Source organism: Zingiber officinale, chromosome 1A (genome assembly GCF_018446385.1).
Source record: "Zingiber officinale cultivar Zhangliang chromosome 1A, Zo_v1.1, whole genome shotgun sequence".
Lineage (NCBI taxonomy): Eukaryota > Viridiplantae > Streptophyta > Magnoliopsida > Zingiberales > Zingiberaceae > Zingiber > Zingiber officinale.
Genome location: NC_055987.1, coordinates 191487188 through 191631366, shown reverse-complemented (window position 1 = coordinate 191631366; position 144179 = coordinate 191487188). Strand labels below are relative to the sequence as shown.

Sequence of the window (144179 nt, the reverse complement as noted above, 5' to 3'; positions counted from 1 at the left end):
TGAGATGAGACGCTTTTTGAGTCCACCATCTTGAAATCCAAAAACCGACCGATGATGAATTTCTTCAATCCAGCATTTTCGGTCTTGTATTTCTTCTCAAGGGATTCCCACAAAGATTTTGCCGTCTCCAGAGAACAATATACGTTATATAACGTGTTGTCCAAGGCGTTGAGTATATAATTGCGGCACAGAAAATCTCCGTGAGACCACGTATCGCTAGCAGCCTTACTACCTTCCGTAGCGGCTGGCGTGTCTTCGTGCAAAAACCGTACAAGGTTTAGCGTTGTTAAATAAAACAGCATCTTCTGCTGCCATCTTTTGAAGTCGGTTCCGGTGAATTTCTCCGGCTTTTCTCCGTGCGGAATGGTTGTCGGAATGGCGGTCGGAACGACGGTCGGAACGGCCGTCGGAATGTCGTTGGTAGCCATATCAGTTTGTAGGAATATCGTTTACGACTGTTGATTCTCGGGTAGCTTCTAGAGTATGCAAACTGATCGTCGAGGCTAGTGTTCGACACTATCTCCGTAAACGATATTGCTCCGCTACGGTGCTTAACGGATTGTTGCAATTCGTTCCCAAGATACAACGACGACGAACGTCTCGGAATCGTAGCACTCCGATTTCTGAGACCAGCGAACCTTCTAGTAGACTTCTTGGACTCTTGAATGCACAAGATGAGATGAATGCTTGAGGAAGAGAAGAGAGGATTGAGTGAGTTTTCCATCGTCTGGAGGGTGCTATTTATACTGAAAGAAGAGGTTAATTGTCCTTTGGGTGAGTGGATGTGTTCCTTGGGCCATCGGATCCCGCCTATTGTCATCGGCCATCGGATCTGGATCCATTGATTCGATGCTTCAGATCAAGTCTCATCCCAGGCCGATCGTTACTCTTTGCGATCCAACGCTCTAGACCGCATCACAAGTGATCCATCATACCTATTTGATCAACGTTGATCAACGGTAGCCATCCATTCCCTAAGTCAACTGTCCAGTCATCTCCCTTTGCCCACGAGGATGCCGCATAGGTGCTGCCACGTCAGGTACGAGCCTGACACGTCACCCTAGTGCCACGTAGGCACTGCAATGTCACCTGGAGCATAAATCAAAGTGCGCCTACAAAGCGCACATTGCACACGTGCACATGTGCGCACGTGGCGGGTGGTGGGCTCACAAGTGCGAGCACCTGCTCGCCCTGGGCTAAGGGGTAACCTGTCCTTTTATTTTTGTGTTAATTCCATTAACACATCTTCATTAATAAGTAGAGAATACACATCGAGAATTTCCGATGTGGGACTATTCTCCCATGCACTTTATTAATGAATAATAAATGTTATTTTGGGCTGACTTTAAACATTAATTTCTCATTCACCCTTAATCGGTTTTGAGCAAATTAATAGTCTAAATCTATCTACGCGAATCGTAGATTTCAATTTTGAAGTCAATTACGACTTTCAACAATTGATGGCTTCCTTTCTCTAAATCGTTTTGGTCCATTTAAGGTCCCAATATCCAACATTGTCTAGAAGAGGGATAACAATGACGACTGTGCGACGCTATCTTCTTCACCGAACTACAAACTCATCGACGGTGCTTTCACCAGACTTCTTCACCGAACAAGAAAGCTAAGGACATGAGGTAATCTTCTTATCCAAATTAAACTTCTTCTTCGTCCTTGTGTGAGTGGGTTGTTTGACGGGATTTATCTAGGTTTGTCGTGCTTACATGCCACATGTTCTTTTCCACATATATGAAATAAAGAAAGGAAAAATATTAGATAAAGTTCTTTTTCATTTTTTTTCTCCTAGGTCCACCAGTCTCCGTACAATTTTCTTTAGGGTGCACACTAAGTTGTGAAGAAGTCTTAGATACCATCTAAATTCACTTAAATCATTCACCCATTCATAAAAAGTAATAATAATAAAAAAAAAATCCTTTTTCGAGCTATTCCATCACCCAAACCTATAGACCTAAAAAAAATCATAGTTTTGTAATCCCACTAGAACAATTACTTAGGTTAAGTTGCAATGTCTACTCTGCTTAATTTAATTGTCTCCCTACAAATGTATTTTCATTTTTCTATAGATGTAGTTTTGTCACTTGGTCGTAAACAGATGTTTCCCTTTCTCTAATCTGCACTATCATTTTTTCTATATATTTATGCCTTTTTCTTTCCTCTTTGGGTGTATTTGTATTATTGCTATATTCATATAATGCTTTTGGACTCATAAGTTTATATGAATTTGAAATAACAGGAAATTTTAAATTCTTTGGGCACCTATTCTGAGTTTTTCCTTTTTTTGAGATATCTAACAAGCCTAAATTTCACAAACAAGATTCACAAATTCCAATTTTACTAGTTTAGGTCAATATAATAAGTTTGGCCGCCCAAGTAATAATTTTGATCAAAATTACTATATTTTTTTGTATTAATATAAATGATCTTTTTTTTTTACATCACCCCTCAAAATCTAGGGCCAGCTCTGCCTAATTATATTCATATCCTCAAATATCAATTTGACCAAATATACTGAGATTAATGATTTTTTTTAAACACGAATATATACCAAATGACCTCAGACTTACATGAAACTAACTTTTATGTGTCATCTTCTTATTATATTCATATTTTTAAATATCAATTTGACTCAATATATTAAGAATAATGATATTTTGGATACAATTGTACTTGAAAAATTTTTGAACGCCAAGATTTTGAGTAAATCAATCGACTAATTAATTTTTAATCAGTCGACTGATTTACTCTTTTTTTTTTTATCAAAGTAGATTTTAAATAAAGTCGGTTCAGGGATGAAATGGTTTTGGATTGATATGAAACTAGTTCTTATGTATTCGTCTATTTCTTCTAATTATATTACAAATATATTTGAAAATTTTAATCTGTGTTTACAAAATTATTGCTTTAATATATTAGGTTAAATTGATGTCTAAGTGCGTTAATATAATCAAGAGAAATAGTCAAACATATAAAATTTAGTTTCATACCAATCCGAGGTTGCAAAACCAGCTGATGGACCAAACGACTTTTAATTGATATGAAACTAGATCCTATATGTTCAGCTAATATATCTACATCCTCAAACATAAATTTAACTTAATATATTCAAACTAATAATTCTTTAACATTAATTGAATTTTTCAATTATTTTCATGTTCAAAAAAATTATTGCTTTCAATATATTGGGACAAATTAAATTTAAAGGTATGAATATAATCAAGAGAGGTAGATGAACAATTAAGAACTAGTTTCATGTTAATCTCAGGTCATTTAGTCCATCACTCAGTTTTGGATAAAATGAGTTGATTGACCAAATGACCTCAGATTAACATGAAACTAATTCTTATATGTTTGTTTATCTCTCCTGATTATATTCATGTCATCAAATAACAATTTGACCTAATATATTGAGAGCAATTAATTTTTGAAATATGAATTAAATTTTTTAAATATATTTGTGTTGAAAAAATCACTGTTTCTTAATATATTGAATCAAATTGAAGTTCGAGAAGATTGATATAATTAAGAGAGGTAGCTAAACACGTAGAAATTAGTTACATATAAATCCGAGATCATTTGATCCATTGACTAATTTTACCTAAAATCAACTTTGATAAAAAAAAAATAGTTACCTAATTTACTCAAAATTTTAATATTGCGGCACAGAATAAAATTAATTTGACTGATAAAAGTAAAATGAAAAATAAAAACGTCGTTTGGTAATCTTAAAATTACCCTATATAATTTGACGATTTGTAAAATTTATCTACATGATTCAATTTAAAAAAAAACTAAAAAAGAAATAAATCTTTGAGGATTTTGTCAGTGAGACAACCATACATGCTGGAACCAACCCCTGACTTATCTACCTACTGTATAAACCGTGCCGACCTGTGGAGTCGCGTGGAAGATAATTAATTAAAGAGTAGGAAGCTTGCGAAATTTTAATTATAATTAAATGCTTCATTAGTGCGTCATTATTGAATAATAATTAAGGGAATTAAATGGGACAGCTACGGATCTCTGCTGGGACGTGGATCAGCGGCTACTTCTATTGAAGTATCAATTCAAATATTCAATTGAATTGAATTGACGAATTGAATTGGGTAAGTGACTTGACAATCTCGGGGACCTCCCTTGGTCGGCCCTAACCCTTCAAGTTGAGTCGAGTCTGAGTTGACTCGATCGTGTAAAAAGCCAATTCTAATTCATTCAACTACTTCACTAATCTCACTTAAAGTTTAATTATATAGAAATATATGAGTTTAGATTTATATTAGCCTTTACATGGTCTCCACTTCACTGGTCCATCTGACTCATTTTGTCCAACTTGGCTCGTCTAATCTCTTAGGACCATCCCATCATTTAATTTATCATACTTATTTTATGCCGCTTAATCCGCTCTATCATTCAATGTAGATCAATTGAGAATATGTGTTTTACAAGAGAAAATAAATAAATAAAAAGATATTTTATAGAAATTGGTAATTCAAATTTTTATGGAACATTATACACTTACTTGGGATAAACAAAATTAATCACGATGTTATTATAAGATTATGTTGCCATGCACTTGATTTATTCCTTTTTAGAACATAAGAAAGCTAGCTAGATAGGTTCTAATTAAGTGTCTAAATTTTAATAATAATTAAATTTTAGAGGGTTGACAATTGCAAGTTAATTTGTTAGTAACTCATGTTTTTAGAAATGTAATGGAAAATTTACATTCATGCAGTTCAACTCATGAGCAGATCTAACAAAATAATAACAAAAAAATAATTATACTAAAAATTAAACATCATATGGAGCAACCTTACATTACAAGGGATACAATATTTATCCATCCCTATGTTGCTCCACATCCAAAATCTTTGCCTCATTTACATTATAACCGATTGGCATGAAACATATACCACTGGTGAATCATGGGCAACAACCAAGGCATTCTAACTTATGAACAACAATTTTCCAAGAACATGCACCACCGATATGAGAATCAAAGAGAATGCCATCATTGATTGCATGAATGCACAAACTTCATTTTGAAGTTGTGATATTAGACAACGGGATGCTGTGAAGCGCGAACCAGCACCTTCCAACTATCATGAATGTGTTTGAACATCCATACTGGTTGATGTCTTCTGAGATCCTCCCTGAACTAGCTATGCCACTCGCTCTCGAAGTGTTCATCATCACCAAAAGAAAAGACAGAAGCATCTGCAGCAATTGCTTTGAATCCAGTCACAGTGGACTCCAGCACAGGGCTCTCTACTGGCAAATTTTTACTACTTGATTTGATTTTAGCATCAACAGAATCAGTGACTTTTGGTTCATTCTTCAATTATATATCTCCGATTCCTTGTGCTTTACTCTTTCAAAGTCTTTGTTTCAATTTCTTCTGTTGTAACTTTTGAACCATGTGTATCGTCGTCACCCATCTTTTGACGCCTGCCCCTGGAAGACCCTTCTTCTTCGCTATCAGAGAAACTGTTGTCCTTGTCTTGGCTTTTAGAATCCCCAGCAATCTTAGTTTTAGTGGCAGATGTAGTGCCATCAGGAGATTCCTTGATGTTTGAATCAGTTTGTCGTGGAGGATTTGGATTAGCGCCATCATAATCCACAAGCACCACCTCAATCTGGAATTCTGGATATGGCAACTTCCTCTGCAAGATGAAGGTCGGAATGAATAAATTTTCAAAAGCTAACAAATTGGGACCGGGAGCAGAGCATTCAATCTCATCATAAGGAAGCTTAAGCATACACTAGATAGTGCACCGGATCTAATTAAGTAATTGAAATTTCATAATAGCTGAGTATAAAACCAATAGATAAAGAACGTGCATGTTCAAGTTATATATATATATATATTCAGTTATGAGCAGATTGATTCTTTCTCATCTTAAGGGGTGAGATAAGAAGACAGCACATGCCAGCACCTCCTAATCAATGATTTAGAATGATTATTATCAGTTAAAAGTAGCATTGCTATACCTTATCAAAGCCATCAAGATCGGAAGCATTCAAAAACTTCCTATTCTCTGTGAATGTAGTATTTAATCAGCTGGACAATGAAACAAATAATCATATAAGCAAGCATACAAAGAAATATTATCATGATTAAGATACAAGCAGATCGAACAGTTAATATATATTAGATGAAAGCAAAATTTCTCTTCTAATGCTGCAACTCCATAAGATCGTATGAATCAGCTAAGAAATCAAGCATAAACTAAAGTCCTAAACTTTAAATAAAAAATCTCCGATCAGTTGAATTGGCAAGGATCTTTCAATGAGACGCCACATGCTGACACCACTAATACATGTTTGTGTAGTTAATAAGCAAGCTCAAATTACAAGAACAAACATGAAAGTAAATACAATGTTGGATATTTATATATTAACATTGTATGAAACTGGTCAGGAGCTTCTGGGTTGAATTATATATCACCTTTTAAACACAGTAGGGCATATAAACTGAAACAATTAAAACTATTACTTGGCGAGCTACCAAGATGATGCATATCGAACAAAAGAACATTAGAAACATAGAAGATAAAAATACTGAAGTACCCTCGCCAATAAACAAATCTCCATGCCGATCAAGGAAATGAATTTTGAAATCGCCAACCACTTCTGTCAGACCATAGTCCCTTTCTTTGGTGCGCTAAACCAGAAATGTTCAGGCTAAAATCCAAGACATCCATGAGCAATTGATGAGCAAGCAATCAAGAAAAAAGTGTAATTTTATTGCTTACCATATGCACTAGATATTGTCTTCAATTCAATCTTACTTTCTCAAGTCGCTTTAAATTTTCCAACCCAAAAGCCCAAAAGCTACAATAGATAGCTTAAACTAGGGTCTAAATATTTAATTGTTGCATATCTATGGACACAATAATTCACATCTGAAACCCCAACCCCCAAGAATGTGAGTTTGGCTATAAGAATGCTTTCTTGCCACTAAACTGTCTATTCAACCCCATAGTCAACTATCCCATACGACATCGATTTCTCTTTACAATTTTAAAATAAGTTCTAATCGGCACAACTTGACCAAATAAATTACTAAGCAACAAAATTTGGTAGCGAAATTGCGGTCTGTCACAATCTATTTCTATCTATCCATTTCGATCATTCCTACAGAAGAAGAATCTCATGTGCCCTATTGTATTTTGGGAAAAACCGACGACATATATAATCGAACGGGATTCATCAAAAAGGAAATGCTGGCCGATCAAAAAGGAAGGGGTCTTAAACTAATTAACACGCGATGAATAATCATCGGACCTGGCATCGTCGATGTAGCGCATCCAGGAGAACCTCATGATACATGACTTCGTTGTCAACTCGATCGACAGCAGATCTAGGGAGCAAACTACTCAGATCAATCTTTAAGAACGGGATCAAAAATAAGTGCACAAATTACGAGCAAACGCGACGATGAATGCGAATCGTGCGCAGTGCTTGATCGGGATCCATCGGGGTGCCGCGATCGATCGCCGGGAGAAACGACAAAGGCCATCGAGAACACAGCGCCATAGTCACAAGGAGATTCTGATGGGCTTCCAATGGGCTTGGAATCTCCATTTTATCCCCTCCAGAGCTAACACAACCCATTAACTAATTTTTTTAAAAATATATTTTTACAGGAGGAAATATATATCTTTTAATTTTTAATTTTTTATTAAATATTTCATCTCCTCTAGTAAATCTAGAAATAATATTCGAGAATATTTTGATAATAATAATAAAAAATCTTGATAGGAGTTTTCAAAGAATAGTCTACCTCATAATTTGAGGGTCATTTTGTAGAAATACTAAATATTGGGGGTGAAAATAAATTTTTCCCAAAAATGGAGGCATATTTGTTTGATTGTTCCTGCCGGACGACGGCGATGACGGTGATCCGTCAAATGACCGCTTTATCCTCCGGTGCTTTTCCACACCAGTCAGATTTTTCTTCTCCTTTTCCTCCGGTCAATGTAATACAATAGTTACAAATAGTCTGGTAGAAAGCTACTCGCTTTTGAGCTTTACTTGCCGACCGAACCAGGAATAAATGGGAGGAAAGGATAGGTTTTGGCATTTGTTAACACTGTTGGAGACAATCACCCTCGCTGTCGTTCTTTCCTGTCTCCTGCGATCTTATTTTCGAGTGTATGTGGATCTGGATCATCTGATCTTGAGACTTCCGAAATAAACAAAGGAGTGGAAAAGATCCGAGCTCGATCAGTATATTGAGGTGAGTTCACTTTCTTCTGAACAAGTTTGGTATTTGGATTTGTTCAAGCATTTGAAAGAATTATGTTCCCTAAAGTTTGGGGCTTTCCTAGTTTATTGGTGGTCAGTGTTTTTGCCATATGAAGATCTGATTTTGAGTTGCGATTAAGGGGATTTTGAAATTCGTTTCTAGTCGGTCAATCGTGTGGATAAACTTCTGTTTCTTGTTTAATTTGTGTCATATTCATGAGCGCGATCAGTAAAATCGATGCGCAGCCATGCAAAGTGAATTTATAAGCCATTGAAGTTGTTCTGAATAAGGTCGTGCTGAAGAAGTCTTACCTTATCTGGATTCATGGATTTTGTTATGTGAGGCTTTCACTGTCATGCTAAAAAACAAAAAAGAAACAAAAATATCCTTCTTTTGTTTCAGATTTACACGGCCGTCAAACCTCTAAATGAGTACGCAAGAAGGATGCTTTTAAGTTACTGCAGAAAAAGCAGTGAAGTGTTGCCATTAGATTTCTTTCTGGATTCTTTATGTTTGCATAGGGTGGAACATACATCTTCTTCTTGCTTAGTCCATTAGATTATCTTGGTTTGGAGATAGATGCCTACGTTTTGAAACAATGATGACTGTCATGGAATATATATAAATGACAACTTATTATTTCTTTAACTTCTCTTCTTTGGAAATGCAATGACTCTTCTAATTATACCATGTTTATGGCATGTTTTTCTTAATAGATAATTCTTTGCTACTACATTTCCCCGAAGACTATTTGTAGTTAGTTTAGGTGCAGCCTCAATACAAAATGAATTTTTGTAGATAGATTGCAAAGCTAGACAGGTTGTATTGATGGGTGTTAGTAGTGTAGAGGCAAAGGAGAAATATAATTAAAGTGACTTAAATAACCTGCCTATTATTAGTGATATCCCTTCATAGATTAAATGTTTGAATAAGATCCATGAAACAGACCTCAAATATTTAAGGCACATGACCTGTTCTTGTTATCATTGCACTATTTCTAGTGGAGCATGAAGTATCATCATTAGTAGCACTTCCTAATTATTTTGAATCAATTAGTCACTTAGTAGCAATGCTTATCATTTTTGTTCCATGCTACCAGATTGTTAAAAAGAAGACGGACAGAAGATATTGAAACCAAGATGAAGAAAATTAAAGTGAAGTTTGAAAGATTTTTTATTTTGTGCATTCAAACAATAGTCAGATTTATATATTATCATCCTTTTGTCATTTGTCTCGTGTTTGTCTTGCTTAAATTGTACAAGTCTTTTCCTTCTCTGCTTGCTTTTCTGGTTTCTTCTTCTCCTGTCATTGTCTGCACATTCCTTCTTCTTGGACTCCTTTTGAGCTACGGAGAACCTAACATACCTGTAATCAAGGAAGAGAATAAAAGGACTTGGGATGCTTCTTCTATGGACACAGGGAGCTCTTCGCGTTGCCTTTATGCTAAGGAGAATGAGAATATATCAATTGAGAACCATGTAGATTATGGAAATTATAATGATGAAAAGGCCATTGCAGACGAGGAAGATTATCACGCAGTGGATGAATCTGAAGGAAACAAGAACATTAATACCATTATGACCAAAATTTCGTCAGGTGAGGAAGTGAAAAAAGCCAGCTATGTTGTGGAGAATGAAGTGAATCAACTGATTCAAGGAAAAGAACATCAAGTCCAGGGGAGTTATAAAGACGATATTGTTCTTGCCAAGAAGCTAGGTGGTGGAGCAGAAACTGGTGCAAATGTAATACCTTACAGTATTATGAATGAAGAAATTGAGAATTTTATGTTGGAGATTGGGAGGCCTGCCTTGGACTGTCATTTTGACTCCTCATTAGCTTTGCCATATCAGTCTGTTGAAGATCGTGATGTTTCATCAGATAGTGAATCAGATGGTGCAGAGAGTTCCTCTCCTGATGCTTCCATGGAGAACATCATTCCCTTGTTTGAAGAACTGCATCCTGTGCTACATTCTGAGCATGTTTCTATTACGAAGTTAGCTGCTTCCTCTGAAGGTTCACTGGTGGACCATGAAAGTGATGATATTGATGAAAAATATTTGCAAGAAAAAGATGAAGCGCAAGAGGAAAAAGTTGGTTACGATGCAACTGCTGCAGTGAGATGGACAGAAGATGACCAGAAAAACGTGATGGATCTTGGTTCTTCTGAATTGGAGAGAAATCAAAGGTTAGTAAATCTAATAGCAAAACGAAGAGCAAGGAAGAATCTGACATTTAGGATGGACAGAAATCCAATTGACTGGGATGCTAATGACTCTTTCCTTGGCAAAGATGAGCTATCACGCCTTCATGTCCATGTTCCCTCGAGAAGGAATCCATTTGATACTCCTGATGACTCAGTGGAAACTATGGACTTACCACCAATACCCGGCTCTGCTCCGTCTTCTCTGCTACCCAGACGAAATCCTTTTGATTTTCAATATGGCGACGAAGAACAAGAGGGTAATCTCATAGGTGAAACTTGGGATCTCCAGGATTTTGTTCCAGCTTCACACTCTGAGAGCTTATTTAGAAGGGTCGACACCTTTGACTTAGGAAGAAGAGACCTTCAGCAAGAGAGACATCAGTCGAGGTTTAAACCTTATCTTACTTCAGAGATGGATTTAGAAGGAACTTCTATTTTTCAGAGACAATACAGTGGCAATAGTGAATCAAAAGTGAGTTTTATTTCAGGATCAGACACAGTTTCTCCAGCTACAGATCTGGCACATAAAAGAGGGCTGGAGAGGCAGGAGGTTAATAGGGAAGTTGAACTGTCATCTCTTGCTGAACATGGAACTGATGCAGGGGATCTTCAAATTCATACTTCTAAGGAGGAATCTGATGACGCTGACAAAGGGAAGAGGGAACATCCTACAAATTATATTGAGATTGATGAAGCGAGTCCATCAGCCAGTTGGAGCTCTCTCGATAAACAGGAAGCTTTGCAGTGTGCAGGTATGATAAATCCTTTTATAATTCATTAACATGTAAGTGTTTTGGTTGTTTCGCAACGTTGATTTTAGTAAGCTGCAGGTCAAGGTGGTAATCTGGATTCTTTAGTGAAGTTAGAAATTTTTTCTCCGGGGGCATTAGAGGTCACAGCTGCCTCAGGAACTGCAGATTCTCTGCCAGTTAATGCAAATGTGGAAGAGTTATCATCCGTTGGTAAAAAACCATTTGAATGGTTCCCAACTTCAGTTTTTATCTATGAAAACAGATCAAGACTGAGTGAGGTTGATGACAACAGTGAATATAATGCAGCCAAAATCGGGAAATCAGTTGTTCAAGAAGTTCCAGATCAAGATGGAAGTTTAATTAGTTTAGAATTAATTGAATCATCAGAATGCTTGGATTCCTTGATTGTTATGGAGAAGATTTCTGAGATTAGTATCCAGTCAATAAGTGATCTGTCCAAGTCAAGCAGTGCCACTGAGAGTCCAGCCCTGACAAAGACTGTCAATAGCTCTGATGAAGAATCTAATGAGGTCCAATCTTCTGCCTTAGATACTTGCCAGACTTTGCCAGAAGAGATCGGATCTGCTAATTCCCACATTAGAGAGCTGTTATCTAATCATGAAGGATCTGATTTAATGTTTCAAAAGGATAGCCAGTCTGAAGATGCTTCTGGTTCCAAAAGTTCATTAAACCATGTCTTCGATTCTAAAGGCAAGTCTGCTATGATTGCTGGTGTAGGTAACCAATCCTCCGAAAAAAGTTCCATTAAGTCTCAGGAGGTGCATTCAGAAGTCAGCCAAGACCAAATTGTTGAAACACAAACTTGGTCTCCGCGTGACCCTAGGGATAACATTGAACAGACTGTTCTTCAGTCGAGTGAAGCTTGTACTAAGAACAATGTATCCCAAACTGTGACAGATTTAGAGATTCCAGTCATCGAAACAAAATCTATTGAAGACATCAACACATATCAAGAAAATCACTCATATTTTGAACAAACTAGCGATGAAAGCAACAAACAATCTATACATCAAGCTAACACAGATTCAGATTTTCCAGATGTTGAAGCAAGATCTATTGAAGAAATTCACTCACATTTTCAAAAAATTACTGAAGAATGCCCCAAGCTTACCTCTATATAAATGAGGGTGAGTCTCTTGTTGAAGCAAATTCTATTGAAGCTATCGATGTAGCATTTGGTCGGCTTTCGCATAGTATCAGTAATAAAGCCCCTAAATTTACTGAAGAAACTCCAAGTGTAACCATATTTACCAGAATGAGTCTCGAGATTCTCATGATAATATGCATTTGGATGCAATCATGCAAAGCTGATTCAATCGGACCATCTTGTTGTTGAAGAAAACTCAATTGAAGATAGCCAATCTGTCACATAGTACCAGCAACAAAGCCCCAGAAGTGCACACTGCTGATGACATCAGTTTGAATTTGAAGGAACCTTTGGCTACTGAAACTCGTTCAAGCAGGGATACTGAAAATATTGGTGAAAAGTTCAAAAGTATCCATTAAGTCTGCTGCCTCTGCAACTCAAGGAAGGAACACAAAAACAAAAAACAAAAGCTAGGAATTTCTCCTCAAGCCAAGTTCAAGTTCCAGCTCTAGTACTTCTTTGAGGCTCTGATTTTTTATTTTTATTTTATTATTATCTTTTTAATGAAAGTTTTGGAGGGTTTTTTCAGCTTTCGGATTAGAATGCAATTATTTCTTTATGATTGCAGTGGCTGTGAGTGTATAATTTTACCTATTTTATTTCAATTGAAAATAAAATCATTTTCCTGTGGTTTTCCAACGTGTGCAGACAAATCTAGTAGTCCATATATTGAAATGATGACCTGGACTATAGTAGATCCATGTCAGGCTGACCTGGCAGAGTTTGAAGCTGAACCTGTCAGTTGTTCGATGTGTTAAAATGATGACCTAATAAAGATTGAGAGTATTTAAATTATTAATATAAAAAAATAATATCTGTATTTATTTTTGAGTTTTTTTTATGACTTTAACTTGTTTGATTTTAATTTATAATTAGATTTGTACGGTATAAATAGATTGCCTAAATCATTTGCTTTAGTGAATAACTGACGGTGACGCCCGTCAATGATAACGCCGTGATCTCCGATCACGGGCCACCCGTTAACTCTGCCGTTATTCTACCGCGGTTCGGAAAAGATAAGAGATCGACGAAGCTAGCTACCACCGCATCGAGACCGCACCACTTCGCTTTCGAAAACCCTAGAATCTTCCAGGAAGCATTTGGTGTTCTCTCCATTTGCGAGGTTTGTTTGGGGGAACTCCCTCCCGTGCGTAGTCCGATCGGCGTGCTTGGGGTCGACCTGAGATCGGGAGGTATTGTGCTCGTATTTGATCGTTTTGTTTTGGATTGGAGGTGTTGAGCGGTTTTTTCAGGCAGTCTTTTTCAGGAGGGTGTGTGAGAAAGAGCGGATTTTGGAGCAATTAGTGGGGTTTCTGTACGGCGATGCGGTTATTGCTCACTTGTAGCATTATTTCCGGCGAGGAATTCGTGTTCGATCGGTCTTCATTGGTCATGGAATTGCAGGTACTGTCTGATTTTTCTCAGAATCCTCTTCCTTTTTCCTATACAGCTGCAGATCAGGTTAAAGACTCCGCTCTTGATGGTTCTTGTGTACTTTTCTTTTCTTGTTCGACGAAATTTGGATTTTTTTGGTATACTTCCTGGAATGATTCGTTGCGTTGAGTTTTAATTTTCCGCTTAATTTTGAGTTTGTCATCCTGATCCACTTCTGTCTCTGATATTCAAGATTTGAAATTATTGTGTTACCCCCCTTTGATCTCTTTTAAAAGCATAGCATGTGTAGTGAATTTTCTAATTAGCGACTGTTCGTTTTATTGTTCTTCAGACCATTGCTTCGGATGGGAGTTCAGTCAAAATATGATATCATCGCCGTCTCAAAAGAAAAAAAAAATGGTCTTCTTTATGTAGCTTTCAATGCTGAGCTTTCAAATGATTGCAGGATTTTTGAGCTTTAAACAACTCAATTAAGTTTGAGAGAATTTGGCTATTTTGTTGCTTAATTCTTGACAATCTTGGAGGAGAAGAACTTCATTCAGAAACAAATTACAAAAAATGCAGACAAGAGGAAGTGGCTGTGCTGATCCTTCCTCTCATTGGGATCATTTTGATCTCCTTCCTGATTCAGTTGTCCTTCTAATCTTTAACAAGCTTGCAGATGTCCGATCGCTTGGCCGCTGCTCTGCTGTTTGCAAGCGGTTCAATTCCCTTGTGTTTATGGTCCATGATGTCTACATTAAAATCGATCATGTGGTCACTGTTGATGGTAATTTTGATGATCCATATAGCCCATCCTCTCCCAGACAACGGAATCTCGTCTCCAATTTCCTGAAACTGATCCTCGTTTCGCTCCTAAAACCCTTCTACAACATCCACAATGCCAAAGGAAATAACAAACCTGTCTTCCCGCAGCTCTCTCATCACTCCCCTGCACAAGTTCTTAAGGGCTTCACCCATGTCAGGAACCTCCGGATTGAACTCCCTTCCGGTGATGTTGGAACCGAAGAAGGGGTTCTTATCAAATGGAGAGCTGAGTTTGGGAGTACTCTTCATAAATGTGTGATCTTGGGAGGTACAAGGGTCGATGTAAAGCCTGTCTCCTCTGAGCTTGAATCATCTTTAGAAGACGGTGGCAGCATTCCTGAATCATTCTATACTAACGGGGGGCTAAAGCTCCGTGTTGTATGGACAATTAGCTCCCTCATTGCTGCTTCCACGAGGCATTATCTTCTCCGTCCGATTATTATGAACCATCCCACCTTGAAGAGCTTGGTCTTGACGGATGCTGACGGGCAGGGAACCTTGAGCATGGGCGAAGAACAGCTGAAGGAATTCAGGGAAAATCCATTGACACCCTCGGCATCATCAAACAGGACACAAGTGCCAGCTTCAAACATGAAGTTAAAATATTCCCCCTACTTGGAGCTCTCGGGTGGGATGGCATTGCAAGGAGCGACCTTGGTTACAATCAAGCCATCTTCCGATGGAAGCAGCACTGGCAACACTAGGGCTGAGATCGATGCCTTCATCTCTGGATCATTTGACAGCCCATTCAAAACGGCCGTTAAGGCACTGATGAAGCGACGAACATACCTTTTGGAAATGAATGGTTTCTAGATGACTAAATTTGCCAGCATTTTGCACACAGAGGCGAGAAGCAGCATATGGATCCTTTGCACTCTTCCTAAAGTTGCAAATTGTGTGCGATGTTCTGTTGTTTGCATATGTATAGTAATAACGACTATCCATGTAGAAGCCACATGGGATAAATCTGTGTAGTTGATTGTTCCAGCTCTAATCGTATCTTCTGGTAATTCTAGGGTGGAAATGCATGGCGTTGCAGTTAATTTTGTGATATTACTAAGTGGATATATTTAGTTTATGAACTGTTTAGTTTGTGGAAGGAAATCTTTTGCCAACTTTTATAAGTGTTAGGATTTTTACTGTCTGTAACTATTGCTGTGCAACTTGAAGATCCCATGTTATGATCATCTAAGCTGTTCACTTTTGGTGGTTGAGTTTGAGCATTTCGTTGTGTTTGATTAAACAATAAGCATCTTTGAATCACTTCATCGAGTTATTTAAGCTTATAGGATAGCATCGATGTGCCACTAATCATACTTTTATAATTAGAACAAAGACAAAGGGGTAAACCTTCAGAAGATTCAACCGTTGGAGTGGCAAATAGGTCGCACACACCCGTGTAGTTGAAATTGTTTCAATTTAACAGGCAAATGAGATCCTTGATCATGATGCTGTAGAAGATATTAGGAGTATTCAAGCACCACAAGGACGACAAGTCTTTGAACCCTGATCGATCTTCATACGAACCAACACAAGACAACACAACAGGACTGTACTGGATCATCTAGACAAACTTTTTCTATACAAAAAAAAAAAAATTATAACTGATGACTAAAAGGAGGGTACAGAAACATTGTGGCAAAAAAAAATAAAAAAATAAAAATAAAACGCTCGCCTCCAGCGCCCCCGCTGTATCCGACCCAAGATCATCACGAGGGAGGTAAATTACAGCATCTGAGCGAACATGTGACGGACAGGATATAATATGAGGATAGGAGATTTATTCCCCAACTGTCCTGAGGATCAACCCTATGATCTCATTATGGCAACACCCGCCACGTACCAAGTCGGATGATGACATGGGTGGTGAGGAATCAGAGCGGTAAGCCATACGGCGTGTTGCTGGCGGCGCCCTCCAAGCCATAAAGAATCATGGAGACTTCTACCTCATCCTGTCCACCTCTTCCGCATGGAAACACAATCCGGTCACCAAGCTGTCGAATCCGCCTTGGTGAGCGACACCCTCGGCCTTCACCTCCAGAAGCTTACTTGAGGTCGAAAAAGCTTCCACAAAAAATGATCGTGGCTTCTGTAATAAACTCCTCCAGCGTTTCCAGCAGCGGCTGCACGCCGGTGAACATCCTCACTAGGTACCGTCATATAGACCGTGGAAGATGATGAAATAATTTTTCTCATGGTGCTGATTAATTTCTTTCAAGAATGATCCTTGAACGTGCGCTGGCGAGGAAGGATTTGCCAAACTCCTCCGAGGTTACTGGCGGTGTCAAAGAGAGAGATGCCGAGCTGGATCATATTGAGGTCGTAGTACCTTTCCTCCTCTGTGGAGTGATGCGGGTGGAATGGAGGATGCCGGCGACTATCGGAAAGGATGGCCGGAGATAGCTGATCTTCTGCAATTGCTCCAGTAAGTTATGTTTTGACGGTGGTCGCCATGGGAGAAGTCAATATTATTTAAACAGTATATTCTTAACTGAATTTTAAAAATTTTAGTTGGCGATTTCATTGATTTCAAAATTTATAATTTATAATTCAAATTTACTTTTATATAAATATCCATTCTTAAAATTCAGCGTTGCTTCCGTAACTTACCTCTAAATTTTTTCTATACCTTTTTCATTTTATTTAATCAAATTAATTTTATTTTTATTTTTATTTTTATTTTTGAGAAGAGCTATTCTGTACATATACATTATTGCCGTCTAATTATTATTTTAGATGCATCCACTCTTCCAACTATATAGAAGGCAAACCAAATTTTGAAAGATTATTATTTTAAGTCACCAATTATAAAATGAGGAAATGAGAGAGATTAGAAAGAGTTTTTTATAGTGTGAAAGTAACTGATTCAGAATCATTCTTAACTAAATTTAACAAAATATTCACAACTTAATTTCCAAAAATTAAGTTGTTTATTAACAATGTAGTTTAAAACTTATGACTTAATATATTATGGGTCACTTGTTATTAAATTTTTGTTTGGATAATATTAAAAAAAATAATAGTGTAGGACATTTGATTAATATGTATTTTTGTGCAGAAGTTAAAACAAAATTTTACATAATATTTGTTTTCAGGAGTTCTCATTATGAAATATGATTTAAATTTATAGATTCTTTTTAAGATAATATTTGTTCCTTTAATATTTGTTCTCTTATAAAAACTGAAATAAATATATAATATTTACTAGTCCTAACACTTAGTATTCTAGTTTACTTGAGACTCCACAACAATTGCTTATAAGACAAACATTGAGCACATCATATATTAGTTCATAAGTAGCCCTATGAATTCAAAATTTTGAAGATCTTAAGTGACTTTAATTCCATGACATTTTAGAACACAAATTTTCTTTTATATAAATATCAATTCTAAAAATTAAGCATTTCTTTGTTCACTTGCTCTAGGACCGAGTTCAAAATCCAACCGTCCCTTCGGGGCGGTGCGATGATTAAGACATGGGGTGTTGTCACATGAGGTCTTGGGGTCGAAATTCGGCGTGACCGAGCATAACCTCCCCCATGTCTTGATCATTTGCACTAATGGCTAGTAGCCACTCGTGATTTATCTCCTCCGTGTTGGCCTAGAGGACGAGTTGGCGGAGGCGTTGGGACGAGTGAATCGTCTTGTGCCACATGAGTTCAAAATCCAACCGACCAAACCGATGATTAAATTAAAATTGAACAAATTAATTATTTTTTTGAATTAATCGAACCACTCTATTTTTTCAATAAAAATTGAACAGTCGAATTAATAAAATATTAATTAATTTGATAAAAATTAAATTAACTTAACTATGATGATGAATTTCAAAAATCAACATCAATATAATATTGATTTTCAAAAATTAACACCATAGTAATGCAACTCTGATCATTTGATGTCATGTCCCACAACAAGAGATTGATATCCAGTCCGACTCAATGTATAGGTCATTAAGGCCTATGTAATATTGGGACTCATTGATTAAATAATTAAGTAAAGATATTAAAAAAAATAAATTGAGTCATTAATATTAATTAATGATAGCATATATATTAATAAATATCATGCTAACCCATTAATGACATCTTATTAATTAATTCATGATTCCTATTACACGTATTTTATTTACTCATAATTATAATTAGTCAAGATTTTATTTTATTTAATCTTATTTCCTCATTAATTGCACTTAGTCAAAGATTTTATTTTATTTAATTATATATCTTATAAAACTAATAAACTCTTTCCTTCTCAATATCTCTAAAACAATCCTAAGGGTGCGTTTGATTCAAGTCATCATCTATAACCTTAGTTATGTGATTACCAGGTAATCACATAACCAAAGTTATGGGGAATACAACATAACTTATTAGGTGTTTGGTTCAACTAAAATTATACAATTATTTAGTTTTACATTTACTAATTTATACTTTAACTTTTTGAAATAATTTAATTGAATGAAAATCTATTTTATCTCTTCTCTCCCGTGACTTCTCTTCTTCCCTGTCGTTGTTTCCGAACTCCAATCACGAGTCTCTTCCTCATTCGCACGCGCATCCATCAGCCCGACCGCAACCACCGCCGACGCCGCACCTACGTTCTCCACAGGCGTCGCAGGCGGCCACGATCTCGTTGCGGAGCGGGGACCGAAGCTCGCGTGGTCCCTCCGCAAGCCGCCGGCGCCGCCTCCTCCTCAAACCTCCGGCGCCGCCTCCTCCGCAAGCAACCGACACCGGCACCGCCTCCTCTGCAAGCCGCTGGTGCGCCATCTCCACGAAGAACGAACAGGTACAGACCTCGGAGGGGAGAGAAGGCATAGTGATGCCGCGATCGACATCCCTGCTCATCTCCTCTCCAATCAGGTCGCCTGCTCGAGAAAACCCATTGATAGACTCGACGAGCAACCACTTTCTTCATCTGATTTAATAAACTTGTAGCTTTCTTCATCATCACGACATACCTGCCCTGCTTTAAAGTAACCATCTATGAGAAGGTTATATGTAACCAGACAATCCATCAGCTTTCAATTTAATGAACAATTTCCCATCATCCTTTACCTTGCTTTGCTTGCAAAACCCACCAATGAAGGTGTTATACGTCACGATGTTTGACAGAATTCCTTTCTGAGACATTTCGTCGACGGGTTGGAATGCAAAGCAGAAGTCTTGTTCCCTGCAGCACTCCGATATCAAAACGTTGCAAGTGTAGAGATTGGGACAGACTCCACTCTGCTTCATCTCGTCGTACATCTCAAAACCAAGAGTAGGGAATCCGTTGCTGAAGTAGCCGCTAATCATGACGGTGTAAGTGAACTTGTTGGGGGACACGCCCCCGCCTTTCTTCCGGTCGAACAATCGCTTCGCGGCATCAAAGCTGCCTCTTTTATAGCACCCGTCAATCAAGCTGGTATAGATGACCACACTGGAAGCCTCGCAGCTGGCCTCGAACTCGTCCAGCAAAATGAAAGCTTAGTTGAAGAGTTCGGCGTCGCAGAGGCTAAATTGTGTTCGTCGTGAGGCATCCGAGTCCTAGCTTTGCGGAAGAGTGAGGAGGCGGTGTGGAGGAGGTCAGCATCAAGGAGGAGGCGGCGGTTGAAGGTGGCGGGATGAGGGGTGAGGCCGCGGCGGAGCATGTGGTGGAGGTAGAGGGCGGGCGAGTGAGGATCGTGGGATGAGTCTTTAGTAGTCGACGAGGTGACGGAGGACAAGGGCGGAGGTGGAAGGGTCTAAGATCGGATAGGTTTTGATAAGCTGTTGGAGAAGAACGAAGGGCTTACGGGTCGTAACCATTATTTCCCACTACGAAGATGAGGAGGAGGCGTGAAGGTGCGGTTGGTGTCGGAGCTGGTTGCGGGCAAAGGCGATGATTGCCATGCCGACCAGCGACCAAGGAGAGGATCTGAGGGTAATTTTGGAAGAAAAATATTGATAACCCCGGAATCGTGAAAAACCTAAGCTTTCCAAGGTTTTTTTATTCCGGGTTATATTCCCTGATTGCTGACGTGGCGGGAATGTTGTATTACCGGGAATCACTGATTACTTAAATCAAACAAGGTTGTTGTTGATAACTTACCAAGGTTATCATTGATAACCCCCAACAAAACACATCCTAATTATTCTTTTACCAATGCTTCGTGCCTATTTCTTTTCTCCTCATTAATTTTGTATGTTTATATTACCTCGCCGATGTCTTTTTTCTTTTCTCATCAATAATTTTGTACGTTTATGGTCTCTCGCCAATGATACTTTGAGAGAACGTCATTTTCCTCCCTCGCTGATAATATTTCTTTCTCACTTTTTCTTTTTCTTCATCGATAATAACATGAATCAGAGATTTTTTTTATCCATAAACATAAAGTAAAATACTTCAAAAAAAATCAAAATTAAAATTAATAAATTTTTATTTACGTTCAATGTCTCAAAAAGATTAAATAATTTAATAATATTTTAAAAAATTATCTAAATATTAGCGAGAAAACTAAATTTTATATAAAATAATATTTTATTTTTTAAAAAATAAATTAATTTTTTTTAACCGGTCATTCTCAATCCCAAATTCAAATAGATTTTTTTTAAAATATATTAAAGGATTCTTTTTAATTTATTTTTGTCTAGGGCCTTGGGAATCTTGAGACTACCCTGTTGATATCGGCATTGCTTTCAAATTCAAAATTCAAAAACAATCAGCCTTAGTAGTATAGTAATTGCCACATAAAATCAATATTTTTATTCCCAACATAAACAGTATACTGTTTTCATGGTTTAAACAAATTAAATCGTGTTCACTTAAATTAAAGGTTGATGATTGCAGCATAATTCTAATCTTCCTGATAGTAATTTGAGTGAATTCATATCCCTAAAATTTGACTTGATATCTATCCTCAATTTCATTCTCAGTTCCAATTTCATCTCTACTGAAATGGATTATAAGGGATGAGTGATTTGGAAGTCACTCAGAAGTAAGAGATAAAATACAAATGCTATAGTTATTAAAAAGCAATATTTTTCAGTAGTAAAATAATAAGAATCTCATAATGTAGACACTAAAATTAAATCATGTTCATTATAGCTTAAACTGATATCATCCATCTAGAATTATTCCTTGTATAGGAGAGGTCAGTAATTAGTAATAATTCAGTAATCTTCAGTGTTCATAATACGTATCCCTACTATTTAGTTATTAATTTAATATCCAAAATCCAGTAATGACAGTAATCAGTAATAATCTAGCAATCAGTAATAATAGTAGTGAAACAAAATAATTTTTAGAAAATAAAACTATCACTTTCAGAACTTAAAATTTCCATATAATCCCATTTGTTGCACTCCTTAGAAATTGATACAGCGGTGACTTCTCTTTACTTGTCAAAATAATTCTATCAGGAATTTGACTTCTCTTACTTTGAAGATTTTCCTTCAATAGGTATATAATTATTTATAAAGATGAAGTTTTGATTTTCCACTAACCCCTTATCTCCACATCCCTATATCCCACAAACTCCATTATCTTCATATCCCCATAATCCTACTAACTCTATTATCTCCACGTACCCATAATCCTACTAACCAAATTAAGAGTTTTAAAATCAAAATCAAACCAAATTATTCAAAATAATTGATATTTAAAAAAAACTAAAATAAAAAAATTAAACTTTTAAATTCAATCAATTTAGTTGGCTAATTTGATTTAACCACCACTTTTATTAACCCTACTCGTTCTTCATCCTTTTAAAAATATTCTAATTGCTCTTATTATTTATCTTCTCCGATTATAAGTTATTGTGATAAAAGGTGAATACGCTCGTCCCCAGCGCCCCCACCAATCCGTCCCAAGGTCAACACGGAGAAGGTAAATCACGGGTGGCTACTAGCCTTTAGAATATTGACTAGTACATAAGGGAGATATTTACCTCGGCTTTGCCGAGATTCGAACCCTAGGTCTCATTATGGCAACACCTCATACGCTAGCCACTAGATCCATCCGAGGGGACTTCTCCGATAGTAAGTTATGCTCTCACAAGTGGACGGCGGCTGCCATCAAAGCGATCAAATAATTTCTCTTGATTAGAACGGAATGAAGAAATGATATCATCTTTATAATTTATATATAGTGCGTATGTAGGTCCCCTCGGATGGGTCTAGTGGTTAGCACATGAGGTATTGCCACAATAAGGTCTGGGGTTCGAATCTCGACAAAGCCGAGGTAAATACCTCCCTTATGTGTTAGTCACTATTCCAAAGGCTAGTAGCCGCCTATGATTTACCTCCTCCTTGTTAACCCTGAGACGTACGAATTGACGAGCATGCTGAGGACGAGCACGCATTCACCTTTTTGCCATCTTTTTGCCCTAATATATAGTGCGTATGTTGACTGCCAAACATTCGTAACTAGAATTTAACAAAATATTCTTTAACTTAATTTTCAAAATTTGAGAATTATATGGTAGATTATCGACTTTTGTTCACATGAATGTAAGCGGTCTAATATTTGATTGCTTGACTAGTGAGGAAAGAAGTAAATCAAATCTCCCAATATTTGTTTGATTAAATCAAATTTAACAATCGAAGATAAATTGATTTATATCTCTTCATATAACTTAATTAATTTTACTATAATATTTGATTAATTAATGTCCCCATGGACTGACATAGATAAATCTAGGATTGATTCCTAACGAATACGAATTAGCTCACACCTTTATACGACTCTTGTTACTAGGTGAATTCCTCCATAATTTATCTAGCCTATATCTAGATGGAGGGCCAATATTAATAAACCGTCTTTAAAAAAAAATCAAAACGTTATCATTTTTATCAGAAACATTTAATTTATTAAAGAAGTTGGCTGTCTGTCCAATTCTATTGTTTTTTCATTTCCCATAATATTTTAGCCATGAATTTACCTTTAAAAAACCATAAAAATGAATTTACAATGGTGAAAATTATAAAATTTATTTCACTTCCAATTGAATATTTTAAACATTTAAATGTCTAAAGATATATTTATTAGTCATAAAGCACCTTCATGCAAATGAGCTTGCAACACCTGAAATTTACTTTTTTATATATAAAATAAAGATATCAATTGAATGTGAACTTTTCATGAAATGGAGAATACGATCGTGTCACCATTTGTTAGAAATTAAACCCACCACACATTTCCTTGTTGCTCGTTGTACAGAAGATATTACTTTTCAAGCACAATGACAGTGTAAAAAACACGAGAAGCAGTTGAAATCACTGCAGAAGGTTGTTTGAGGAACCACATTGATCAGGGCATTACGGTGGTGGTGAGGATTGGAACACAAACATTTCAAGCAAACGTGAAGCAAATCAAATTAACTAAAACATCTGCAAAAATGACGGCGAGGCAGCTTTGTTTTGGTGGGAAATGCTCATCTCGTAGCACTCATCCATCCGCTCGAGGAAGAAACTAGTCACAAGTAGCACTTACACAGTAGAAAATGTCACCACTACCAATTGGTTGGCATAAAAATTTAGTTTGACGTGTTGATTTCTTTTCCATGATCTTCATTAATGGTTCTTTGCAACCTCCTCAACCAAATATCATGATTGAGGGGATATGGAGTTCTACATAGCGTATCAACATAATCTGCAAAAGCTTTCAGGATGGCTGAGATATCCCCCAGCTTCTGCTGTATGACCCTTTTCGATAGAGACTGTTCTCTCCAGTAAAGTGCAGACTCAACTGAATCCATCTCTGGGAATTCTCCACCGCATGAGTAGTATAGCAAGTAGATGAGACTTTCTGCATCAGATGAAGCGCACAGCTTTCCTTCTTGTAGAGCACATGTGGAGGAAAATAAAAGATTCAATGGTGGGCGATCCCTATCTTCAAGAACAGCATGACCCCATCCAATCAGGCAAAAGAATGGATGCCTCCCACCATCATTTACAAGGATGACATTCTCTGGACGGATGTCACCATGTCTTATTCCGGCCGAAGATGCAATGGCAAGAGCAGATAAGCAGTCATGACAACATCGAAGAGCTTCTTCAGGTCCAAATAGGCCATTTCTTCTCAAATTACAAACAGTTTCACCCACAGGAGAAGTCACAAGGATTGGGGTGCCACACCAAGGATGGCTGCAAATTCCACCTGAGACAGATTTATTACACTGCCCAGAATGAATCATTCTTCCGGATGCAATGATTTGAGGAAGATATTGACTGGCTAAACCTCTTTGTTTCATTACAGTCAACACCTTAGTTTGTCGTTGGACCTGGTACCATAGATCCATATCCTCCCAAGCAGATTCTAAATTAGAAGTGATGGAACCAACATAAAGCATAAGTTTCTCTCCCGGTTCTTCCACGGGAGTGACAATATAGATTTGAACATCCTCATCACTTATTATTTCAACCATCTCAAAACCCTTTTGACGCTCTGAGTCTTCCATCCATACAACTGATCCTTTTGTTAGCTTCAGAGATTCTTCAGAATTAAGCTTTATGGATTCTTCATGGACTTCTACAATTTCGGGGGAACGACTTCGTTGCTGGAACTGGAATAAACCAGCACCATTAACATGCACATCAACTAATTGCCTTTCAGTTCTACGATTCTGAAGACGAGAACTATGTCCTGTGGCCAAATCCTCAAGTTGATGTTTTGGCATACCACAAAACTGAACCATACAATGAAAGGTTGCAAGAAGAACCTGTAGAGTGCCAATATCACCCCAGTTGGCATTCCCAAGCTTGTTCCAGATGCGGTCAATTGGTGAAACTGAGACTTTGGCATGTTTCTCAATCCATTTGCCAGCAGATTCATAGACATCACTACCATCAAAATCTATCTTACTAACATCGCCTTCAACTTTTACTACCCCGCCATATTGTGAATCGACAAGAAGCAGAAATACACAGTTTGCATTATGGGACACAGTAGTTGACTTGCTAAGGCTTCTAGCTAACAGCACTCGGACTGCGAAGAAAAGTGCTTCTCCAAGAATAGATGAAGAAGGCCGCTGATCATTCTGCACTGACATACCAACATCAGGCCTCAATAAAGTCAACTCAATAATTTGATCCCATTTGCCACGGTAATCCTTATTGTTTTTTAGCAAAATAGCAGTTGCACAAATACCTTCAAGCTTTCCTCTAGCAATAGCCTTTTCAGCAGGATAAAATTTTGAACTCGTGCTGTGTATACAAGCTACAGAGAAAGGCACTGGTTCATCATAACTCCAAAAAGTCTCCCACAATCCCTTGACGCTAGCATGTAAGAAATCTTCAATGGCAAGATGTGCTGTCGCTTCTACCACATCAGATGTTGATGCATAAACAGCACTAGGCATTCGTATCAATTGCTGAAATGCAACACCTTCAAGTGCATAATCAAAATTTTGAAGTTCTCCAAGTTCGAATGGAACATCAAAAATTGGCTTCGTGAATTCTGACTCATTAGATGTTCCTGAAAGCCAATCTTCAAGTTTTGCTGTCAAAATTTCACTATCTACAAATTTCCTAAGAAAATCCTTGTAACTGGAAGATGATGAACCCTGTGGTCTAACTCTTGATGGCACACTAGGTCTTTTAGGCACATACCCAACTGAGTTACGATCTTGGTCCGGAGACCAACCTGGCAACAATAATGGGTAGGAAATGCACAAGCATTAGAATGAAAGAGTAGAGCTAGATTTCCACTAACAGATCAAAAACAACTTAACATGGACAAAATATTTGAACTAACAGTATCACATTATACAGATCCCAGGATCCTTTTTGCACCAGAAGATTGGTTAAAAATACAAGAAACTCTTAAGAGTAATAACTATTTTTCATAGATAATATTTTTAATATCATGTCAAAGACAATTGCATAAATATAAAGTGACTGCACGACCTAACTACAAACTTAACATTTCAAGAATAAGAACAGAAAGATTGTTCAACAAATTGTCCATTAGCTACCATTCTCCCATTGAGAAAGTATTTTGAAAAAGATAATATAAATAGATTTATATACACAAACCTTAAACATAGAGTTTGTGGGTGTTGCTGATGTATACACCAGAGTACATCCGTCAAAAAAAGTTAGAACAGTACATGTATTACCCTGAAACGGAAAGATACCTCCTAACCAAACATTGCAAGAATAGTATGAACATCCATGAAATTTCTAACATGGATAGGAGAACAATACCAATACCTGAAGTATAGAGAATGAGGATGTCAAACCCCTGTTGAAATGATGGTAATGAAATGTGGCCACTCCAAAGAAAGACATGTTGATGAGATAAATATAACAAATTGAGATTTTTATTTCATTGTCATTACTAGTGTTCATTTGTTTTTATTTCAAATGCAAAGTAGAAATTATCCACTAACATTTAATAATTTTATCAAGATAGTAGGACCTCAAAATCGTTGGTATATTGTTTGAGTCTACATTATAATTGATAAGATATCAGTCCATAGTATGCTGTCCAAATTTAACAAGTTCAATAAGAAAATTTTAGAGAGGACCTCTGCACGCAAAAAAAAAATGCTGATGATCTTAAATGCCCTTCTGCAAACACCAAAAAAATGTCAAATACCACCAGTATCTTTCTGTCCAAATGGAATTCCCATATTTACAACGAAGCAAAACCCTAATTTTTGGTGACTCCTGTTGCGAAAATATCTGACAAGACACTTCAATTCCTTATAAGGTCCTACCTTTCTTTTCTGATCCAATTGGTTATCAAGATAAACAAACTATGTTGCCCTTAGTTCTTTGTTCATCTCCCAACCATCATGCCTTTTTCATTCCTATCTGGTGTAGTTTAAGGAATCCATGAGATATTGTGGTCAATTTCCATATTAAATAATATATATAAAAGACAGCTGATATTTAGACCACATATTTAATCCTCCTTCCTATTGTATTTATTGATCTAATTATTTCAGGTTTAGATTGATGGCGAACTTTGGATCGGTTTCTCAACAAAAGGGATTATTGTTGCTCCAAATCTACCTTTGTATCTCATGATGTCAAGGTTATCGGTAGGCCTGGGCATGGCTAGAGTTGTGATATCATAGTGTGGGCACAAATTCGCAATGGAAAAAAAATACACTGACGTCAAGCGAAAAATAAAGTCAGGGCGAAGCAACAAAACAGCCCAAGCATCCATCCCAGCAACCAGTACCCACAGCACTAAAAGTAAACCACAATTCGGTCATGGAATCTTCAAATTTCCGTCCCCGAATACGGATAGACCATACGAGGCAGTACAGATCGGCGGATCTAACAAATACCTACGATTTCCCATATGAAACGTACGAGAATTTAACGAAAAACGATGCCCAACCTTCCATTTAAGAGAAGCTGTGGATCAGAAATGGGTAAGGTGATTAGGGCTTCTTGCGCGGCAGAAAGGGAGAGGAGAAGGAGAGCATCACTCGTCGTCGTCACCTCCAGAGAAGTAGAAGACGAAGTAACAGTTGTTGGAGTTCGTCTTCGTCTTCTTCCAGCTCGTCCTCCACCTCCTCCTCCTCCTCCTCTCTCTCCCTTTCCTTGCTCTCCGCCGTCGCTCGTCGTTTACTGTTCGTTTGTACTTGTTATACTTCAAAAAAATCAAAAGAAAATTCAGTTAATCCTCCTTTTTTTATTCTCTTAAATAAAATTAATTGATCTCCCCTGACCTTCTTAAATTACTGGATCCCTTTACTCAATTTCTACCTGCCTTTTAAATGGACAAAATGCTCTGGGTCCTCTGCAAACACCGAAAACATTTATCGATATCAACCACTGCGGGCCCACTTACGCCTTTATAGAGCAGGTGCATTTGCGGGTGACTGAGGTCTACAAGGAAGGAGATTTTACTGAATATGTCGAACACGTGAACCAATTGACCCACACCGAGACCCACAAATCACCTTCCCACGTTACTGGGGCCCCACCATGGACGGACGCACACGAGAGTCAGGGAATTATGGAACCTTAAAAGGGATGCCGTTAATACTCGAGACTCGCCCGGCCTACCCGTCAAAAGAATGGTCAAAGCGATGGGTAAAAAAAGAACATGTTTGACCTCCTCATCATTTTCACCTCCAGGTTTCTTTTTGCCAGAAAAAGGATATTTGAATTTTAAATTATTTTAACTCAAGGAATTATTGCCTGCATTCATTTCTGCACTGCTAGTGGAAGTATTTAATAACTATTATTCGAAAAAACTTTATTATGCTTTTTTTTTATTATTTTAAAACTTTATTATTTTTAATTCATAAAGCTTTGGTTTGAGCTATTCTAGTGTGTACTGCATTGATTGAAATGGTCGATTGAATGTCACTGAATTCAAGGGGAGTTTGTCATTTATGGGAAAAAAGAACATATTATTAAATGTCACTGACTTTATCTGTTCTGTTCTTTTGTTTAATAGAAATCTTTAGATGGTTAGTTTACGTTTTTTGATATATGTGATGAATTTTTTAGTAAAATATTTTAAAAATAATAATTAATCAAATTAGTTAAGGTCGAGTCTTACCGACGTAGTCCCATGAAAATTTCTCACCTTTAACCAAAATCTTCAAAGCATTAAGGGAGAGTGATAAAGAGGCTATTTTTAAAATTTGACAAATGTAAATGACTTATATACAAATTGTTAGTTGAGATTATGAACAATAACGACAAAATATAAGAATTCAGATTCGCAGTTATTATTATTATTTTTATCCGGTAGCAATAAGGCCTTCACTCCAAAATTAATGAGATCTTAATACTTATATTAAAAAAAAATAAAAAAATAAAGATTATTTTTAATAAATGTTCAGACGCAGTTTTAAAAATTTTTAAATTTATTATAATAAAAATCAAAAGGACGGCTCAAATAATATAAATCATCTAAAGAACAGTTGCTTTTTTAAAAAATCAAAAAATTACCCATGAGATATTTTATTCCAACTTCCGAGATATTCTTACTCCTACCCCTATTATAGTTGTTGATAGGACGATTCTATAGTTACTATATAAGTATACGGTAATTCTTGTTGGTCAGAATCTGACCAACTAGAATTTTTTTATCCTCCAATTAGAATGCATGCATGTACATGCATGCAATTAATGCATACAGATGATATTACTAAAATACCCATGTATACACTTGCATGTATTAATTTTAACTGATCAGATTCTGGCCATTTAGCATTACCCATAAGTATAATATTTAATATAATACTGTAATATTGTAGTCGATATACTGTTTTTAAATAATTTTAATTAATTTAAATAATTTTGATAAAAATTAAATAATTTTGAACTAAGTTTATAAAGAGTATTTTGATATAATATTAATGTTTAGAGTTCAGGTTTAAAATTTTTGAATTTAACTATAACAGTTTTAAAATTATTTTTACTAATTTAAAATAATTTTGATAAAATTTAAATAATTTTAATTTTGATTAAAGTCAAATAATTAATTTTTCATATTTTAGCAACTTGTTATTAAGCAGCTTTTATACTTTGTAGTAGCTACCGTATGTAAATGCTATATAGTTATATCTAAATTTTAAATCTTAAAATTTAGATCTTTAAATTATAAATTTTTATATCAAAATATTCTTTATTAATTTAATCAAATTATTTTAAATCAGTTGTAATAGATACAGAGTAGTTTCTACGTGTAACTATTGAGAATATCCCTGATTGTTATTATACATGAGCCATGAGTGTGACCCTTGGCTATCGATCGTGGATGTATCCCTTAGCTAATGCCGTCTAATGTGTCAAGCTTGTTGGCTCGAGGAGTCGAGGTGGTGAGCGAAGCACGACGTCAAGCAAAAGAAATAGAGAGATAGAAGCAGTTGAAAAATATTTCACAGGTCATTTTTTTAAAAATAAATATAATCACAGCTAAATCTATATGTGAGATCATTATTCCATACATATAGATGACCATGGATCCTCATCCCACTATAAGATCGTGGAACAACGACGGAATTAGAATTTAATTTCCTCGTCAATTTAGCTACTAATATATAATATTCCAATCGAATTATAATTCAAATACTACATTAGCCTTGAAATCCTAATGGCAGCATGGCCTGCACCTTTGTCACCCCTAAATCCTAAACTAGCAACCAAATTATAATTTGGTATAGCGACCTACTACAAGAATACGATGAAATTAACTACAAAATTTAATTTCGTCGCCAATGTAGCTAATGATGTTAGAATGTATACTAAAAGTCTAGTTTTTTATAAATATTTATTTTATAAATAAATAATCACATTAGTCCAATGTTTACATTTATATGCTAAGTGTAGTTGTTCAATTAATTTATATGGTAGATAACATGATATGTGGTGTCACACACAGAAGATCATGTTATCAATTTCTTATAAATTATAAACAGTAGCTCACGACTAAGATGGAAAAGAACAAACCATTGGAATAGTCGTAGTGTAATTTGGTATTAGTTTATCTTAACTATAAAATTACACTAGTATACTCTGAGTGTATTGAGCATGACCATTTAAGGTAAGTTCTTTTTATACTGATTGCATAAAAGAACAAGACATTTGTTACATGATATAATAACAAGCACATATACTCAAAATTCATTTCTTTAATTTATCAAAGGGTGTGATTTAGTTCAATAAATCAATGGGCCCGATAAGTTGGGAAATAGTATTATTTATATGGTGTGTTGTTGATTATAGAATAAAATTGTGTCCTAGTAATCTAGGTTAATAATGTCACCAAGAAGAGCTCATAAGGATTGTCATGTAAACCCTGTAGGTAGACTTAGTCCGACATGATGATATGGTTGAGTGGTACTACTTTTGGACTAGATATTAATTAAGTGAGTTGTCAGTAACTCATTTAATTAGTGATCATTCTATATCTTAAACACAGGGAGACTAATACATTCATGATAAGAAGGAGTCCAAAATGTAATTTGGGATTGGTGCGGTAATTTAATAATAATTCTTTAGTGGTATGAATTATTATTGATGAAATTAAGTTGGGTGTTCGATGCGAACACGGGAAGCTTAATTTCATCAGGAGACCAAAATCAATTCTTCCTCTCGGTCCCTATCGTAGCCTCTTATTTATAAAGTATTATACCCACTCATACCCACCTTCTCACCCACCTTAAGGTGGTCGGCCAAGCCTAGCTTGGAGCCCAAGCTAGGGCCGACCAAACCAAGGTGAGTTGATTTCATTAGGTGGCTGGCCCTAGCTTGAACCCAAGCTTGGTGTGGCCGACCACATTAAAATAAAAGGATTTTATTTTTTAAAATCTTTTCTTATGTGGAAGCCATGATTTTTAAAAGAGAATTTAAAATTTAAATATTTCCTTTTATAGTTTTCTACAAAAGATTAAGAGAAAAGTTTGATATATTTCCTTATTTGTAGTTAAAAAGAAGATTTTAATTTTTGAGAAAATTTTCTTTTTTTTGTAACCATCCTCATGATTTTAAAAGAGAGTTTTAAAATTAAATATTTCATTTTATAGTTTCTACAAAAGATTAAGAAAAGATTTGATATCTTTCCTTATTTGTAGATTGCAAGGAAGATTTTAATTTTAGAGAAAACTTTCCTTTTTTGTAAATCATCCACATGTTTTAATAGAGAAATTTTAATTTATAAAAGTTTCCTTTTATGACCAACCATGAAGGGAATTTTCAAAAGAAAAATTTTTATTTAAAAATTTTTGAAAACAAATTAGAAAGTTTTAATTTTGTGTTTTAAAACTTTCCTTGTTTAGAGGGATTAAGGTGGCCAGCCATATATAGTTTGAAAGGGAAATTTTATTAAACTTTCCTTTCATTGGCAAAGAGAATAAGGAAGTTTTAATAAAACTTTCCTTATTTGTCAAGACCAAGGAATATAAAAGAGAGGGTAGAGGTGCCTCACCTCATAACAATATCTCTTCTATTATTCCTCTCTTCCTTGGTTGGTGGTCAACCCCTCTCTTCCTCTCCCTCTCCTATTCTTCTTCCTTGGCCGGCGACATCTTCATCTCAAGGAGCTTGGTTGGTGGCCGGATCTTGCTAAAGGAAGAAGGAGAGATAGGAGGTCTTGTTTCTTAGCATCCCTTGGAGCTTGGTGATGGTTGAACCTCATCTTCTCTTGGAGTTCTTGTGGTGGCCGAAACTTGCTTGGAGAAGAAGGAAGCTTGGGTGGTTTTCGTCTCGGTAGATCGTCACCCACATGACGTCCGAGATAAGAAGAGGAATACGATAGAAGATCAAGAGGTTGTTGCTTACAAAGAAATGTATAACTAGTAATTCTATTCCGCATCATACTAGTTTTCTTTGTATAGATTTTGAAATATCAAACACAAGAGGCATATGATTCTAGGTTTCAAATTTGTGATTCTAGTTTGTGTTCTTTTTTTTTTTGTGATCTTGTGATTTGATTGTTCCTTTTGATTAAACCTAGGGTTACTATAAGGAAATTAAATATTAAATTTCGTTGAAAGGTTTTGTCTAGGAAGTGATGGATGCTCCCATACCCAAGAAGACCTAGTGCCTCGCTATGTTTAACCTGGAAGCCAATATTTGAAATTAATATTTAATTGAATTTGTAACATGAGTGAATTTGGATCAATAATGTTAAGTATCATTTGTGATCCAAGTCTAAACCTCTAAGAACAGATAAGTTAAATTTAGAATCAATAATGTTAAGTTCTGTCTGCGATTCCTAATTTAATTTCTAAAGAACACAATAGGTTGTTAGGAATGGTTCAAGACTTGTACAAAATTTTTATACAGGGGAACCGGTACGATATTCCGAGTATCAACCAACAAATGATGTATAATATGTTGGATGTAAGTGATGTGAATGGAGAAGAGATGGAAGAGGAAAGAGGTTATATTGTGAATGAGACTTTAGTCCTACATGTTGGAGCAATCTAGGTGCCCTAAGTTTTGATGTTTGGGCAAAGATTTAAGTTAGGTTTATTGTTGTATTTGATATGCATTGTGAGTGTGCAGGATATAGGTACAACAAGGAAAGTCCAAGGGTGAGTCTTGGCGGTGTAAGTCCAAGCATGTAGTCTTGGCAACGTAAGTCAAGTGTGATCTTGGCAAAGGAGGAAAGTCCAAGGATGAGTCTTGGCGGTGTAAGTCTAAGCATGTAGTCTTGGCAACGTAAGTCCAAGTGTGACTTGGCAATGGATGAAGTCGCGGAGGCGCGACCTCTTGGTAAAGGAAGACCCGACAACAATGATAAGGCCGATGGAAGCTCCAGAAGGCAATACGTGAAGGATGGGGAGGCATCCGAGGGACGCAAGGCTGATGGAGGAGGCTAGAAGGCTAGGTCTAGATTGGTCGGGCGAGAACGAGTTGTTAGAGTCTATACTAAAAGCCTAGCTTTTGGTATAAACATTTATCTAGAAATAAGAATCACATTGGTCAAATGTCTACATTTGTGATAAATGTAGTTGTTCAATTAATTTATATTGTAGATAACATGGTGTGTGGTGTCACACACAGAAAATCATGTTATCAGTACCTTATAAATTATAAACAGTAGCTCACGACCATGATGGAAAGGAACAAACTATTGGAAGGTCGTAATGTAAATAGGTGTTAGTTTATCTTAACTATATAATTACACTAGTACACTAAGAGTGTATTGAGTAGGACCATTAGAGGTCGTTTCTTTTATACTGACTTTATAAAGGGACAAAGACCTCAGTTATTATGGAAGTGTGTGCCCTTAATCCTAATATAATAACAATCACATATATTTGATATTTATTTCTTTAATTTATCAATGGGTGAGATTTAGTTCGATGAATCAATAAGCCCGATAAGTTGGGAAATGATATCACTTATAGTGTGTGTTGTTGATTATAGAAGGAAACTGTGTCCTAGTAATCTAGGTTGAGAATGCCCCCAAGAGGAGCTCATAAGGATTATAATGTTAAACCCTGCAGGTGGACTTAGTCCGACATGACGATGAAGTTGAGTGGTACTACTCTTGGAGCTAGATATTAATTAAGCGAGTTGTCAGTAACTTACTTAATTAGTGGACATTTGTTATCTTAAACACAGGGAGACTAACACACTCATAATAAGAAGGAGCCCAAAATGTAATTTGGGATTGGTGCGGTAGTTCAATAATAGTTCTTTAGTGGAATGAATTATTATTGATGAAATTAAGTTGTGTGTTCGGGGCGAACACGGGATGCTTAATTTCATCGGGAGACCAAAACCAATTCCTCCTCTCGGTCCCTATCGTAGCCTCTAGTATATAGAGATTTATACCCACCTTCTTACCCATCCAATGGGGCCGTCCAAGCTAGGGCCAGCCAAGACCAAGTGGATGAGCCATGTAGGTGGCCGGCCAAAGCTTGGGTCCCAAGCTTAGGTGGCCGGCCACTAGAATATTAAAAATGATTTTTATTAAAATTATTTCTTATGTGGATATCATGATTTTAAAAGAGAGTTTAAAAATTAAAAATTTTCTTTTATAGTTTTCTACAAAAGATTAAGAGAAGAGATTAATCTCTTTCCTTATTTGTAGTTTAAAAGGATGATTTTAATTTTTGGTAAAAACTTTCCTTATTTGTAAATCATCTACATGTTTAAAAGAGAGTTTAAAATTTGAAATCTTTCCTTATTTGTTGATTAAAGGAGGATTTTAAATTTTAAGAAAACTTTCCTTTTTAACCATGTTCATGATTTAAAAGAAAGTTTAAAAATTAATAATTCTCTTTTATTAGTTTCTACAAAAGATTGAGAAAAGATTTGATATCTTTCCTTATTTGTAGATTAAAAGAGATTTTAATTTTTAGAGATAACTTTCTTTTTATCCACATGTTTAAAAGAAATATTATAATTTATTAAATTTCCTTTTTATAAACCAATCATGAAGGGATTAAATTATTGGAGAAATTTTATAAATTTCTGAAGACAAATTAGGAAGTTTTAATTAATTAAAACTCTCCTTGTTTGTAGCTTTTATGTGGCCGGCCAAATAAAATTGAGAAAGAAAATTATTTTAATTAAATAATTTTTCCTTTTCAATGGAAAAAGAATTAAGGAAATTTTTATTAAATTTTCCTTATTTGCCAGGATCAAGGATTATAAAAGAGGGGGTAGAGGAGGCTTCAAAGTGAACGACTCTATTCTATTTTTCTCCCTCTTTTCCTTGGTGGTATGGTCGGCCCTATTTCTCTCCTCTCCTCTTGTTGGCCGAAACTTATCTCTTGGTGGAGCTTTTGTTAGTGGTCGGATCAAGGAAGGAGAAGAAGGAGAGAAAATAAGCCTAGTTTCTAGTATCCCTTGGAGCATGGTGGTGGTGGCCGAACCTCTTCATCCTAGAAGATGTTTTGATGGCCGAAACTTGCAAGGAAGAAGAAGGTGATTGGTGGTTTCTCATCTCGGAAGAACGTTGTCCACACAACGTCCGAGGTTAGAAGAGGAATACGGTAGAAGATCAAGAGGTCTTTCTAGAAGGTATAACTAGTAATTTTTCCTTTCCGCATCATGCTAGTTATTTATGGAAATAATACCAAATACAAGAGGCATGCGATTCTAGTATTTCGAATATGTTTTTCGATGTTGTGTTCTTTTGTTTTATTTTTTTTTCCCTTGTGATTTGATTGTTCTTTTCGGTTAACCTAAAGTTATTTTAGGAAATTAAATATTAGCTTTCCATAAAAGATTTTGTCTAGTCGGTGGTGGTTGTTCCCATATCCAAGAAGGCCATGTGCCTCGCCACGTCAGTACTGGGAACCAATTATGAAAATTAATATTTAATGAAATTAATAACTTAAGGTGATTTGGGTCGAACGTGTTAAGTTCCGCAGGAGACCCAAGTCAAAATCTAAAAGAACGAATAGATTAAGTTTTGGATCAAACGTGTTAAATTCCGCAGGCGATCCAAAATTTAATTTAAAAGAACACATGGTAGCTAGGAAAAGATTCAGACCTTTGTACAAAATTTTTGTACAGTGGAACCTCTAGGTTTTCCGAGTAGCAACCAACACGAGTGCTGAGTGAATGTACTCGAGATAAAATCCTACAATTAGGATTTACTGTAGCAGTATTGTAGCGTTATTGTAGCAGCACTGTAGCAGTCGACTGCTAAAGTCACCAGTCGACTGGTGCACTGTAGCAGTCGACTGGTGCACTGTAGAGAGCCGTTGGGCTGACACCAGTCGACTGGTGCAAGGACCAGTCGACTGGTAACGGGCAAATCAGCTTACTGATTTGTTCCAAGCTCTATAAGAAGGAGCTTGGGATGGCTGACCAAGGTGACGAAATTAGACTTGGTTAAAGCCTAATTAGTAGTCACCAAACGTGCTCAAGGTTCTCTTGTGTCCAAGTGTTCTTGGTTGGTGTTGTGGTGAGGTTTCTCCACTCACAAGGAGTTGCTTGAGTAGCCAGAGTTTGCCGGGGGTTAATCCACCGAAGGATCGGGATCGTCCACCTTACGGATAGCCGTGGAGTAGGAGCAAGTTATCTCCGAACCACGTTACATTGACGTGCATTAGTTTGCATTTCCTTTCTTTGTCTTTAGCTTTCATATTCGTATTTAGTTTCGTATTATTCCGCTGTGCAACTAACGAATACGTAGGAAGCCATCGATTTGGGTGAGACGCTATTCACCCCCCCTCTAGCGGGCACATAGGTCCCAACAAGTGGTATCAGAGCGAGGTCGCTCTTCTACGGACTAACCGCCAAGAGAGCAAGAAGCTAGAGGAAGAAGAAGATGGAGTCCGAAGGACCGCTCGGATGGGATATCCGAATTCCACCTCCATATGACAAAGAAGACTTCAATTATTGGAGGAAGCGGTTGGAGACATGGTTCCAAATGGATTGGAATCAATGGGTTGTCTTGAGTGACCCATTTGAAGCTCCTACGGACAAGAAGGGTAAACACCTCCGACCTCGGCATTGGACCGAAGAGCAACGAGAGCAATCGAAGGCGGACAAGGAGGTAATGAGAATTTTGCATAATTTACTACCTTCTAATATCATTGTGAGTGTAGGTGAATGCACAAGTGCATGTGATCTTTGAAAAAAGATCATTGCCTATCATGAAGACCCGTCGCAATTCCAAGGAGTAGAGGAGTCCAAGGAGAAGGGCTCATTGGTCCAAGAAGAGAATGACCAATCCGATGTTGACATAAGGTCAACATCCGAGGAGGAGAAGGAAGATGAGGAGGTATCATCCACATCTTCAAGGGAGGAAGAAGTGGAATCATCGACATCTTCAAGTGAAGAGGAAGAAGAGCAATCCAAGGAAGAGGAGATCTTGGAAGCTCAACCCTCCACCTCAACTACCAAGAAGAGCACAAAGGACCACATCAAATGCTTTGAGTGTGGTAAGATGGGGCACTACAAGAGTAGGTGTCCTTCACTCAAGAAGGTAAAGGAGGTAAACCCTAAACTCACTAAAGTTAATTTAGAAACTAATGTGAGTTGTATGAAGAAGAAGAAGGAGGAGAAGAAGCACATTAGGTGCTTTACATGTGGTGAGTGGGGTCACTACCACACAAAGTGCCCAAGGAGAGGAGAGCTCAAGAAATTGGTGCACTTGAAGAAGTGAGAGAAGAAGAGAGCTTCAAGGGTAAGAGAGGTAAACCCTAACTTGAATGCTAGTTCAAATTTAAATCGTTATAATGCTATTTATCATGAAAATAGAATGCATGATAAATCTAAGGATAAATATATCCCTCCTTATGCTAGATTTATCACACCTAAGGCTAGGAAGGTAAATAACAATTTAGGTAATAACTCTAAGGATTATAGATATATGCCTAGATATAGAAATGCTCATAGGGGTCAAGAAAAATCCAAGTCTATGGATTCAATGACGGAAAACCAAGTCTTGAGGTCAAGACTTGATAATTTAGAAAGAACCCTAGCAAGAATGGAAAATATTCTTAGGGGTCAAAATGAGCATAACCTAGGAAAAGCTAGACAAGAGCCATCCAATGGCTATATAGGTTTGGGATACAAACCTAAAGCCAAGAAGGATGTGACTTCCTTTCATAGGATTTCATATAGTTATGGGACCAACCCTAGGTTTAGTGGTCAAGCTAAAAGTACAAGGGAAGTTGTCCCTAAGAGTACTTTTGCAAAGACCAATGTGACTAAGACTTCTAAGAAGTCTAATAATGTCACAAAGAACGTCACAAGGGAGGTCATCCCTAGAGTTGACTTAGTAAAGGTGACTAAGGCTCCAAAAAGGCCAAACAAAGTCACAAATAAGGTTACAAGGGGAGTTAGCCCTAGAAGTGACCTAGTGGAAGTGACCAAGGCTTCTAAGAAGCCTAGAAAGGTCCTTAGGAAGGTATCTATGGAAGTCATCCCTAGTGAGTACCTAGAGCATCCAAGGAGCACCAATAGGTTTTGGGTTCCTAGGAGTATATTCTCTACACCCTAGATAGGTTTAGAGAGTGTCAACTCCAATTGGAAAGATAGTTAACCCAACCTTTGTCAAGTTGACACTTGAGAGCATTTTCAAGGTTATTGTTAACCTTTGAAAATGAAAAAGGTTATTGGGTTACTCTTTGAGAGAGTAATATATATGTGCCAAAATTTAAAGAGTTGAACTTAATCTAACTTGGCACACTTAAGAAAAGTATAAGAAAAATTAAGTTAGAATTTTGATACTTTCTTAAGGAATTAAGAGAAAACCCATGCTTTAATCAAATGTGCTTAAAGCCTTGAAGAACAAAAATGTGTCAAAATTTGAGGAGTTAAATCTAATTTAAATTGACACACTAGAGAGAAGCAAAAGTAATGTCAAATTTGGAATTCGACATTTTCTTATGGAATTAAGGGAAATGTAAATCTTAATCCAAATTGTCATTCTTGGAAAGAGTAACATGTGCCAAATCTTAAGGAATTATGATTGAATTAAATTGGCACAATGTGGAAAAACATAAGAAATATCAAATTGGGGGTTTAGTATTTTCTTAAGGTAATTAAAGGAAAATCTAGGTCCTAATGTAAGACGTTTACTCTTTGGAAGAGTAAAATATGTCAAACTTTGAGGTTTTGAACTTAATTTAAATTGACACATTTGGAAAATGATAAGAAATGTCAAGTTGGGGGTTTTGGCATTTTCTTGAAGAAATTGGGCAATCTAGGGTTAAATTTTGAGTTAGCTAGGGTTAAGAATACTTAGATAGGTAATCTAGGTAAATTATATTTATGCTAACTTGCCATGATTGTTTGCCCATCATATGCCATGACATCATATTTAGCATTCACATTTTATTATGAACTATACAAAAATATCATGTCATGTCATACATACATCATGTAGCTATAGCATGCTTTGTTTTTGAAAATTACTTATTTTGATGTATGCCATTAATCATCATGTAGTATGTCAATTTCCTTATAATTAAGGACAAAAGACATTTATTATGTATGGAAGTGCCCCAACAAGAGAGATCATATCAAGTGACATCCTAGATGGATGATCATGATTTTTACAATGCCTAGATAGAGATGCATGATCCCTTAGTTTAGGGCAAGACCAAATATACATCTCACAAAGAACTATAAGGTAACTTGTATGTGTTTTAATACACGTTAGATACAAGTGAGATGTTAAGATGGTAAACTAAACTCAAGATGTTGATCTAGTGCATCTTGTTGAGTTTTAGGTTCATCAAAACACATAGTTATGTGTCTTCCAATCATTGGGAAAGCTAATGTACAAGTCATGTGCATTGAGCCCAAAGAACGTGGTTGGATATTGGTTTTGAAAAAGATTTCAAAATACTTTTGAAAAACCTTGGTGAAGACTATCTTTTGATAGTAATAATCATTGGAAAGTTAGACACAAACTAGGAGAAAACATTGAAATTTTCAAGAGTTTTCAAATTTGTGTCAATCTTTGAAAATAGGAAGTATTTTCATAGAAAACTATTTTTCCCTGATAAAGTATCCTAAATAATGTCTACATGAGTTTTCATGATGAAAACAAGTATGGATTGGTTAAGAAAAATCAAAGTGAAGTTTCGATTAAGGTTTAGTTTCATTATTGAATTTTGAACCTCAAAACTTCGAGTTTTGATTTTCCTAATTATTTAGAAATCCCAAGTCATTGTTGGTGCAATGATAGAAGTTTGACCATATTTTTAGGGGGAGTTACTCTTTGAAAACATAAAAATCTTTTCAAAGACTAAAAGGAGGTCAAGTGTTAAGGTAGCACATGATATTGGTATGGGAGGTGTTACCAAGAACAATTATGCAAGGGAGAGTTATCCAAGGCCAATAAGAAGGAATATGCTAGGGTAGCATATAATTATAGCAAGGATAAGGTGCCCAAGATTAAGGATAAGAAAAATTAACCAAAGACAAGGTGTCTAAGGTTAAGGAGAGTTTTGTAGGCTAAGTGTCACCTGTAGTGCACCGAAGTGGCCTAATCATAGTAAATGAGTCACCTAGGGAGGTGGCTAAGATTAAGAGCTCAAGGGGGAGCTCAAAGAGTCTTTGGGGCATATGGTAAATGATCTTAAGTAAACCAAGATGTGCCAAAGGGATTAGAGATGGATTTGAGTCTCTATTATACTTGGTTGACACAATTGGGTTGAGTTTCATGCATGAAAATATGACATTGGAGTTATATTGCATAAAAATTAGTTTTTGATGTATAGATGTCATATAAACCCATGCTAGGGAAGTATTGTGATTTAGTATGGGCAGATACATCAAGAGGAAGCCAAAACTAGGACTTTAGGTCAATGTTCAATTGAACTATTTAGCTAGTTTTGAATTTTGTGTCAATCTTGGGATCTGTGATAAATATATTTATATATATATTTTTTCCAAGTAGACAAGGGTACAATAGATCTCTCCACAAAATTTGGGGATTTTTGGAGGTCTAGGGAATTTCTGGTGCATTTCTGAAGTTGGCCTGAAAAGGCTGATTTTTGCAGAAATAGGGTGCCAGTCAACTGGTGAAGATATCAGTCGACTGGTAACAGTATTTTTGAGCACAGAATATTTCTGTAAGCTCATTTTGTCGATACCAGTCGACTGGTGCCGATACCAATCGACTGGTAACAGTAGATTTTGACCACAGAATACTTCTGTAAGGTTCTGTCGAAGGGTGCAGTCGACTGGTACCTAGTTCAGTCGACTGATACCAGCCTAAAAATGTTTTTTTTAACATTGTTCTTGACCGTGTCAACTCGTTTAAATGTATGAGATCCATGGGGGATAAATACATGAGTTTAGGGTCAATTTGAATGACATGTTTTCAACAATTGGGATATTGTTGGAGCTCTTTTTGATGTATGGCAAAGGGGGAGAAGTCTAGGTTTAAGTGGGAAACCTATAACCTTTGCAAGAAATCCTAACTCGAGGGAGAGCTTAGGTGAAGGGGGAGCGATTGTTTAGGCAAAGGGGGAGAAGTTTACCTTTGCGGAAAATCCTAGCTCAAGGGGGAGCTTAGGTGAAGGGGGAGCCTAGGGATTTAGGTTCCATTATTTATGCATGAGTTGATTTGCATATTTATTTGTATATGTATTGCATTTATGTTTCCCTAACTTAAACAGGTTGCCAAACATCAAAAAAGGGGAGATTGTTGGAGCAATCTAGGTGCCCTAAGTTTTGATGTTTGGGCAAAGGTTTAAGTTAGGTTTATTGTTGTATTTGATATGCATTGTGAGTGTGTAGGATACAGGTATAACAAGGAAAGTCCAAGGGTGAGTCTTGGCGGTGTAAGTTCAGCATGTAGTCTTGGCAACGTAAGTCCAAGTGTGATCTTGGCAAAGGAGGAAAGTCCAAGGATGAGTCTTAGCAGTGTAAGTCCAAGCATGTAGTCTTGGCAACGTAAGTCCAAGTGTGACTTGGCAATGGATGAAGTCCCGGAGGCGCGACCTCTTGGCAAAGGAAGACCCGACAACAATGATAAGGCCGATGGAAGCTCCAGAAGGCAAGACGTGAAGGATAGGGAGGCATCCGAGGGACGCAAGGCTGATGGAGGAGGCTAGAAGGCTAGGTCTAGGTTGGTCGGGCGAGAACGAGTGCTGAATGAATGTACTCGAGGTAAAATCCTAGAATTAGGGGTTACTGTAGCAGCACTGTAGCAGTCGACTGGTGCACTGTAGAGAGCCGTTGGGCTGACACCAGTCGACTGGTGCAAGGACCAGTCGACTGGTAACGGGCAAATCAGCTTACTGATTTGTTCCAAGCTCTATAAGAAGGAGCTTGGGATGGCCGGCCAAGGTGACGAAATTAGACTTGGTTAAAGCCTAATTAGTAGTCACCAAACGTGCTCAAGGTTCTCTTGTGTCCAAGTGTTCTTGGTTGGTGTTGTGGTGAGGTTTCTCCACTCACAAGGAGTTGCTTGAGTAGCCAGAGTTTGCCGGGGGTTAATCCACCGAAGGATCGGGATCGTCCACCTTACGGACAGCCGTGGAGTAGGAGCAAGTTATCTCCGAACCATGTTACATTGACGTGCATTGGTTTGCATTTCCTTTCTTTGTCTTTAGCTTTCATATTCGTATTTAGTTTCGTATTATTCCGCTGTGCAACTAACGAATACGTAGGAAGCCATCGATTTGGGTGAGACACTATTCACCCCCCTCTAGCGGGCACATAGGTCCCAACACTACATTGAGAGTTTCTTGACATGTTAGTTGGTTTATATTGATTCACATGCATTGATGATGTGAACAAATGCATGGGGAGAGACTCTCTCTCACGCGTGGGTGCTCAGGGGGTGCAATACAGGGTCTATATTGCACTGAACTATGTTGACTAGTGTGCAGGCATGACCTGCATGAGCCGAATGCTGGATCGGTCGGGGCAAAGTTTGTCCAAGTGGAACAACCAACGATCATTAACATTGCCCACCTTTTTTTATGTTTGCATTAAGAAAGATTAATGCAACTGAGTGAAACGTTGGCGTTACACAGCTGGTAAATAATGATCATTAAATGATCATTAATGCTGCCCATTGGTCTGAGCTCCTATATAAGGAGGTTGCGACCACAGGCAAAAGGTTATGCACATAGAAAAGAAAAGCAGCAGAAGCTCTCCACCTACTTTCTCTCCTCATTTGTCGTGCAACTTTTGCTTGGAGGAGTGCCCATGATAGTTCGGTTACCATTTAGTTCGCTGTGACCATCAGTGTTTGGTGGGAATCATGGTTCATCGTTGTATCCTGGGAAACAGATGACCCGAGAAAACCTTGAAACACAGTCAGAAGTGGGGCGAACCTTTTTCAAGGAAATTACATCAATCGCATGCCTCAGTCCGCCGCTTGCTCTGTTCCTGGTCTCGCTCGGTGTCAAAGCCCGACGAGCCACTTGCTCGGACGCTCGGTCAGCTCGCTCAACGTCTACGTCCATTCGCCCGGTCAATCTCCTCGTTCGCTCGATCGACCTCTTCATCCACTCGGTAAGCCTATCTGTTTGCCCGCTCGACCTCTTCGCTCGGCTAACACCAACTTGCTCGTCCTGTCTGTTTGCTCGACTGGCCTCTCGCTCGACCTACCTGTTTGCTAGACCAACCTCTCACTCGGCCTGTCTGTTAGCCCGATCGACCTCTCACTCAACCCGTTTGTTAGCCTGACTGGCCTCTCGCTCGGTTTGTCTGCTCGCCCGACCAGCCTCTCGCCCGGTCGACTCTCTGTCTGGTCAAACTTGTTCGGCCTTACTACCCAGTCGACCAATCTACTGCTTGCCCGCCCAACCCTTCAGTCTGCACGAACTCGGAGCTCGGGCTGTACTTAGCAATTAGCAGAAACCAGCCACTGCTGACAGTTTGAGATTATTAGCTCAAGTCATCTTGACAGATAAGTAAATTTAGTTGAGTGTAATTTAAATTTAGCTAATACCCCATAAATTTTCGGCAACAGATTGTGTACGCCAATATAATATTCCAATCGAATTATAATTCTATTGCTATGTTGACCCTAAAATCCCAATGGTAACACTTGGCTCGTCCCTCTTTCACTACTAAACCCTAAACTAGCTACCGAAATATAATTCAATCGCGATCAAAATAACTTCGGTCACTAAATTATTTCTAAATTCCCAATGCCAACACCTGACGCGCCCATTCGTTGCCCCTAACTCCTAAATTAGCTGCCAATAATGTCGTTGTAAAGCAGATTGTTTACAACTCTAGTGTGTCATGTCAATACGATGTTGGCTCTTTAGAAGTCAGGCTAAAGTCTCTTAAGTCTGGCCTGAAGGAAAGAGGAAGTATAGCTCCATCACCAATTAGAAATTTAATATAAGGACTATCTTCTCTAAATTTACTCATGAAGCAGACATCTATCTTAGACATCGAACATGAATTAGAATTTATGAAATCAACTATCAATAATAAATACAAACACTCTGATCAAGGTGAGAAACTACCCGCTTCTTTGTCAGAAAGTCATATCATGTCTTTTAATATGACCAAGCATCAGGTCGCAAATTCAGATTTTGTGATTCATAATAAAAAAAATTGAGATATTAAAAAAAAAAAGTTAATCGTTCTTTATTTATGTTGGAGCAATCTGAGTACCCTAGGTTGTGATATTTGGACAAATATTTAAGTTAGGTTTATTGTTGTATTTGATATGCATTGTGAGGGTGCAGGATATAGGTACAACAAGGAAAGTCCAAGTGTGAACTTGACAAAGGAGGAAAGTCCAAGGATGAGTCTTGACGGTGTAAGTCCAAGCATGTAGTCTTGACAACGTAAGTCCAAGTGTGACTTGGCAATGGATGAAGTTTCAGAGGTGAGGAGCCTCTTGGCAAAGGAAGACCCGACAATAAGGACAAGGCCGAAGGAAGCTCCAGAAGGCAATACGTGAAGGATGAGGAGACATCTGAGGGACGCGAGGCTGATGAAGGAGGCTAGAAGGCTAGGTCTAGGTTGGTTGGGCGAGGACGAGTGCTGAGTGATTGTACTCGGGGTAAAATTCTATATTTTTAGGAGCTACTGTAGCAGTACTGCAACTACACTATAGCAACCGACTATTACTGTAGCAATCGACTGATACACTGTAGTAGTCGATTGGTAGCTGACCGTTGGATAACGGTCGGCTTCACTTAAAGGACCAGTCGACTGGTGCATACGCCAGTCAATTGGTGGCGGGAAAATACTTGGTGTTTTCCTCCCGAACTCTATTTAATAAAGCTCGGAGTGCTTGGGCATGGTTGACAAAATAGAGGTGGCTAACTCATATTAGTAGTCTTCTAAAGCCTCTAAGTTCTTCTTGTGATCTAAGAGTGTTTGAATCAAGGTTGTGGTAAGGTTTCTCCACCGAGAAGTAGGTTTGAGCTAGCCGGAGGTTTCCGGGGAGTCATCCATCGACGGATTGGGATCGTCCACCTTACAGATAGCCGTGGAGTAGAAGCCCTAATCTCCGAACCACGTAAATGGTTGTCTTACGATTTGTTTTGGTTTATTGTCTTTCCTTATTACTTATAGGGTTTAGCTTTCTTTTTGTTAGTTTGTATTTTGTTTTCCGCTACGTACTAACAAGTGCAGGAAGTGACGATTTGGGTGAGACGTTATTCACCCCCCTCTAGCGGATGTCAAGATCCCAACAATTTAAACGGGTTACTAGTTAATACCAATTGAGGTCATTATAATGCTTATACAACACATAAGAGAGTCAGATGGAAATCAAGTGTATATCTTTTTTTTTATCTTTGATTATTGTTATAACTATGCTTTGGAAATTGTGACTGCTGAAGGATATTCTGTTTGCACTTTGTATCAGTTTTCAAAAGATCCTTCTGTGATGATTTTCTTAAGTTTTGTTTTGAGAGATTTAATATAGGTGTCTGGTCTTTGAAGAGAAGGTGCATCTTTTATTGTTTTTCTTTTTTTATAAACTTTTCTTTTATTTAGGTTGTAGTAATTGTATGGTGATTATTGATTGGGGTGTTAATAATTTTTCCTTATGCTATTAGGAGAATTTATTTTTGTTTTATGATTAGCAGATACAATGTGGATTCTGTGGTTGACTATCACATGAGACATTTGAAACATAAACTATTATTTTGTTGGGTAAATGATTTCATATTTTTTTTCTCTTGGAAAATTTGAAAATTTTGTACTAAGCATGCTTTTAATCTTGTGATCTGATTTTTTATGAATTATTCTTTCCTAATGAAAATAAAGTTATCTTATTTATATGCCCTTTAACATGTCTCAATAGCTGAAGCTTGAGCTAAAAATAGAAGTTTCACTTTGGTAATATTTAGATTAGTATGATAAAATTATGGTGAACATAAAAGCAAATATTGAAGTTGACATAGAACTGTAGTAGAAAAATGAACTATTTCTAGCCTTTTCAATGCTTTTGATGGATTTGTTAGTGTATTATGAAGTTAACCTTGATTGCAAGACCTTCTACCAATGTATATTTTTGTTCAGCCAAAGTCAAAGTTATGCACAATCCTTCCTTTGACTATTTACTTATGGTTAGATATTATAGATAAGCTAGTAAATAATGCCATCTTATCCATCCAACTTTTATCATTAAGACTCTTTAATAATTTCAGACCTGACTCATGTATAATGGTCACTTGACATTGTTAGTTACTGTCCACATCTATATTTCCTAATGACACCAAGATTACCTCAAAAACTTGTATTTCATGTCTCCAAACAATTTTGAAAGGAGATTTCCTCTGTGTTTCATTTAGGACCAATAAAAATGCATTTATATGGGTTGTGTGACCATTGATAACATTGTTAAACCACTTCTTCTCAAGGAACTAAACAAATTATGGAATAGAGATGAGCCTGACACTACAAGAATATCCTCGAACAATGACAAAATTAGTGACAGAATTTAATTTTGTCACTAATTTAGAGACTGAAAGGTTATTTCTGTTAATACAGTCTGACCTGGCTGTTGTTTTGATGTTGACACTGATTTAAATTTGTATCAGATATTAATTAAACTCAGACTGATTAATGATCAAGGTTGATCATGTGGAGAGGAAAAGTCCAAGTACGGATACTTGGCACGCAAAGTCAGAGAGGGCTCGGTAGCTCGTTCTCTGGACCGGACGAAGTCGGAGAGGGCTCGGTAGCTCGTTCTCCGGACTAGGTCAGAGAGGGCTCGGTAGCTCGTTCTCTGGACCGGACGAAGTCGGAGAGGGCTCGGTAGCTCGTTCTCCGGACTAGGTCAGAGAGGGCTCGGTAGCTCGGTCTCTGGACCAGACGTGGAAGTCGGAGAGGGCTCGGTAGCTTGTTCTCCAGACTAGGTCAGAGAGGGCTCGGTAGCTCGTTCTCTGGACCAGGAAAATATTAGGGTTTAGGGCTGGGAAGCTCTAAAACCATAGAGAGTTTGGATCGGTCTGTTGACCGATCCAATGATACTTTGGCTATCTGGATCGGTCTGTCGACTGATCCAGTGATACCTCAGTTATCTAATCGGTCTCATGACCGATCAGTAACCACACAGAAGCATTCTGTTGATTATCTGATCGGTCTCGTGACCGATCAGTAACCACACAGAAGCATTCTGTGGATTATCTGATCGGTCTAGTGACCGATCAGTAAGTAGCGATGGGATTCAAAGCAATAAGGGGGATCGGTCTGTGGACCGATCCACCCATAGGCTGATCGGTCCACAGACCGATCAGCATCATCCCAGACCGATTAGGATGTGTCCTGATCGGTCCGGAAGGCTATGGATCAGTTTGTTGACCGATCCACAACGATGTCGTTTGTCTTCTACTGTTTCTCTGCTATTTCTGATTCACCTGATCAAATCATCTGCTGTGAGATTTTTGAGTTACAGGTTGCAGGTGTCGTGCCAATGCTTAATTTCAAATTAAGCTCCATCAGAAGAATAAGGCCAAGTGCTCTTTCTGCTGTGTTTCGCTGCAAATGGTGCAATTGGAGCGTCAACGTTCACTGGCTGCGATCAGTTGGCAACAGCTTGACTCTTGCTTATTGGTTCGAGCTCAGAGACACCAGTGAAGACCATGGATGGTATTGGTGTGAGTTCAGAGAACCAGATGAGGAGGAAGGGTGATTGGCGATGCCTGAGTTGGTTGCAGTGATTCGATACAAGTGACAGTGATTCGGCTCTGGCTGAAGACAGTGGGAAAGAAGCAGAAAAAGAAGAAGGCAGAAGAGAGGTTTGGTAAGATTTTTGAAACTCTCTGTCGACCGAAGCAAGGGTGCTGTGTTGTTGAGCTCTTGGCTGAGGAATCCCTTCTGTCTTTGCGTTCTGCTTCGTGGCTGTAAGTTTCATTGTTCATTTCTTTTAGCCACTGAATTTTGTAAGTCCTGTGCTTCATTTCAAATCTTTTCTGTGACGTTGTGGAGAGGTTACTCTACCGAGAAGGAGAAATACTTAGCCGGAATTTGTCCGGGGTGTGATCTACCGAAAGATCAAGGGATCGTCCACCTTACGGACACGCCGAGGAGTAGGGGCAAGTTATCCCCGAACCTCGTACATACTTGTGTAAGCAGTGGGTTGTGTTTCTTTCCTTGCATTAGTTTTCTTTTTGTTTATTTCCGCTGTGCTAACAAGCTTTTGTGAGAAATTGATTGAGTTTTTTAGTGGAGGCTATTCACCCCCCCCTCTCTAGCCATCCGAAGGTCCTAACAATTTCAGCAGCTAAATAACAATGAAATTTAATTTCATTGTTATTTAGCAATTGAATTTTAATTCGATCGCTATATTAGACCTAAAATCCCAATGGCACCACCCGACCCATCCCTCCGTCGTCCCTAATCTCTAAACTAGTGACCAAATTATAATTTGGCCGCTATTATTAGTGATCGAGATAACTTCTGTAGCTAAATTATTTCTAAAATCCTAATGCCAACACCTGACACATCCATCCTTCACCCCTAACCTCTAAATTAACTGCCAACAGTGTAGTTGCAAAGCAAACTATTGATAGATCTAGTGTGGCACGTCAATATGATGTTGTCTCTTTAGAAGCTAGCCTAAAGTCCCTTCAATATGGTATGAAGGAAGGAGGAAGAGTGTCTTCATCACCCATTAGAAATTTAATACAAGGACTACCTTTTCCAAATTTACCCATGAAGTAACGTAATCCGTTGGATTCACATAATCAAGAATGTGATAATTTCTTATTTGGATTAGAGAACAAGTTTGGTAATGATTCATCAGGAAACACTTTTAAAAAGACATCTACCTTAAGCACTAAAAATGAATCAAAATTTGTAAAATCAACTATTGATGATAAATACAAACACTCTAATTAAGAAGAAAAACTACTTGCTTCATCATAAAGTCATATCATGTCTTCTGATATGACCAAGGACTAGGTCATAGATTCAAATTTTATGTTTCCTTATATAAAAAGATTGAGATTTTTTTTTAAAAAAGGTTAATTATTTTTTATCTGAATGGCTTACAGGCTTATATCAATTGGGGTTATTATAATACTCATACAACACATAAGAGAGTCGAATGGAAATCATTAATCTATTTTCTTGTCTTTGATTATTGTTGTAACTATACTTTGGAAATTGCAATTGCTTACAGATATTGTATTTGCAATTTGTATCAATTTTCAAAAAGCTCTTCTGTGATGATTTTTTTAAGTTTTGTTTTGAGATATTTAATGTAGGTGTCTCGTCTTCGAGAAGAAAGTGCATCCTTTATTGTTTTTCATTTTCAACTTTTCTTTTATTTATATTATAGTAGTTGTATGGTGATAATTGATTGAGGTGCCAATAATTTTTTCTTATGACACTAGGAGAATTGATCTTTATTTTATGATTAACAAATATAATATGGATTTTGTGGTTGACTATCTCATGGGAGATTTAAAACATAAACTATTATTTTGTTTGATAAGTGATCTCATATCTACTTTTCTTGGAAATTTTGAAAATTTTATACTAGGCATGTTTTTAATCTTGTGATATGATTTTCTATCAGTTCTTTTCTAACGAAAGTAAAGCTAGCTTTTTAAATATGTTAAATATTTTATTTAAAATTGTATAAACATAAAGATTCCTTGACATAGATAATATGTCCTTTAACATGTTGAAGCTTGAGCTTAAAATAGAAGCTTCACTTTGACAATATTTAGATTAGCATCATAAAAGTGATGGTGAACATAAAGGTAAATATTGAAGTTGGCATATAACTACTGCAGAAAAATGAATGATTTCTAGCCTTTTCAATACTTTTGGTGGATTTGTTAGTGTATTATGGAGTTGACCTTGATCACAAGATCTACCAATGTTGATTTTTGTTCCGCTAAAGTCAAAGTTTTGCACAATCCTTGCTTTGACTGTTTACTTACTGTTAGTGTTACAGTCAAGCTAGTAAATAATGTTATCTTATCCATTTAACTTTTGTCCTTAAGACTCTTTAATAATTTTAAACTCGACTCATTTGCAATGGTCTCTTAACATTGTTAGTTTTTGTACATCTCTATACTTCCTAAGGAGATAAAGATTATCTCAAAATTTTTTATTTCATGTCCGAGAACTAAATTTCTGAAGGCAATTTCCTCTTTGTGTTTCATTTAGGACCAATCAAAATACATTGATATAGGCTGTGTAACCATTGATAACATTGATAAGCCACTTTTTTTCAAGAAACTAAATAAATTATGGAACAAAGATAAACCTAACACTACAAGAATATTCTCGAACATCGATGGAATTTTAATTCCATTTGCTAATTTAGCGATTGATATATTATTCCGATAGCTAAATAACGGCGAAATTTAATTTCGTTGTTATCTAGTGACCGAATTATAATTCGACCACAATATTAGCCATAAAATCCCAATTGCACCACCCAACCCATCCCTCCACCGCCCCTAAATCCTAAACTAGCGACTAAATTATTATTTCGTCTCTATATTAGCAACCGAATTATAATTCGGTATAGCGAATGAATTATAATTCTGTCGTAATTATTAGCGATCAAAATAGCTTTGGTCACTAGATTATTTTTAAAACCCCAATGGCAACACCCGACGCATCCATCCATCGCCCCTAACCCCTAAATTAACTGCCAACAGTGGAGTGACAAAGCATACTGTTGATAACTCTAGTGTGTCACTTCAGTCTAGCTTGAAGGAAGGAGTAAATGTACCTCCATCGCCAATTAGAAATTTAATACAAGACTATATTCTCCAAATTTACCCATGAAGCAACATTATCGGTTGGATTCACATAATGAAGAATGTGATAATTTCTCATTTAAATTAAAAAAACAAATTTGGTAATGATTCATTAGGGAATACTTTTAAAAAGACATCTACCTTAGACACTAAAGATGAATCAAAATATATGAAATCAACTATTGATAATAAATACAAATACTCTAATTAGGAGGAGAAACTACTTGCTTCTTTGTTAGAAAGTCATATCAATTTGTGTTTCCTTATACAAAAAAAATTGAGATTTTTAATAAAAAAGTTAATTGTTCTTGATCTGAATGAATTACTGGCTGATATCAATTGCGGTTATTATAATACTCATACAACACATAAGAGAGCCGAATGGAAATCAGATGTACATTTTCTTGTCTTTGATTATTGTTGTGACTATGCTTTGGAAATTGCAATTGCTGACAGATGTTTTGTTTACACTTTTTATCAATTTTCAAAAGATTACTCTGTGATGATTTTCTTTTAAGTTTTGTTTGGAGAGATTTAATATAGGTGTCTATCTAATCTTCGAGGAGAAGGTGCATCATTTACTATTTTCTCTTTTTTTTCAACTTTTTTAATTTATTTAGGTTGTAGTAGATGTATGATGATCATTGATTGAGATGCTAATATTTTTCTTGATGACACTAGGAGAATTTTTCATTTTATGATTAGCAAATACAATATGGATTTTGTGGTTGACTATCTCATGAGAGATTTGAGACATAAATTATTATTTTGTTGGATAAAGAATCTCATATCTTTCTTCTCTTAGAAAATTTAAAATTTTTATACTAGACATGTTTTTAATTTTGTGAACTAATTTTCTATGAATTGTTCTTTCCTAACGAAAGTAAGTAAAGCTTTCTTTTTAAATATGATAAATGTTTTATTGAAAATTGTATTAGCTTTAAGATTCCTTGACTAGATAATATGTACTTTAACATATCTCAATAGTTGAAGTGTGAGTTGAAAACAGAAGTTTCACTTCGACTATATTTAGATTAGCATGATAAAGTGATGATGAACATAAAAGTAAATATTGAAGTTGGTATAGAATTATTGTAAAAAAATGAATATTTTTATCATTTTCAAAGCTTTTGATAGATTTGTTAGTGTATTACGTTGGATCAAAAGTGCTAGAGGGAGGGACTGTGAATAGCATTCATAACATTTTCACTTTTTCACTTTTTTGATTATAACTATCGAGAGAGAACGCAGCGGAAATAAGGAAGTAAAGGAAGAAAGCAAGAAGTCAAGCAAACATGCGTTGATTTTACTTGGTTTAGAGCCTATGACGACTCTTATTCTAAGGTCTACGATCAACGATCGCTTTCATTAAAAAATCCACTAATAGTTCAAATGAACTTATAAAATTTAAATACAAGAACTACAATAATTTATATGCTGTAAACGAAATTATATCGACAACTTAAAGAATTGAAGTTACTAGCTTTTGGTTGTCGAAGAAGCATTTCAATGTCGTAGAGTCGTTTCTGGAGCAGGACACAAGAGAGAAAGTTGTTCCAGTTGATGTGCTCAAGGTGTTAATTGAACCCTTCTTTTATAGCCCCATCCGGGCATCTGGAATCCTCCCCGGGCGCCCTCACACGGCTGATGTGGCGTGCTCACGTTGAAACTTCATCTAGCAAGTTTTATCCATCTTCAGGTGCCCGAACCGGTCTGAGCGCCTGAATAGTTGATGTAAGTCGGCCAACCGAAGCATGACGCCACAGTTTGAAGATGAATTTTGCCCAGTCCGGGTGCTTGGATCAGTCCGGGCGCTTGGACCGTCTGGGTGCCTTGTGTGATATAAACTATCACCCGAAGTGCTCCACCTTAGACATTGACCCAGGTGCCTGGAGCAACTCTGGGTGCCTGGACTCTCCTGGATTCTATCCAGGCGCTTGGATTCCCTACTTTCCAGATATCTTGCCATTTCAATCACCTACACAACAAAGTTAAAAAAATTAGTAAAAATATGCAAAGAAGAGTGATATTTGATAGTCTCCGAACTATCTGACCCTAACTTTGAGTTTCGTTGAAACTTTCGGTCGGACCGAACCTACTGTTCCCTCAACGGGGAACACATCCTCATCTACTCCTCTCAGGAGAGTTTATCTTTTTCCAAACTGATCCTCCAAAACGTTTGGACTTTTGCTCAGGACCCGAGACCTTAGGACTTTCTGCTGGACGTACGAACCCCGACCCATCCAGTCTTTCGCTTGGTGTCCGTGACCTCCAGGACTTTCACCTAGTGTCATCGATCCTAGGATTTTTACCTGACGTCCTCAACCTATCAAGACTTCGCCCAATCCCATGGACCAAGACTTTATTTCCTAGCCATAGCTAGGACTTTCCACCTGCCTAGTATTCATTAGGACTTTCACCTTATCTAAAATCACTTAGGACTTTCCTGCACACTTAGTCAAACTTATCAATGCAATAGTAAAATTTAACTTTGAATATTTTGTCAATATCAAAACTCAGGTTCAATCATCTGGTGCTCCTTGGGCCAACACATTATAAAGTTGACCTAAATTGCAAGACCTTCTACCCATTTTTATTTTTGTTTAGCCAAAATCAAAGTTATGCACAATCCTTGCTTTGACTGTTTACTTACTGGTAGGTATTATAGCCAAGCTAGTAAATAATGTCATCTTATCCATCTAACTTTTATCGTTAAGGCTCTTTAATAATTTTAGACCTGACTTATTTACAATGGTCACTTGACATTGTTAGTTTTTGTGCACCTCCATACTTCCTAAGGACATAAAGATTACCTCAAAATTTTTTATATCATGTCCGTGGACTAAATTTCTAAAGGCAGTTTCCGTGTTTCATTTAGGACCAACAAAAATGCATTGATATGGGATGTGTGACCATTGATAACATTGTTAAACCACTTCCTCTCAAGGTACTAAAAAAATTATGGAACAAAGATGAGCCTAACACTACAAAAATATCCTCGAACATCAATAGAATTAGTGATAGAATTTAATTTCATTGCTAATTTAGCGACTGATATAGTATTCCGGTCATTAAATAATAACAAAATTAAATTCCATTGCTATTTAGCATTCGAGTTATATTTTAATTACTATAGTAGCCCTAAAATCCTAATGGCACCACCCGACCTGTCCCTCCATCGCCCCTAAACCCTAAACTAGCGACTGAATTATAATTTAGTTGCTTATTAACAACCGAGTTATAATTCGTTCATTATACCAAATTATAATTCGGTGGTTGCAAAGCAGACTATTTACAACTCTAGTGTGGCACATCAACATGATGTTGTCTCTTTAGAAGCCTAGCCTAAAGGAAGGATGAAGTGTCCTCCATCACCAATTAGAAATTTAACACAAGGACTGCCTTCTCCAAATTTACCCATGAAGCAACATAATTAGTTTGATTCACATAATGAAGAATGTGCTAATTTCTTGTTTGGATTAGAGAACAAGTTTGGTAATGATTCTTATGGGAAAACTTTTAACAAGACATCTACCTTAGGCACTGAAGATGATCAAAATCTGTAAAATCAACTATTAATGATAAATACAAACATTCTGATTTGTAGGAGAAACCACTTGCTTATTCATCAAAAAGTCATATCATATCTTCTTATATAACCAAGGATCAAGTCATAAATTTAAATTTATGCTTTCTTATACAGAAATATATTAAGATTTTCAAGAAAAGGTTAATTGTTCTTGATCTGAATGGGTTACTGGCTGATATCAATTAGGGTTATTATAATACTCACACATCACATAACAGAGTTGGATAAAAATCGAGTGTCTATCTTCTTGTCTTTGATTATTATTGTGACTGTGCTTTGGAAATTGTAACTGTTGATGGATATTCTATTTGCACTTTGTATCAGTTTTCAAAAGGTCATTTTGTGATGATTTTCTTAAGTTTTATTTTGAGAGATTTAATGTAGATGTGTTCGGTCTTCGTGGAGAAGGTGCACCCTTTATTGTTTTTCTTTTTTTTTTTTCAACTTTTTCTTTTAAATTTAGGTTGTAGTAGTTGTATAATGATCATTGATTGAGGTGCAAATAATTTTTTTCTTATGAAACTAAGAGAATTTATCTTCATTTTTTCATTAAAAGATACAATATGAATTCTATGGTTGACTATCTCATTTAAGATTTGAAATATAAACGGTTATTTTGTTGGATAAAGGATCTTATATCTTCCTTCTCTTGAAAAATTTTAATTTTTTGTACTAAACATGCTTTTAATCTTTTGAATTGATTTTCTATGAATTGTTCTTTCCTAACGAAAGTAAAACTAATTTTTTAAATTTGGTCAACATTTTATTTAAAATTGTATTAGCTTAAAGATTTCTTGACATAGATAATATGCTTCGACAATATTTAGATTAGTATGATAAAGTTATGGTGAACATAAAAACAAATATTGAAGTTGGCATAGAACTATAATAGAAAAATGAACTATTTCTAGCCTTTTCAATGCTTTTGGTGGATTTGTTATTGTATTATGGAGTTAACCTTGATTGCAAGGCCTTCTACCAATGTTGATTTTTGTTCGGCCAAAGTCATAGCTATGCACAATCCTTGCTTTGACTATTAGGTATTATAGTCAAGCTAGTAAATAATATCATCTTATCCATCTAACTTTTATCGTTAAGACTCTTTAGTAATTTAAGACTTAGCTCATTTGCAATGGTCACTTGACATTGTTAGTTATTGTGCACCTCTATACTTCCTAATGACACAAAGATTACCTCAAAATTTTTTATATCATGTCCGCTACTAAATTTCTGAAAGCGATTTCTTCTTTGTGTTTCATTTAGGACCAATAAAAATGCATTGATATGGGATGTGTGACCATTGAAAATATTGATAAACCACTTCTTCTCAAGGAACTAACCAATTATGGAGCAAAGATGAGCTCGACACTTCAAGAGTATCCTTGAACATCGACAAATTAACGATGAAATTTAATTTTGTCACTAATTTAGAGACTGATATAGCATTATGATCACTAAATAATGACAAAATTTAATTCCATTGTTGTTTAGCGACCAAATTATATTTCAGTGCTATATTAGCCCCAAAATCCCAATGGCACCACTTGACTCGTCCCTCCATCACCCTTAAACCCTAAACTAGCAACTAAATTATAATTTGATTTCTATAAACCGAATTATACTTTGGTATAGCGAATGAATTATAATTAGCTCACTATTATTATCGTTCGAAATAACTTCAGTCATTAAATTATTTCTAAATCTCAATGCCAACACCCGATGCATTCATCTATCGCTTCTAACCCCTAAATTAGCTGGCAACAGTGTAGTTGCAAAACATACTGTTTACAACTTTGGTGTGACACGTCAATATGATGTTGTCTTTTTAGAAGCCGGGCCTGAAGGAAGGATGAAGTGTGCCTCCATCACCAATTAGAAATTTAACACAAGGATCACCTTCTCCAAATTTACCCATAAAGAAACATAATCGATTGGATTCACATAATGAAGGATGTGCTAATTCCTCATTTGGATTAGAGAACAAGTTTGGTAATGATTCTTCTTGGAATATTTTTAAAAAGACATCTACCTTAAGCACTAAAGATGAACCAAAATATGTAAAATCAACTATCGATGATAAATACAAACACTCTGATTTGAAGGAGAAACTACTTGCTTCTTCATCAGAAAGTCATATCATGTCTTTTGATATGACCAAAGATTAGGTCGCAAATTCAAATTTGTGCTTCATTATATAGAAAAAAAATAAAGAAAAACGTAATTGTTCTTGATTTGAATGGGTTACTAGTTGATATCAATTGAGGTTATTATAATCCTCACACAATACATAAGAGATTCGAATGGAAATCGGGTGTCTATCTTCTTGTCTTTGATTATTGTTGTGACTATGCTTTGGAAATTTCAATTGTTGACGAGATATTTTGTTTGCACTTTGTATCAGTTTTAAAAAGGTCATTCTATAATGATTTTCTTAAGTTTTGTTTTGAGGGATTTAATGTAGATGTCTAGTTTTTGAGGAGAAGGTGCCTCCTTTATTATTTTTCATTTTCCAACTCTTTTTTTATTTAACTTGTAGTAGATGTGCTAATAAATTTTTTCTTATGAAACCAGTAAAATTTATCTTCCTTTTATGATTAGCATATAGAATATGAATTTTATGGTTGACTATCTGAGGAGAGAAGATTTGAAAGATAAATTATTATTTTATTAAGTAAGCGATCTCATATCTTTTTTCTCTTAGTAAATTTGATATTTTTTACTTACACATGCTTTTAATATTATGATCTGATCGATTGTGAATTGTTCTTTCCTAACAAAATGTTAGTAAAGCTATCTTTTTAAATATGGTAAATACTTTATTTAAAATTGTATTAACTTAAATATTTTTTGACATAGGTAATATGTCCTTTCCCATGTCTCAATAATTGAAGCTTGAGCTTAAAACAAAAGTTTTACTTCGACAATATTTAGATCAGTACAATAAAATTATTATGAATATAAAAGTAAATATTGAAATTGACATAGAACTGTTATAGAAAAATAAACTATATCTAACCTTTTCAATCTTTTGGTGGATTTGTTAGTGGATTATAGAGTTGACCTTAATTATAAGGTCACCTGTCAATGTTGATTCTTATTCAGCTAAAGTTAAGGTTAAGTACCATCCTTGTTTTGACTGTTTACATACGGTTAGATATTATAGTAAAACTATTACCATCTAACTTTTATCATTAATACTTTAATAATTTCAAAAAGCACTTCGATACTTATTAAGGGCATAAAGATTATCTAAAAAAATTTTATTTCACGTCTGCATCAATAAAAATAGATTAAATATAAAAAAAATAATTAATAAATTTTGAAAAAATAAAATTTTCACGGAATTATCATCCCTGTCTGTTTGCGTGCCTGCCTATCTCCACCTCATCTTCTTAAAATTTCGTGCACTTATCGGTATATTTAAAACTTATTATAAAAGGAAGTACAGGAGAGAAGAAAGTCTTGTTTGATTGAGAAATTCTTTTCATTTTTTTAGAAAAAAAGATAAAAAGATGAGAGTATGTTTTTTTTTTAAAACATTTTTCATTATTTTTTAAAGCGCCCATCCTTATTTGCCACATGGCCATCAGCTTTCACGAACCAATTCTTTATAAAATATTATCTATTTTATAAAACTAATTCAAAAATTCAAGAATACTTAAAAATTAATTAATCACACTTTTTTTATTTATTTTTGCTCAAATATATTGATAATTCTCAATTATGAAAAGCGTGTTAGGGTGGGTAAAACACTCTAGAAAATATTTTAAAAAATTATATTTTTTTGGAATCATTTAGGGGGACCCGTTCAATCGATGACGATAATTACATTAAATGCATGAGTGTGACTGGTTGGTGTAAATAATTAATATTTTAAAACTTGTATATAATTTTTCTATTTAATCTGGTCTATATATATTAAACCCGTTTTAAAATACTAACTTTTTTTTTTAAAAAATCTCAACTTATTTACTACGGCAGTGTTTTTATTTTATGCATCACATTTACTAAAAAAAAATCTTCCTCAATAAAATACTGTCAATTCTCCTCATTCATTCATTCATTCATTTTTTTTAAACACGTGAAAAATATTATAATGAACTTACTTTCTTTCCTATTATTTGTTTTCCTCTTGATCGCTTCCTTGGATGATAAACATCCATTTGTCTAAATTTAAAATAGTCACATATAATATTTTAAAACTTGTTCTTCTTTTTTTATTCCTAAGGAATCATTACAAACAAGCTACCATATCTATCTGAACGGCTGCATGAAACATGATCAACCTATCAATTGTTGAATCCTATCTTTGACGCATGCATTCCCTGCTTTGAAAGTTCAATGATTAATTCAATCTCTAAACCTTCAACTAATCCTTGATAAGTTATTGCACTGATTAAACAATGAAGTTGGAGAAGAGGAGCTTAATTCTCAGGTGGAAACAAGCAAAACATGTGACTGACAGCTTTTGTTGAAGTGTAAGTAACGAGAGGCCTACAGTTCGGTGAAAATCTGGAAAAAAGAAAAAATGAAAAAAAGAAGTGAGAGAGAGCGAGAGGAGAGCTGCAGTGAAGGGTTTTTTGTCTTGTTGTGAGTGATGGTGGCTCGACGAAGGACTACCCTGCGACTTTGAATGCAATTGTGGATGAGCACCACATCCACATGCTTGTTGTCTTCGGCCTTGGATTTTGCTGATCCTCCTGATTTCTGCTGTTCCTTCTCTCTTGTTTTTCACCTTGAACAATTTGTTGTGAGTATCAACAGCCACACTGCTGTTGGCTGCTGCTTCCCTACAGCCTCCAAATCTTTTTACTGCTCAAGTCTGGTGTCCCCAAACAATCATACTGGTCAAAGGGGTTGTCGTTCTGTGGATCTTGTCAATATTTTGCAGCATCTGGCCATTTCAGGACTCATTTTCTTTGATTCCTGGATAGGTAAGAAGGTAGGTTTCAGTTCCCTCTCTGTTTCCCTTCATCCTTGTTGAATCAAAGGTTGTTTGGTTGCCTTTTCCTCCTGCTAAGACTGGAAATTATTCTCTCTCTCTCTCTCTCTTTTTGGCTTTGCTCGATCATTCGCTCCAACATTATTGCTTTTTCCCTTGTTGAATCAGGTGGTACCAACCACAAAGATCAAGCTTTCTTCTTCTATTTGACAAGATCTTACTGGTTTTTGGTCTTTTGTAAGATCTGCTTCAGCTCTGTGCCATTTTATCAGGTTCCTGTTGTTTCACAACAATATATCCTTCATTTACTATCATTTGTGCTATTTTTTGTTCTTAAGCTGATGATTATACTTGGTATCTTGGAAAATCTTCTTGTCTTCTTTTTAGATGCTGATGCTATGTCTTCAGCTCTGCCTTTTTTATGCTGTGCATGCTTTGATCCAAGAATTTTTTGCAGAATAAATTGAGTCGTGGAATTAGGACTTTTTTGAATTAAGATCAAGCATTGACAAACATAGGAGAAAGCATAACTCTTAAGGAGTGACAAGGAATGAATACAACTAAGATCAAACGGAGAGTCGGTAAATATGAGCTGGGACGCACGATCGGGGAAGGAACATTTGCCAAGGTCAAGTTTGCAAGGAATATCGAAACTGGAGAACCCGTTGCCATCAAGATTCTTGACAAGGAGAAAGTTCTCAAACACAAATTAGTCGAACAGGTGGCTAAATTTTCCTGAAATTTTTTACTTATGCGCTAAGTTTTTTTTCTTTATAACATCTGCAAAACTATTTTCGCAGTAATCTAATCCCAATGTGTGTGAATGCATGATGACATTGGAGCCTTTGTGCTGATTTCAGACAATTGAGTCCTGCATGTATAGGCAGATGCATTTGAAGACTTAAAATGCACTACTATTATCTTTTTTTTTTCTGAATATTTTTGTTTCTTGCCACCATAGAAGTAGCTTTGTTAAGTCTTCCTTGATTGCCTCTTGACAAATTTCAAGTTTACTAACAGTAAATTCTTTGTGCAGATCAAGCGAGAAGTAGCTACTATGAAGTTAATAAAGCATCCTAATGTTGTTCGCATCTATGAGGTCTAATTTTGCTTTCGACCTTATTTCTAGTCTCACTATGTAATAATTTTGGTAGCACTATCCTAGTTGAAAAAGTGGCATTGTGATGCTTTCCTTGTCCCTCGTGACGTCTATTTCACAATTCATTTTAGTTATCATCTAGTGACATGCTACTGTAGTTTGGTCGGTAATCATCAACTAGAGTCTTGCAGTCCATGCATTAATCTCTCAATTGATTCACACTTACAAGAACTAGGCAATAAACACACACACATAGATGCTGGAATAAGCACTTTCTGTTAATTTCTTCTTCGAGAAATGTTCATTCACTTAGCTGATTAATGTTTTCCCTATTCCAGGTGATGGGAAGCAAATCGAAGATTTTCATTATACTAGAATTTGCTACAGGGGGAGAGCTTTTCGACAAAATAGTAAGAGCAAATTTTGATGCATCAATTTCCTTAGGACAGTTTTCTTCTCTAGAAAGAACATACATGCTCAAGCCATAGGGAATATAATGTTGTCTCATAACGCGATTTGATAAAGAGTATATACTACCGACACCAATGAATTCAAACATAGGACCTTTTTGAGATCATGTTAAATCTTATTAGCTTAAAACTTATCTCAAAACTTTGATTTTTCTTAGAAACTCAAATTATTACCATTCATATACTTCTCACTCTAGTCTGATATATCATGTAGGTAAACCATGGTCGTATGAGGGAAGACGAAGCACGAAGATATTTCCAACAACTTATCAATGCGGTTGATTACTGCCATAGCAGGGGAGTTTACCATCGCGATCTGAAAGTAGACTAACCACACACATCCTTATGACGATGAATTGTTCAAGTCTTTGAGCAATATTAATTGTGTTACATGCATTTCTGCAGCCAGAAAACTTACTACTCGATGCTTACGGTAACCTGAAAGTTTCAGACTTCGGATTAAGTGCATTATCACAGCAAGTCAGGGTAAACTTCATTTTGATCAGTGGATAATTTCTTAATATTTTTCGATTTGTAATCATCCAATTAAGCTTCAAATTTTTTTAATGTTTGTTCCAGGATGATGGCTTACTTCATACCACTTGTGGCACTCCAAATTATGTTGCTCCAGAGGTCGAGATAACTATCTCGTGACGATATGTTTTGAACTACTTTGAAGATCAAATCTGATACTCGTCTAAAATAATTTTGTTCTTCGTATTAGGTTCTCAATGATAGAGGCTATGACGGAGCAACTGCAGATTTATGGTCTTGTGGAGTCATCCTATTTGTGCTGCTTGCAGGTTACTTGCCCTTTGAGGATTCTAATATTATCACCTTGTACAAGAAAGTGAGAATTACATTGTAAACAGGGTTACTGCATCACATTACATTCTTGAAAATTATACTCATTTTTATTTTACTTGCAGATTTCATCTGCTGAATACACATGTCCATCTTGGCTTTCCTTTGGCGCTATGAGATTGTTGGCGAAAATCTTAGACCCGAATCCATTGACGGTAAGGATTTTGTTTATAATGATCTTACTATTAAACCTTCTTTATCATCCAATTTGTTACATTTGATTTCTTTTGCTTTCTTTTTTTGTTAGTATCGCATATTTTGATTGAATGCAAAAATGCATTTGCCTTTCTTTCGATTTGTTTGAGTTGTAAAAACCACATGCTCCTTTCAAACTAATTTCAGCGAGTAACTATTTCGGAGATATTGGAGGATGAATGGTTCAAGAAAGGCTACAAGCCTCCGGTTTTTGAGGAGAATTACTCTGGAAATTCAGATGATGTTGATGCTGTTTTCAAGGATTCGGAAGTGAGTCTCACTGGCAACCTCGGCCAATGTTTCTAGTAAACATTTTCAAGACAGAGCACGCGATGAATATGATCTTATCTTGTGTGAAGCTAATCTGCACTTGTTGTTGCAGGAGCATCATGTGACAGAGAAGAAAGAGGAGCAACCAACATCTATGAATGCATTTGAACTGATCTCAATGTCAAAAGGGCTAGATCTCGGCAATTTGTTCGACCCAGAGCAGGTTCAGATGTTCAACTAAATTTCAATTATTTTTCATGAAAATGAAAACAGTGTGCTGTCTTTTGGTAGCTTCTTGTGCATCAACTCATAGTCAGGCTTCATTTAGTATTCCTCTTTGAGACAGGAATTTAAAAGAGAAACAAGATTCACATCAACAAGCCCAGCCAAAGAGATTATAGATAAGATCGAAGAGGCCGCAAAGCCACTTGGATTCGATGTTCAGAAGAAGAACTACAAGGTATGTTCTACAAGAAAAAAAAAGGATTCAAGCTATCTGAATACTGAATACAAGCTGAAGCAGTGATATAGCATAGCCTAGAGCTGAAACAAGAGATATAATATTTGTTATCTGCTCAAAGTAATTAGGACTAATACGAGACGAGGTTTAATACGAAGAAGATACAAGAAATACGGTGAAAGAAGTATATTTAATTTGCATTTTCTCATTGTTCTCTATGCTTGTTCAGATGAGGCTAGAAAATATAAAAGCTGGAAGGAAGGGAAATCTCAAAGTTGCAACTGAGGTCATTCTAAAAAAACATCATTTTTCGCCGAGAGACTGCAAGATTCCATTTTGCTAATGGTTGTTCCAATGCACTTGTAGGTATTCCAAGTCGCTCCATCTCTGCATATGGTCGAGGTACGAAAAGCTAAAGGAGACACTCTAGAATTCCACAAGGTATACCAACTGAAACCTCAACTAAGTTCTTCCCATATTCTGAGCTTTTTTCGGAAGTTGGTGGTGCATTTTTCATAGCTAACACATCATAAACAAATCGAACTCGAATTGGCTGATTCTACAATCACTTCTCTGCCCTGCAGTTTTACAAGAACCTGTCCAGCAGCCTCAAGGATGTTGTTTGGATATCTGAGGATGGGCAAGAACAAGCTTAAGTAGGAACACCTATTGTGCTACATATAGAAGTGTGTGTGCAATTTCTTGATTGTTTTCGCCTATTTTGGAGCAGAACAACATGAACTGGACCTGATCATCATGTTCTCCTTTGTGATTCTTTCATTAAGTTTCCTGTTTCTCCCTACTAAAATGATTCCTCCTTGCATATTTTTAGTGGAAGGCAAGGAATCATGTAATGCTGCAACTGTAGTATATATATATATATTCTTGGAGCTGTATTAATTAAGCAAAAGCATAATGCTCTTTTCTGCAGAATTCTATTACCTCTTTGTCTTCTTTCCTTCCCAAGTGATGAAGATCATATAGAATTGTGATCCTATACTTAGGGATGAAAACGAGTCGAACCGAGTCGAATAATATTAGGCTTGAGTTCGAATCGAATTTTTATTATAAGGTTCGAGCTCGGCTCGATTTGGAATTATCAAGCTCGCGAACAGTTCGAGTTCGGTTTGTTATTAATTCGATTATCATAGTTAACGAGCCTAATTCGTTAAGTGAGCTTGGACTCATTTTAAAGTTCATTTTTTGGTTCATTTTAAAATTTATTTTAGAACTCTTTTTTTGACTCGATTTAATGCTCATTTTAAGACTCGTTTTAAAGTTATTTTTTAGCTCGTGAGCCTACAAACGAATATGTTCGCGAGTTCACGAGCCGAATATCTTTAAGCTTGAGCTTGACTCGATAAAACTGTTGAGCTCGGTTCGATAAGATAAACGAATGAATTTTAACGAATTTTTTATCGAATCGAGCTCCGAATAACTCCCGGATCGTTTGGTTCATTTACCTCCTTACCTATACTATACCAGATCGACTTAGATTGGATATTGATTTATTTAGGATAAGATTGGATATTGATTTCGTTGATTAAGTAGAATATTAAGAATTAAATATTTAAAATTCATAATTTTAGAAAAGGAATGAAAAAAATATTCGTCAAAATTAAAATCATTGAATATTAATTAAATAATTATTTTAAATAGTTAACATAATGATAAAAATTATTCGTAATCTTTGAGAAGATTTTAAATAATATTTTTTATATAGATTATATTTAATAATAAATGTAAATTTTTGAATAGATTTTAATTTGATATATATTATGTATCCGTAAATTTGAGTTAAAAATTATTGATCGTAAAGTTCCATAGAAATAAGTTTTTGATACGTCACCGGATCGAGGGTCTCATCAAGATGATCCAAAAGTCAAAGAGGATTATTGATAGTGTAAAGCACTAGCATTACTGGAATTATCCTTTATCCAAAGATTCCGACACAATCTGACACGGCAGTGGAATCTAAAGCAGAAGCTGGGGCCCATGGTAGGCAGATTATGCTGTTTGCCTACGTGTCCTCATCTTCTGGGATTCATGGGAGCAAGAAAAGTCAAAGAGGATTATTGATAGGGTAAAGCACTAGCATTCACTGGAATTATCCTTATCCAAAGATTCCGACACAATCTGACACGGCAGTGTAATCTAAAGCAGAAGCTGGGGCCCATGGTAGGCAGCAGCATTATGCTGCTTGCCTTCGTGTCCTCATCTTCCGGGGATTCATGGGAAGAAGAAAAGGACGGAAGGCTTTTAAATATCACACACATAATAAAAAAGAGACTGAAATTGAAGTTGTGTAAAATTTCACACATAATAAAGATAATAATCAGTCAAAATCCAAGAAGAATTTGAGCATGGTCTAGGGAAATGAGATAGATTAACACAGCATAGGGCATCATCTCCTCACTTGGCCATCATGACTTTAACGAACTCGTCGTAGTTGATCTGGCCATCACCGTCCACGTCGGCTTCGCGGATCATCTCGTCGACCTCCTCGTCAGTCAACTTCTCCCCGAGGTTGGTCATGACATGACGAAGCTCGGCGGCGGAAATGAAGCCGTTCTGATCCTTGTCGAACACTCTGAAGGCCTCCCGGAGCTCCTCCTCGGAGTCGGTGTCCTTCATCTTGCGTGCCATCAGGTTGAGGAACTCTGGGAAATCGATAGTTCCATTGCCGTCGGCGTCGACCTCATTGAGCATGTCCTGCAGCTCTGCTTCGGTAGGATTCTGCCCTAGTGATCGCATCACAGTCCCAAGCTCCTTGGTTGTTATACAGCCTGATTAAGTTTCATCCAAATCGAAAAAATAACTATCAAAATAGTTTGCAAAAGAACATGCATTATAGGCTCTTGACGAACAAAATGGATATATGTCGTTCAATAATAAACTATCAATCTGATAAAAAATAAATAAATAGAAAGCATCATAGATTAAGAATTTTTAAGAACAAATTCATCAAACATATTCCAGTCCGGAGTTAATTGCAAGTGCTAGTTAAAATTAATCAAACATCTGTTCCTCATTTCGTTTTTGACACAATGAAAAATATCATGTTGGTCGATGGCCAATGAAGGCTTCCCTTCCCCATCTATCACAGCCACTCCATACCCCATCGTCTGCTTTAGTTGCTTTGATCACTTCTATGCGAGCTACTTCCACCCGAACACCTCCATTGACACCAATCCAATCCACAAATCCTAGATGTCCTCTACCCAGTGAACAATCCTCTAAAGCCCATCTGGAACTCCACTGGACCTCAGCCTAGTTAATCACACCACGAAGAAGTTGCACTCACAAAGAGTTCAATCATGAGCAGACAACCTAGGTGGTAACAAGTAGTAGAAGCGGCATCACAAACATTCACAATCAAGGATCAAGCAGGCAGCCTCACCATAGGCAAGCTGGCAAGTAGTTGCGAGTAGTGAAGTGAACCCCAGCTTCAAGGTCATGGAAGTAAAGATCAGAAGGGAAATATTTTCCTTGCATCACCATCAAACAAAGAAAATGATCTATTTTCCTCGTAAAAAATTTTCTAGAAAATATTTTACACAGACAAATTACTTTGTGTGAAAGAATTATACCTATAATATAATGGGAAAAAAACTGATAAAAAAAAGTTACAAACAAGTGCACTTTTTGAAAATTTCAAAAGTTCAAGAACTTCAATCTTATGTAATGGCAAAGAAAACTAGCGAACCTAAAAAAGTGTAGGAGAACTAGATTACCAATCTAACTAGACAAAAATAGCTGAACAAACTCAGTAAACAAGTATGCTTTGAGAAGGTTTATAAAGGTCAATGTCATTTCATCAGACTTGTCATAATTTGCAGGGGGAATGAAGAAACAGGATGCAAATTGACATTGGAGATTTTCAATGACAAAATCCTTTTTTTTTAATTTCCGAACAGTGTATTACAATCAAAAAGAGTAATTTGCTCATTTGGCTTACAAATTTTATATAAGGGCATTATAATCAACCATGTAATCAATAAAATTGTTGATATCTTATGTTGTGTAAAACTTAAATTTTGTGTTCTCTTTAAAGTTTTGCGTGCTATACATGAGACACATTTTTTCCTCCTTTCCTCCTTTTTGTCTGCTATTATACTAAATTATTTTGAAGCACTGTCTTTATATCCACAATATGTTACTTCAAGATTTAAATTGTATTGAGCAACTCAATATTCATTACTAGTGTCATATTAAGTTTTAGTATTTATTTTAGTTATATTGCACATTACAGTTGTTCAGATATTACGCCATTCTTTCATCTGTTTAGCTTCATGTTTATCTTATCAAGTACCCATATATTATTCTATGGAAAAAAAGGAGAAATGTGAAACGGTCAATAGGACAACTCCATTCAGATTACATGCATTATAGACATGGGAATGAGACATCACTATTATTTCAATATGGGTATAGAATTATTGGTACTATATTCACTCCTATTGAAATGGGAATGAGACATCACTATTATTCAAATATGGATATAGAATTTATGGTACTAATATTAATTCCTAGCTTATTTTCTATACTAGAATTCTAGAAAGATATTATTAACCGAATTAGACTATCACAACCAAATGGATAGACAAAGAAAATGAAGCTCCAATTGAATATTAACAAATTTGAGTCAAAAGTGATGCAAGAAACCAGATGCCTCCTACATAACATAAACATCATTCCTGTCTATCTTTGAAGTCCACTGGCCTTCTTCCAGTCACTCTGTGTCTTGCAATGAAGTGAAGGGACTTGCATAATACAAGTTATGGATAAACAATCTAATCTTAAAATCCCACCTTAACATAACGGAATCCAAAATAAGCAAGAGCAGATATGCTAGTCAACAGAATATAGCTGTCACAACTACAAGAAAGTAAAATGGACTGGACAAGATTAAGACTAGTTTCTGACCTTTCATTATACAAACGCTCAACTAAGGTCCTTTTCTCGTCAAACGAACATAAATCAGGATGGACCTGCTGATGATATTTTCTTATATTGAATACTATAATTATAAAAAAAAAACGAATTTTGAGGCTTATTTAACAGCGGCTTTTTACTAAAATTTCAACTTTAGCGTTGACTATCCAACCCAAGGCAATTATGGTGTAGGATACGGGTGCGACTATGTAAGGACTTAGAAACGAACAAATCTGTCTAAGCAGATCGAGTAGAAGAGTAAGCTAAATCTAATCAACCCGAGGGCAATCCATCAGTTCAATCGAGGATATCAACAAAACCCCTAACCTGCCCTGCAAAGATCGAGCAAACCATAGAGAAGCGTCAGGCAGATCCCTATAGTCAGGTCGATCTAGCAAAAGGCCGATAGCACCGATCCGTCCACAGAGAATCCATTAAAAAAAATAGAGGAACAATACCACTGACCAGAAAATCAGTGAACGAAGAAGAAAATAAATGAACGAGATCCAAGGACAAGCCATAAAAGTGGAAAGGAAAGGGAAATCGGACCGTCGCCGTCCTTGTCGAAGAGGCTGAAAGCCTCCTTAAACTCCGCGATCTGGTCATCCGTCAACTGCTCCGCCATCGACGACCCCTGTTTTTGCTGCAATAGCAACGGCAGGACGGAGGAGAAGGGGAAGAGCTTTGGCTAGCAGATTGGGAAACGGAGATTGGGAAACGGAATAGTGCGTAGAACTTTTTATATACAAAAGGGAGAAAAGAAAAAGCGCGTCCTGGAGAGTAGAAAATTACACTTTACCTCTCCAAATTTTTAAAATTTAAAAATATTAATTCGGCCCTTAATTTATTAAAATCAATATATTTCACCACCTTCAAACATTTTTAAAATAAGATATTAAACTAAAATTGGGTTTCCTTTTATCTATATTAAAAAAAGAAAAGAAAATGGAAATAGAAAATTGGAGAAGTGGGTTAATTTGGGGTTGGGCCAGAAATGGGCTCAATTTGGACTTACCAGGCCTTTATCGGCTTGACCAATGTTGATTCGGCTCTGAACCGGGTCAGTTTGTACTTCGTCGGATTAATTCAACTGAACCGGGCCGGTTCACTCGGGGTTTCCTTCGCATTCCATTGCGATTTGGAGGAAGGGGATCTCAAGCCCGTCTCCTCCCTACAGCGAAATCCCTCCCTCATTCAGATCCCCATTTTCCCACTCCCGATCTCCTTCTTCCTTTTGAACGGTGGTAGAAGACTCCCCTCCGGGTAGACCCTACTGTGGCTTCAGTCTTCTTGTTGTCGTCGAGGTATGTCTCTCCCTGGATATTGTTCAGTCTTCTTAGGTTGGGCGGATAATTTAGTTGAACTTATCCGTTCAAGTGGTTTTCCACCGAAAGATCTGAATTTGTTTAGGCATTGGGTTGACTTTTTGGTTGCGTATACATGCCTAAAGTTGTGCTTGTTTAAGCAGGGTTTACTTTATGAAATAAGATCTGATTTTGTTTAAACATTGGATTGACTATTTGGTTGTGCATACATGTTATGGGTTATGCTTTCTTAAACAGGGTTTACATCCTCTCGTGAAATTCTTTTATCAAGGAATTTGAAATTGAAGGAAACCTTTTTCAGTAGAGATTGATTTTGCAAAACTGCTCTGCCTTTCAGGTCTTGTATTATAGATTCTTGATATGGCCGGTACTGCATGCTTCATTATCGTCAGTAGACATGATATTCCAATTTACGAAGCTGAAGTTGGCTCCGCAGCAAAAGTATCATCTTTCTTATCTTTGGTTTCTCATTTTATCTTTCATTTTGATCTTTAATTCCGTGCTCCATTTTTTCCTCTACTCAACTTGTATTTTGATAGTAAAGTGATAGTATTTCCACCAATAATTTCTCTCATGGCACTATTTCTATATGCCACACAGTCACTGTAGCAAGGACTAATTTCTTAAATCACCATTTGTTTAATGGTTGAAAGTTGTGCATTACATAGCCCTCCTTTCTCTTGGTCAAGAATGTTCACTTATAGAAGAAGGGGAGCTTGGCACAACGGTAAAGTTGCTGCCATGAGGTTACAGGTTCGAGTCTCGGAAACAACCTCTTGCAAAGTAGGGTAAGATTGCGTACAATAGACCTTTCCCTGGGACCTCACATTAGCGAGAGCTTCATGCACTAGACTATCCTTTTCTTTTATGTTTTTTATTACTTCCAGATTGTAGGTATGCATATTTATATTGTATTCTGTGTCCTGTGGATCACCTCATCCGCAACAAACTGCTGGACATATTCTCTTCCTTTACATATTTATATAGGCATTGGTGAATATTTGTCTACTAGCTTTTTATTCATAAAAAAGAATATAAAATTTAGTTTTTCAAATTAGTTACTAAGAGATCATTGCATGATTCACACTCACTCTTGATAAAATCTCACTGAAAATTTCCATATATTCAATGAGAGACATCTTGAATAAAGGATTGGGCCAAACCCAATTTTAGTTGGCGAAGAATGATTAATGGCAATTATCCTTGACAATCCAACACTTTTTTGTGCATAGCATTATGTAAGATTCTCCATTTTGACGCTTGAAGTGCATTTATTTCTCTTTTATATTGGTCACTTGTTTTTGTGCACAAAGAATTTGTTTTACTGTCATATCAATCTTTTTCATTAGATCATTGACAAGTTTTTGTACAAGTTAACTAATGTCGTTGCTAATTATATGCACAATGGAAATTTATATATTAGATATTTATATATGTCAGAAAGAAGAAGCTTCTCAGCAGCATCAGTTCATTCTACATGCAGCTTTGGATATTGTAGAAGACCTTGCATGGACCACAAATGCTATGTGAGTCACTGTAATGATGCTTTTTTTTGTTTGCTGTTTGTACACTGATTGAACTGATCCTTACTGTCTTCTACAATGACCTACGCTCAGTGCTTATGTGATTGCAGGTTCTTGAAGGCAGTGGATAAGTTCAATGATCTTGTGGTGTCTGTATACGTTACAGCTGGTCATATCCTAATGACAGTTCTTTGAAATAATATTCTTAGTAGACAATTTAATAGAACTCTTAAAAATGCCTTTTCTTTGCTCCACTTTGTTCTAGAAATGAGAAAGCAAAGTGCATAAAATTTCCTAATTAATCAATTGTCTAGGCTACCAATATTCACTGATACATTTCACAATTTCTGTTTTTCCATTCATAGTTACCTTGGAAATGTTGAAAGGAATTCTGCAAAATCATGACTAGAAAGTTGAATTCTATTAGAACATTTCTTTAGGTTATATTATTGATCTATGGGGGTTGCTTTTCACTTTTGTGTACTTTAACCAACTTCATACACACTAGATTTATGTTATTACATGATTCTCGTAATGAGGATGGAATAAAGAGCTTCTTCCAAGAGGTCCAGGAGCTATACATAAAGGTGATAATTTTATAGCATCCATTTTAGTTTCTATTTCTGGTTTAATTTAGACTGTCCTTCCTAAGGTGGAAATTGTTATAAGTAATTGATAACAACAATCATTACCTAGAAGCTGTTTATTTTCATAAAATTGTATATAGAACTTGACAGAGTTCCATGTATAAAAAGCAAGTCAACAAAGATAATACTACTTATGCCCATCAACATAATTAGCTTCCATTATATTTTAAACTTTCCGAAGCCTTAACAAGTTATGGACTTCAATTATTGCTATATCATTACAACAATTCATTGAATTGATCTTGTGATGGAAAAGAAGAGAATAAATTGTTCACTGGATATAACAGACCAGTTTGTGACTTTGGTCTTAATTGAGTATTTGGTAGCATTTGAGAATTATATAAACAGCTACTGTTGAATGTCGTCCCAATGCTTGGATGAAAAGGATCAGGGATTGTGTTAGTCATGGCAATCTTTAATTGTCTTGTGCAATTGATAGTTAACATGATTATACATAATTTAAGAGATCTAAGTATTACTTGTAATAAGCAATAATGCTATAAAAAATGCATAGAATTTAATGGAGGTATATTGCCCATATATCCAACTCCAAATAGTTGACTTAGAAGCACTTGCACTATGCAATATAATAGGTAAAGTCAATATATGCTTGTAGTATAGTTTTTGTTTAGCAAGATGTAAGAGAGACTTAATGGCATAGTTGATCTTATGGTTTACATAATTGATTTGCAATATAGATTTTCATAAAAGTAGTAATATAATATCGACTAGTAACTTTGCTCAATGACTATGGATGGAAGCATTTGAAGCTTCTGAATGAGATAGACTTTCGACATAGTTATCTAGATGAGTGTTTGTCAGCGTATTTTCGGAAGTTTTGCAATGCAACGAATCATCAGTTTATTTACGGGATGAAATCTGATCAAATTAGCAGGCTTCAGAAATGAATCATCAGTTCACTTAGGGATAGGTTCATGTTGGATTTATATTTGTTTTAGTTCCCTTGCTCATCCTGTATTATGCTTAGCGATGTGAGCAATCTATGCTGATTGTATGCAAGTACACTAGAATGCGAGAATTAAGAAAGTACTAATCAGGTTTCTCTCATCTCCACATGAACAGATCCTGTTGAATCCACTTTACCTTCCTGGTTCGCGCATTGCATCATCACACTTCGACACCAAAGTTCGAGCCCTTGCAAGAAAGTATCTGTGATCATGGTAGAATTCCTCATCGACAAACGTTGACCCCTCAAATACAGGCTAGAGATTGTGTGATCTGGCCTCATTCCTTCTTTCCCCTTGCTAGTAGAGTACATGGTAGACATACCATTTTATTTTAATGATGCATTTGTTACACTGAACTGAACGATACATATTGTACCTGAAACAGCTCTTCTAATGTTGATCGGTTGATGTTTAAGCATGTAGAAAGAATTGCTGATTGAGCAGTTTGGATCAAACAAATACTTAAATTCTTTTGCCATATCAATAATTGATCATCTATTATTTGTTTCTGACAAAAATAATTATAAGAATTCAATCTTAATGTAAAGTTTATTGTGTTACACTTCTGACAGACTTGAAACGGTGTGCTTCTGGATTAACCTACTTAACATTTTGGCCTAATTCAAGAATTAGAACCGCCAAATAGGAATTGATGTCGATAGTTACAAATGCTCCTCAGATTTAGGCATGAACAGAGGCCTCTTCCAAGGAGTTCAATCTTTAAAACTTGCATGCAAGTTCTCTTCACATTCCAAATCAAGAAGAAACTAGGTTTCTTGAGAAACTTTTGGGAGAGCATCCTCGCGCTCCTTTAGCCGTCGTTCCCTCTACAGAGGTTAAGAGAGCAAAATAAGTATGCGATATATATATATGACATAGCTAATGCAACTTTCTGCAATCTAACTCTGGGAAGCATGTGTATTAAAATTTGGCTAGCAACTATATGAACTTTTAATATCTAGTGTTTTCAAAATAACTTAAACATGCTACTTTTAAAACTCTGTCGATTGATAGTCCCGGCAAGGACGACGGAATTGTTGGGGTATCATTATGATCATTGTTTTTTTCTGTATTACATAAGGTAAGAACATATGAAGATTGATAAGTTTACGGAAACAAAAAGATAGAAGACTTTAAGAATGCTATAGCTATAGGGGTACCTGTCCTTGTAAGAATGCTATAACATTGTATGGACTGTATGATAAGAAAAATCCTATCTTCAAACAAAGATGCGTACTTGAACCTACTTGAACTTTTTTGAATCACCGTAACTCTGTGACCACTTTCAACTACAAAATAAAGATGGTCAAGAGCAATGCTTCACCAATCACATCTTGATTGGTTTACTGCTCTAATAATCCAAATAAAGTTAAAAAAAACACCTTCTAGGCGATGAAAAACTTCTTGGTATTCCAAGGATAAGGAAGGATTAGAGATGCCATCGGAGGGGAAATCATGGCTCTAATCAACATTAATTACTAGGATATAATGATTAATGTTCTACCTGAAAGGAACTCAATTTCTATCCAAGGTCTAGATAATCCACATTTTTACACTGCAGATGAGAAACTGCAAGCTAATATGTCAAGTTCATTTACCAAGATATCTAAACCCTAAACAAAAGATGGATCATTACTGATCCAAATTAGACGAGGGATTTCATACTAAAACAAATTAGATACAAGAATAAAAACATAATTTTAATAAAAACAGGGGCCAAGTGCTCCATTTGAGCCTCATCCTTATCTCAATTATCAGTTTATGTTTTGCTCCTATCAATTTCAATTCTTCGAAGAAGTTGAATAATGCTTGTACTTCATAACAAGAATAGCATGATGCCGAACAGTTTTGAATGAAATGTGGAAGGTATGACCTTAAACTGAATTCTTCAACTAGGATAACAAAGACTGTTCTCAGTGATAAGATGCACGCATTAGTTCGGATACACAGATCCTTCTTGTTGTATTTTGAGTTCAACCTAACGCTTAAGTGATTTCCTGGCCGAGACACATCAACTTTCAAAAAAATTGACAGAAAGAAGAAGAATTTAAGGAGGCGAGCATACCCGACGTTCCCAATAGGGAAGAAAGCAGACAAAGTCGTAGACTGGAGAGATGGTGTTGACGAGGACCAAATTCAACCCCGTGAACGCCAGAAGCGACATCATCGGCCGCGCGCTATAAGGCATCTCCTACTTTTTATCGCCTTCGCCTGCAACCGAATAGAATTCTTCGTTGCGATGGCGACTACAAGCAGCCAATGTCGATCATAAAGCTGAATCAGGGACGGCGGCGTCTATCGCTAGGGCATGAGAGAGAGAGAGAGAGAGGCGGCAGAGAGTCGGCAGGAGAGGATCAGGGACGGCGGCGTCTAGGGCAGGGCTCGTAATTTTAACCAGGAAGCGCCTTTTTAATTATATACCGGGACCTGGTGGCGTAATAAATAACGGCCGATATATCAACATCCTTTTGCATTATAACGTTTCATTCCCGAGAAGACATATCCGCGCTGGACGAAGCGTCGTCGTCGATTCTCTGGAGTTTTCTGCGGCAGGTTTCTCCTTCGGCGCCTCCGTCGGATTCTTCGTCGCTATAGAGGAAGATGAACGGCGGGCCTTCTGGGTTTCGTAAGCGTTATTCCGCTCCCGTCCTGTACGATCTCGATTCGGTTTAGTCGATAGTTTGATCGTTATGTTTTAATCCCTCCTCCGTTTCTGTTCTGCAGACAATGCTCCAGTGACGAAGACAATCGTGGTCGTGAGCGCTTTCCTCACGGTTCTGGCCGGTGTTCAGGGTCGTTCTCTCAGGCTCGGATTGTCGTATCAGGTTTTCCCTTTTTTTTTTTGCGGATCTCAATGTTTTTTTTCTTCTTCCGGATTTATTTTATGTGGCTATTGAAGGCTCTTTAATTCTATGCCATCTATTGCAATTTTTTCATCTTTCCATTCTGTTTGAATTTGGAAATTGGATATAAGTTTTTCTTGTTGGGTTTGGGCAAGTGGCCTCGCATGGTCTGCCTTGGGTCTAACAGGCATGTTGTTTGGGTCTAACAGGCTGGTTGTGAGAGCTTTTTTGTGCTTTTTATATTTTGTCTTAGTTGTACAAAGTTTTCATCTTCGGAAGTGAGCAAGAGCAGCAAATGTGGGAGAGTAAAGAGCTGGTAGAGAAGTGAGTTTTCTTGTTGGAGAAATTTTTTTGATGCACGTAGAGCATCAGAATTGAGGTTAAATTTTGTGTGTTGTTACTGTCACTACTGGGAGAATAGTTCATGACGATTGTTAACTTTTAGACTTTGCTGGCAACAATTTGTTCAGATTGTTGTTTATTCTTTGCCGTTGTATTATATAGGCTTGAATTCTCATCGTTGACTAGTTATACATGGAATCACTTTATGTTTATCTTGCATCTCTTTATGTTTTTTATCTTGTTCTCTTTGAAGGGGAATAGGGCTAGTGCCCATTGTATTGCTTCTACCATGAGAGATGGAAAATTCTGTCAAGTCAAAGGCCTAAAGTTCCTTAGTGAGGGAGTCAAAGAAAGACAAATAAAAGGTCTTGATATCCAGAAAAGAAGGATAGGTCAAAGCACCCTTATTCATCCCCTAATATGATATAAAAAGGATGGGTTTTACAACTTGAAGAAGCTGGTAGTTTTTCTTTATTGTTTCAGCATTCTTGGTGTATCAGTTTGATCTACAGAGGGTGGTATAAGGTTTTAAATTCAAGAACCTATCTTATTAGCTTGATCCAAATGATGCTGGTTTGGTTGTGTTGATACTTATTGTCAATGTTATCACACCATGTATCTTTACCTAATTCCACTCTTTTCAGCGGATAGGGGTGGTTGGTTAATGTTATAAATTCTGCAGCTTGAGTTGATCTCTAACTTATGAATTCGTGAAGAGGTTGTTGATTATGTTCCTATTTGGTAGAAGAGGAAGCTGTGTAGTCCAGGACATAGGAAACATTATGATTGATTTAATGGGCAAAGGAGCACTAACGACATGAGAATTAGAATGTTATCTTATTCCTCTTTTTTGTGAATATTTTTTATATGTGTCTTGACTTTTAATATTGTTTTGTTGATCATATTTCTAATATTCAATTATTATTTTTCATATCATTTTATTGACAGATCTTCCCTTTTCAAATTAATCTGATCTTAGTAATGTTGTTGAATATATTTTCAAGTTTATTCAACCTGTCTACATTTCCTATGGCAGGACATATTTGGAAAGTTCCCACTATGGAAGCTCATTGCTTCCACCTTTGCTTTCTCATCAACACCTGAGATGATTTTTGGCCTTTACCTGCTTTATTATTTTAGGGTCTTTGAGAGACAAATAGGCTCCAATAAGCATACGGTAAGAATTCCTTGTGAACTTGCTTGTTAATTTATGGAATTTGAAGCATGCTTTTTGTAGACCATCAACTTAAATGATAGTTTATATCTTTCTTTTTTTGACCATCTTGCCTTATTGCCTTATTGTTGATAATTGATCTGCAGATCTTCATAATATTTTCTATATTATTGTCATTGATACTGGAGGCTCTAGCTTTAGCATACCTCAGAGGTAAACGCTGACAGCGACATCATTTTTTTTAGGAACATTATTGTTTAACTGGTAACAATTTTTTACATTTCTTTTTTTCCTTCTCTTTCTCTTTGCTTTTATTTTAGTCGAATAAATTTATTTCTCAGTGGCAATTTCCTCTTTGAATTTATAGGATTCAGTACAAATATTTCTATCATCATTCCCTTTTTGGTCACATTTGGTTCATTGTAGGAAATGGAATCACTATATTGCTATTGAAAGTCTTGAAAAGTATAACTTACATGTTTGATTAATGTAAGGAAATTGGAAACAAATGATCCAATTTTTTTTTGTTGACATGCTTAATTTATGAATTTAAAAGTGAAATAGATTACAACATCAAAGGCCAACAAGATGAATTCTGCAATCCTTTATAGAGCCTTATTGCATTCATCCACCCTCTAGATCTGCTGGCACAAGACATTAGCTTAGAGAGCTTAATAGCTTAAAAAAAAAGGGCAGCTGGGTGCACGAAGCTCCCGCCATGCGGGGTCCCGGGGAAGGATCCATTGTACGCAGTCTTTCCCTGCTTTTTGCAAGAGGCTGTTTCCAGGATTTGAACCCGTGACCTTTTGGTCACAAAGCAACAACTTTACCGTTGCGCCAAGGCTCCCCTTCCATGCCAAAATTAAAGTGACTTTGCTTTAGAATGGTCTTGGAATAATCTGGCAAATCGAACAGCCTTTCTTTCTTTCTTTCTTTTTTTTTTTTACTTTTCCATATAGTTGTGAAATTTCACCAAAAAAATTAACCAAAGCACATATATATATATATATATATATATAGAAAGTATATGCTGGAATTGGCTAGCAGTGAATTTCATAGTGAATGATTGTGAGTCCAAGAAAATAGATGAAACTCATTTGACAGTGCATACACCTGAAAAGGGTGGAATATATTAAACTCAAACACTACATATAGGGAGGATGAGAGATTTAATAGAATAAATCTTTCATTAGTTAATAAATCTGCCTGCAGATATTGCTTCTTTTTCTGTGGTTTTGATTGCAATAATTTCCATAATTTGGTACCTCTAATCTATATGAAACATATGTTCTTTTTGAAGAATATTTTTCTGAGTTTTCCTGTGACTGTAATTGGTCTTGTTGGTGTTCAGAAATCAACCTTATCAGTGTCTTTCTAACTCTGAGCTCTTGTTAAAGAATACACCCACATAAATATATATTAAGAAAAAATAAATTAATAATAGACACTTGCACTTTTCTTGTTTGAGCTGCTGTATTGACTGATGCTTCTTATCTTGATTGGGGGCCCTTCATTGCAGAGACGCTGAGTAGACTTGCTTCTGGACCATATGGCCTTATTTTTGCTGCTTTTCTACCCTTTTACTTTGACATTCCAGTTTCATCCCGGTTTCGTGTATTCGGGCTAAACTTTACTGACAAATCATTGATATATTTAGCTGGCCTTCAGGTGAGTTTTAATATTTAACTTTCCTTGTTTTGTAGATGATTTAACTTTGAACTTGATGTTGAATGAGCATATGTTATTTGTAATATTTATCTTCAGCTCCTTTTCTCATCTTGGAAACGATCCATAGTACCTGGTTTATGTGGTTTGCTCGCTGGGTCTTTATATCGCCTCAATGTGCTTGGCATCCGCAAATTGAAGGTCCATAATGCAAAATTTCTTCAATAAGTTTGAAATTCTTTACATCATTTTGTATGTTACAGTTATACATAAGGATATATTTTGTTCAAATGTTTTCCAGTTTCCAGAGGCATTTCTATCAGTATTTTCACGATTACCCTTGCCCTCAAGTGGTTCATCACCAATCTTGGCAAGAGGGAATGCTACTGGGAATACGCGACCATATCCTGGCCATCAGATGGAGGAGGTAAATACCTATTCTCATAAAATGCTTATTGAGAGTTGATTAGTCCTATTTCTCGAACAATTCATTTTGTTCATCATCTGAAAACTTGTGTTTATGTCAATTGTTTTATTACTTATTCATATTCATCCGAGTCAGACAGTTTAGCTTATAATGATTTACATGCCATTAAGTATAGGCCTTGGAGCTTGAAAGAAAAATGTTGTCTAAGTGAAGCTTAACTGTTTTGGCTGGCAAATTAGTTACTAAAGATGGGAGTATAACTCTAATGCTATGTCTGGTTCATGAAATGAAAATAATAAGGAATATGATAGTTATTTCAGGATATGGAGAATTAATTGGAGATACAATTGGAATATGCATCTCTATCCTTGGATCATTTTATTCTTATGTTAGATTTAATTTATAGAGATGTTTAAGTAATAAATAAAGAATTTCTCTCGGTAATGATAAAATCTCGCTAAGTAATAAACAATAGTTCCTTTGGTTTGTCTTGTTCACTTGTTTGTTGAGCATGCCCAATCTGCTTGGTCAATCTGCTTGACCGACTAGCCTTGTTTGCTTGTTCATCCCAATTTGCCCCTATGATCCACTTGGTTTGTTTGACATGTCTAGTTTGTATGGCTCAATAACTCTGCTCGACCTCCCCTGCTATTCAAATTATGCACTTAAAGAATGGAGTAGGAAAAAATAATGAGGGATAGCTAGAGAATAACAATTCCACGAGTTTGTTCTTTATAGGAAGTAGCAACCCTTGTTCAAAGCAATTCCCATAGAATAGAATTGCTATTCATCTGATCCAAATTAACTATAAAATTTGCAGCCCACTAAGAGTTGGCTAATTTTGACATCCCATCTTGGCATCAAGTCATTTCCATGTAGTCTGGAAGACAAAAGCCTAAAATTTAGTGGTTAAAAAGCATGATTTAAAATCTCAACCAAAGTTTAGGTCTAGACTAGAATGATACGATTTCGATAGGGCCGGCCCTAGATTTTGAAGGGTCCGATGCAAAAAAATAAAATAAAATGGGACATTTATATTCATATAAAAAATAATAAAATCGATACTATTAAAAAAAATTATTCTCTGCAACCATGCGGAGGTCCATGGTGCTGTGCCAGCGACAATTCCGATCCTACGTGTGGGCAGGAACAGTAAATTTCGCTAGTTTTGCTATCACATAATGCAATTTTAAACCATGTCAAAAAGTATCATGTAGTGTTTTCAATTAAAGTTCAAGCAATATGATATTGTTTCAGTGACCATGAGTTGTAGTATATTCTCCTTTGCTGATCGATCATGTCTTATTTTCCAACCAAGTCATTGTTTACCGTGTGGTTACAGGGTGGTTATCCTTCTCAACTAGAACGCAATCACTCTGACTCAACGGAGGCATCGATAGCAACATTGGTCTCTATGGGATTCGACAGGGATTCTGCAAGGCGAGCGCTCACACATGCAGAAAATGATGTCAACGTTGCAACAAACATCCTACTAGAGTCGCAATCATTGCGATGATATAATCTTTCTCGCCCAAAATATCTCCATTCTGAACTGGACAAATTGTTGAAGCGGATCTTTAGTTTACTCAATCTTATTGTTTGTATTTGGAAGCCCCAAGGGGTTTTAGAACTTGTTTCTGATGTTTTTGTAAAAAGGATGTGATGGCATAGATAGGTGGGTTCCTCAGTGAAATCATGGTGTTCATTAAATATATGGACATTCTATTTTATTAGGATTATATGTACACTATTTTTTTTTTTTTAAAAAGGATTATTTATATCCTCTAAAATAAATCAGTCGCATGATGAATTAAGCAGACTTTTTAAAAATAAAAAAATAGAAACCGATGGATTTTAACGCTAGTGAATCAGACATGAGTGTGCATGTTATTTACTCCTTTGATATATATATATATATATATATACACATACATATACACACGAGTTAAAAGTTGACTTGCTAACCTTAAGTATAAGTTGACTTGCTAACCTTAAGTATCTTTTATTATCTGTCTCATAATTAGTATATAAAAAAATAGCTCTTTAAAATCAAAATATTTATATATATTTTTTAAAGCATATAGATATTTTTCACACAACTTCATTTGTCTTTTTATTTTTACTTTTTGTGTATATTGGTTATAGTATGAAAATGTATCATCTATTGATGAGAATTTCATTCTAATTTTTAGTTTTCGATGATATATAATTTGGAGAATGTATAATTGTATCTCGTCGTCATTTTCTTCTATGGGAAATGTTATATCTAAAGTTCTCAACTAAATCTGGTTGTAACACATTCAAGTTTGTTAAGAATAGTAGTGGCTCTACAATGGTTTACCAATCCGCTTTAAATAATACATGACAATAAGAAACTCAAATATATTTATCTTATATATATTATGCACATTGTCAGAAATTAAAGATATTGTTTAAGTATTGTAATTTAAATAATTTAAAATCTAGAGCATTCTAATAATTTTTCTTAAAGTAATTTTCTCAAACAATATTATAAATGAGTATGCTAACCAGAATATTATAATAGTTTTTTTTGTAGCTACTACAATATGATGATCCTACCATGTTGTAGCAGCCACCACGTTGTAGCAACAACTACATAATCGTAGCTGCTACAATGCGATTAGACTACAACGTTCTAATCAAAGCATATTATAACAACTATGATTCTATAGTTGTTACAATATACTGGTTTGATCTAAGCACGTTATAATAGTTAGAGTACTACAACGTGGTCTAAGAGTTTTGTAGCAGCTATATAATCGTAGCTGCTACAACATGGAACCGTAGCTACCACAATGTTGTATCTGCTACGGAATTGTAGCATTTGGATGGAGTGACAAAATATTTAAGACACGTACATGGGAGAGCACACTACATATGAATGGCGATAGGCAAGCTCGACAAGGCGATGTGGCACTGAAGGAGTTGATCGGTAAAGATAGTGATCGGCGGCTCTATGAGGCCACACCGAAGGAAACCGAGTTCAAAGGGGGTTCAAAATGTTTGATTTTTTTTTTTATAGAGAAAGTGATTTTGGGTTTTTTAAATTCTGACAAAACACTGCTACAATAAAAAATTAGGCAGTCACACAGCATGAATCACGAAGAATATCAACTAACTAACTAACTATATATATACATATATATATATGAACAAAATACAATCAATATAATCATTTGTTATTATTTTAATCCTCTTTGCTACCTTAACTAGGTAGCATGTTTATGCCAAAACCAATTATATAACAAATATTTTATATCTTTACGTATTTATATATTACTTTAATAGCCCGACCCAAATATGCAGTAACGTATTATGCCTCCAAGAACACATCTACAGTTTGGATTTTCTATTTCAGATCAATGCCATTTTTTACTCATCCGTATCTGATAAATATAACCTCCCGTTCAAAAGAAACTTAAGTTGAATTTACAGATTATTATGAGTCTCACTTTAAACTGTAAGTTTAGATATTTTGGACAGCACATCCTCATTTAAACGGTTTAATTTTAAACTGTCGAATGAATATATATCTTAAATAAAGATTTGGCTTTCTAAGGAGCTAAGGAAAGAAAGCACCTAAAGAAGCCTGTCTAGTAATGACTTGGTTTATAGAATAATAATACATTGATTTAAAGTAACCTAACAACTAAATGTGATAACGCAACCAAATATATCTTCCTCCAGGGTAAAAAGATGAGCAAGCACATCCCAGCATAGCAGATCAGCTATATTCTTGGCAGAATGGCAGCTAACGAGCAATAATAGACGTGTTTGTCTCTGACGGCATGGAAAATAATTTACATTCTTCTCATGATGTTTTGTTTGTAGGGGAAGTAGTCCTGCACTTGATATCTTCCAGAATTGTGATGCATTGTCTGAGCAATGTCTTGGCTTGTGCAGTCTTCTCAATTTCACACAAATGAGAAAGCTCATCTAGGAAATGGATATCTTCATTATGTGGGGGAGTATCCCTATAGAGTTCAATCATCTGCAATAAACACTCTGAAGCAGCGACATGTACCTGAAAAACAGCATGATCAAATAAAAAAAGGTCATTGTCATCAAAATAGAAGATGGCAATTAGGGATGCGAATGAGCCTTAACTTTTTAAAAGTACTATTTTTATCCCAATATCTATCTTCATAATAGCTTGGGCTCTCTCTATTGTCTCTTTGCTATACCTATGTACATTTCAGGCAATTGAATAATGCCCTCAATCTTGAAGAATCAGCATATAATTGATGCATGGGCAGTTAGTTGATACTAAATACGATAGCTATGGTCTGTTGATACGGTTAGTTTTAGTTGACTAGCTGTTTCTGTATACAGATACCTACCACTTTGACACAGTGGCCTTGGCTAAAAATCAAGCTCGTCTTGTATAGATGCTGATTCATGCTAATGCTTGTTACCGATGCTATGGTCTGTTCTAATATCATTGCAGCTTGAGAGGGAAACTAGGTTGTTGACAGAGTGTACACCTACCATGTTTTCAGATTGTTTTGCACCATAATATTTAAATTTTCAAATAATTCATACAAGTAAGAAAACCCCTACCTAAACATTGTCCAGAGACCCATGGTATGAAATCCGGTTATTTAGTTATTTGACATCCCTTCTGTTTCTTTAATAACAAAGTGATTTAAAAAAAGGAAAAAAAAAATACAGAAACCGAGAGAAATGTCAAAAGAGCATTCTTCTTGTTAATCAATAATTGCTTATTAATGCTTTCCATACTAAATTTATATGTTTTCCTGGAGATCTGTGACAAAAGGATGCCTATTCACCCATTTTGTTGCTAGTTACACATTGAAAACTACTACAACATCAATCTCAAAAATTGCAAATATATCAGAGAATAATTAGAACTCAAATACTAATGTTTTATAAGCAATCAAGAGCAAGATGGAAAAAAGCCATATTAAAAAAAAATATGGCAATAATAAAAAGGAATGGCTAGACCATGTTGGACAGAAGTAACGACAGAACTAGAAATTCTAGTTGGCGATGGGAGAAGGGATGATGGGAGCTTACATGTTTTACTTATCATTTGCTTCTTGACTATACAAATTTTTTTCATCTACAGATCCTAGCAGAAACCATTTAGGACAAACAATAGTTGGGGAGGAGGGGAAACAAATACCTGAGAAATCTTCACCACATGAATACATTCAACAACTTTTGGTGCCACAGAATGAAATAACTGGTGTAAAAGAAAACCAATATGAGATTAAATAAAACAGTTCAGAAACTGCAACTGCTAAACCTGGGGAGAGGTTACCTCAAAAATAAATGGAGTTGAATTGTTGGAAGAAATAGGAATGCCGTGAGAAACATGATCAAGCTTTGAACACAACTCTTTAATTGAAGTGAAAACAGACATTTTGACTGCAAACCAAAAATGCAACGGAAGTACTTATCAAAATTTTAAGAGATGCTTTTGGATGAATCAACATGGTTTCATATATCAAAATATGAAGGTACCTGACCAATTTAAACCAGGAGATAAAGAAATTGATAACACTTCAATCAAATTTGTACTATTCTTCAAAATATCCTGGAGGCGAGCTACATGGATACAAGATGCAACACAATCTAAAACCTCATTGAGAGATACTGAAGTTTCTTCCATTTTATCTTCTCCTGTGGGAAAAAAATTCACAGGTAAACTTGAGCTGCACGATTTTTCATAATAACTAAAATAATTTCACGACACTTAGAGGAACAACTTGATTAAGTAAAATTTAACAATTATAAAATCAGAAACCCAATCAGTTGTGGTGCTTTAAGAGACTCTTGCACTTGAGCTTTTCAATTTGGTCTATTAAAAAATGTATTCCTTGGATACTCAAGATCTCAAAAAGGATAGATGCAAGTCTTAGAGTTACTCTGTTTATATCAGTCGACGCTACATTCTGAGTCTACCCATTTTTTTTTTTCTCTTTTGTATGTCTGTGACTTCTAGTCCTGTTTCAGAAGTTCTTCCTGCACCATATTATTCATCATTGCCACTTGTCGTGCTATCATGTATCTCTGTAAGAAGCCTCCACGGGCGGGATCAGCCGGTTATGACATGGTATTCTTGCATCATGAGTCGGGAGGTCGAAGGTCTGCGGCAGCAATTGCGATAATATCAATATCTGTCCGTGCTAAACACCTAAGACCGCCATGTCATAACTGGGCCCGTATTCACCGTGATTTACTCCCTCTCATACTTGTGGGGCCGGGGTGAGGGGGCCGCTGGGTTGGCGGTTCCAACCTTTTTTTGCATCATGTATCTCTGTAAGAAACTGAATCAGCCTCTAAACAAGCTCCTGTGTTGTCCTTAAATTGCTCCAACTAGAGACACTTGGGGTGTTCCTTTCTTATCATCTCCTAAGCCAAGTATTGAACTATTCCAGATCTAGCTCCCACAGTTTCTGACCATTCTGCTTCGACAGAGTAGAAGGCATTGTACTAATCACATGACATATGTTTCTCATGACTTCATGTCTCCAATTAGTATGCTTTCATGAACTGCTTTAATTAGAGGTAAATTCCTTGAATCAGGTAACAATCTTTGAGTACTTCACTTCTCTTTTTACATGTCAACTACCACAAGTAAAAAGTTAAATATTGACGAAAAATCCTAAGGTACAGTAAGGCGCAAAAATGGATAGAAGTTGAACTTATTTAACCATGAGATGATGGATATAACAGTGATTACATTTGTAAGCAAATCAGAAGAACAATATATCATAATTAAAATACAGCAATGTGTAAAACAGTAGAATAATTTATGAGCTCACTTATGGCTCCCAATAGCAAGGGAGTCATGTAACCATGATTGCAGTTGACAATAATGGGTTAACTCACCCCGAGTTCACATGATATCTACATGTTTCCAGCTAACATTAAGAAACCAGAGTGTATAGTTATGCTAATGCATGTGTGGTAATGCATGTAATGCCACATCTAGATTTGTAAGAAAACCGCATACTGCATGGAATCCATGTATGGATTCCATGAAGTCACAATAACATAATTGAGATGACAATAATTGTTTAGTTATATATAGCTCATATACTTTTGCATATTAGCATCCCACATTAACAAACCATGCTAGGAATAAAAGCAGTTCAGTGGCTATATTTAGAAACATATTTTTTTTGGAAATTTATTATTGTTAGTTATTAGAGTGATTGGTGTAATGAGTATAGTCACACATTGGTTTTTTTATGTTTTAGGGTTTCGATATTGAGTCCTATGCATACATGTAATTATTCCTTTATTATAATACAATACAATATTTTCCTTCCCAAATTCTACAATTATTAAAATAAAATTTTAAACTAATAGCCAAAAAAATGATATGCTATCAGACATACATTTCTGCAGTAATAGGTATGAACATTCTCCTTGGATGAACTTCAAATAGAGAAATGATCTGCTCAAGGAAAAAATCTAAAGGAAAAACTCAAAGATAGATACATAAAGTGATGTGGCCTACAAAAAGTGAAATGGTGGGCCATGAATATATGTGTCTATCCTTGAGCTTTTCCTTGAGTTTTTTCCTTGAGCATATCACAACTCCTTCAAATATTTCCTGGTTGAACTTATTTATCAATGTATAATATATTTAGAACAAGGTTTAAAATTTTGAGTTGTGCCAGAATTTCAGTTTATGATTCAAATGATACAGTTTTGGTACCGTATCATATTGTGCCGATAAAATTTCATTACTTTTTAAAATATAAATATATTAATTCTTTTTTCTATCCTTCCAGATAATCTGTCTCCAACATCTTTAAAGAGATGCTTAGTCTTTGTTTACTAGAGGGGAAAAAATAATGGAGAAGGGAATGGGGACGGAAGGAATTAATTGCAAAAAATATATTAAAAAAAGAAATAAAAGAAAGGAAAGAATAAAAAAAAATCCCATGTTGTCGGTCAGCCTCACAGTTGGGTGAGGCCGCTGCGCTCGTGCCGATGCTGCTTGGTAGGCAGAATGGTAATTCCACCCATGCTAACCGGCATGGCTCGGTATCTAATTCCGTGATTTGGAATGTGATTACAAGTTAGATTCTTCACGAACATTACCTGCTATCAATTGATTACTAGAAAATAGACTTGGAGGTTACCTGTCTCAGTAACTAAGCTGATGGAACTAGTATTCATGGTCTTGGAGGCAATAGCCTGTTTACAAACATCATAGAGCATAGGAAATACACTGGTGAAAAACTCAGGGTTGTTGAATTCCTTCACAACCTAAAAATTTAGAGAAACTGCAATTAGATATAGGGAAGTTAATTTTCTCAACAATGACGATAATGTCTAGATTCAATGTTTTTCCTTAGAAAAATCAGATAGGAATATGAATATTTAATTTCAGCAGATGCAGGAGATGGGAGTTCGTGAATAATCTGCAAGCTTCAGACATTGCAGCTCCTGATATTGATATGATTTGAAAATGCAAATACAAAGGAGGACTCACAACCATGCAAATACAAACCTTTGAGATGATGAATAATTATTGTACCAGAAAAATACAAATAGCATTGACAGGAAATTGTTCTTTCACAAAATTATAAGCAATAAATTAACTACTCATTCAAACTAGTAAATGTACAGAAAATATCAACGGTAATATACTGGTTGCATGGGAATACTTCTCTGGCACTTATCAATAAAGAAAAAAAAATTAGCAACACCTTTTCTGTGTTTCACATGAATAACTATCCTAAATCTTGATGTTCCTACAATGCATTACATAACTGTACTTGTGAAGTAAAAAGAGAAGAAAATTGCAGACTAAACTATTCTCAAACACAATGAGAATCAATTCATCATATCAATCATTTACTTCACACTATTCCATCAAAGTATGACCTCACATAACCATTTCTTGCAGGTCTCAATCTGCAAAGTATTTTAATTTTTTGAAATGCAAAACAAGAGAATGTCTTCAATCTGTAGGTAAGACTGAGGGATTATACAGTTAGAATAATTCGCATTGGTTATCCATTTCTGTGCATTCATACATAAGATAATCCAAAATTGATATTTAAAGTTGCTAAAGCCAGCAAGGCACAATATTATTTTACCTGCTGAAGGCAAGAGAATGCTGCATCACGGTAAATTTTGTTTTTCTTTGAGCAAGCAGACATCATTGCCTCTAAAACCAAAGAAGGCATGGTCGGGTCTTCAAGAGATATTGTTTCATGACAAGATGAACATAGCGAAGCTATGGCATGTAGAATAACATCTTTCCCCTGAAAAATACGTATAAAACGGTTAGAAGAATTAGGACAAAGAAGATGAAACCTGAATATGTTGTTACCAAGTTGGCTTACATAGAAACCACAAATGAAAAGAACAAAAACTACAAAATGTGTAAAATCACTATCTGCTCAACCATCGCTCAAGAATTTAAGCATGTGCCCATTTTGCAAATTCTAGTAAACATATAATCTGATTTAGTGTTCTATACCAATGTATCATATCAAGTTTTGCATCCTGAAATTTAGAGCATAAACTTCAGAAATAATATGTTAAGAATAGTTTAGGGACTTGATACACAGAGTCCAATATCACCAGAATACTCATAAAACATTTTGGTATCCACCATGACTTGCCACCTTCATTCCGTTAGCTGTAAAATTATCTTGAGCCTGCTCTTTGCATAACAAAAGAAACTGGTAATGAACACAGCTTACCGCTCTACTATATTTTTAATTCTCAACAGATAAACAAAATCTTCACACTTCACTATGCACATGCCTCTGTCAGTTTCCCTTTCGTTCCTTTCCAGTCAAGCAACAGTTGGTATACTAATGCAGTATAAGGTTATGATCATAGAATCAAACGTAAGAGGGAACGAATCACAAGCATTTAATTGTTTCCATAGAGTTATAATCATGGAACCAGAAAAGGATAAGACCCCATTCTAAGTGAAATACTGATATCCTTGTGTATGTTGATAAAGGAAGACTTGCAGTACCAGAGGGGGCAAAATTTGGTTGTGTTGAAGTTGAGTAATATCTGCATGGGCAGATTGAAGAAATGGAGTATCCTTGCCCGAGCCAGGCCAGCTGGGTTGGGCATGGGTTTACGCCAGGCCATGTCCAACTGGCTCACAGGCAGCAGGGTCAGTGCCTGACCAGAGCCAGCCTCTGGTTTGGGCCACACAGATGCCCGTTTGCGGCCTGGCCCATTTTCCAACTCTACTACTAACTTATACTATTATGGGGTAATGCACCCTACAGAACAAGGATGAAGACATGAAAGATAGCTAAAGTGATGCGACTAACTTGATAGACATGGGGAAAGCACAATGCAATGATCACAAATAATTCAGTGATGGTGAAACAAATCTAGAATCATAATAAAAAGTTAAATAGTGGTAGACAGGTTTTGTTATGGATATGAGCATATTCCGCAGGCAATGTCAAGTTTGTGAGCTTGTCATAGAGAACTCACCCCATCTCAAACAGTCACAGCAAATACAAACATCTCAATGTCAAGTTTGAGATGAGTGTCTCTTTTTCTCCAGCAACTTTGGAAGGCTCTTCCCCGGTCTCCTCTTCTTCTTAGTGGCAGTCGTCCACTTGTGGTAGATGGTCTCTCTCTAGTGGTTCTTGGGTGGATTTGGAGGGTGCATAGAGGATATCCCACTTGCTATATCGGAGTGTTCTTCTCCGGCATAGGGGTTGTCTTCTCACCGGTGATACAGTTCATCTCTCCTTGTTTCCTTGGTTTTCTTCCTCCCCCTACTTCTCCTCTGTACTGGTGCTTGGAGGAAGGTCTCTGATCGATCAAATTCCCATTGCTTCAGACATCACCAGAGGTGTGCCGACGTTTTTCAAATTCTATGAAAATTCGGGCCGGCAGGTTCCATAGAAGGAATTTCTTGGAGCAATTATTTAACATTAAAAAAAAAGGATAGCCCGGTGCACAAAGTTCTCGCCATACGGAGTCCCGGGGAATGATCCATTGTACGCAACCTTATAACAATTATTCAACATTAATGGCCATTAATTCAAAAGATATTGGCTTTAATTAGAGAGGTGCTTAATTGGAAGTCTTTGGTGGTATCTCTGATTTGGTTTCGGGGGGGGGGGACCATGCATTTTGCTTGGATGGTGCTTCCAAATTGATGGTTACACGTTACTCTTTCATTCGATTTGGATTGACTTTGGTTTTGCTATTCTTACTTTGAATGCCCACGTGGTAACATCAAGATGGGAAAGAATGAAAAAACCCCTTAAATATTCTCCTTTGAGTCTCACCAAGGGCCCACATGCTGTCATTTGAAGAATCTAGATTTGCCAAAGTGGAGGCTGCAACACACTTGACAGAAAATGGATTCAACCATGGTTGTGATGGGGACACGCCAAATCATGCTGAGGTAGCGGACCAAGCCTCCAACGTGGTTGGACACGAGCACGTTGACTTGGAACACCAAGATGAGGTGGACAATGTAGCTAATGTGGCTAACTTCCCACATGGGTCACCTGAACCTCCCTTCAAGATCAGGCACAAGTTGAAGCAAATCAGCCATCAGTGGTGGAGGAGGAGGTTCAGGTGAGAAATCAACCAACTCCGGCTGTGTACAACTATCAAGCTGAAGCTAACGGAACGACAGCTGCTAGTGGGCAGGGGAATCGTCCACCACAAAAGAAGTCTTGGGCATATCTTTTCAAAGACAACAGGAAGACAAAGCTTGCTATGTCACTTGATCAATATGAAGCCAAAGGAGAAAGAATATCCTTTGACTATGATGGCATTGATGGCATGGAGAACGCGATGGGTTTCAGTCTAGTTGGTTGCTTCATAGGACGACATCTAGGCGTAGATGAGGTCAAAATTATAGGTGCTCGTTGGAGGATTCCTCATAAATTTTTATTGCATAAAAGTGGTTGGGTGGTATACCGTTTTGACACGGAGGAAGATCAGCAAAGTCTTGCAAGGAGGACCCTACTTTGTCTTCGGAATTCCAATCTTTTTGAAAATCATGCCAAGATGTTTTCTTTTCAATGAAGATGAAAGACTTGTCCCTGCTTGGATCCAAATTCATGACCTATCACCAGATTGTTGGACTCAAAAAGTATTAAGCATGATTGGATCAGAAGTAGGAAAGCCGTTGTACACCGACAATCTAACACGAACAAGAGAACACTTGAGTATGCGCAACTCTGAGTGGAGATTCCAACCTTTGGGGAAAGAGTTCACGAGGTGTCTATTGCTTTGCCCACTGGAGTACAAGTAGATCTATATGTTATCAATGAAATGGTGCCAGATTTGTGTCAAATCTATAAGAAGGTTGGCCACCAACCGGAGACTTGCCACGGAGGTGTTGGCCCGTTCGAACAGCAACACAACCGGCCGACACAGAATATGTAAAATGATAGGAATGGCCAAGGCCCTGGAAGACAAAGATCACAATCGTGAGGAGTCAAGGAAGGACGAGGATTAAGGACAGTACTCGGCAACAATGGAGACAAACACATCAACAAACAAATGTTGGAATTCCAATAGTGCATAATGAATTAGCAATAGTGGAACTTCACAGTCCGATTACGGTGGCTATTGAACCACCCATTGACCACAACGTTGGAGTCCAAAGAGCTGTTGACCAAGTTGGAGTCCAAGGTGCTATTGACCAACACGTCTAAGAGTTGTTGACCACAACGTTGAAGTCCAAATAGCTGTTGATCATGTTGGAGTCCAAGTTGTTGACCGCGTTGGCATCCAAGGGGCTATTGAAATGTAACCTATACCCACATGGATTGGAGAGGAGGCAACACAGACTACAGAGGAGCAACCACCCCATGCTGCCCATTCTGCATGTTCCGGCTTAGGAAGTTCGTCTTCTTCGAACTCTTCGGTTGAATAAAGCACCATGGCAGCAAGTGAGACAATCGATAACACATCTGAGGCACAACATCATCCTTACCATCAGCCATGTCTCCAAGTGCAAGTGGGACTGCACGTGGTGACACAATGATACCAAGGAGTAGGCGACAACTTCGGACACGAGCAACCCGCTGAGGTGGTCAATGAAGGTAGCCGCTTGGAATATTAGGGATTTCAACAAGTCCCTAAAGCATGGAGGAGTACAGCACCTCCTTCAACACAAAGATATTCAAATTATGGCACTATTGGAGACAAAGCTTAATAAGAACTCTTTAGAACTAATTCTAGGGAGAAGGTTTTCAGGTATGGAGCATGCACACAACTTTGGTTTTTCTAACCATGGTCGTATAATGCTTCTTTGGGACTTGCAAAGGGTGGATATGAATGCTATTATGACTACTGATCATTACATGCATTGCTATGTTCGATGCCGCATCTCCAATAGAGGCTTCTGAGTGACGTTTGTCTATGAGTTGCATTCAATAGTCTCACGAAGATCTTTATGGGACGCGCTCACTGATCTAAGAGGTACCATTTCCGATGCATGGATGATTATGGGAGACTTCAACTCTTATTTATCTAATCATGAAATGCAGGGCTTACAGATTTTTGCACAAGCTTGTGGTTTGGTGGATCTCTGGTCCATTGGATGCCGCTTTACATGGTCTAATGGTAACATTTTTTGCAAGCTAGATAGAGCTTTGGTTAACTCCTTTTGGTTGATGGCAAATTTTGATGCGTATATGGAGTTTATGCACTGGGATGTCTCTCAGATCACTCATGTGCCATTGTGCACACATTAGCCAAGGATCAACCACCAAATAAAGCCTTTAAATTCATCAATATGTGGTCATTGCATAAAGATTTTGAGAATGTTGTGAAGGACTCATGGGCAGCCCCAGCAATGGGAAATGCCCAATATGCTCTCAAGACAAAGATGTTCTGTTGGAAAGGATGCTTGAGAGAGCTAAACAAAAAAAAAATTGGGCACATTTCAGATAAGGCAAGAAGGCAAGAAGGGCGAAGGAAGAGTTGGAGGAGGCGTAAAGAGGAATTCTAGATGGTGGTCCTACTCCTATGGAGTAGGATCACACAAGGAAGCAAGCCAACCTACTAGCCGAGGTGGAAAGGCAATTTTATGAATAAAGGACAAAGAATGTCTACTTGAAGCGTGCTGACAACTATACAAATTTTTTTTAATGATGTGATGAAAAGGAATAACAAGAGAAATGCAATCATTACATTCAAGAAACGGAATGGGGAACAAACCACAAGTATAGGTGAAGTTGCAAAGGAATTTGTTGACTACTTCCATGGCTTACTCGGTCAAAAGGAGACGTGCAGAATTCTGGACAGCAATGAGCTCATGGGAAGGAAGCTAACCATGGGGTAATTTGAGAATTTATGCAAGCCGGTTGAACTTGAAGACATAAAGGCTGCGTTATATGATATTGGGTGTGGAAAAGCCCCGGGTCCGAACGACTATGGTTCGAAATTCTTTACTTCATCTTGGGATATTGTTAGTAATGATCTTATTCCAACTGTGCAGGAATTTTTTCAAAGTGGTTGTTAAATCAAGCAATGGAATCACTCTTTGATCTCACTTGTGCCAAAAGGTGACAATGCTGTGGGGGTTTCAGATTAAAAGTCAATTTCTTGTTACAATGTATTCTACAAAGTCATTTCGAAGATACTTGTTGTCGGTTATTGGAGGTCTTGGATTTCTTATTATATCCGGCTCAAGTAGAATTCATCAAGGGGCGTTTTATAGATGATAACATATATTTGACCCAAGAATTGCTCCGGAAGTATGCATGCAAAAGGGTTTCTCCAGATGCATGATCAAAGTAGACTTGAAAAAAGCTTTTGATATGGTAGATTGGGATTTTCTTATGTCGACACTCGTTGGTTTTGGTTTTCCCCAACGATATTGCAATTGGATAAAGGAATGTGTCACTATGGTATCTTATTCAATTTCTTTAAATAGTGGCATATATAGTTTCTTTAGTGGTAAAAGAGGACTTTGGCAAGGGGACTCCCTCTCTCCCTTGTTGTTCGACTTATGTATTGAAGTGTTATCGAGGAACCTCAAGATCACCGCAGCATATCTTGTTTATGCGGATGATTTAATGTGCTTTGTCGAGCAGATATATCATCTACACAACACATAATGGAATGTTTAGACCACTTTAGAAGGATTTCGGGACTATGGGCAAACCCCCAAAAAACATAAGATTATCTGGCCGGAGTGGATGCAAGTTCAAAGAGACAACTTCTTGATCTCATGGGTTCCAAGAAGGTTCATTTCCTTTCCGGTACTTGGGTATCTCATTGGCGGCGCAAAAGCTAAGGATTGCTAATTATGGGCCTCTCCTAGATGCTATCACAAGAAGGATAAATGTTTGGCCTAAGAATACTTTATCATACGCCAGACGTTTGGAATTAGTGGGTACGGTTCTTCAAGGTATGGCGTGTTTTTGGCTCTTAATGCTTCCAATTCCTAGTAGAGTACTTGAAAAGTCAAAGCGATTTGCCGTATATTTGTTTGGTCTTCAAAGCACCCACCTATATCTTGGTCCAAATTTTGTTTATTAAAACAAGATGGGGGTTATGGACTTAGGGGCCTTCTTGCATGGAATGAGGCTTTGTTAAGTAAGATATTATGGGATATCAATGCCAAAACAGATTCCTTATGGGTCAAGTAGGTGCATCAACACTATATCAAAGGGGTTGATTCTTGGGCATGGGAAATCAAGGCTTCAGACTCACCCTTGATCAAGAGACTTATAGAAATTTGACACAAGATCTTAAGAGCCTCAAATGGAATTGGTAGAGCAAACAATGACATTGATGGATTGGTTTGTTGGTGAAGGAAAAGGAGTTGCAAAAGCTTATCAATTCTTCATGCCAAGGAGTTCGGAGGTGGCTTGGAATTCTATAGTATGGAGGTCGGAGATCATGCCAAAGCATCGGTTCATCTTATGGATGCTAGCAAATGGTAAACTAAGAACCAAGGATAGAATGGAATATGAATCAAACAAAGAATGTGAATTGTGCCGGCATCAAGAAGAATCAAATCACCACTTGTTCTTTGAATGCTCTATGGCTTGTGGTTTGTGGAGCACAGTGAAGCAATGGTTGGACATTAATTTGATTTTCCACTCCTTTGATAAATTACAGCAAGTCCTTGGGTGGAACTACAAAGATGGTAACCAGAAAACAAAGGCTCGATGCCTATGCATCTCAAGCATGATCTACTTCATATGGGAAGCTCGCAATAAAAGCCAGCATCAAGGGGTTGCTCCAAATGTTGTATGAATTTTCCGCAAAATTCAAATCTATGTCTATCGGTTTGTGGATCTTAAAGCCAGCATAATACCTCTTATTTTTCTTTGCATGGTTCTGGTTGGTGATAGCTATATCATGAGGTGAAATGGCTGATTTAAGTTTGTGATTGTTGTCCGTGTTTCGTAACTACCAACATGTTTTGTTGGTGTTCGCCAGTGTTGCAGATTTCGGCCTAGGCGGCCCCTAGCCAAACCAAAAACCTCCTATTCGGCCAAACTAGGCGATACTATTTATGTACAGTCCTAGGTGCTGAAAAGGCGGTCTATTCGACCTAGGCGCCGCCTAGACCGAACAGATTTTTTTTTTTGTTTTGGACCAAAACCTTTTTTCTATAATTATTTATGGCCCAAAAGCCCAAAACTACTATGTTTCTTTCCACGGTTCCACCCTAATCTCTCTGCGAATCTCTCTGCCACCGCAAACGCATCGTCGCGGCGTTCATTCTAGTCCACCCGTCCACCGTTCTCTGCCACGCCCCGTTGGAATCTCTCTGGCGACCTAATCTCTCTGCATCAAACTCGAAGAAGCAAGAATTTGCACCACTGGTGAGGACTGATTCTTCCATGCTTCTTGCTTGCCTTCTTGCTTCTTCTTTGATGCTTCTTGGTTCTTCAATGCTTCTTGGTGCTTCTGCCTTCTTGCTTCTTGGTTCTTCTTTGCTGCTTCTTTGGTGCTTCTTGGTTCTTTTGCCTTCTTGGTTCTTCGATGCTTCTTGATTCTTCTTTGATTCTTCTTGGTTCTTCGATGCTTCTAGTTCTTGGTGCTTCTTCCTTCTTGCTTCTTCTTTGATGCTTCTTGGTTCTTCGATACTTCTTGGTTCTTCGATACTTCTCGGTGCTTCTACCATCTTGCTTCTTGGTTCTTCTTTGATGCTTCTTGGTCGATTAAAGAGATTTGACATGCTAATACAATAATACATACTGAATTAATGAGGGTTACCGGTTACAATTTTTCATTGGAAGTTTTTGTTAGTGTTACAATTCTTCAATTTTTCATTAGAAGCTTTTTCATTGGCCTGCTATTATGCAGTCATGGCATCTTCAACTGCTCCCGAGGGTTCGACCTCGGTTAGTGTTTCTCAAGCTTCTCTAGATTGTGAAATACTAAAACAAAAATCGAACAATGTCGGATGGGTGTATGGGAGGTTAATTGATGCGAAGAACTTGGATAAAATCAAATGGATTTTGTGTGGAAAGTTATGTCTGGAGGAGTTTACAGAATAAAAGAACATGTAGCACACATAATGGGAAATGTGTCTGCATGTCCAAAGTCTTCAAAAGATGATCAAGCTAAGTGTAGAAATGCAATCAATGAGGGAAAGATGAAGAAGAGAAATAAGAAAATTGAAGAGGAATCTTTAAGATCAGATGTGAATATTCGAAAAGATATTGATGTGGATGAATTTCAAGAGTCTTTTGGGACCATGAAATCATCACGTACCCTTGGTCCTATGGATAAGTTTTAAAGTGTCATTAACCCCGAGACTTCTTTGAACTTAGCAAAGAGTACGCGGGAACAAAGCATCAATGATGCACTTTTCATAGAAAGAACAAGTTTGATTAAAGAATATGCCTGTAGATGGGCGTACGAAGTTGGTGTTTCTTTTAATGTTGTCGATAGAGATAGCTTTAAGGTGATGATGGAGGCGGTTGGTCAATTTGGGTCAGGGTTTAAACCTCCTACTAGATATGAAATGAGTGAGCCGTATTTGAAGAAAGAGGTTGACAGGATCAAAGGCTTATTGAAGACAAATGAAGAAGAATAGAAATTGAATGGGTGTTCAATTATGACATATGCTTGGAGTGACAGAAAAAGGAGGTCAATTATGAACTTGTGTGTCAATTCCAGATTAGGCATCGTTTTTCTTTCCTCTAAAGAATCTTCAAATAAAGCCCATACAAGTCAACTAATTTATGACTATGTAGAGCAATGCGTTCAACAGGTGGTCCATAAAATGTTGTTCAAATAGTAACCGATAATGCCTTAAATAACATGGGAGCTGCAAAGTTGTTGAAGGAGAAGAGGCCAATAATCTTTTGGACCTCATGTGCTACTCATTCTATAAATCTTATGCTTGAAAGCATTGCAAGTATACCAAGGTTCAAGAAAGTCATTGATCAAGTCAAGGCATTAACTATATTTATTTATGCTCACCATAAGACTTTGACATTATCATATACAAAGAAGAGAGATATTGTGAGACCAGGGGTGACTAGATTTGCTTCAGCATTTCTAACTTTGCAAAGTTTATCTGAGAAAAATGGTCAATTAAGGGCAATGTTTACTAGCACTAATTGGAAAGAATGCAAATTTTCCAAGAGTGTTAAAGGGAAAACATCTTACACAACAGTGTTGAGTATTGGATTTTGGACTGGTGTGTCATTGTACTTGAAGGTTTTTGCACCTTTGGTGAAGGTGCTTCGAATTGTTGATGCTGATAAGAAACTATCTATGGGTTTTGTATATGGTGAGCTTCTGCAAGCTAAGAAAGATATTAAGAATGCTCTAAGTAATGTTCCAAAAAACTATCAGCATATTATTGATATTATTGATGCAAAGATGAACGATAGGCTAGATAGTCCACTGCATCTGATGGCTTATTTGTTGAATCCTTTTTATCATTATAAGGATCCGCTTCTTTATTTGGATCAAACTGTCACAATTGGGGTCATTGATTGTATGGATGTTATCTGTTTTGGAGATATTGATATGCAAAATATCATTTTGACTGAGGAGTTACCCATGTATAAGAAAAAGGAGTCTATCTTTGGGAAACCCATTGCAGTAAAAGCATATTCATTGAATGATGACAAGTTTGATCCAGGTAATTAAATAAATATTCATAATATTATTACTGTTTGAGGTTGTTAATATTATTTATGTTATTGACTTTTTTTTTTTTATAATTACGCAGCAAATTGGTGGTCGAATTTTGGTGCATTGACTCCTAACTTGCAGAGAATTGCTATGAAGATCCTCTCTTTAACTACTAGTTCATCGAGGTGTAAAAGAAATTGGAGTACATTTGAAGGGGTCAGTAGCTTAAAATCTTGAACTATTTTAATACTAATAGACTAATAGTTCATTATGTTCGCATAAATATTAATTGTATTTGTAGGTCCATACAAAGAAAAGGAATAGACTAGATACACATCGATTAAATAATCTAGTCTTTGTTCAATTCAATGAAAAAATGATGAACAAGAAAAATAACGAGAAAGAGAGGAATATTGAGGTTCTTCTAGCAAGTGATGCAAGTTCTGCACAAGATTGGATTGTTGATGGGGCTGATGATGAAGTTGAACAGGACACGGGCATGATTTGGAAAGTTGTTAGTGCTGCTATGGGAGCAGATGAAGCGCTTAGTCCTAGAAGTAGTAGACTTAGAGAACTTGATGAGGATGACTTTCAATCTGAGAGTGAGGAGGAAGTGAATATGTATGAGTTTGATTTTGAATCAGACGAAGAGCATGTCGTAGAAGAATATGGAGAAGGAGAGGAATTTTCCTAAGGATTTGTAGTACAAACTGATGTTATCTTTGTAGTGTGTACTTTGTACTTTGTAGTTTGTACTAGACTACTAGTTTGTTTCCATGTTTTTTTTTCTTTGAAGTTGGAACTTTGAATACTTTGATGCTATTTGCTATTTAGCTTAGGCTACTTGGTGTTCATTTTGGTATCACTTGCTAGTTGTTACTTGTTTTGAATTTTGGTATTTCATTGAGATCAATGTGTATTTCACTAAAAGATCATATGGTATCTAGATAAAAGATAACAATCAAGCCATTGCAAGCAGTAGACACTGATAGGTATCAGGGCCTGATATTTAAGGCCTTGCGCATCCATCAGGCCTTGCGCATCCTTGTTCACTTTGGGTTGTTTAGGGACATGTTTCAGTATAGTGCTCTCTCTCTTTTATTATCAACTCCATTTATTTTCTTTTTTTTCCACGTAGGAAATGCTAAGTCCCTGAGCATTTCGTGCTTCATATTCTTGTAGCATATCATTTCTCGACTCACACTAAAAGATCATATGTGACTGTTATTTACAGTAAATAAATGGATGACAGTATATTTCCTTGTGTTTTGAGATCAATATAAATTATGGTTGCACGAATGAGCTCTTAGTGTTGTTGATTTGAAGCTGCTGGAATTGTTCGTGTTATTGCCTAAGGAAGACACTTGTCGTTTGCATTGTTGATTGGCTTTGGATTTCACCGTGTTATGGCTGTCCGTGTGAGCTTCACGGTGTTTGGTTTGTGTAAGTAAGATGCATTGTTGTAGCTTTTGGTGTGTATGCAAAGGCCAATATGGACTTATGTCCGTGTAATGACACTTGTAGAGTGGATTGACTATATTGTTGCATGCAAGATAGATGGTGTGGACATCTCAATGGGTGACATGTGCCCATGTGATGTTTGATTATAGGCAGGTTTTGAGTGTTGAGTGTGGATTATGGAGTTTACCTCAGCTGTAGTGGCTTAACTCCTTGACATTTTGTATGCCTGATATGCCATTTGACAGTTTTTACCTCTCAAACTGATTTTATATACATGTACCTTTTTCCAAAAAAAAAAATGGCAATGACTCACTTTTCTATTTCTCCCTATCCCGTTAAACACACATCTCGCTCACAAAATAGAAAACAAACTCACAATAGAATTCCCTTCATGTCGAGAACAAGGCCTGCTACGTGAAACATGCATTAACAGACAGCCACCTGAACTGATAGGCAACCAATGAACTCCACCATAGACACCACCAGATACAACCTGAAAACAACTTACCACCCTGATGATTTATCAAATTGTCATACACCAAGATCATAACAGGATGACAGGTTTTAGGGCATATTTTTCTAAACCTAAATTATTCAAGGCTTAATAATGCTGGTAAAATAATATAACTGTGCATCTATAATGACATTTTCTTGGTGTAAAGAAATAATCCAGCCCAAGATGCATGCTATCGTCCATTTATGAACTGTCATTGCCATCATCAAGTCATGCTATCCCAAATATTTTTGTCGATTGCACGGATCTTATCCCTCAAATGAAATCTACACAAGGTGCTAGCTGTGAATGGTCATGAATCTAAATGCTCTGATGTGAAAGAAAGGCAGCCCGGTGTACAAAGCTCCCGCCATACGGAGTCCCGGGGAAGGATCCATTGTACGTAGCCTTACCCTGCTTTTTGCAAGAGGCTGTTTCCAGGATTCAAACCTGTGACCTTTTGATCACATGGCAACAACTTTACCGTTGCGCTAAGCCTCCCCTTCAAATGCTCTGATGTGAAAGAGTGAATATTATATTGTTAAGCAATACCAAACTGTTGAAAACCTTACTCCAATTAGACATCACAACCAATGAAGCAGTAGATAATATACCAGTTGAATACCCTTTACAACCACACTTCCGCACAAACTTCAAATAGTTCAAGCACTAGAGATTTCAATTTAAAAGAAATTATCAGAACTTGATGTTTTTAATTTGAGAAATTTGATCATGTTATATTATTACTTCAAATATCATTTTTTTAGAATGCAATAAAATCTAAGCCAAAAAAAGGTTATACATAAATATAATGTATGCATAAGGCAAGCAGACCATTTTAAACATTTAATACCTCCCAAAGACGACCAGGCAACTCCTTCAGAAGGCACCTGAGCAGATTGAGATGATGACGAGAAAGAGATTCACCAAGGATTTCACTAAGCTTCTGAATAGCTTTAGCTGACTGTCATAAGAAAGAGACAAGGGATCAGTGGCAAATAACTCTAAATAATAAACAATTTCCAAAATATGTACATGTTGCATGACGGAATATCTTCAACGAATACTGATAAGAGTTTAGGCTTGAACCATTACGGTAGTTGAACTGAGCAGTATAAACTTGTATCAACAGATACAATCAGACTACATAAACTATAAAATGGCTAGAACCAGCAATACTGCTCAACCTTATGTATATTGTTCATTAGTTAGATGATTACATACATGGTATGAGTGATGTAAGTCAAGAATTAAAACCATACTCAGTTATCTATAACAAAGCAAATTTATTCACCTTTCTTTTACTTGCCCAAGATGATGAAGCAAGAGAATTGCAAAGAAGGGCAACAACTTCACCCAAGTATAATTGAAGAGTGACTCTTTCACTGCTAGAATTCTCTTCCCAGAGCTCTTCAAATATAGTACCAATATCTTTTTCATCCTCAAACCTACAAAACCATGTAGACAAAAAAAAAAAGCCTTCAACTCTTGTATCATTGATTCAATCACAGAAATAGAGAGAATTTCAAGAAAGAAGAAAGGAAACAAATTGAACAACTTAAAATCAAGAGGAATGCATTGAGCTGCCTTATAAATGTTGATTACATTATTAAAGGAAGAATAATAAGGGAATGAATGGCTACGTTAATTGAATCATTACTGTTCTGATACAGGGGAATTTTAAACCATTCAACCCTAGGAAGCCCCCTCCTAGAGAGAGAGAGAGAGAGAGAGTTGTTACAGATATTCCCTTGCTATTACATGTATTTACACTTTAGTTGATGACCATAACAATAACAAAAGAAATTGGGCATGTATTTACACTTCAGTTCACTGAGTTTCCAAGATTCTGATATTCCAATACCATGTCCAATGAAATCACATTCATAGTTAATCATATTGAAGAGCTGGACACAGAAATTTAGCCCCTTCAACTGCAAGGGTTAGAGCTTGAGTTTTCAATCACTAAATCATTGCTCGAGAAACTTCCGCTGGACCATAATGCTTCTGGGTAAATGCTAAAAAGGAGGTTGAGCCCAAGGTTTGAAATATTAGTCTAACTGGTGGGATCATATACAAATCAGTTCTTACTAGTTCGGCCAAGTATCAGAATTGATGAGGAATCAAAGAAATTGAAATACTGATTTGTAACTGAATGATGTAATCCATGTGTCTTCCTTTATGTTTGTCTAAACAACTATTATATCATATAAATTTTATGTTTTTAGTCATAATTTCATAGTCACCATACACTTGAAAGGCATGTTGATATAACTATTATTGGTTTTTGAATTTGTATCAAATCTGTATCAACTGCAACATGCTTTGTATCACTCATATTGGCATCATATCACCCAAATCATGGATTGCTGGTATCCACCAGTATTGATCAGCAAGCGCAATACTTTACATTTTTGGTTGTGTAGATCCTATACTCAACAAATTGAATTCTCAAAATTGTATGTTTGGTTAGTATCTATTCACTAGCCGTCATAGCATGACAACAATTACGCCACAATTGATATACCTAGTAGAGCTTTACCTTCATTTTGATTATACTTATCAGTCTAGTATTTGTAATACAGAAATCTACAATGGTAACTGGTATGCAGCAGGAACTGAAAAACTAGAGTTGAAAATAATGCAAGAAATCAGAAACAGATATAACAATGACGACAATAACCAACCCTTGTCCCATTAGGTGAGATTAGCTATATGGATCTTCCTACATCATTGAACTCTATCCCTTACTATATCATCATCTATATTTAAATAAATGTTATCCTATTTTATCATTGCTAATCAAGTTTTCTTTGATATTCCTCTTATTTGTAGAAGGAATAGATATAAGGAATGATAAATTTACAGGACATCTATTCAAAATATTAAGGATGTAAAAGAACAAATATAGATTATTTGACAAACACAAACCTGGAAAGAAATACTACAGGAACAACTACAACTTGGTATCCACTAAGGACACCAGCCGCAAGACTTGAATAAGCTTTCAGAAGAATAGCACATGAAAGTTGGGCATTTCTTTCACCGTAATGTAAGGTAGCAGTGTCTTCAATGACTTTTTGAGCCTGAGATGGGTTTGCATGATTCAGAATGACAGCACAAGCAACTGCAAATGCTCTCTTTAAAGAACTACTTTTCTCCTCAAGAACAGCATGATAAGTGAGTTTTAACAAACTTCCGGTAAAAGCTTTGATATCAGAAGCTACTTGCTCAACCAACAATGTAATGAAGCTTGCAACACCCACCCTGCAGGAACAGAACAATATGTTATAGAATAAAATCCAAGAACACACCTTAGTTTGTCACAGCACTATCCACTTCATTTACAGAAGATGGAAAAAAACAGAAGAGCATAAAAGCATTAGAAATTTATCAGACGCAAACAGCATGTGTACAATGCCAAGCAAAGATTAAATTTGTATGAAATATTTAATTATTTGGTGTAATTATAAGATAGATTAATGACAGACATGTCGAAGTCACTCCATTTGCAACATGGTCTTCATCTACCACTCTCATGTTAGATCAGACCCAATTTGCAATTGAGACTCCTAGTAGGATACCAACACTCCACAAGTAAAAACAAAAAAAAACAAAAAAAAAAAGGTATCAACCACAATCCAACAGAAATCTCAAACACAGAAAACAAATTAAATCTTGCAAGGGTGCTGGAGCAAAGTATAGTTGCCTTGTATATGTTTTCTAATCCTTTGTGCTAGAATTAATGAATTGACATAAGAGTGTATTAATGCAACTCCGAGAACTGAACATATTTCACCAGTACATCATCTGGGCATTCAACTTATCACTATCAAAAAGAAAGGTCCCATCAAACATGAGGGGGTGGCATAATTATTTCTACATAGAAAAAAGAAAATATATGTACAATGAACAATAGAGGAATCATTATTGACTCAGCATGGCAGTCACCACACAAACTTTCTCATCTCTGATAACCTAGTATAAAATGAGATTCAAAACCTTGGATAGGGTTAATAGAACTAAGGTTTAAAATCTCAACCCGTGCCAATGTTTCGGTCCCGGATCAGAACGACACGATTTTGGTATCGTATCGTGTCATACCAATATAGTTTCAATATTTTTTAAATATAAATGTATATTAATATTTGATTATTAAAGATGTTTATATTTTGAGATGTTGAATTTATATTTTAATATTTTCTCATAAGATAATGCCTATTAAATTTTTATAAAAAATATTTAAAAATAAGTAATTATTAAAATTCAAAACTAAATTTAAAATTATAAAAATAATTATAAAATTATTTGAAAATTTTAAATTATTTTTTTATGTATTTGTAAATTTTTAATTTTAAAAATTTTATTTGAGATGTTTAAGAATTATATATATATATTTAGATTATTTTAAATTTGTGTTTAATTTTAAAATTATTTAAAATATTTATTAAAATTTTAAATTATTTAAAAATTTGAAATAATTTTTAATATTTTATAATTATTATTAATAATAGTTTATTTATAAAAAATAGATATTTAAAAAATAAAAAATTAATTAAATCAAAAAGACTAAACAAAATCACGGTCCCTCCAGCGCAATATCTACGAAGGATTTTAAGAATATATAATATTTTATTAGAATTTTCTAGAGTTTAAAATTAATTTTTATATATTTTAATGGAATAATTTAATTAGGATTCAAATTTTTTTTTTATTATTTATTTAAATTAGAGATAATTAGATTACTAAAAAATTAATAATATAACTAAATAAATAAATAATATATTTATTAAATATTTTTAAAATTAAAATAAATAAAATATTTAATTAATTAAATAATTTATTAGGATTTAATTAAGTCTCTTTGAATTATCCCCATCCACCCTAGAAATTGTTTTAATTAAAAAAATCGATCGAACGCATCTGCGACGCCTCCAATGCGGTAGCGGGGGTCGCGCAGCCCCACCTGTGTGGCCGCGAGCGTCGCGACGCCCTTCCTACATGGTCGCAGGCCTTGCGACGCCCCTTCGACGCGGTCGCGGGCCTTGCGACGCCCCTTCGGTGCGGCCGCGAGCATCGCAACGCCTCCGCGGCTATAGTGGGTCTGGTGCCTGGTTCGTACCAGTGTCGGTCGGCGGGTGGAACGAAATGTTTCGACCGGCTCAGCACGAGATCTCAAACCCTGAATAGAACAACATAAATCTGCAGTATTAGATAATGCTAGTAGAAAAAAGGTACCATCGGTATGTTAAGGACATAAATGCACAAATTTGTCTATTTCAGATGGTGAGCCTTCTATTAGTATTACTTCCTATAGCCCAATACTCTGACGCATAAAGTTTGGCAAGTCGTACAACAACTTTATAAGATCATCCTTCTAGTCTAAGAGAGACAATGATCACACAAGAATCTAGAAGCTGCTCTCATTTCAATCACTCTTATCAGATATAGTGAATAGAACAAAAAAATTGAATGGTGAAGTGTATTCCCTCCAGTTTTCTCGCCTCAGCCTCTTTCCAACCTAGTAAGCAATAATACACTGTTGGATTTTCCCCTCTTTCCTTTGACCTTCTTCTATCCATATTTTCAACCTAAAGAAATGTAACCTAAGTATAACATGTATCTCATGATCTGATTTCTGTTTTGTTTGTTTGTTTACACAAGTGCATTTGCATACATGAGAAAACTAGACACTTCATGAAGAGAGAGACAGACACAAAGAGAATCTTCAAGAAAGTGTCTAGGATCTTATGTAACAGATATGAGGAGAGCAACAATCTCTTTCTATTTGAAGTACTAGTAAAACTCCAACTCCACTCAGAAGACACTATCAGAGTAACATCAACAAATGAAAAACCTTTAAAAAAGCATTGCAGACGAGTACTGTAATCAAAGTGAGTTTAACAAATGAATTCACCAACATGATATTTGATTTGGTTTTGCATTTAAAGATGAAAGATTTGAGGTAAACTTACTTTTGTACGTGTTAATTCACAGTACTACAGTATACCTTTTTGGCTTTTTGGTCATGTCAGCAAGGTTACAAAAGGTTGGTGACATGCTAGAGGCCTCACCTAAGAGTAATAACTGTTTCCTTTTACAAAAAAAAAATACTAAAAATTATTTGTGAACTAAATCTTGGATCTCTTTCTCAGTTTATTATTCCCAAAGATTTTTTTAGTCATAACTATAGAATTGGTAAGATCATTGCCTCATGCAACTGTGCAATGGGTTACTTGTAAATGTCATGCAAAGCATGACGACTTGGATTGATTAGCCATGTGCATCACTTTTCATTTATTCTTACTGTCTTACATCTTCCATCAAGAGTGTTAATCTAAAAAACTAAGATCAGCACATAAAATATGCATATGATAGCAGAAGGTTTTACCAAACATTAAAGAAAACACTTTTTTCTGACCAAAAAAAAAAGGAATTTCTTCCGTATCTAGCTTGAACTTAATCACTTGCAATTGAATAGTGAGATAACTTTCCTCAGATTATGAAGAACCATAGGAAATAAGAGGTCATAAAGCAATAATTCTGACTATCATGCATAATTTTTCATGACTTAAAGAAACTTAACACGTGACCAAACAAATTAACACAAACAAAAGGCAAACATAATAGTATATGTAAGAAAAGGATACAGTAAGAGAACAAAATTAGTAAAAGTGGAAGTGAAGAACACAAAAACATGAACTTGGTCAAAAATTGCAAGAGCCTACCTGGTATTTAACCCCACTCCTGACCTTATCAGCTGGGCTAGCCGAGGAACCAATAAATCCAATGATTTTGCATCCACAACTTTCAAACATAAGTGGAGGGTTTCCCACATTGGAGAATCTTTAGCGACAGCAATTCTCAAATTGTCAAGTTTTTCAGTTTGGATTCCAACATTTGCTGCATGCATCTGGTAAATGAATAGAAAAGAAAAACATTGTAGTCTTGCAAACAGAACATATATTAACCAATTATATTTCCTAAACCTGACATTTCAAACTGACAAAAAGAATCCACACTTTTTAACAAGGTCAAACCTCAACATAGTTGAGCCTTTGGTCTTCTAAGCTTGATAAGCATTCCAGCATGCAAGATACAAGATCCGGTAAATGAGGGCGAATTGCGATTCCAGCATTCTGCAGTAGAAAATGTTAAAGAAAACAACTTTAAGGTTAGAAGTTAATGATGAATTATTATAGATGAGAAGTGCATGCATCATGTAGTAATTCAATAAAAAGAATCTCCATGTCTTTTTGCTCTCTAACTTAAAATAATGTGGGACTAAACCTGCAATGTAACTTTTTGGATCTGTAGTACTAGTGGGATCTTTCACTTTTTCTTAGGAAAAATCATTTCAAAAGATATAATACACAGCTTCTTAGTGAATAAAGATGTTCATGAACACAAATATCTCAAAGTAGAAGTTCTTTTTGACATTATTTCTGCATATATGTTAAATATTGCTTACCTTTGCCAATTTCATGACCATCGCTATGGATGCCTTTTGTATACTCGAAACTTTACTTACAATGCCCTCAGCTATTAACAATGGCAAAACAATATTCATAGTTTCACTCGCATCTGAGGCTGAAGTAAGCGAAATGTCACACAGCCTAGTGGTTAATGAAGTCACAGCACGACACAAACTGTCACCAGAATTCCGTACAGTTTCTTTTATGTCATCCATTGCACGGAATGCTATAGTCCATATGCTTTTTAAATGTCTAGATACCTGTATAACAGGATAGAAACAATATAAGAAAAACAAAAGTGACAAGGTATTATGATTTCATTTACACAAGTAGTGCAAGACAAACTGAAATTATTGGAGATACAGTATAAAAGGGTTTCTACAAGGCTATCTTCAGATTGCTAAATGCTGCGATTTTTACTTCATGGCTATCCTCGGATTACTAACTGTTAGATCTTTTTGCACCTCAAACTAAATAATTAGCATTTCAAGATATATGACCCTAACCTCACTGAATTTACGACCCTGAATAAGGTCAGCAAGTGCATAACAAGAAGCTTCACGTGAACGCCAAAGTCTTGATCCAGATTGTGCCAACAAATCATCCACAATATAGTCAAAATGTTCATCAATAGTTTTCTTTGAATCTGCAACAATAGATTTCCAAATATGTCCCATGGCATCCTACTCACATAAAATTTCACAGTTAAGAAAGCATAAACCAACACAAAAAAGAATACGAGGGACATATCTACTATTTACAGCAGGAAAAACATATAATACATGCAACTGTATAGTTGGGCATAGGTTAATGATCCTGTCCGGAAGCTGAGAAGAGTGGACCGCCGATGACGTGGTGCCGGTGTTGACCGTGAGGAGACTTCGAGCTAAAAACCAAGAGGAGGGGGTGAGCTGTCCCCGCTGCCGGAGGAATCTACAAACAGACCGGGCTTGCCCCGGCCTTGCACTCTAACACTCGAGGCCGGTCCCAAAAGTGTGTAAGGATCCAGCTAAATGGTAGAGAGATGAAATGCGCGAAGGATAAGCTTGGGAAACGTACCCTGGCCCGGGGGCGCCCTCTGGTAGATCAGTGAGCTGGTCGCAACCACTCCCGTTATTTTCTAGCGATGTCTTGTATGAAGAAGGTGAATAGTGCAAGAGAATAAATGATATAATAAGTGCATATAGTAAGGAGTCTCTCTCCTCCTTTTTCTCCACCCTCATGCCTGCGGGGGGAGGCTTTTTTCATAAGAGGGTTATGTCAAGACAAAAGATGTTAGAGAGTCACGATACCCTTGTCTAGGTGTCAAAAGGTCCCGTCCAGACAAAGAGGTCAGAGGTTATGTAACCTCTGTCTAAGTGTCAGTAGATGAGACAAAAAGAGGGGTGATGGACCCAGCAATCTAATGGGCTTTCAATGGGTCGGCTCAGCTCTGGAATAGTATCGGGCGGCCCTGGTCTGGGTGGCCCTGGTTTCGCCTAGACTGGCGGCCCTGGTTTGGGCGGTCCTAGTCTAAGAGGGCATGGTCAGGCCCACCCAGACCAGGGCCGCCCAAATCAAGATCGCCCAAACCAGGGCCGCCCGACACTATTCCAGAGTCGAGTCGACCCATTGAAAGCCCATTAGACTGCTAGGCCCATCACCCCTCTTTTTGTCTCATCTACTGACACTTAGACAGAAGTAACATAACCTCTGACCTCTTTGTTTGGACAGGACCTTTTGACACCTAGACAAGGATATCATGACTCTCTGACATCTTTTGTCTTGACATGACCCTCTTATAAAAAAAACCTCCCTCCGCAGGCAAGAGGGTGGAGAAAAAGGGGAAAAAAGGAGGAGAGAGGAGAGAGATTCCTTACTGCATACACTTATTTTATCATTTATTCTCCTGCACTATTCATCTTCTTCATACAGGACATAACCGGAAACTAACGGAAGCGGTTGCGACCAACGTTACGACCAGCTCACCGATCTACCAGAGGACGCCTCCTGGGCCAGGGTACATTTCCCAAGCTTATCCTTCGTGCATTTCATCTCTCTACCATTTAGCTGGATCCTTACACACTTTTGGGATTGACCTCGAGTGTCGGAGTGCAAGGCCGGGGAAAGCTCAGTCTGTTTGCAGATTCTTCTAGCAGCGAAGACAGCTCACCCCCTCCTCCTGGTTTTTAGCTCTAAGTCTCCTCACGGTCAACACCGGCACCACGTCACCGACAGTCCACTCTTCTCAGCTTCCGGACGGGATCAGTTAACAAAAATGGTCTTCATTCCATGATTAGAAATGCAATATAAGCATTTGAGGCAGCAAAATAACTATAGTAAAACAATTGCATAGGGATCACACACACATGCGTATAGCAAGAACACTTATGTAGACTGTTCATGAAAGGCAGTAAGACTTTACCTGGACATTCTTATCTGGGTCATATTGGTACCTCACAAGCCTAGGAATCAAAGTGCGTAGATATGGCTGAAGAGCATCTCCAGCCTGCTTCGCAATTTTTGAAAATCCAAATGCTGCACCTCTCTTAGAATTGAGGGAAGCTTGATAGTTAGCTAGATCCATGAACTTGTAAATCAAGTCAGGTTGGCCCATCTCATTGGCTAGACTGCAAAGTTCTTTATAAGTGCTTAATTTTCCTCCACTGAGAGTATCACCAATTGCCCCTTCTTGAAAAACTTCAGAATCATCCATCAGCTATAAGAGAAAATAAATTTACTCAGTCAATAATAATAACTGAGTAGATCACAGAAAGAAACCAGATTTAAAAGGAATACCTTGATAGCTCTTTTCCTCTTCCCTGTGCCAGTTAATGTACTTACAAGAGCATTTACAAGACTCTCTTTCATTGAAGGATCACCAAGTTCGTACACAATGCTCATACCTTGGGATGCCAGCTCCTGTGTGAGATCATTTTGTTCACCAAGAAGGTGCGAAAAGGCTTCCTGGAAATTTAAAATAAAAACAATGAAAAAATAGAAGAAAACCTTCAAATAGTTTTCATTACCACTCCCTGCACCCACTTTGGTTGTCCACCCACAAGCAAGAAAAAGGGACAAAATTGCATGCTATTTCAGTAATATTGTGGGAACAAAATTTAACCACAGGACAGTATATTTTCAAGCCATCATGCTATTTAGATACCTTAAGACAAGAATATCCAATTTACATGTATATGTCTAATCAAGAAAGGTATCAAGCATGTCATGTGTGATCATAACTTATTACCAAGTGACATAAATAAGTTTACAGGTCCTGCTACTCCTGCAGAAAGTTGGGCTTTTGATTCGAGGAGTACAAAAGAACAAACAAAGAGGGGAAACAAGGAGGAAGGAAAATATAATTTGCAGAAAGTTTTCTGCCTATGCTTACCTTCAAAAAACACATCCTCATCTTTTTATATTGGTAATGTGGGATGAAACTCGTGATAGCAAACAACATAAGATGAAATCCAATAATGTTGTATCACATGAATACTGACAATAAGAAATACTTCAAGGTGATCTTTAATGAAAGAAGCAAACCTGAATTTCAGGAAGGATATGTTGAATTTTTGGATGATGCCCACAATACATTAAGAGTGAGACCAACCATACAGTACCAGCACATCGTTCTTCCTTTCTGGAACTGTATAAGAGAACATCAAAAAGTTTTCGTATTATCACTTCTTGGGCCCTTATCTGTGACTCAATATTTATGTCATTCTCAAGAGAGAGTCTGGGAGTTTTAGATGCACATATGCCAGCAGTAAGATAGCTGGAGACTTTAGACAGGGAATTGTAATTTGATTTAAGTATCATGTCCACAGTGACAGGAACACCGCCCCATATAAATGATAGAGCCTCCCCAGAAGCAAAAAGGATCTCCTCCACCTTAACATTCCAAAATATATAATCGGAGTAAAGAAATCAACCAATTTAGGCTATGCATACAATAAAAATATAAGAAAATAGACAAATAATTTTATACCTTCGACCGACAAAGACTAAAAATGAGATCAAGAGCACATTGTATTTGTTCAAAGGAGGTTTCCTTTAGTGAAATATGGCCCAATGAAATCAGAATCCTTTGAATGGATTTAATATCATCTCCAGAAAGTAGTTTATTTAGCTTTCCTTGCAAAACAGTTAGAATTCCAGCTGCCAGAAGTTCATAAGAAAGCTGAGGAAAGTTGAGCTTGGTTTTCGTGGTAAGTTGTTGAAGAATTTTCTATCCAATGTCCCTCCATAAATATAATAGAAAATCTAAAAGCTTACCTTGCCAATATGAAGATAATGTACATCGAAGACCAATATGGCCAAGCGCTTCCATTGCAACAGAAGCCAGTTCTGAATTCTCATTTTCAACGACATGTACAAGAGTATCAATAACAACCTTAAGATGCGCCTCTGGTATCTGAATGAATGCAAGTCATCAGCATATTAGCCACTAAAATGTTGTCAGAAACTAAGGGCTTGTTCATTTGGACAAATAATTGAAGGATGGATGAGTGGATGGATGGATCCATATATTCATACATTCAGCTGGGGAGATGGATCACTCAGGAGGGATAAGTCAAAGGAAAAAGATTATAATTTATCCTTCTTTTTGCCACTCCCAAATTGAAGAGAGGGAGGGGTAAGGGAAGAATGGATGATAACAATTAGTTAATTACAAGCCTAACCTATAGTCTTTATAAGCATATTAATCATATCTTAATTGTTTCTTTGTGGGTTACCTCACATGCCACTACCACAAATTTATAAAGAGTTTCCTCATGCACCATCACTCAGGCACTAACATCGTTTCTACATCTAGCATCAACCGCCACCCTCAATGTCAAAATTTGTCATCAGTGCAGTTGCACCGATGTCCACTTTTCAATAAAAAAATATTAATTACATTGGTTAATTGTAAATAATTATTTTCAAAAAATCAATCAACTATAAATTTATATTAAGAATTTTAAAAGATTGTTTAATAATATTTGTAAAATATGGTTCTAGTTATTGAAGTAAATTTTCATATCATTAGGTTATTGACTTTTCATCTGATTACCATGGTTATCATATTACTATCTATATTTAACAAAATATGCCATTTATTTAGTGTTCATCAAGTTGATTCTTCATTAAAAATTTTGAATAGTATAGTGCCATGGTAATCTTTAAATTAAATTGTTTTTGTTAAGTTGATTGGCAATTGAAGTTGATCAATAGTTAATTGAAGATAAAACAATCCTCATACATCCGCTCATTTATACATCCCTCCCTCCCCATCAATCCTTCAATTTATTGTTATTTCAACTGAACAAGTCCTCAGAGATCATCAGTAAGGAAACAAAGAAATCATACAGAATTACAAAGTACAGAAAAAAAATTGATAGGCATCTAAAAGCCAAGAAAATAGAGTTTGGATGTTAGTTTGACTAATAAAACATATGGAATGGGAAAAGGAGAAAGAAGATAGCCATTTTCTTCAGTTTGCTTCATAAGAGTAATGAAAAACTTAATAAAGTCACTGAAAATAAGAACAATGAGTAGCCAGATACAGTTCGAAAGATACTTGCTTTTGGTGGTTCTTTTATGCATTCAGCTGCCATATATCCTAGAGCACACAATGCCCCATGACGATTTTCAAATCTGATAGCATTCAATGCACAGTTAAACTTGAATAAAAGCTAATTCACTCAAACAGATAAACCAAGCTATTGTCAAAAACCTTAATGTGTGGGTGCTGCCACCAATAGAGTCTGAAATTTCAGATAATACTGTGGACACAATTGGAGATGGCAAAGCAGAACAAGCAATTCCGAGTAAGCGTGATGCAGATTCACGAGTATCAGTATCAATGTGGCTCAGTAAAGGCTTTAACCAAGACAGGCGTTCAGCATAATGAGTTGCTACTAACTGTAAAGGGCAAAAACACAATTAATGAGCTAAAAGAAATTAAAGGGCAGCCAAAATTAATTGAAAGACAATACTAACCTCTGGTAGATAAGCACCAATTTCAACTAATGCCTTGCTGGCAGTAGCATGAAGCTCAACAGATCCTTCAAATGCCATAGCATGCTCTAAAATTGAGAAGAGGGTAAAAATTTCTGAATGGGATACAACTGTCTCAATGTTGATCTTGGATGACTCTGCCTTAAAACACTTCATCAGAAATTTAACCATGGCAACATATGTTTTAGATGGGAACAGAAGCATTCGTTCTCCTATCTCAGAAGAATTTAATAACTTCGGCTGCTGATTGCATATGTAATGAAGCATATTTGTAAGATCAGGATACTTCAGGTCAGCATTTACTTCAGATGTCTGTTCTTGATCTTCCATAAGTTGCAGTCCTTCAAGTGCCATTTCCCTAGTAACAATAATGAAATGGGGAGGGAAACATCAACCGACACAGAAAATGAATTTAAGAAAAATTCTGAATCTAGAAAAAAGTTTTGTGGATGCAATTGAAATAGGCCAAGGAGATATAATATATGCAGTGAATATTGAATCAATTAGAGTTGAACGGTGCAAGGAATAGAGGAAGATTAAAAAAAACTTCAGTTGACAAAATAGAAAGAAAAAAAAAAACTAAGAAAGCTGAATATTATTAGCACATACCCTTGCATGGAAGTCAATCGACAAAACAGATGTATCCTACCACAAATAATTGAGATTAATACAAGATTGATGGTGATTGTGATGGTTGTAGTGATCATATATGGATCTTGTCCCCAAATTTAATTTTATGCAGAGCCATATTAGTAGTAATAAAAAGGTTCTTAAAATAACTATTTATTACATTAAATAGAGTTTTCTTTGATGTCCCACTATTCTTACTCCAATTGTACTCAATCCAATTTATTTAATTAAAAATCAATTAGTTACCTTTGAACATGTTTATACCAGTTTAATCTATTGTTCTCATTTTATCAACCATTTCCATCTGATTGCAATGGGATAGTAGTATTTTTTTAATTTTTAGCCTCACAAATCCGTTTTCACATGCTCATTTCTCTTACACCTACATGTTCCATATAAGTCAATGAAATCTTGACAAAATGGTATGATGTATAATGCAGAATTTTATTTATTGAAGTCAATTGTGCTACAGTTCAAATAGCCTAAGTAAATGAAAAGGGAAACACAAGAAACATTGAGGTCGAATGTGGAACTTTACGTAGTTTCCAGATAATCAAATTAGATAGGAGACAAACCAAGATTGCCTGTATCTGCTAAAACTATCTAAGCATTTTGCTGGCAGAGAGGTACTGAACCATGGCTCTGAATATTTCCAGTCAGTAGGTTAGGCAAACAAAAATTGCTCCTAACTTGGTAAAACCTGTGGAGTGTTATAAAAGAAGGATGACACAGAATTCGGTCACAAAAGCCAATAAATGTGTGATATCTCAGTTCAGTCTCGTATAGTGAGTTGTTGATTTGCAAAGGAGGTTTGAAAGTTTAGATAGGTTAGTTATTGTGAACTTGAGCATATGCATTTTGAGTGGTCTTTAGGCCTAACAAGTTAATGTATTGATTCACTCATCTATTTGACTCATGACAATTGATATATGAGTAGACCTAATTCTAGGTATGATAAGGCATTGAAAAGGATTAGCTATGTGATGAGAGAGCGACCATTGAGCCTCATGTGCTACTAATAAACAATTTTGAACTATGAGTTGAAGTGTTCATAGTAACAGCAGGCAATAAGTGGAGGAAGACTGTGATACCAAAATTCAGTTGCACATGATGTGTTGTAGGCCAATAGAGGGAATTTATAAACTTCGACAAGCTAGCAACTGCTAACTTGGGCTAAGCATTTTGGGCCAGGGCCAATGGTTGGAACTAACAGGTCAGAATAACTCATCTATGCGAGTAGTGATAAGATGGGCTAGGTTATCAAGTTTAAAAGGGTTGCTTGGAAGCATATAGGAAGAATGTGGGTTACATATAAGAGAGAAAAATCAAAGATTCTAAAAAAATCATTGCTCAATATTGGATTTCTTATCAGACTCGAGAATTTCTACAAAGGACCAGAATGGATCAACATGATATATACTATTTGTTTCGATTATGGTTTATAGATCTCAACAGTTGCAGGTTGGCTTTGATGGATGGAGAAAAAAAGGAAATCACCTAAATAAAAAACAACAAAGTAAACTTACACAAACATCAGAAAAGGCAAGGTAATGATGAGAAAAATGTAACCTTATGTCCATCTTTGAGTCTGCAGCTCCAAGAATGCAAATGTAACGGCTAGGACAATGACTTGTATCAAATAAAGAGGTAGCCCACCTTATTGCACAAAACCGCACATCACTTTGTGCCTTGCAAAATTAGGAAAAAATGTCAGTTATCCACAACCAAAGCATATTCTAAATTAGGAAAAAATGTCAATTATCCACAACCAAAAGAAATTCTAAAATCAATGCTCAACACAACATTTATGTGTGGTTGGTGTGGCAGTGATTATAGAATTTATTAAATTTCAACCTGAACCTTCATCAAGCAGCAAATCAAGAATATTAGGTAATATTCATGAAATATGGAGCAACAAACTCCATTTGTTCTTATGGGGCATTTATGTCCCTAATTTTGTTCATTCGATTTGAATAAAATATTATATAATAATGCAAAAGCTTTTTTATGCTCTAATGTTTTCCGACAGCTGTCCTACATGCAATTCTCATCCAAACATGACTTCTGGAAATAGTTTGTCAAAAAGTCTTGCTATTAGACAACACTTGTATTAGAAAAAAAATATTAAACAAGTACAATAGTGCTTGCAGATGCTGAACAACAATAAGCAAGCCGTAAAAGTGAGACTCAATAATACCAGAGGTTACATGTCAATCTTAGTATCAAGCGGCAAAAGGAAAATCAATTATAAGAAGATAAAAAAAAGTAGCTTTACCGCTTGAGAGTTTTCGAACACAAGTTCTTCAATTTCTTTCAAGACAGCCACTGGAGCACTCTGAATAAGATGATCAAAAGAATTATAGAAATTTATTTGTATCATATAAATACAAGGCTTATAAAATCATTAATTTAGAAAACTATTAGGATAGAAATGACTAACCAGATTGCATGTGCGTGTTTAAGTTAACAATTTAGAGATAAAAATGGAAAAGAATATAAAAAGTTAAAACAATCTTATAACATCTTTGTGAATCTCGAGTCAGAGACTCCCCTGTCAATTTTAAGTTAGGCCACCATGATGCAAACGGGAAGGTTTTGGTGTTGCAAACCTACTCACTAATTTTATATAGCATACTTAGTGAATCTACTCAAGTAAACTTGAATAATAAGCTAACTAGTACTGAGATTCTGGAAAGTAGTGAAAAGGGAAGGGGTGGAAAACTGTTGATTTGCAAAGGTAAAAACCAAAAGAAACAAGCACAGTAATCCAACAAATTTGGCAATTGTTATATGGATCCTATCCCACTATTGAGCTATGTATGGTTACATCACTGGTAATACCAGATTATTTAGCCTTTTTCAGTTATATTAATAAGAATTTTTTTATCTTCTTTTAACCTTCACAACTTCAACTCAAAATCTTCAAAAATAATTGAAGCGACTTGTCAAACAATGAGATTTACATGAACATGTTCGTACCATTTATAACACATTCCATCATTTTATCATCTACCAATGCTACAAACAGCTCCTTAAGAATAGCAACAATTTAGTTGGTGGTATGTTGTTGATTCTCATCAATAGCGGCATATTCAGGCTCTCCATCTCTCTAAATTGAATCAGGAATATCTGTAAGGAAGAGCATTCAATGTTTAGTCTCCATGCACCTACCCTAAAGAATCTCGACTACCTTGCTGCTTGCTTTGATTCATCTTATTATGTTGAATATCATTTATTTCCCTTTTGATGATGCCATCATGTTAGCTGAGATTCTTGTAGATTGTCCTTGTCGTGATTATTTTACTATTGTACTTGTTATTTTTCATGTGGTTCATATGAAGTAATGTAGGTTAACCTAGTTTTTTATTTATCTTGTTGCACGACATGATGTCCCTTGGATTTTATAGTAGATTGCAGTGAGACCTTTGACCAAAAGAATGCTTTCTGGACCAATCTAACAGGTAAGCAGGCCTATCCCCTAAAATATATATTAGCCATGTCAGCAAGGGCGATGTGCTACGTCAAGTTCAGATTACCTTTGCTAATCATGCACATGTTAGCATACATAGGTACTCACTATCGCAGAATGGAAGTGCAAAACTCAAATGCAAAGAATGGTTCTAACCAGACACATGGATTAGTGTCTCACAGTGGTGAAGTTGTAATTTAATGTTTATTAATTGCAATTAATATTTTTTCTTTTTATTACCATATATTATCCTTATCATCAATTCATTGTGTTGCTTGCATACTTAGTTTTCCCTATTAACCTCCTTCTCTTTCCGCTTCCTTCTCTTTTCACTTTAGGGTCATGAGAAGCGGGTGTCTAAGAATTCAGATGATTAACGTCAAGGCGGTAGCAGAAAGATGCTTTGATGATATTTCACACACTTTTAAGGATTTCATGCATTTTGATTTTGTTACTTATTTTTCTTAATGTAGTTAGGGCTTTATGGTGTAAGACTGTCAGTAATTATAAAATTTATTTTTTTTAATGCGTTCAAGATAGCTTAATCAATTTCTGAAATCTGAAATTTTGAAAATACTGATTGTGTATTTCTTGTAATGTTTTTCTTGTGTGTGTGTGCATAATTGACTCTGGTGCAGCAGGTGCTAAAGAAATTGTCAGAGGCTTCATGAGTATCATACCATGCTACTAGCAGTGCAGATGCATTGGGGGCATAAAAAACCTTTAAAAAGAGAGATAATGGGAAAAATAATGAAATTATCTATCATCCCTTGTTCCTTCCTCCCATTTCTATCCAAGTAAACAAGCAATTAACTTCTCTGAAGGTTAAGCAAGAAAAGAATGTCCATACTTATCTACTCTTCCCTTAAATTGCCCAAAGCTTTCTGTCTATAGAAACCAATTTTCTCATCAAACAGCAAGATAAGACTTACCTTATGTGAACCAAGGATCTAAAAATTTAAATATCAGTTGCAACATATGCCAAAATGAACTCAACACTTCATAATTGGAATATGTCACACCGTCATCATGCTATTACTCACGGTTCTTTCTAGAAGTGCAAAGAATAATCAAGCTAACATTGCTATAGTTGCATATTTTTCGGCATAGAAAACTTTAAAATCCGTCTCAAGTTGGAAGAGAACAATACATTATGCACTACTTAAAAAATACCTTGTATGCCACTGCAAGGCAAATAATTGTATCTTGAATAGTGAGGTGCAGGGATTGGTCCTCCAACTTTAACGCAGTAAACATCCGAAGAGCCATGTCAATTTTCTCTCTGCCACAAAGGAACAGTAAGAAAAGGAGTACAAATCATATTCTTGATGAAATTTCAGTTAGTATTATAGAATCTAGAAAAACAACACCTGCCTGAAAAGATGAGGCATACGTGATGCAAGCAAACCAATAGCTTGGTAAGCAAAAATCTTGACATCCTTTGGAACAGCCTCTGGGGAACAGGATATTAGCTTAAACAATATTCATGAGAACAATGCAGATAGAAGAAATGTGCATGTGACTAGTATTTGACAATATCATAACAGCTCCACCAAAGAGGCAAAATACAAGAAAAAGACTAAAACGCAAATATGTATTCACCAGCTTCCGCCTTTGAAGCATCAAGAGATCGTATTATTCCGCTTAAAATAACAGGAGCCATGAGCTTCAATTGATCCATTATCGCCTACAAAAATTATCCATCAGATTAAAATTTTGACATAGTCTTGGAAAGAGGAATATATTTAGAGCCCATAGATAGTGTCATCAGCTAAGAAAAGACAAACATGATAAAGGCTCTTAGTTTTATATTCAACCAAGGAAAAAACGCAAATGTATACCTGAAACTGATATCAATACCCATACATGCCTAAATAGCAGTTGTCTTTTGAAAGAGTGATATTTACATTTTTCAGGTTTTGAAGTCTTTAAACATGGATTGTGTCAGCTCAATGGAGGGATAAGATTCACATAGATAAACACAGATTGACAATAATGATGATGATGATGAAAGTCTCTAGACAACACAAATAGCAATTGCCACAGATCAATAGAGGTTGGTACAAGTCAAAAGAATATATCAGAAGATATAGAACACAGGCCCTGAATCAAATGTTACACTCAATTCAATCCTATACTACTCAGTGAAGTGTGATCCAAATACTAAGTCGTGGTAAATAGTACCCTAACCAGCTGATATAGATTTAAGAGTTTACCTAAAAATAAATACTAACTGTACTTTCAGTTGTCCCTGAAATCCTCCTAAGCAATCGATTAATGATGAGACATAATGAAATAAGGGAAAAAAGGATTTACATGTGATTTTTATTGGCTTAGAAGAAACAATAATATATTCGAGAGAATTACTGTGATTGACTTTAGAGGAGAAAACAAATATCTAAAAGTTATATTGATGAGATGCATCATGACAATGAATTATGAATTATTAATGTTACATCGACTGGGTATCAATGAATTATTTTTCTTCAAGGGATCAATTCTAAGTTCCTATCTTCTTACATTAGTATAAGAATGAAATTGCTAATAACATAAACAACCTTGGTGTATGAGCTATCTGCAGATGATATTGTATTAACTATTAACTGATGATAGTGAAAAGGATTACACTTGGAAACTTAAATTGTGTGGTGACAAACTGTAGAAATCAAAGGTTTTTATGTAAAACTAAAATAAATGATAAATCTATAATAAAATTTCAATACAAAGAAAACAAGCGAGGCCAATGCACTTCACCTAACTAAATAGATAATAACCCTTGCTCACTAGTGATTTCCTCCCTCAAAGATCAGGACATAATGCCCTCTTTTTCTCTCACTTTTCCCATTCTTTGGAAGGCCTCTGAAGTTCCCATCAGTCTCGTTTCTTCTTCTTTGGCTAGTTTACAAAATTAACTGTCACTGTTCCTTTTTCCTTTAGTTCCAAGTATTTTTCATCTTACCAAGGAAAATTAGGAATAGGCAATTTCATCATAGTCAAATCTTCCTTGAGGCCCTCTAACTCAAGAGACATCTAACATGGATCAAGGCACATTAAATATGCATTGTTCCTGTCCGAAAGTGGAGAAGATGGCAAGCTGGGGATGTAGCTTGAAGGTTGATGAAGTGAAGATTCCACGCGGTCCTGCAACACAAGAGGTGTTAGTGTCGGGCCGGGAAGAGGTTCTCGGCGTTGGCCCACGCTCAAATCAGTTTCCGACAAGTGGAGAATAGTAGAAAATTATAGCTAGTGTGTGTGAAATAACGAAGTTGCGCATACCTCTGCCTGTAGATGAGAACCCCTTTTATAGTGTCACTGTAGTGTCTACGCACGCCTCTCAAAGTGGGCGCACATTTTCCCAAGCATCCTAGGAAAAAACAAGTCTAAAAGTGTCTCTAACACCTTTCCTTAAGCAAGCATGCAAATCCACAGGTTGGAAGCTTCTATCATACTATTTGCCTACGGAACATGCTCTTGTTGTCACTGGCACAAACCTCCAAAAGGGTACAAGGAGGTACGTAGGTGGGTCCCGCTATAGGTTGATCGATGGTCACTCAGCCGAAACACGCCCCGCTCGGTTGTGCTGCACAGAGTAATCTCCCTTCACTTAGCTTTTCCATAATCGAAGGGCTCCTCCCTGAACGAACACGTCGTCCGCTCGGCAGAGACGATGGCCGAGGGAGGTACTGTCTGTTGATCTCGTAACCTTATGTTGTCCGCTTGGCCCTGCTCGTCCATTCGGGCGTGCTGCCCGTCCGGCCGTAACTCAACCGAACGGTTAGCCTTGCCTAATCTGTGGACAACATCCCTTTTGTTGGAGGGATCCCAATAGTCCGTGCAACCATGTGTTTTGGTGTTTGGGCAAAGGGTTTAAGTTAGGTTCACACTTGTATTTGATATGTGTATTTGAGTTGTGCAGGTTTGCAGGATACACATATGACTCAGCTTGATGGTTTCGGGTCCGATGAAAGATAGAGCATCCGAGGGACCGTGGACAAGACAACAAGGACAAGGACCGAGGGAAGCGACTTCGAGACATATGCGAAGGTTGGCATTGGGACGAGCCACGGACTTAGGTGCATCCGAGGGACGAGAGCCAAAGAAAGTAGGCTTGAAGGCAAGAGGTCAAGGCTGCAACGAAGAAGAGTCAAGTGAGTCGTAAGGGTGAGGGTCCGAGTGCGGGGTACCAATCGACTACTGATGGAAATATCAGTGGACTGGTACAGTCCACTAGGAGCGCTTTTGTTCACTCGGCCTGTGGAGCAGTCGACTGGTACTTTCACCAGTCGACTGGTATCGAGCCGTTGGGTTGTAACGGTCGTATCTCCATAGAGAGTAGTCGACTGACACTAGCCTATATAACCAAGGCTTGGAAGTTTGGTTAAGGTTGATGAAATTAGTGGTGGTTAACCCTAATTAGTAGTCAACAAGTGCTCAAGAGGTCTTGGTGAGTGTTGTGGTGAGGTTTCTCCACCCATAAGAAGGCTTGAGTTAGCCGGAGTTTCCCAAGGACTAATCCACTGACGGATTGAGGGATCGTCCACCTTACGGACAACCATGGAGTAGGAGCAAGTTATCTCCGAACCACGTAAATCGTCGTGTTAGCGATTTGCATTTCCTTATTGTCTTTAGATTAGCTTTCTTGTTTATATTTGTATTCGTATTAGTATTCGTACTTGTTCTTGTATTATTCGCTGTGCAACTAACGAATACGTAGGAAGCGATCATTTGGAGGTGCCGTCCATCCAACCCCCCTTCTAGCCGGCCATACACAAGATCGCCTACACCTTTACCTTCCTTGACTTTGACCTCCACGTCAGTTGATCTTCCTTACTTTGACCTATCTTTGATGGGCCCTCTTCATCACCGTATCATGCATCAATACAAGGCTAAGCCAACATAACTTGATAAAAGGTAAAGTGTCTTTATATTCCTATAACTAATGCCAGACAATCCGGGTGGCTTCCTTCATATTGAAAAAGTTTCAGCAAAGGGGATGAAATTGGGAAATCAATTTTTTCCACAAAGGAATTGAACCTGGGAAATAGAATGAAAGTAATTACTAAAAATCCTTCATCCAATCAGAGACTAGCAAAATGAGACTTCCGAGCTTGACTTCCTTGATTGTATTTTATCTTCTGTGATTGAATCAGTAAGCAATCCTAGGTCTCTAGTTTCTGTTGGTGTGATATTATCAACTGTCACATATTAGCCTGGTCATAAGTTAACACCTGGTCATAAAATGAAGCAAACTTTCTACCTCTATACATGACTCCAAAATAACATTGTTAGGTTCGAGGATTGAACTAGAACATAGTCAATAAAACTCCTTGCTTTCAAACACCCATGGTAAATATTGATGCATTTTCAAACATTACTAAGAGAGAGAACAAGAATAATAACTAAACATCTCATGTGTTTAACTATGTCTTAAACTTATGAGAAGCACAATATAATGTTTAACAACGTTAAGGCTAAAAACTTTGATGAGGGAGTTCAGATATGATGTTGACATCAGATAATTATCACTATATTCTAACTTCTACACAAAGATCAAGCAAGATTAAACATTAAAAAAGAAATAAAAGAGAGATTAAAATATAAGGGGATAATTAAAGGATAATGCAGTTGAAATCAAATCCATACATGTTTAAATACCCAAACAGTAAATTCCATCCCTAGCTGCTTCAGTCTTGAAATGGTTGAATCCCCTATTTCAGATGAACCAACATAATGATACTAAAAATGAGTAAGAAGATGGCATCACAAGGGGAAAATGAAATGGAAAGGAAAATTGATCCACTAACAAATCAAACGATAAGTGAGGCAAATAGAACTAGAGAATGACTCATAAGGTCAAGAAACATATGGGATCATACTCTACAAAGACTAGCATAAACGTAATTGTGATGAAAAGATGTTTTTATCCTTTCCTCTCTTTTTTTTTTAAAAAAATAGTACCTTCTGACATGCTGATCAAATATGTCAATTTTGTGTATTGATAGGTTGGATTGTTTGGATTTCCAAGCAGTCACAAAGCAGCAAAAAATTCAAGTAGTAAATTAAAGATAATTTTGATTCATCATCAAAAAGAAAAACAATAAATGAGTTGGATTCTGTGAGTTACACTTACTACTTACTCAGGAGAAATATTACTAGAATTCTAAAATCTCCTGATGCCAGTACTTTTTAGTCCGCAATATCAGAGCTATTGGCTGTTAACTATTAAAAGCACCCTGAATGCCAATTATAGTTTTGAAAATCGTACGGAAACAAAAAAAACAGATTAGAACGCTAAATCTTCAAAAATACAAGAACCAATATGCTCACAGCCATTATTTAATCTCAAAACTCCTTCCAATGTCCCTTGAGTAACCATTTTACTGCTTAAAAAGACATTTTATATTAGAAAATTATAGAATACAACAATTAGGGATCTGTTAACAGAAAGTATTGCTTTGGAATTCCAAATAAAATTAAAGAATAATGTCATCAGTGTAAGTATTTATATATGTGGCACTGTAAGAAAGTGAATCAATTAACGAAGTGAAGAAACTCTTAAGATAGATATAGAATAATGGAGTCAAATCTTCTTCCATAATCTCTGAGACAACCGGGTAAGAGATATCCAAAAACAGAAATGGCAAAAATTTCATCCAGAATCTGTGTGCTCATCAAACCTTGCAAAGAACTCATAGAAAATGAGTATCAAGTAGAAAGAGCAAGAAAAGCATCTAGTACCATAAATGCAACTGAAGATACACTGTAGTGTTGAAGGAAAAGCATTTGCTGCAGTAATTGATCGGCAAAAAATAGACATGAGCCGCACTCGCATTGCGACATTCACTGGAGTTACCTTGGAATCTGCAGCTATGCTTTCAACCCCAACATTACCTAAATGATGAAAAAAACTGTAATTAAAAAATTGAGATATACCTAACTGTGGAAGCAGATAAGCACAAGATCAATTAAACATTTCAGAATTTCAGATATCATACTGAAAAGTGTAGACGGCATGATACCGTCTTAACAACTTGTTGCAAAAAGGCAATTTGATAGAATTCAAAGCACGCGCACCAATAATCAGTATATAAAACACTTACAGTTATAATTTCAAGTGAAAAGAATAATCTTAGTAATTACAAGATTCTAAATTTCCCTGTGTTCTTATCATGCATTTCCTTAAATATTCAAAGTTAGGAAAATATAGAAGGTATAGAATATTGACTTTATAGACTGAAGAAATGAAGTGGCTATTCAGATTTAATCAAACAATTAAAATGCATAATTTTTCTCTTCTACATAGTTCACAAGTAGAATATAACACGTCCCCACCAGTAGCCAAGTTGGTACTTGGGTGGTAGATTGCCACATGAAAACAGGGGTCAAATCCCCGGGGCACAATCCGGGAATAAAATCCCTCCCACCCAAAGAGACGCTGCTTGGTCACCATGATTTACTTCCCTTCCAATTGCCTTGGGATGGGCGTGGAGGGGCGCCTGGGGTGAGTGAGTCGTCTTTTGCCACAAGTAGAATATAACGTAACAAATAAATCTATTTCCATTGCCATGATATTATCCACATACTTGGTGGTCCCTTTTGTAGCAATAGATCATATTATATAGTAGTCAATGTGAGTACTAAAAATAATGGAGTTGATTGAAAACCAAAAGGAGGCAAAGTGAACTCAACGAATATTACATTGTAAGAATGTTAAGTGAAAAATTGAAACATAGAGTTTAAGGTGTTTGGAGATTCACTTGTAATGATGAACACAGGACAGATCCCACTAGAAAACCTCTTATAACTAAATAGTTTGAACAATGGATACAATTCCAAAGGAGAAGCCTAGGGAGTGGATGCCAGCTGATGGTAGCCAAAATATGGTAAAACTCTTGTCCAATTATTGCAAGATAAGTAAATAAGTGGGATAGTAAAGTCCTTAAAGATTCTCTTGTAACATAGTTAAGTGAAGTTGAACCAGTAGCCCAGTTATTAAAACGAACTGGACCATGGGCAAATCAAAAAAAAAACAAACTTGAGACATCATCCGTTTTGATCCTTTAATCTGATCAGAAGTCTAAAACCAGAGTAAAAGCTGGTCTGATCAATTTTTACTAAATTGGGAAAAGTAACTGATTTCTACTAAACTTGGAAAATAGACCAATTTTACTAAATTGAGAGAACCAGACAATTTTAGAAGAAAAAAAAAACAAAATGGATTCCTCAGTCCGTAGAAAATGTCAAACAATTTCCATGAGATGACTATATATGTTATTTTTTATTTCTACTCTAACCTAACTTACCCATTACCCCAAAAAAAAAAACTAAGCATCTGCCTATTACACACTGTCACCCTCTGATACAGTGTTACCCTCAGCCCAGACAGCAACTACCAAAGTTTGACACCCACCTCCTCTAATCCCAGCCACGGGCCTTGCAACCTCCAACTTATGCCCTCATCTTTTGAACCTTGGTCTCCATCATAGACCATAGACCCTCTGCCTCCGACCTTACAATTTGCACACCTCCATCTCCCTCCAAGGATGAGAACAATATATACCTTGCCACCCTATGAGTTTGTAAAACAATGTGCATGATTAGAGAAACTCCAACCACCCTGCGTAGAACAGTGGCCAACTCCAAGCACTCTACCTCTAACCATCTGGCAAACCTATGATCAACTCTGACTTCACAAAAGTCTGCAAATTCAACATACATCGACATAGTAGATAGTTTGAATCCCAAGATTCCAGTGCCAATTCAAGACCACTGAGGAAGTAAGTCATTCCATCCTTGTCCTCTTTGTTTTTCCCTTAGTCATCAGTGGGCGTTTTTACATATATTGCTAAACATAGAAGCTATACCTTCAACAATTGCATCATCACACTCTTCTTCCCCAAAATTAAAGAGGAAAAAAATATGATATTGCAAGGAAACTGTAAGCGACACATAAATTAATCTGGAGAAATGATTAGCCCTATTTGCAACGAATGTATAATTGGCCAAGTTAATCACAGTCAGTTCAACTAGGTAGCTTGTCCAGATCAATTGCCAATTTGTTGAAACAATAACTTGAAGTTTTTTGTTGATTTCAAGTCCAATTTTTATAACTATGAGAAATTCTTTGCTTAATTCTTTCAATTGAATCAAGACACAGTCCTACTAAATTTGGCTGAACTAGTTTATCCAATCTGATCTTGCAAGCATTGAAATTTGGTGAACCATTATCCTTCATCCATCATTCAGTCTAAATTGCATATTCATGAAGATTTCTTTTAATATGTCTCTTGAGATTAAAGGAGCCAAACTGTATTTGATTTTTAAGCCTTGGCCATCCAATTTTTTTCAATTTGCAAATCATGAGCAAAGAAAAGGATCATCATGACAACACATAATCAGTCCAATCCATACAAATTAACCAAACTACTCCATATATTCTTTTTCAAACAGAAAGAACTAGAGTAAAGTGTGTACCATTAAAAAGTATAAATAGTTTTTTTATTAAAATGGTGTCCTCCAAATTGACACCTGTAGACTTGCGCTTCAATAATTCCTCCCCTTTCTTAACAACAGATTCTTGGCTAGAATAAAAATAAAGTATCAGAAAGATAAGCACAACAGCAATGCCACACTGATTTATGTAAACCTTTAGGATCATATACGAATACCTATCTGAAACAGCAGCCAAGTAAAGAGGATATACAATCTCAGGAGCTAATTGCATAGCTTCAATGACATTCAACATGCCAAGCTGTGCAGGCGGTTATACAAGATTAAGTAAATTGCAATAGTGATTGACAGATAATGTATGTAAAAGAACACACATACCTTTCTCTTTGTTAGCAATTCACCTTTAAGTGGAAGCTTTCCAGTAACACGATTGGATTGAACCACTGACAAACCAGCAGGGCATGTAACACTAGCAATCAAAAAACTGAGTTAGCTACAAAAATATACCTACTAGATCATTAATATTACCCCTTAGTAAATTGGATGTATACCTAGACGATGGTGGCTGATATAAGATTGTATATAGGCAGAACTCCACAAAAACCTGCCTATCATCAGAATCACCAATAGCACTATACATTGGACCAATTTTTTCAGTAACTTGACTAGAATAGTGGTCACCAATTGCCTGAGATAGTTAAGCTTGATAGTGTTCATATAATAATATATTCAATGGTACAGCACAGCAAAGTCATAAATTCAACAAAGTTTACAAAGATTGTTTTATTGAAAATCATCCTACAGTTCACAAAATATAATTTATGAAAACAAATTATGTGGCATCGGAGAAGGTTCCAAGTGCACACTTCAACAATATGTAACCCTTTTTTTAAAAAAAAAATCATAATAATAGCCTTTAATCTCAAATAAGTGAATTTACTAGCATACATGTGTCACTTAGGTGATATATCCACCTGGACTATCTGGTATTATGTGGCTTCTTCTCATGACTCCCATGTTGAATAGTTCAGAGTCCATACACATAGCCCATCAAGTCATTCTCACCATTTTTCTCATTTTTGGCAACCAAGATAACACCAAAGTCAAGGTTCTAAAATTCGCTCAAGCTAGTCGGGCACTAGATCAGCGCCTAGCGCCTAGCGCCTAGGTCACTTAGGCGAGGCTAGGCACCGCTAAACGGATTCCACAGTATCAACATAAATTACATAATAAATCATATTCTATAACTCCAATACAATAACATCAAATTTAAAATGAGTTCAAAATTACACAATTAATAAAATATCACAAATTTATTTTACTTCTCTATAATTTTCAACAACTTATTCTTCATCGGACACAAACTCAATATCATCATTTTGATTCTCTTCTTCTTCGGATGCAAAATTAGCCTCGTGAAGTTCTCTCACTCTAAAGCTTCTTCGGGATTATATGATGAAATGAAGTTTCCAAAGGATGAGGCTTTGGCCAATCTTTAATTCAATCGCTTCTAAGTCGCTCAGTTGAGGAAAGATCAGATAATAAACTTTTCTTCAAATCGATTTCTCCAGCCTTTTAACTCTCTGATTTATTATAAATGTGGGCTTCTTCATTTGTTCTGATTTCTCCAGCTCTAGTTACGCAGTACGATGAAAATGAAGTTTGGTGTTACACACTAGAACAAGCCAACAAATCGATTTTCTTGTTGGACTAAAATTTAGGGCTTATATAAAAACAAAAGGTTACATTTCTATTTTTTTAAATTGGGCTTTAAATTTAAAAGCCTAAACTAAAAAAAAACATTCGATTGATTAGTCGGTGCCTAGGGCCGTCTAATCCCGCCAAGGCCGTCTAGGTTGACCGACTAGCATGTTTTCGGTGTAGCTAGCTGGTGCCTAGCACCTAGGCAGGCCTAGGCCGATTTTTAGAACACTGATCAAAGTTCAAATGAATGATTCCATCCACATCAATAGATTTTAGAGTGCTAAACTTATAATAAAATTCTATCTAGGAACAGCTAAGTGTGTGAAAGATTGAATCATAGGGTTGGATTTGAGTACTTACAATCTACAGAATTTTAGTATCTTACAATCTAACATAATAAATTAAAATTTATGATTGTATCATATGTATGTTTTAGCAATTTAAATTTCGAACCATTTGCATAGCCTCAATTAATTTAACTACTATAACAATAGGGAATCAATTGGATAGGCATTCAACCAATTCAGTCTCTCCAGTCTACTAGAAACAGTTAAAATAACCTGAGCAAATTCTGTCCAATTTTGGCTAAACTGAGTAATAACAATCTTTTCAAATTTTTGTATCATGAAACTAAATTATTGTATAATATGAACTACTAGAATCATTAAATTTTACTGTACCTTTGACACAATCCTCAAAATGACTTCTTGATGCTGAGGGGGAATTTTTGAAATATTAACAAGGAGATTAGGCGCCATAGATACTTTATCCTAGTAATAGAGGCACATAGAGTAAGTGATGGAAAAGAAAGTATGAGAGAAAGAGAGAGAGAAAGACATACCTGTATAGGCAAGCGCTCAAATGCCATCTCAATGTAGACAATGCAGAAGTTTCTGACCATCAGAGATGCATTTGCTTCATTATAAATCCTCCACAACTCTGAGAAGGGAAGAGAAATTTCAGGACAGTTCTTGACCCGCTTGTTAACATGGCTTAACATCTCCAAAACCTGTTGCCACACCGAAAGATAAAATTGCATAAGGAACAAGGTGACAGCCATGGCACTTTCAGTATATCAACAGCATAGATTAAAATTGGATAGCATGCTAATTATAACACCAAAAATAATAATAATGGATGATGAGATCGTAGTTTAGATCTTCGTCAAAGTTTTAAACAAAAAGGAAATAGAATTTTTACTTGAAGACCATCTGTTAACCAATCTTAAGGAAATTAGGTTTTTGATGATGGAATACCATTATATGTACATTTAGCATACATTTCACTCTGCCAGTCCTTCAAATCCTCATACAACTCAGGGTATTGGAATAATAACATATGTCCAACATTTTTAGCTATTATCAATTGATGCGATGAGAGGAGAAAGGGGCAGAGGGTATAAGGGTATTTTGGTCATTTCACTGAGGACCCTCTTTTAGGTTGTGGCTTGGACGAGAAAAAGGATCTTCGTTTTTTCTCCACCCCAACCCACCCCCCGTTGGAGCAATCCCAATGGTCCGCGGGACCATGTGTTTTGGTGTTTGGGCAAAGGGTTTAAGTTAGGTTTACCCTTGTTATTTGATATGTGTACTTGAGTTGTGCAGGACTGCAGGTGACACATGTGACTCAGGTTGACGGCTTCGGGTCCGGTGAAGGATGGAGCATCCGAGGGACCATGGAAGGCAGCAAGGACAATGGCCGAGGGAAGCGAGGCATACGCGAAGGATGGCATTGGGGACAAGCCGTGGGTTTGGATGCATCCGAGGGACAAGAGCCAAAGGAAGTAGGCTTGAAGGCAAAAGGTTAAGGCTGCAAAGAAGAGTCAAATGAGTCGTGAGGGTACGAGTGCATGGTGGTATCAGAGCAAGGGCGCTCTTCTACGGACTAACCGCCAAGAGAGCAAGAAGCTAGAGGAAGAAGAAGGAGAAAAAGCACATAGTGTGCTTCACGTGTGGTGAGCGGGGTCATTACCACACAAAATGCCCCAAGAAGAGGGAGATCAAGAAGCTTGCGCAATTAAAGAAATGGGAGAAAGAGAAGAAGAAAAGCTCAAGTCAAGGGGGAGCTTCAAGGGTAAGGGAGGTATACCCTAACTTGAATTGCAATTCAAGGTTTAATTCTTATTTACCCATGAAAAATTTTGGATTTAAATATCATGATAGAAGTAGGGTAATTGTCGATCAAAACCCTAAGAAATCTATGCATGAAAAATCTAGAAACAATAGACCTAGGGAGACCCAAGGCATTAATCCCAAGAAGGGGAGACATATGCCTAGAAAAGTGGGTAGGTCTAGGAATGTCCAATCGGGACAAATTACCTCTAGGGTTAAGAACCTAGAAAAGGAGAATCAAGCTTTAAGGGAAAAGCTTGATAAGTTAGAACAATTCCTTAAGAGGTTCAATGTTGGATCTAAGGAATTAAGGATGATGTTGGGTAGCCAAAGACCCAACAATGATAGATCGGGCTTGGGATACCGATCTAGTCCCTCCAAGGCCAATGAGAGTTCATATGCTAGGGTGGCAAATGATCATGGCAAGGGAGAGTCCTCCAAAGCTAAGGGAAAGTCTTATGCTAGGGTTGCATATGACTATAGCAAGGAGAAGCCAATAAATGGCAAGGGAAAACCATTTAAAGGTAAGGAAAAATTAACCAAGGACAAAGTGTCCAAGGTTAAGAAAGTAAGGTTGGTAGGCCAAGTGTCACCGGAGGTACACCGATGTGGCCTAGTCATTGTGGATGAGTCACCTAGGGAGGTGGCTAAGGCAAAGAGCTCTAGGGAGAGCTCTAAGAGTCAATTTGGGACCCATGGCCAATGGATCTCAGGTGGGTACTACTTGGGAGTTTAGAGGAGCCATGGAGTGTGCCAAAAGGTTTGGAGATGGATTTGAGTCTCAAACCTAGGGATTTGACACACATGGTTTGTATTTCATGCAAGAAATATGACATTTGGGGTCATATAGCGTGATAATTGGTTTTGGATGTATAGATGTCATGTAAACCAATGCTAGGGATGCATTGTGGGTTGGTATGGGCAAATACATTAAGAAGAAGTCAAAACTAGGACTTTGGGTCAAGGTTCAATTGAACAATGTAGCTAGTTTTAGATTTTGTGTCAATCTTGGGATTGGTGATAGATACATTTTATAATGTATTTTTCCCAAGTAGACAAGGGTACAATAGACCTCTCCACAAAATTTGGGAATTTTTGGAGGTCTAGGGAATTTCTGGTGCATTTCTGAAGTTGGCCTGAAAAGGCTGATTTTTTCAGAAATAGGGTACCAGTCGACTGGTACAGATACCAGTCGACTGGTAACAGTGTTTTTGAGCACAGAATGTCTCTGTAAGCTCATTTTGTCGATACCAGTCGACTGGTGATGATACCAGTCGACTGGTAATAGTAGATTTCAACCACAGAATGCTTCTGTAAGGTTGTGTCGAAGGGGGCAGTCGACTGGCACTTAGGGCAGTCGACTGATACCAGTCTGAAATTGTTTTCAGCATTGGTTTGTGACCATGTCAACTCGCTTAGATGTATGGGATCCAAGGGGGATTAATACATGAGTTTAGAGTCAGTTTGGATAATAAGTTTTCAACAATTGGGATATTGTTGGAGAACTTTTTGGATGTTAGGCAAAGGGGGAGAAGTAAGGTTTAGTTGGGAAAACCTTAGTCCTTTTGCGTAGGGGGAGCCTTGGGATAGGTTCTTAAAAAGCCCGTTGTAAAAATCCTAGCTCATTGAGGAGCATAGGTGTAGGGGGAGCCTTGGGATAGGTTCCAATACATGATACATTGATTCGGCGGTTGCCAAGTGTGTAGCCTTGGCAATGTAAGTTCATTTGGCGGTGTAAGTCCAAGTGTGTAGCCTTGGCATCGTAAGTCCATTCGGCGGTTGCCAAGTGTGTAGCCTTGGCGACGTAAGTCCATTCGGCGGTTGCCAAGTGTGTAGCCTTGGCAATGTAAGTCCATTCGGCATTATAAGTCCAAGTGTGTAGCCTTGGCATCGTAAGTCCATTCGGCGGAGTAAGTCCAAGTGTGTAGCCTTAGCATCGTAAGTCCATTGTATTAGCATGTTTATTTGCTATTTGTTTTCCCTAACTTAAACGTATTGTCAAACACCAAAAAGGGGGAGATTGTTGGAGCAATCCCAATGGTCTGCGGGACCATGTGTTTTGGTGTTTGGGCAAAGGGTTTAAGTTAGGTTTACCCTTGTTATTTGATATGTGTACTTGAGTTGTGCAGGACTGCAGGTGACACATGTGACTCAGGTTGACGGCTTCGGGTCCGGTGAAGGATGGAGCATCCGAGGGACCATGGACAAGGCAGCAAGGACAATGGCCGAGGGAAGCGACTTCGAGGCATACGCAAAGGATGGCATTGGGGACAAGCCGTGGGTTTGGATGCATCCGAGGGACGAGAGCCAAAGGAAGTAGGCTTGAAGGCAAAAGGTCAAGGCTGCAAAGAAGAGTCAAATGAGTCGTGAGGGTACGAGTGCATGAGAGATTATACTCGGAGTAAAATCCTAAGTTTTAGGGTTTTACTGTAGCAGTTACTGTAGCAGTCGACTGGTGCATGGACCAGTCGACTGATGCACTGTAGCAGAGAGCCGTTGAGATAGCCATTGGGCTGGCACCAGTCGACTGGTGCATGGACCAGTCGACTGGTAACGGACAAATCAGGTTCTGATTTGTTCCAAGCTCTATAAGAAGGAGCTTGGTATGGCCGGCCAAGGTGACGAAATTAGACTTGGTTAAAGTCTAATTAGTAGTCTACTTGTGCTCAAGAGATCTTTGTGTGCCAAGAGATCTTGGTTGGAGTTGTGGTGAGGTTTCTCCACCCACAAGGAGGTTGAGCTAGCCAGAGTTTGCCGGGACTAATCCACCGACGGATTGAGGGATCGTCCACCTTACGGACATGCCGTGGAGTAGGAGCAAGTTATCTCCGAACCACGTAAACGCCTTGTGTTAGGGTTTGTGTTTGGTTTGTTGTCTTCTTCCTTCTTGTTTTTAGGTTAACTTTCATATTTGTTAGTTTGTTTTTGTATTCCGCTGTGCACTAACATTATAGGAAGTAAAGTTTTGGGTGAGACGCTATTCACCCCCCTCTAGCGGACGTCAAGGTCCTAACCCCCCCCCCCCCCCCCCGGTTTGGCGCCACCTCGCTGGAGGCCTCGACACCACCCCGCCAGAAGCCTCACAGCTAACTCCTCTCTCCCCGATCTCCTCCCTTGTGGTCTCCACCTCATCCGCCGCTCCCTCTCTCTTCTTCTCTCTCACGACCACGCTGCCATTGGGCTCACGCACCACCCCTTCTTCCTCACGAGGCAGCTGCCTCCGCCTGCTCTTGTTGCAGCTGTCAGCCCTCTCTAGCGCTAAGGGCACAACCCTTCGCTGGCCAGTCCGTTGCCACCATCGCCAAGCAGCATCGTCCCTTCCTTCTGCACCACTGATCTCCAGCTAGAGTGTCGCCTCCTCTCTCCTCATCGCTATCCGCAACCTACGCGCCGCCTCCCTAGTTGCCTCAGCCGCTTGCCTTCTCCCCCACCGGCCACAGCCGCCAACGCCGCTCCACAGCCCGGAGAGAGCATCCCCAGCTGCTGGCATCGTTCCCCGACATCCCTGCTGCTGGATCCAACTTTCTGGTGCTCCCGCCTTTCGATCCAACCAGCCGGCATCCACCATCACTGATCCGCGCTATCGTATGATCCCGACGTCGATCCAATCTTTGGGTCACCATTGCTTGACTCTATTGTTGTGTTCCAGAATGTAGTCGTTCGACCTTCAAGCTGATATGGTGTTTTAGCCTGCGAGTCGTGGTTGTATTTCGACAAGTCACTATTATATTCCAACCTATGAGCTGCTATTATGGTCTGTCCTACGTGTCACTATCATATTCCGGCCTGCATGTCACTGTCGTATTCTGACTCTGTGTCATCCTCCGGCTCCATTCCTCCATGCCACCCTCCTGCTCTGCACTATCGCCTTTAGCTCTGTGTCGCTTCTGGTCCGCTCTTGCGGGTCTGGTATGTTTTACATTCAGTCTTTATGTTCTTCATTATAGCATTGTTTATTTTCTATCACCGAAGGCTGACTTAAGAATTTGAGTGTCAGGCCGGGGCAGCCCCCGGTCAGTTTTCTAACAAACTTGCTGGCACCATTGACCAAAGACTTTCGTACACCTCTGGTCCTTCTCTTTTTTGGAGGTCCAACGACTCAGTCAACATAGAAGACAGATCATCGTCCCTCCTTTCTTCGGGTCATAACGACTTGGTCAACATTCCAACTACATCACCGGCCTTCCAGGGATCATCAATGAAGGCAATATAATATTTTTTCTAAGAGAAGCGTGGATCAGGAGTATCAAACCTCCAACATATTCAGGATGTAAACCCTAAAACTCCAGAAACAAAGGATCAAGTCACCAGACTTTTCTCTGGGAATCACGTACAGTCCTTCTAAACCTATTTAATAAAAAAAATGGTGTTGAAAGACTGCATAAACTCAAAGAATGCAATTCCTTTCGCGAATCAAACACACACTTCATCAACGATGCTCGAACAGGGCATGACAAAAGCCAAAACTGTGAATCATGAGAACCCAATCTTGAATTAGAAAACTAATATTGAACTGAAGCTGATAAAGGTTACCGATTTGCGGATTGAAGGGGAGGGAGATGCGAGCGAAGAGATGGAGTAAGGGAGGATCCTGACGAGCAAGGGTTCCAGCTTGTCATCATCGGCAAGGGCGAGACGGGTGAGCATGCGATCGAGCATCTCCTCCCTCTCCGCGTCGGAAGGCGCCGTCGAGGACGAGGTGGAAGTGTCCGCCATTTCCTCCGTTGCCGGCTGCTGCTTCGGCTCCAAGAAAGGGATGACGAGGGCCAAAATGATCTACCCGAACTTAAATAGTTAATGACAAGCCGGTCCGGCCGTCAGATTGGACCGGATACCGAACCGAATTCCGATCCCAGACGAACCGGACGGGTTATGAAGCTTTTTGAATTTGAAAAAAAAACAATTAATTTAAAATGCGAATATCTAAATAAGCAATCGAGCTGAGCTGCCAGCTACAACGAAAGACATGTTTCATGGTTGAAGGCTTCACCAATAGAGCCATCAATTTGGGTTGGGCCCGTCGAGTTGGCCTATCCCATCAAACAATTTAAGTGGGTTGGGTTAGAATTTTATCAACCCAAGTCCACCGTGGGCCGACCCGCCTAGGCCCGCGACCCGCGTGGGTCGGCCCGCTCGGGCTTGGGTTGGCCCGCGGGTTGAAAAACATATATAAGCTAAGTTTTAGGCTAATTTATTATCTTTCTTCGTTATAATTTTGAAATAAAAATAGTACTTTTTATCCAACATAAGTACTCATTTGTGTTCATTTATATTTAAAATACATGTTTATGTATACATTTAATTGTAGAAAAAATTTTCAAAGTAAAATGTTGAAGATATGAAATATTTTTTAATTTTTTTAAAAATTTTTGATGGGTCCGCCGGTTGGCCCGCCAAACCGCTAACCCGCCTTAGAATGGGTTGGGTTGGAAATTTCCCAACCCGCCAAGTTGGCGGATTGGCCCGCCCCGCCCCGCCAAATGATTAGCCCGCCACGGGCCGACCCGCCCCGCCACGCCACGGATTGACCCGTCTGACAGCTCTATTCACCATGCACCTTGATAAGCTCATTTCTACTAGCAAACGATTGGTCAATAACTCATTTTGAGCCGAGGAAAACGGCAACATGTTCCCTTCAGTTTCTCTCCCTCACAACTCACACGTCACGCCATCCGTGTAGATGTTCGTGCCATCGTTGTTTAATTTATAGTTTTGAAACCTGTATTTCTGAAACAAGTTGTCTTGATTTCAACAGGTTCTAAAAACAGAGAAGAAAGAAAGATCGGATCACAGCAACAGAGCAACTGTTTCAGCATTGGATACAACGTTTATTCCTGTAGTTGCCAATCGAATTGATACAGCATTGCCTTCATTGTATGTGTATTCTGAAAACATAATTGTGTGGAACGTAAATACCTCAAACCAAACAAAATCTTTCAAAAATGATTCCAAATGTTAGTGATCTTTCAATGTGGTTGGACCCATCTCCATTAAAGTTTCCACAAAGAAGCTTAATAGTTAATACCGATGATGTTGACTGTGTGGCAAAACAACAAAATTATAGGAGAAGATTTTAGCCAGTACACCTCTTTTAACAGTCTTGAAATTAAATTTATCAAGAATCTTTGTCCAAACAAAGAAGAAATCTAGGATTGATAGAATCAAAGATATCATGTGAAATGATATTTAAAGTAATTGTTATTTTACACCTTAATCAGTCACACTGTAATTCTCGAGAAAACTTTCAAAATCTGATCTTTTTAAAATACCCACAAATTAATTAATGTAAAAACATACTTTGATATTTTTATTTTATGATTAAAATAAGTTTTAACTCAAAGTCTCATTAAACACAAAGGCTCCTTTCACTGTATCATAACAATTAATAAATATGCACGAAGTCCCATGCACGCCAATTTATTGCACCACGCTGTCTCCAATAAATGCCACTAAAGGAGCCTCCTCCTTTCACCCGTCTTCTTAATTAGTTCCATGTCCGTGCCGGATCCCGTCTCCGCCCCCCTCGCTGGCGCTCCACCCACCGGCGCCTCCGGAGTCGGGCTCGGCTATGGCATCGCCATTGCCGTCGGCATCCTCGTCCTCGTCTCCACCATCATGCTAGCCTCCTACCTCTGCGTCCGCGTCAAGGGTGGCCCCCGACGACGCCACTCCTCTCTCCCCATCACCGCCGCTGCCGCACCCGACGTGGCCGCCAACGCCACCGCCACGGCGGAGGCCGCCTCCGCGGTGGGTCTGGATCGAGCGGCCATCGAGGCCTTCTACCCGCGGTTCGCGTACGGACCGGGAGGCGCCGAGCCCAGCGGGCCGTGCCCGATCTGCCTGGCGGAGTACGAGACCGGCGAGGCACTCCGTCGAGCCCCCGACTGCGGCCACTGCTTCCACGCGGAATGCGTCGACGAATGGCTCCGCGTGAGCGCCACCTGCCCGCTCTGCCGCAGCTCGCCGGTGCCGTCAGCGGCCTCCACGCCGGTCGCCACCCCGCTCTCCGAGCTGATTCCGCTGGCCGCGCACGCCCGCTGACGGGGTCTCCAGCTGCTGATCAGGTCGCGACCGGCGGTGCAGCAGCGAAAGCGGTGAGGGTAGTTAAGCGTCATCAATGCTCTGGATGTTTTTGTTCGCTTTTCTTTCTTCTATTTTTTTCTCTTTACTCTCATGTGTTGTCCTTTATTAATTTTCTTGCTCAATATTCATTTGTGATCATGTATATATTAAAAAAAAAAACACGACTCACATCTCTTTACGCTTGCTTGAAACACATATCTCTTCGAGCTCAAAATATAATTTTAGTGCTTATCTAAAATGTCACTAATTACAAGCAGTGAAAGAGTTTACAAGGTAGAAATCTCCCCTCCGTTGCATGGAATTTGATTCCATCAACTGCACGTAAAGCACACATCTTATCTTTCTTAATCGCAGAGATTTTGTGGCCCTGAATCCGATCACCACTTCTTTCATCGATCGGAGAATCAACGTGAAGTCCACTGCTGAACAAGCTTTTTACAGTATCAGAATCAGTAACTTAATTTGTTCATCGATCCTGAGCCAAGTTTTGAGCAAAGTTCATGATCCCGTCCGGAAGCTGAGTCAAACGGACCGTCGGATGGGGTGGATGGAATATTGATCGAGTCACGATGTCTCAGAGGAAGGTGTGCTAAGATGGCTTCTATGTTGACCAAGTCTTCAAAAGTCCTCTGGTCAACGCTACCTGCAGTCAGCAACCGGGTCCCCTCGGTCCCTGGTACCCCGAGGCTCGAGGTGGATCCAACGGACATATAAGTAACATGCTAATAATATAATAATGAAATAAATAAAGGGATGAGTACGGAGAATGTACCCTGGCCCAGGGGGCGCCCTCGAATGGGACGTTGCTCGAAACCTTGAAGAGTAGACGACGCCTGATCAGGATAGAGGCGGGATCTGACGACGTGGAGCCGGATGCGGCACGAAGCCGGGAGACGAGCTGCAGGTCAGGTAATACTAGCGGCACGCAGACCGGGTGAAGACAGTGGCACGTAAGTCGGGATATAACAATAGCACGCAAGCCGAGACAAGACATTAGCATGCAAACCGAGAGAGGACATTGGCACGCAGGCCGGGATAAAATATCAACACACAGGCCGGGATAAAACACATGCACGCCGGCTGAGAAATAACAACAACAAAAAGACTAGACCCAAGACACACAGTCCGACATACGATTGCGGATCACAGGCTGGAACTTAATGACGACCCAAAAGCCGGAACACGACACACAAATTGGATGGACACAGGGGTCAGCTTACAACGACACAAAATCGAAACCTGGACGGAGTCGGCGCATGGACTGCCATCAACGTGTGGATGCTGCCGCGAAGGACTGGCGGCACGTGAAGACTGTCGATGACGGCTGTGGACAAAGGAATAGAGAGATGTATGCTGTGTCATCGCATGTAAGGAGAGGGAGGCGACGTCGGCATCTCTGGCAAAGGCGGCAGCGGGAGAAGTCGGAGGCGAGAGGAGAAGGGCAGAGGAGATGAGGAATAGGAGGGGAAGCCAGCGTCAGCGAGGAGAAGGAAGGAGATGGTGACTGGCGGCTAGAGGCGCTCGGAGATGGCGAGGACGGTCCAATGGCGACGGCGCGAGGAGAACAGAGGACCGGTGGTTGTGCTGACCGCAGGGAGAGAGAAGGAGAAGAGGCGGTCATCGCCGATGTCGCGAGGAGGAGGAAGAGGAGAGCTCGTGTGAGGAGTTGATGGTCGGCGCCAGCGAGGAGCTGCACGCGGGGGAGAGAAGTTGGCCTCCCCCGGCGGCTAGGCCAAATGCACGAAGAAGAAGCAAGAAAATCCAATCGCGCCATCCCCCCCCCCCCCTCTCTTTGCATGCTACAGTGTTCCTCCTTAAAGCCCTAGTTAACCATTTTACCAAAATGCCCTCCAATTTTCACTTAATTCCTCCCTACCCTATATCTGTATCAGTTCATTCTACTGTAATTTGTGCCATATGAGATGTTATTATGAATACCTCAACTCATGGACAAGGTGGAACGGGAACCACCAGCATTTGATGGAAAACTTTGTTTTAAAATTATTTTTTATATTACATTTTGAAGGCCAACCTTCAAATCTTGTAATTGATTAATCCAATTATCACCTATCAGGAAGAATTCGAATGTTTACCTATCTCTTATATAGTTTATATATTCTTAGTATATGCCTTTTCGTGTTTGGGATTATGTGCTTTGCATGCATGATTCATTAGTTCGAAGCATAAATTCCGCAAGTTCTTTCACAGATCAAATCCACAGTTGTATACTAGAAAGTGTGTTCACATCCGTCTTTCGATCCGCCTAGTATTCATATGGCTTTCTTTATTAATTAATAATTAATCAACGACCAAAATATGATTCAGCTGTATGCAACCAAGCCAACCCTGGGCCCCACCCAGCCATCGCCTTCAAGCCGACCCCACTACACGCAGTATATATGGGAGCTCAGGTCGTCCATGGCTCGGGCGAACTGCAAACAGTCGTTGTGTGATAGTGTCGACCATACTTGATCTCCTCGTCAAGCTTCCGGCGATGATCGTCTGCGGTGAGCTCCTGCGTCGAGCTAAGTCCTACATTGCTGATATGACGATGGCGGTCTGCGTCGAGTTAAGCCCTACATTGCTGATATGGTGTTAAGATGAGGTGGAGGTCCAAATCAAATAAAGATAGTGATCAAAGGGTTATCCTTAAGCAGAGTTTAGATTCTCAATCAATACTAAGGTTCCCAATTCAAGGACACCCAGTCTAAGGGTTGATCTTACTTGAGGAACGAGTATTTCAATTCTAAGTGTAGTCGGGTAGGTCTCAATAATCCTACTGTATCTGAATAGCTCGAGACATTACTTCAGTGAATAGGAACCCATGGCTAGTTGTGTGGACGCCCAATCGAAAGGTTAGTTTGATCTCTTAGGACTTAGTTTCTCATTTTCCAAAAGATGAGCAGCCTTGTATACGGTAGGACGATCAGAAAACCGTTTGGGCTCAAGGGACCTATTTCTATAGTTTTATCGAGAACCATAACAGATGTTCAGGCTTCCCCAAAGACAAGACGGTATTTCACTCAAATCTCTAGAGCTATAACAGAGGTTCGGGCGTTCCCAAAGATATGGTGGTATTTCACTCAAATCTCCAAAGCCATAACAGAATTTCAAGCGTCCTTAAAGACAGAACGGTATTTCACTCTGATCTTTAGAACCATAACAAAAGTTCAAGCATTCCTAAAGATAGGGCGGTATTTCATTCAGATCCTCAGCATTACCGCATATATATCAGGGTAGTGCTGAGTTCTGGTCAATCTTATAAAACTCAAGGTTTCATTCATTATTCTCCAAAACATGTACTCAGGCAGTGCAACTCCCGACCAAGATATGTGCAGGGAACAACATTGTCAGAAAATTCTAACAACTTATCAGAGAATATTCTTCTGTGATGATGCAGGTCCCTCAGGGAACCTTCCTCGAAGGTGATTATATTTCCCCTCAGTCGACACATTATGACCGCATATTCCTTCAACCGTCTCATTGATGGTATCAGTTACAAAAAAGGTGCACATAAATAACAGGAGATTCCTCAGACTGACGATACGCCTTCCAGGAGGTATATATTCCACTGCGCGATAACTTCTGACACATGACATTCTTGGTCATCTCATAATTACAGAGGTCATAAAGGTGATATATAAATAGGGGTCCTCTCCGATAGGAAGGTACGCACACTCCATACCTTATACTATTCATGCATCTTGCTATTCATTCCTACTGTTCTGCTTCTCGCTCGGGCAATACACTAACTTGAGCGTTAGAGGCCCTTAGCTAGAGACCCCTTCCCTGGTTCTGAGCATTGACGTTCTGTTAGCTCGTTTGACTGTGTGCAGGGAGGTTAGCACACTAGGCAAGAATCCTCGATTCAATCCAGAGGTCTTCGCTCGATCAACGTCACAACCACCTACCCAGCACGTTATCTCTAGCTTTTAGACAGAATCATATTTGACGTCATCTATGGTAATCTTCGTCAAAATCTAATGCTCAGAGATGGAAAAAGCTGAATGACTCACCACTGTCACATTGACTCAAGAGGAGTTGAAGATGCTGATTAACACTAGAGCAAAAAAATTAGTGCAGTAACAACAAGCAACAACAGGTGATACTTTGTCACCCAATTCCGCCACATCGTCAATAGCGCATCATAGAGAAAGAGGAGTTCAGGAGAGAGGTCCAGTAGAATGTTAGCCCATTCCCCCAGCAACTGACGTGGATCTGTCTTATGTTCCGCCAGCCCATCTATACCTCTTGCGCCTCACTCACCAATCATGCGCCATCGGACGCTCTTCCGTACACCGCCCGAATATATGGGCTGAGAAGAACTGCCACAAGCATCATCTTCTAGGGAGGCACCCGCTCGAGATGTGCATAAGGGAAAAGCCCCAATGGCTTGTGACTCTTCAGAGCGGATCAACACACCGTTCTCACAGGAGGTGTTGGATGATAAATTACCAAAACATTATTGCCCCTAGCGATAGGGGAGTATTCGAGGACAACTGACCTCAAGGACCACCTCTTAAAGTTTGAAAATGCTGCCCTCCTACATCAATATATTGACGGCGTGAAGTACCAAGTGCTCCTTACTACACTCTCAAGCTCAGCATAGAGGTGGTTCAAGCGATTGCCAGCCGTATCCATCCATGGGTTCAAGGATTTCCATAAGGTTTTTTTTTCTTGATTTTGCCAATAGTCGCCGCTACCACAAAATCCCCTTGAGTCTTTCCTCGCTCAAGCAAGGGCCCAAGGAAACACTCCAGGCTTACATTAAGAAGTTCAACCAAGTGACCATGGATGTGTCCTCGGCCACCCCGAAAATTCTAGTGAAAACCTTCTCCCAAAGACTCGTGACAATGATTTCTTTCGATCTCTTATCAGGAGGTCATCCAGAGACTTTGACCACTTACTCAACCGAGCAACAGAGTATATTAATGTGGACAAAGCGTAATCTGCTCAGAAGAAGGAAGTCTCTACTCCTGCTCAGACACCAGCTACCGAACGTCGAGCGTTACCCTCAACCTCCTCCACATAAAGGACCTCAAGCAGGCTCTCAACCTCACCATCAAGAGTAGTGTCCCCACATTGTACAATATATGGGGAATGAGCGGATAGAGTGTCTCGAGCCCCTCACATGAGCTACACTCAGATTTTGCACATACCACCATTTTACGATAAATAATACTCAAGACTGTTATCATTATGATCAGGCGAACCGCCTACTCGCCCATCCAGGATATTACCGACGCTCACCATCCCCTGACCGTTGACCTTATCAACGACCGAGCGACCAACTCAGGAGAGATTTTCAAGATGCTGATCAGCATCAAAGGACTCCCCCGCGATAAGAAAATCGGGCCCAAGCCGCACCTGAGTTGAGTAGGAGCAACCCCTAAATGGCAAGAAGAAAATCGGAATAATGACATCCGAGGTGACATTGGCATGATCACTGGAGGACTGACTGACAAAGATCCCAATCGGGCAAGGAAGTCATGCGCCCGTAGGTTGGAGATCCATGCGATTGGATGCAACCAGGAGAAAACACACAAGCCCAAGATTAACCTCGAACCCAAGGATCTGGAAGGGGTGAAAATACCCCATGATGACACTTTGATAATTAAGGATGTTATAATCAATTATAACATTTATCATACTTTTATTGACACATACAGTTCGATGAATATCATCTTTAAACAAGCGATCAAACAGCTACAAATAGACTCGAGTGAGCTTCAATCCATGGTGACACCCTTGTACGGCTTCATGAGTAATGAGGGCCAACCATTTGACCAAATAAAGTTGGTCATATCATTAGGGGAGAAGCGCTTAATGAGGATGCGCTGATCGACTTTTATAGTCGTGGATGCACCTTCAGC

General features: G+C 37.4%; 11 protein-coding genes and 1 long non-coding RNA gene across 21 annotated transcripts; 6 read left to right on the top strand and 6 right to left on the bottom strand.

Moving 5' to 3' along the window:
* Positions 1-4769: 4769 nt before the first annotated feature.
* LOC122038897 lies at positions 4770-7572 on the bottom strand. 2 transcript variants are annotated; one of them, XR_006127963.1, is made up of 4 exons: positions 7303-7572; positions 6586-6699; positions 6007-6076; positions 4770-5678 (listed from the first exon to the last, which is right to left on the bottom strand). It is a non-coding gene; the product is annotated as an uncharacterized LOC122038897 (long non-coding RNA). The 2 variants fall into 2 exon arrangements; XR_006127962.1 differs by having other exon boundaries at positions 6586-7572.
* A 340-nt stretch (positions 7573-7912) lies between these two features.
* On the top strand, positions 7913-13023 carry LOC122038896. The gene is made up of 3 exons (XM_042598865.1): positions 7913-8257; positions 9366-11221; positions 11300-13023. The coding sequence occupies exons 2-3, from the start codon at positions 9406-9408 to the stop codon at positions 12361-12363; spliced, it is 2880 nt and encodes a 959-aa protein (XP_042454799.1). The 5' UTR covers positions 7913-8257; positions 9366-9405; the 3' UTR covers positions 12364-13023.
* A 383-nt stretch (positions 13024-13406) lies between these two features.
* On the top strand, positions 13407-15802 carry LOC122038895 (F-box protein At4g18380-like). 3 transcript variants are annotated; one of them, XM_042598862.1, is made up of 3 exons: positions 13407-13582; positions 13657-13793; positions 14116-15802. In XM_042598862.1, exon 3 carries the CDS (start codon positions 14343-14345, stop codon positions 15402-15404), a length of 1062 nt encoding a protein of 353 aa, XP_042454796.1. In that variant the 5' UTR covers positions 13407-13582; positions 13657-13793; positions 14116-14342; the 3' UTR covers positions 15405-15802. The 3 variants fall into 3 exon arrangements, with proteins under 3 accessions (XP_042454796.1, XP_042454798.1, XP_042454797.1); XM_042598864.1 differs by having other exon boundaries at positions 13647-13793; XM_042598863.1 differs by having other exon boundaries at positions 13643-13793.
* A 3170-nt stretch (positions 15803-18972) lies between these two features.
* Positions 18973-20438, bottom strand: LOC122013814 (pentatricopeptide repeat-containing protein At1g62720-like). Its single transcript, XM_042570042.1, has 2 exons — positions 19652-20438; positions 18973-19559 (listed from the first exon to the last, which is right to left on the bottom strand). The coding sequence occupies exons 1-2, from the start codon at positions 19889-19891 to the stop codon at positions 19188-19190; spliced, it is 612 nt and encodes a 203-aa protein (XP_042425976.1). The 5' UTR covers positions 19892-20438; the 3' UTR covers positions 18973-19187.
* Positions 20439-23769: 3331 nt separating this feature from the next.
* Positions 23770-28167, bottom strand: LOC122038894. The gene is made up of 2 exons (XM_042598861.1): positions 27909-28167; positions 23770-26198 (listed from the first exon to the last, which is right to left on the bottom strand). Exons 1-2 carry the CDS (start codon positions 27913-27915, stop codon positions 24091-24093), a joined length of 2115 nt encoding a protein of 704 aa, XP_042454795.1. The 5' UTR covers positions 27916-28167; the 3' UTR covers positions 23770-24090.
* A 31658-nt stretch (positions 28168-59825) lies between these two features.
* On the top strand, positions 59826-64446 carry LOC122038891 (CBL-interacting protein kinase 32-like). 5 transcript variants are annotated; one of them, XM_042598855.1, is made up of 16 exons: positions 59827-60147; positions 60324-60427; positions 60613-60876; positions 61192-61254; positions 61593-61664; positions 61939-62046; positions 62130-62210; positions 62304-62357; positions 62449-62574; positions 62654-62743; positions 62931-63053; positions 63166-63276; positions 63400-63513; positions 63743-63799; positions 63880-63954; positions 64098-64446. In XM_042598855.1, exons 3-16 carry the CDS (start codon positions 60706-60708, stop codon positions 64167-64169), a joined length of 1317 nt encoding a protein of 438 aa, XP_042454789.1. In that variant the 5' UTR covers positions 59827-60147; positions 60324-60427; positions 60613-60705; the 3' UTR covers positions 64170-64446. The 5 variants fall into 5 exon arrangements, with proteins under 5 accessions (XP_042454792.1, XP_042454791.1, XP_042454789.1 ...); XM_042598854.1 differs by having other exon boundaries at positions 59827-60155; XM_042598856.1 differs by having other exon boundaries at positions 59827-60204.
* A 1357-nt stretch (positions 64447-65803) lies between these two features.
* LOC122038893 (calmodulin-3-like) lies at positions 65804-69175 on the bottom strand. Its single transcript, XM_042598859.1, has 2 exons — positions 68998-69175; positions 65804-66299 (listed from the first exon to the last, which is right to left on the bottom strand). The coding sequence occupies exons 1-2, from the start codon at positions 69071-69073 to the stop codon at positions 65926-65928; spliced, it is 450 nt and encodes a 149-aa protein (XP_042454793.1). The 5' UTR covers positions 69074-69175; the 3' UTR covers positions 65804-65925.
* A 382-nt stretch (positions 69176-69557) lies between these two features.
* LOC122038889 (trafficking protein particle complex subunit 2-like) lies at positions 69558-73329 on the top strand. Its single transcript, XM_042598852.1, has 6 exons — positions 69558-69752; positions 70111-70214; positions 71214-71299; positions 71407-71468; positions 71798-71883; positions 73027-73329. The coding sequence occupies exons 2-6, from the start codon at positions 70134-70136 to the stop codon at positions 73117-73119; spliced, it is 408 nt and encodes a 135-aa protein (XP_042454786.1). The 5' UTR covers positions 69558-69752; positions 70111-70133; the 3' UTR covers positions 73120-73329.
* Positions 73330-73432: 103 nt separating this feature from the next.
* LOC122038890 lies at positions 73433-75314 on the bottom strand. Of its 2 annotated transcripts, none has more exons than XR_006127961.1 (2): positions 74977-75314; positions 73433-74908 (listed from the first exon to the last, which is right to left on the bottom strand). XR_006127961.1 is itself a non-coding variant. In XM_042598853.1 (2 exons), exons 1-2 carry the CDS (start codon positions 75097-75099, stop codon positions 73679-73681), a joined length of 183 nt encoding a protein of 60 aa, XP_042454787.1. In that variant the 5' UTR covers positions 75100-75304; the 3' UTR covers positions 73433-73678. The 2 variants fall into 2 exon arrangements, 1 of the variants encoding a protein (XP_042454787.1); XM_042598853.1 differs by having other exon boundaries at positions 73433-73738; positions 74977-75304.
* A 67-nt stretch (positions 75315-75381) lies between these two features.
* On the top strand, positions 75382-81101 carry LOC122038888 (rhomboid-like protein 20). The gene is made up of 8 exons (XM_042598851.1): positions 75382-75537; positions 75636-75736; positions 77133-77273; positions 77417-77483; positions 78790-78938; positions 79035-79136; positions 79237-79362; positions 80705-81101. Exons 1-8 carry the CDS (start codon positions 75513-75515, stop codon positions 80876-80878), a joined length of 885 nt encoding a protein of 294 aa, XP_042454785.1. The 5' UTR covers positions 75382-75512; the 3' UTR covers positions 80879-81101.
* A 1780-nt stretch (positions 81102-82881) lies between these two features.
* LOC122038887 (proteasome adapter and scaffold protein ECM29-like) lies at positions 82882-135978 on the bottom strand. 2 transcript variants are annotated; one of them, XM_042598850.1, is made up of 35 exons: positions 135757-135978; positions 129954-130121; positions 129793-129882; positions 127960-128096; positions 127787-127877; positions 127627-127709; positions 127433-127539; positions 124697-124849; positions 123602-123666; positions 119561-119645; positions 119333-119411; positions 119132-119240; positions 116765-116824; positions 116059-116177; positions 113842-114217; positions 113576-113763; positions 113424-113496; positions 112132-112270; positions 111845-112014; positions 111400-111747; positions 110653-110820; positions 110279-110572; positions 108381-108557; positions 107871-108134; positions 107440-107538; positions 107128-107312; positions 103331-103666; positions 101694-101847; positions 101253-101363; positions 88470-88637; positions 87507-87633; positions 84871-85029; positions 84668-84774; positions 84530-84589; positions 82882-83407 (listed from the first exon to the last, which is right to left on the bottom strand). In XM_042598850.1, exons 1-35 carry the CDS (start codon positions 135937-135939, stop codon positions 83195-83197), a joined length of 5445 nt encoding a protein of 1814 aa, XP_042454784.1. In that variant the 5' UTR covers positions 135940-135978; the 3' UTR covers positions 82882-83194. The 2 variants fall into 2 exon arrangements, with proteins under 2 accessions (XP_042454784.1, XP_042454783.1); XM_042598849.1 differs by having other exon boundaries at positions 127433-127709.
* A 1734-nt stretch (positions 135979-137712) lies between these two features.
* LOC122013803 (putative RING-H2 finger protein ATL69) lies at positions 137713-138419 on the top strand. The gene has a single exon (XM_042570032.1). It carries the CDS (start codon positions 137716-137718, stop codon positions 138262-138264), a length of 549 nt encoding a protein of 182 aa, XP_042425966.1. The 5' UTR covers positions 137713-137715; the 3' UTR covers positions 138265-138419.
* Positions 138420-144179: the final 5760 nt, after the last annotated feature.

Bases quoted from the DNA above. Each gene is read 5' to 3' on its own strand.
- LOC122038891 (XM_042598858.1), top strand. From the start codon at position 60,706: ATGAATACAACTAAGATCAAACGGAGAGTCGGTAAATATGAGCTGGGA. The intron at 61,255-61,592 runs GTCTAATTTTGC...TCCCTATTCCAG, and splicing joins ATGTTGTTCGCATCTATGAG to GTGATGGGAAGCAAATCGAA. The intron at 62,211-62,303 runs GTAAACTTCATT...TGTTTGTTCCAG, and splicing joins CATTATCACAGCAAGTCAGG to GATGATGGCTTACTTCATAC.
- LOC122038887 (XM_042598849.1), bottom strand. From the start codon at position 135,939: ATGGCGGACACTTCCACCTCGTCCTCGACGGCGCCTTCCGACGCGGAG. The intron at 127,710-127,786 runs GTATGTGTGTTC...CCGCCTGCACAG, and splicing joins AATTGCTAACAAAGAGAAAG to CTTGGCATGTTGAATGTCAT. The intron at 101,848-103,330 runs GTTTGTGTTTGT...ATGGTTTTGTAG, and splicing joins CCTGTAGTATTTCTTTCCAG to GTTTGAGGATGAAAAAGATA.
- LOC122038890 (XM_042598853.1), bottom strand. From the start codon at position 75,099: ATGCCTTATAGCGCGCGGCCGATGATGTCGCTTCTGGCGTTCACGGGG. The intron at 73,739-74,976 runs GTATGCTCGCCT...TAACCTCTGTAG, and splicing joins TTCCCTATTGGGAACGTCGG to AGGGAACGACGGCTAAAGGA.
- LOC122038895 (XM_042598862.1), top strand. From the start codon at position 14,343: ATGCAGACAAGAGGAAGTGGCTGTGCTGATCCTTCCTCTCATTGGGAT.
- LOC122038889 (XM_042598852.1), top strand. From the start codon at position 70,134: ATGGCCGGTACTGCATGCTTCATTATCGTCAGTAGACATGATATTCCA. The intron at 71,300-71,406 runs GTGAGTCACTGT...ATGTGATTGCAG, and splicing joins GCATGGACCACAAATGCTAT to GTTCTTGAAGGCAGTGGATA. The intron at 71,884-73,026 runs GTGATAATTTTA...CCACATGAACAG, and splicing joins TCCAGGAGCTATACATAAAG to ATCCTGTTGAATCCACTTTA.
- LOC122013803 (XM_042570032.1), top strand. From the start codon at position 137,716: ATGTCCGTGCCGGATCCCGTCTCCGCCCCCCTCGCTGGCGCTCCACCC.
- LOC122013814 (XM_042570042.1), bottom strand. From the start codon at position 19,891: ATGATTAGCGGCTACTTCAGCAACGGATTCCCTACTCTTGGTTTTGAG. The intron at 19,560-19,651 runs GTAAAGGATGAT...ACTTTAAAGCAG, and splicing joins GGTTTTGCAAGCAAAGCAAG to GGCAGGTATGTCGTGATGAT.
- LOC122038896 (XM_042598865.1), top strand. From the start codon at position 9,406: ATGAAGAAAATTAAAGTGAAGTTTGAAAGATTTTTTATTTTGTGCATT. The intron at 11,222-11,299 runs GTATGATAAATC...AGTAAGCTGCAG, and splicing joins GGAAGCTTTGCAGTGTGCAG to GTCAAGGTGGTAATCTGGAT.
- LOC122038888 (XM_042598851.1), top strand. From the start codon at position 75,513: ATGAACGGCGGGCCTTCTGGGTTTC. The intron at 75,538-75,635 runs GTAAGCGTTATT...TCTGTTCTGCAG, and splicing joins CGGCGGGCCTTCTGGGTTTC to ACAATGCTCCAGTGACGAAG. The intron at 77,274-77,416 runs GTAAGAATTCCT...ATTGATCTGCAG, and splicing joins TAGGCTCCAATAAGCATACG to ATCTTCATAATATTTTCTAT.
- LOC122038893 (XM_042598859.1), bottom strand. From the start codon at position 69,073: ATGGCGGAGCAGTTGACGGATGACCAGATCGCGGAGTTTAAGGAGGCT. The intron at 66,300-68,997 runs GTCCGATTTCCC...AAACTTAATCAG, and splicing joins CTTCGACAAGGACGGCGACG to GCTGTATAACAACCAAGGAG.